This window comes from Microcebus murinus, unplaced genomic scaffold, assembly GCF_040939455.1.
Source record: "Microcebus murinus isolate Inina unplaced genomic scaffold, M.murinus_Inina_mat1.0 scaf001_hap2_Mmur4.0, whole genome shotgun sequence".
In the NCBI taxonomy this organism is placed as follows: Eukaryota; Metazoa; Chordata; class Mammalia; order Primates; family Cheirogaleidae; genus Microcebus; species Microcebus murinus.
The window spans coordinates 3,080,253-3,224,431 of record NW_027438947.1 but is presented as its reverse complement, the minus strand read 5'-3'; the positions used below and the strand labels follow the sequence as shown (position 1 = coordinate 3,224,431).

Here is a 144,179-nt window from a genome sequence, read left to right as displayed (position 1 = left end):
CAGCCTTTCCACAGGACCCACTGACTCAATATACAGGGAGTTGTCCAATTGCACCCACAGACACCACCTAACGCCTCAGAAACTAAACAAGGTGTGTAAATACCCAAACAATAACCTAAGGAAAGAAACAACAACTGATCGACATGGGAAGAAATCAGCAAAAGAACTCAGAAAATATGAAGAACCAAACGGAAAACACACCCCCAAAGAGGAGCACCAACCCCCTAGAAACGGACACCAACCAAAATCAGGCAACCAATATGACAGAAGAGCAATTTCGTATGTGGATCCTGAGAACACTCACCCAGCTGCCACAACAACTCAATGAGCAACACAAAGAAACCACAAAAAGCCTCCAGGATATGGGAAAAGAAATAGACACAATGAAGAAAAGTGTAACCGAACTCCTGGAAATGAAGAATCAATTCAAGGAGCTACAAAATACCGTGGAAAGTCTCAAGAACAGGGTAGATGAAACAGAAGAAAGAATCTCAGAGCTTGAAGATAACACCCTCCAATTAAACAAATCAGTCACAGAAATAGAGCAGAGAAACAAGAGAAAAGAGCAAAGCCTACAAGAGCTGTGGGATTATGTGAAGAAACCTAATGTGAGGGTCATAGGGTTACAAGAAGGGTAAGAAGACAACACTCAAGGGTTGGACAAGCTGTTTGAAGATATAATAGAGGAAAATTTCCCAGGCCTTGCTCAAAATCTTGACATACAAGTTCAAGAAGCTCAAAGGACCCCTGGGAGATTCAATGCAAACAGGAAGACGTCACGACATGCAGTCATCAGACTGACCAAAGTATCAACTAAAGAGGCCCTTCTAAGAGCTGTAACACAAAAGAAGCAAGTAACATACAAGGGAAAGCCAATTCAAATAACAGCAGACTTCTCTAATGAGACCTTACAAGTTAGGAGAGACTGGGGACCCATTCTCACTCTTTTGAAACAAAACAATGCCCAGCCTAGAATATTATTCCCTGCTAAACTAAGCTTCGTATATGAAGGAGAAATAAAAACATTCTCAGACAAGCAAAGGCTCAGAGAATTCACCAAGACAAGACCAGCCCTACAAGAAGTACTTAATACAGCGTTACGCACGGAACATCATAATAATAACCCACAAATACAAAAACAACCAAAACCCAAAGATATTAAAGGCCAGATATTACAATGGCTCAAGACACAACTCATAGCAACAACATCCAACCCAACAGAATGATCAGTAATCTACCTTACCTATCAGTTCTCTCAATAAATGTGAATGGCTTAAACTCTCCACTCAAGAGACATAGGCTGGCTGAATGGATAAGAAAATACAGGCCAAGTATATGCTGTCTTCAGGAAACACATCTAACCTGCAAGGATGCATATAGACTAAAAATAAAAGGGTGGAGATCAATATTCCAAGCAAATAGAAGCCAAAAGAAGGCTGGTGTGACAGTTCTAATTTCAGAAGATTTAGTTTGTAAACCAACAAAAGTAGTCAAAGACAAAGAGGGTCATTATATAATGGTGAAGTGCACAGTCCAATAAGAAGAGATAACAATTTTAAATATATATGCACCCAACTTAAGGGCACCCAGATTCATAAAGCAAACCTTACTGGAGCTAAGCAAATGTATTAATAGCAACTCCATAATCGCCGGAGATTTCAACACCCCACTGATGGCACGAGACAGATCCTCCAAACAGAAAATTAATAAAGAAATAATGGACTTCAACAAAACTCTAGAACAATTGGGTCTGACAGACATCTACAGAACATTCTACCCAAAATCCACTGAATATACGTTCTTCTCATCAGCTCACGGGACATTCTCTAAGATTGACCCTACCCTAGGACACAAAGAAAATCTCAAGAAAGTTAAAAAAATAGAAATCATACCATGTGCCTTCTCAGATCACAGTGGAATAAAAGTAGAAATCAACCCTAACAGAAACTCACATTTCTACACAAAAACGTGGAAATTAAACAACCTCCTACTAAATGATTACTTCGTAAATGAAGAAAACAAGACGGAAATAAAAAAGTTCTATGAAGAAAACGACAATGGAGAGACAAGTTATCAACTCCTCTGGGACACAGATAAAGGAGTTCTAAGAGGAAAGTTTCTCTCCATGAATGCCTATAACCAAAAGTCAAAAAGATCACAAATACAAACAATCTAATGAAACGACTCAAAGAGCTGGAAAAAGAAGAACAGACCAACCCCAAACCCAGCAGAAGAAGTGAAATCAACAAGATCAAATCAGAACTAAAAGAAATTGAAAACAAGGAAGCTATTCAGGCGATTAATAAAACAAAAAGTTGGTTCTTTGAAAAAATAAACAAAATTGACATGCCATTGGCTAAGCTAATGAAAAGCAGAAAAGAGAAATCTCTAATAAGCTCCATCAGGAACAAAAAAAGAGATATCACTACTGATCCCAAAGACATACAAGACATAATTTATGAATGCTACAAAAATTTTTATGCACACAAACTGGAAAATGTGGAGGAAATGGACATATTTCTAGAAACACACAGCCTCCCTAGGCTCAACCAGGAAGAAATAGATTCCCTGAACAGACAATTCTCAACATCTGAAATAGAAACAGCAATTAAAAATCACCCTAAAAAGAAAAGTCGCGGTCCAGATGGTTTCACACCACAATTTTACCACACCTACAAAGAAGAACTAATACCTATCTTGCAGAAACTATTCCACAATATCCAGAAGAATGGAAACCTCCCCGAAACCTTCTAAGAAGCAAATATACTCTAATACCAAAACCAGGAAAGGATGCAACAAAAAAAGAAAACTACAGACCAATATCCCTAATGAACATAGATGCAAAAATTTTCAACAAAATCTTAGCTAAACGAATCCAGACACTAATCAAAAAAATAATCCATCAAGACCAAGTGGGCTTCATACCAGGGAAGCAGGGATGCTTCAACATACGGAAACCTATAAATGCAATTCACCACATAAACAGAAGCAAAAACAAAGATCACATGATTCTCTCAATAGATGCAGAAAAGCTTTTGGCAAAATTCAACACCATTTCATGATACGAACACTTAATAAAATAGGCATAGAAGGGACATACCTAAGAATGATACAAGTCATATATGACAGACCCATAGCCAACATCATACTGAATGGGGAAAATTTGAAATCATTCCCACTTAGAACTGGAACCAGATAAGCCTGCCTATTATCTCGACTTATATTCAACATAGTGCTGGATGTCCTGGCTACAGCATTCAGACAGGAAAGTGGAATTAAAAGTATCCAAATAGGGGCAGAAGAGATCAAACTTTCACTGTTTGCTGATGATATGATATTATATCTAGAAAACCCCAAAGATTCAACCTAGAAACTCCTGGAACTTATAAATGAATTTAGTAAAGTCTCAGGGTACAAAATCAATACACAGAAATCAGAGGAATTCATATACACCAATAACAATCAAATTGAGAACCAAATCAAAGACTCAATTACCTTTACAATAGCAACAAAGTAATTAAAGTACCTAGCAATATACCTGACCAAGGAGCTAAACGATCTCTACAGGGACAACTATGAAACACTGAGGAAGGAAATAGCAGAGGAGGTAAACAGTTTGAAATCCATACCATGCTCGTGGATCGGCAGACTCAACATCATTAAAATGTCTATACTACCCAAACTGATGTACACATTCAATGCAATACCTATTAAAATCCCATCACCATTCTTCACAGATATATAAAAAGTAATTACGCTTTGTATAGAACGAAATAAGACCCCGAATATCAAAAGCAATCCTAGGCAACAAAAACAAAATTGGAGCTATTAATATACCAGATATCAAACTATACTACAAAGCTGTAGTAAATAAATCAATCTGGTATTGGCACAAAAATAGAAATATTGACCAGTGTAACAAATCTGAGAATCCTGATATAAAACCATCCTCATATAGCCATCTCATCTTTGACAAAGCAGACAAAAACATATGCTGTGAAAAAGAATCCCCTTTCAATAAATGGTGCTGAGAAAACTGGATAGTCACCTGTAGAAGGCTAAAGCAGGACCCACCCCTTTCACCTCTCACAAAAATCAACTCACGCTGGATAACAGACTTAAACCTAAGGTATGAAACTATTAAAATTCTAGAGGAAAATGTTGGAAACACTCTCCTAGACATCAGCTTATGCAAAGAGTTTATGAAGAAGTCCCCAAAGGCAATCACAGCAGCAACAAAAATAAATAAATGGGACATGATCAAACTAAAAAGCTTCTGCACAGCTAAAGGAATAGTCATGAAAGTAAACAGACAACCTACAGAATGGGAGAAAATTTTTGCATCCTACGCATCCGATAAGGGGCTGATAACTAGAATATACTTAAAACTCACGAAAATCAGCAAGAAAAAAATCAAATAACTCTATTAAAAAGTGGGCAAAGGACTTGAACAGAAACTTTTCTAAAGAAGACAGAAGAATGGCCAATAAATATATGAAAAAATGCTCAACATCTCTAATCATCAGGGAAATTCAAATCAAAATCACAATGAGATATCACTTAACTCCGGTGAGAATGGCCTTTATCAAAAAGTCTCCAAACGATAAATGCTGGCGTGGATGTGGAGAGAGAGGAACACTCCTACACTGCTGGTGGGACTGCAAACTAGTTCAACTTCTGTCCAAAGCAATATGGAGATACCTTAAAGCAATACAAGTGAATCTACCATTTGATCCAGCAATCCTATTGCTGGGCATCTACCCAAAGATCCGATGACACTCTACAAAAAAGACACCTGCACTCGAATGTTTATAGCAGCACAATTCATAATTGCAAGGCTGTGGAAACAGCCCAAGTGCCAATCAATCCAAGAATGGATTAATAAAATGTGGTATATGTATACTATGGAGTACTATTCAGCTCTAAGAAACAACGGTGATATAGCACATCTTATATTTTCCTGGTTAGAGCTGGAACCCATACTACTAAGTGAAGTTTCCCAAGAATGGAAAAACAAGCACCACATATACTCACCAGCAAACTGGCATTAACTGAGCAGCACCTAAGTGGACACATAGGTACTACAGTACTAGGGTATTGGGTTAGGTGGGAGGAGTAAGGGTGCGGGTATATACATACATAATGAGTGAGATGTGCACCATCTGGTGGATGGTCCTGCTGATGACTCATACTTGTGGGGGGAGGGGGGAAATGGGTATTTATTGAAACCTTAAAATGTGTACCCCCACAATATGCTGAAATAAAAAAAAAGTCCCAAAAGAATAAATTTAGGTGTAGATGCGGAAAGATAAGAAAATTCGTACACTAATTGTGGGACTGCAAACTAGGACAACCTGTGTTAAAAGTAATATGGAGTAACCTCAAAGAGATATAAGTAGGACTATCATTTTATCAAGCAATCCCATTACTAGACATCTACCCAAATGACCAAAACACATTCTATAAAAAAGACATCTGCACTCGGATATTTATAGCAGCACAATTCACAATTTCAAGGATGTGGAGGCAACCCAAGTGCCCATGAATACATGAGTGGATTAAACTCATATACACGTTGGCTTAGGAAAAGAATTTATGAAGACCCCAAAGGCAATCACAGCAACAACAAAAATAAATAAATTGGATGTGCTTAAATTAAAAAGCTACACAGCCAAAAAAAAAAAAAAAAACACTATCACGAGAGCAAACTCACAACCTTCAGAATGGAAGAAAATATTCGCATGCTACACATCAGATAAAGTTACAAAAACTAGAATCTATATAAAACTCAGGAAAATCAGCAAAAAAAATCAGGCAACCCCATTAAAAAGTAGGCAAAGTTCATGAACAGATATTCTTCAAAAGAGGGCAGACTAAAAGTCAACAGACATGAAAAAATGCTCAACATCTCTAATCATTAGGGGAATGCAAACTAAAATCACAAGGAGTTATCGCCTAACTCTGGACAAAATAGCCTTTATCAAAAAGTCCCCAAAACCTGCGCATTCTCTGTTGCAAGCAATATGGGGATATCTTAAAGAGATACAAGTAGATCTACCATTTCATCCATCAATCCCATTACTGGGGATCTACTCAAAAGAGCAAAAGACATTCTACCAAAAAAAAAAAAAATCTGCACTCGAATGCTTATAAAAGCACAATTGACAACTGCAAAGATATGGAAACAATCCAAGTGTCCATCAATTCATGAGTGGATTAATAAAATGTGCTATGTATACCATGGAGTTCTACTCAACCACAAAAAAACAATGGTGATCTAGCACATCTTGTATTTCCTAGTTAGAGCTTGAGAAAACTCTACTAAGAAAAGTATCACAAGAATGAAAAACAAGCACCATATATACTCACCATCAAATTGTTATTAATTAAGTTAAATGATGAATGCTTAAGAGCACCTATAGAAGTCACATTCACTGAATGCCGGGAATATGGAAGGGGAAGGATTGGATGAATATATTCACACCTAATGGGTCCAGTGTGCAGCATCTCAGAGATGGACACCACTGAAGCTCTGACTTGGGTGAGACAAAGGCAATATATGTCACCTCCACACTTTCCCCACTTCTATTCAACATGGTGCTGGAAGTCTTTGCTAGAGTAATTACACTACAGAGTGGAATTATGGACGTCCAAATGTGGGCAGAAGAGATCAAGCTCTCACTATTTGCTTATGATATGATATTATATCTAGAAAACCAAAAGAATTAAACTAAGAGACTCCTGGAATTGGTAAATTAATTCAGTAAAGTCTCCAGATACAAATTTAATGCACACAAATCAGTGTATTCTTATACACCAAAAACAGTCAAGCCAAAATTTAAACACAGTACCTTTTACAATAGCCTCAAAGAAAATCAAACATCTAGGTATATATTTAATGAAAGAGGTGAGAGACATATACAGGGAGAACTATGACAATATAAGAAAAGAAATTGTAGAATATGTAAACAGATGGAAAAATCTACCTTGCTCATGGATTGGAAGAATCAACATTGAACAGAAACTTTTCTAAAGAAGACAGAGGAATGGCCAACAAAGATATGAAAAATTGCTCAATATCTCTAATCATCAGGGAAATGCAAATAAAAACCACAATGAGATATCACTTAACTCCAGTGAGAATGGCCTTTATCAAAAAGTCTCCAAACAATAAATGCTGGCGTGGATGCGGAGAGATAGGAACACTCCTACGCTGCTGGTGGGACTGCAAACTAGTTCAACCTCTGTGGAAAGCAATATGGAGATACCTTAAAGCGATACAAGTGAATCTACCATTTGATTCAGCAATCCTATTGCTGGGCATCTACCCAAAAGATCCAATGACACTCTACAAAAAAGACACCTGCACTCGAATGTTTATAGCAGCACAATTCATAATTGCAAGGCTGTGGAAACAGCCCAAGTGCCCATCAATCAAAGAATGGATTAATAAAATGTGGCATATGTATACCATGGAGTACTATTCAGCTCTAAGAAACAACGGTGATATAGCACATCTTATATTTTCCTGGTTAGAGCTGGAACCCATACTACTAAGTGAAGTATCCCAAGAATGGAAAAACAAGCACCAAATATACTCACCAGCAAACTGGCATTAACTGAGTAGCACCTAAGTGAACACACTGGTACTACAGTAATAGGGTATTGGACAGGTGTGGGGGCGGGTATATACATACATAATGAGTGAAATGTGCACCATCTGGGGGATGGTCATGCTGGAAACTTAAACTTGTGGGCGGAGGGGGGAAAGGGGCATTTATTGAAACCTTAAAATCTGTACCCCCATAATATGCCGGAAAAAAAAATCCATACTACCTAAAGTGACCTACAGAATTAATGCAATCCCTAACAAAGTACCATCATCATTCTATACAGATCTAGAAAAAATAATTCTATGCTTTGTATGGAACCAGAGAAGACCTCGTATAGCCAAAGCATTCTGAAGCAAAAAGAACAAACTGGGAGGGGTCAGTCTATCAGACTTCAAGCCGTACTACAAGTCTATAGTAACTAAAACAGCATGTGACTAACACAAGAATAGAGACATAGATTTCTGGAACAGGACTGAGAATCCAGAGGGTGAAATCATCTGCATATTATCATCTAATCATTTACAAAGCAGAGAAAAATATACACTGCAAAAAAGAATCCCTTTCAATATGTGGTGCTAGAGAGGTGGGAAAAATGGCAGAGCAAAGGTTACCCCCCTCCCCGGAATCTGGCTACTGGAGAAAGAGACAGATCTTGGTCTCCTACATGCGAGTGGATCTCTCCCCCACAAGAACAGCATTGTGAATTGACAGAGGTTCAATGGGGCACTCTCAAAAATGGGAAAACATGGTGATCAGGAGATAATATTGCATTCTCTGGAGAGTGCAAAACAAAAAATGGGGCATACAGCGTGGGAGGGCAACAGCCTACCAGGCCAGGGGATGAAGTGGGATTAGACCCACAGGAGAACTTCTTGCTTCCCCATTGGCCTCCATACCCACCCAACCAGAGACCTGCCTGAAGTTGGTGGAAAATGACGGCAGGAGCAGTGGTGCTATAGAGTATGGTCATTTGTGGAAAGCACCGTGAACCCCCCAGAGCTTCATGCTAGGATGACACCAAGTGGGGAGGAAACCAGACTAAGCTGATAGGGGAGGCAGTTAGATATCTTGCCTCTGGTAACCAGCGGGGCTAGTCCTACAGAGCTGTTCACTAATTCAGGGACTCTAAGCTGGAACTGCCTCGGGTGAATAGGCCCACACAGGGTGGGTCAGTAAGAGTGAGAACTATGGCTGAACAGGTGTGAGTTAGTGGGAAGGTGGCATAGAAGAGGCAACGGGCTGTCCTGATGACCCAGTTCCCCAATCCAGCACCTACCACTTCTTAAACAGTCACCTTCAGTGCTGGTACCCTGCAAGTGGGCAATCAGTCACCATTGAGGGGGTTCAAGCTCAGCCGCCTTGGTGTAATACAGTGTGGCAGGGAGATCCCTTCTGTAGCCTAGAGACTCTCCTGACAAATTCTGCCCTTACACAATCTGCAATCAGCTGGCCAGGCCTGACTCAATCAACAAACTCTAAACTCTAGTACTTAGGAGGCTAACACCAAGCATAGTTACAGGCACTGGGGTGCCAGGGTGTAGGGCAAATTGGGGTGCTACCTCCTCCCTCTAGCCTGCATCTCTCATGCCAAAAGCTGTAGGCTCCACCTCTGGAGGAGGGGTGAGACAAGAAAAGCCACTCTCCACCTATTCTAGTGTGAATCTTCTGGGCCTATGCACAGATTGATATCTGGCAACCAAATGTCTTTGCTTTCCAGACCAGTTTAGGTCACCCAATTGACCAAAACACTGAGGCTGGATCTCCTCCTCCAGTCAGTGGCCAACAGTCAGGGCCGAGGTCAAAGAACAAATCCCTAGCAAGTGGCCACCAAGGGCTCCACAAGTAACCACTCCCATCAGGGGTAGCCTCCCAAGTGTGGTGGAAGAGCTCTTCCCAGTGGCAGATCAAGAAACCATAGAAGAGAGGATGCCCAGGTGGCCTCCTTCATATACCATCCACAAAAATAGTTTATACACAGAGTATGTTAAGAATCACATGAAAAAACATCGGCTGATCCAGATAGGGAGGGCTCAGTGAAAGAATTCTGAAACTATGAAGAATCAAACCAAAAACACTTCCCCAAAGAGATACACCAGCTCCCAAGAAATGGATACTAACCAAACCAAAACCACCAAAATGAGAGAAGAATTCCTAAATTGGATTGTGAGAAAGCTCAGTGATATGCAAGAAAAAAATGGATAACCAACAGAAAGAAACCAAAAGAAAATTCATGACTTGGAACAAAATTCACTAAGGAAATTGAGATCTTAAAAAAAAATTAATGTCCTGTAATGTCCTGGAATGTCCTGGAAATGAAGAATTTATTCAGGGAAATACAAAACACAGTGGAAAGCCTAAAAAATACGTGGACCAATCAGAAGAAAGAATGTCAGAGATTGAAGATAACACCTTGAAACCAAATAAGTTAATCATAGAGATAGAGCAGAAAAATAAGACACATAAGCAAAGCTTACAAGAACTATGGAATTATATGAAGAAATATAGCCTGCAGCACTTCTGGATTCTGGAAAAGGAGGAAGAAAAAACGCAAGGGTGGGATAAGCTATTTGAAGATATTTCAGGAAAATTTCCCAGGCCTCGCCAATAAGATAGATATACAAGTAGAAGAAGCACAAAGGACCTCTGGGAGATACAATGCAAACAGGAAAACACCACAACACATAGCCATTAGACTGACCAAAATATCAATGAAAGAGCCCCTCCTACAATCTGTAAGGTGGAAGAAGCAAGTTTCATAAAAAGCAAAACTGATTCGAATAATGCCAGACTTCTCAACTGAAATATTACAAGCAAGGAGAGACTGGGGCCTCATTATCACTCTTCTGAAACAGAATAATGTCCAGCCTAGAATCTTGTATCCTACAAAACTAAGCTTTATATATTAAGGAGAAATTAAGACATTATAAGATAAAGAAAGACTGAGGGAATTCACCAAGACAAGATCAGCCTGACAAGAAGTACTCAAAACAGTGTTACACACGGATCAGCATAATAAATACTCATGAACGTAAAAACGCCCGAAACCTAAAGATTAAAGGCCAGATATTACAATGGCTCAAGAGAGAAAAACAGCAACAAAGTTCAACGCAACAGAATGAACAGTAATCTGTCCAACCTATGACTTCTCCCAATAAAAGTGAACGGCTTAAACTCCCCAATCAAAAGACATAGGCTGGCTGAACGGATAAAAAAAATACAAGACAAGTATCTGCTGTCTTCAGGAAACACATCTAACCTGCAAGAATGCATATAGACTAAAAGTAAAGGGGTTGAGATCAGTATTTCAAGCAAACAGAAACCCAATGACCAGGCAATTCTGATTTCACATAATTTAGTTTTTAAACCAACAAATGTAGTGAAAGACAAAGAGGGTCATTATATAATGGCGAATGGGACAGTTCAACAACAAGATAGAGCAATTTTAAATATATATGCACCCAGCATCAGGGCAGCAGGATTCATAAAGCAAACCTTACTGGATCTAAGCAAGTTGATTAACAGCAACCACATAATAACTAGAGATTTAAACACCCCACTTACTGCACAGGACAGATCCTCCAAACGGAAAATTAATAACGAAATAATGGACTTAAAAAAAAAAACTCTAGAAAAATAGGGCCTGACTGATATTTCCAGGACATTCTACCCAAAATCCACTGAATATACATTCTTCTCATCAGCTCATGGGACATTCTGTAAGATTGACCATATCCTAGGACACAAAGCAAGTCTCAGTAACTTTTAAAAAATAGAAATCATACGATGTATCTTCTCAGATCACAGTGGAATAAAAGTATAAATCATTCCTAACAGAAACTCAAATTTCTACACAAAACTGTGGAAATTAAACAACATTCTGCTGAACGATTACTTCATACATGATGAAATCAAGATGGAAATCAAAAACTCCTTTGAACAAAATGACTATGGAGAGAAAAGTAATCATATCCTCTGGGACATAGCTAAAGCAGGAGTGAGAGGAAAGTTTATCTCCATAAAAGCCTATAACCAAAAGTCAAAAACATCACAAATAGAAAATCTAATGAATCAACTCAAAGAGCTGGAGAAACAAGAACAGGCCAACCCCAAACCCAGCAGAAGAAGTGAAATTAAGAAGATCAAATCAGAACTAAATGAAATTGACAACAAGGAAACTATACAAAAGAGTAATAAAACAAAAAGTCCGTTCCTCAAAAAAAAATATAAAAAATTGACATGCCTTTGGCTAGTCTAACAAAAAGTAGAAAAAAAGAAATCTCTAATTAGCTCCATCAGGAACAAAAAAGGAGATATCACAACCGATCCCAAGGAGATACAAGATATAATATATGAATACTACAGAAATCTTTATGCACAAAAACTGGAAAATTAGGAGGAAATGTACAAATTTTTAGAAACACACAGTCTCCCTAGGCTCAACCAGGAAGAAATAGAATTCCTGAACAGACCAATATCAAGAGTGGAAATAGAAATAACAATTAAAAATCTCCCTAAAAAGAAAAGTCTTTGGTCCAAGTGGTTTCACACCCTAATTTTATCACACTTACAAAAAGAACTAGTGCCTATCTTGCAGAAATTATTCCTCAACATTGAGAAGAATTGAATTCTCCCCAACACTTTTTATGAAGCAAACATGACCCTAATACCAAAACCAGGAAAGGATGAAACAAAAAAGGAAAAATGCTGACTAATATTACTTATGAATATAGATGCAAAAATTTTCAACAAAATCCTAGCTAACCGAATTCACATGCTTATAAAGAAAATAATCCCTCACGACCAAGTGGGCTTCATCCCAGGGATGCAGGGATAGTTTAACATACACAAATCAATAATTGTAGATTCACCACATAAACAGACAAAAACAAAGACCATATGATTCTTTCAATAGATGCAGGAAAAGCTTTTGACAAAATTCAACATCCTTTCATGATAAAAACACTTATAAAACAGGCATAGAAAGGACACACCTAAAAATAATACAAGCCATATATGATAGACCCATAGCCAACATCATACTGAATGGGGAAGATTTGAAAGCATTCCCACTTAGAACTAGAGCCAGGTAAGGTTGAACACTATCTCCACTTCTATTCAAGGTAGTGCTAGAAGTCCTGGCTATAGCAATCAGACAGGAAAGGAGAATTAAAGTTATCCAAATTGGGGCAGAAGAGATCAAACTTTCACTGTTTGCTAATGATATGATATTATATCTAGAAAATCCTAATGATTCAAGCAAGAAACTCCTGGAGTTGATAAATGAATTTAGTAAAGTCTCAGGATACAAAATCAATACACAAGAATCAGAGCCATTCACATATGCCAACAATAATCAAATTGAGAACCAAATCAAAGACTCAATACCCTTCACAATAGCAACAAAGAAAATAAAGTGCCTAGGAATATACTTAACTAAGGAGGTAAAAGACCTCTACAGGGAGAACTACGAAATGCTGAGGTAGGAAATAGCAGAGGATGTAAACAGATGGAAATCCATACGATGCTCATGGGATGATAGACTCAGCATCGTTAAAATGTCTCTACTACCCAAACTGATCTACAGATTCTATGCAATCCCTATTAAACTCCCAACATCATTCTTCACGAATATAGAAATAATAATTTTACGCTTTATTTGGAACCAGAGAAGACCCCATATATCAAAAGCAATTCTAGGCAATAAAAACAAAATTGGAGGTATTAATATGCCAGAATTCAAACTATACTACAAAGCTGTAGTAAATAAATCAATTTGATATTGGCACAAAAATAGGAATATTGACCAGTGGAACAGAACTGAGAACCCTGATGTAAAACCATCCTCATATAGCCATCTAATCTTTGACAAAGAAGACAAAAACATCCACTGGGGAAAAGAATCCCTATTGAATAAATGGTTCAGGGAAAACTGGATAGCCACTTGTAGAAGGCTAAAGCAGGATCCACACCTTTGATCTCTCACACAAATCAACTGACGCTCGGTAACAGACTTAAACCTAAGGTATAAAACTGTTAGATTCTAGAGAAAAATTTTGGAAACATTCTCCTAGATATTGGCCTAGGCAATGATTTTAAGAAGAAGACTCCAAAGGCAATCACAGCACCAAAAAAATAAATAAATAGGACCTGATCAAACTAAAAATCTTCTCAACAGCCAAGAAACAGTCATGAAAGCAAACAGACAATCTACAGAATTGGAGAAAATTGTCACATCCTACACATCTGATAAGGGTCTTATAACTAGAATCTACTTAGAACTCATGAAAATCAGCAAGAAAAAAATCAAACAACCCTATCAAAAAGTAGGCAAAATAAATGAACAGAAACTTTTCTAAAGAAGACAGAATAATGGCTAACAAACATACGAATAAATGCTCAACATCTCTAATATCAGGGAAATGCAAATCAAAACCACAATGAGATATCACTTATCTCCAGTAAGAATGGCCTTTATCAAAAAGTCTCAAAACGAGAGATGTTGGCATGGATGCGGAGAGATAGGAACACTCCTACACTGCTGGTGAGACTGAAAAACTAGTTCAACCTCTGAGGAAAGCAATATGGAGATACCTTAAAGTGATACAAGTAGATCTACCATTTTATTCAGCAATCCCATTACTGCGCATCTACCCAAAAGATCCAATGACACTCTACAAAAAAGACACCTGTACTCAAATGTTTATAGCAGCACAATTCACAATTGCAGAGATGTGGAAACAACCCTAGTGCCCACCAATACATGAGATTAATAAAATGTGGTGTGTGTATACCATGGAGTACTATTCAGATCTAAGAAACAATGGTGATATAGCACCTGTTGTATTTTACTGGATAGAGCTGGAACCATATAACTAAGTGAAGTATCCCAAGAATGGAAAAACAAACACCACATATACTCACCAGAAAATTGATATTAACTGATCAGCACCTAAGTGGACACATAAGAATTACATTTATTGGGTATTGGTCAGGTGAGTGGGTGGAGGATGGTGCGGGTGTATAATGAATGAGATGTGCACCCTCTAAGGATGGTCACATTTGAAGATCAGACTTGTCAGGGGAGGGAAGGCAAGGGCATATTTCAAAACCTTAAAATTTGTACCCCCATAATATGCTTAAATTTAAAAAAAGGAAGATGTATTGGAATATAAAATAAAGTAAGTTCTGTAATTATTCAGAGGAAAAAAATAATAAATGGTGCTGGAAAAAGTAGATAGCTGCATGCAGAGGATTGAAACTGGATCCCCACCTCTGACCTCTTACAAAAATCAATTCTAGATGGATAACCTACTTAAACCTACGGCATGAAACCTGAAGTATCCTAGAAGAAAATATAGGGAAGACTCTTTCAGACATTGCTCTAAGCAAAGAAGTTATGAAGAAGACCTGCAAAGCAATCCCAGCAGCTACAAAAATAAATAAATGGTATAAACATTTGACAATTCCCAATTGCAAAGCTGTGGAAACAACCCAAGTGACCACTAATTCATGAGTGGATTAATAAAATGTGGTATATGTGTATCATGAAGTACTATTCAGCTCTAAGAAACAATGGTGATATAGCAACTCTTATATTTTCCTTGATAGAGCTGGAACCCATACTACTAAGTGAAGTATCCCAAGAATGGAAAAACAAGCACCGCAAATACTCACCAGCAAATTGGTATTAACTGATCAGCACCTAAGTGGACACATAGGAATTACATTTATTGGGTATTGGGCAGGTGGGATGGGGGACGAGGAGATGGGTATATACATACATAGTGAGTGAGATGTGCACCGTCTGGGGGATGGTCACACTTGAAGCACAGACATGTGGGGGGAGGGAGAACAAGGGCATTATACAACACCTTAATATTTGTACCCCCATAATATGCTGAAATAAAATAAATAAATAAAAAAGTTAGTTAAGAAGTTTGTCAGATGTTTGTTTTTTTTTTTTAATTATTTTTTTTATTTTGGCATATTATGGGGCTACAGATTTTAAGGTTTCAATAAATGCCCGTTTCCCCCCCTCCCCCGAAAAGTCTGAGTCTCCATCATGACCATCCCCCAGATGGTGCACATCTCACTCACTATGTATGTATATACCCGCCCCCCTCCCCCCTCCCACCTGCCCAATACCCTATTACTGTAGCACCTATGTGTCCACTTAGGTGCTACTCAGTTAATACCAGTTTGCTGGAGAATATATCTGGTGCTTGTTTTTCCATTCTTGGGATACTTCACTTAGTAGTATGGGTTCCAGCTCTAACCAGGAAAATATAAGGTGTGCTATCTGACCATTGTTTCTTAGAGCTGAATAGTACTCCATGGTGTACATATACCACATTTTATTAATCCATTCTTTGATTGATGGGCACTTGGGCTGTTTCCACAGCCTTGCAATTATGTATTGTGCTGCTATAAACATTCGAGTGCAGGTGTCTTTTTTGTAGAGTGTCACTGGATCATTTGGGTAGATGCCCAGCAATGGGATTGCTGGATCAAATGGTAGATTCACTTGTATCGCTTTAAGGTATCTCCATATTGCTTTCCACAGAGGTTGAACTAGTTTGCAGTCCCACCAGCAGTGTAGGAGTGTTCCTCTCTCTCCGCAACCACGCCACCATTTTTTGTTTGGAGATTTTTTGATAAAGGCCATTCTCACTGGGGGTAAGTGATATCTTATTGTGGTTTTGATTTGCATTTCCCTGATGATTAGAGATGTTGAGCATTTCTTCATATGTTTGTTGGCCATTCTTCTGTCTTCTTTATAAAAATTTCTGTTCAAGTCCTTTGCCCACTTTTTAATGGGGTTATTTGATTTTTTCTTCCTAATTTTCGTGAGTTCTAAGTATATTCTAGTTATCAGTCCCTTATCGGATGCATAGGATGCAAAAATTTTCTCCCATTCTGTAGGTTGTCTGTTTATTTTCATGACTATTTCTTTGGCTGTGCAGAAGCTTTGTAGTTTGATCATGTCCCATTTATTTATTTTTGTTGCTGCTGTGATTGCCTTTGGGGACTTCTTCATAAACTCTTTGCCCAGGCCGATGTCTAGGAGAGTGTTTCCAACTTTTTCCTCTAGAGTTCTAATAGTTTCATATCTTAGGTTTAAGTCTGTTATCCAGCGTGAGTTGGTTTTTGTGAGAGGTGAAAGGTGTGGGTCATGTTTTAGCCTTCTACAGGTGGCTATCCAGTTTTCCCAGCACCATTTATTGAAGAGGGATTCTTTTCCCCAGCGTATGTTTTTGTCTGCTTTGTCAAAGATGAGATGGCTATATGAGGATGGTTTTATATCCGGATACTCACATATGTTCCACTGGTCAATATTCCTGTTTTTGTGCCAATACCATATTGTTTTAATTACTACAGCTTTGTAGTATAGTTTGATATCTGGCATATTAATGCCTCACATTTTGTTTTTGTTGCCTAGAATTGCTCTTGATATTCGGGGTCTTCTTTGGTTCCATACGAAGCGAAAAATTATTTTTCTATATCTGTGAAGAATGCTGATGGGATTTTAATAGGTATTGCATTGAATCTGTAGATCAGTTTGGGTAGTATAGACATTTTGATGATATTGAGTCTGCCGATCCACGAGCATGGTATGGATTTCCATCTGTTTACATCCTCTGCTATTTCCTTCCTCAGTGTTTCATAGTTCTCCCTGTAGAGTTATTTTACCTCTTTGGTTAAATATATTCCTAGGTACTTTAATTTATTTGTTGCTATTGTGAAGGGAATTGAGTCTTTGATTTGGTTCTCAATTAGATTGTTGTTGGCGTATATGAATGCCTCTGATTTCTGTGTATTAATTTTGCATCCTGAGACTTTACTAAATTCATTGATCAGTTCCAGGAGTTTCTTGGTTGAATCCTTGGGGTTTTCTAGATACAATATCATATCATCAGCAAACAGTGAAAGTTTGATCTCTTCTGCCCCTATTTGGATACCTTTGATTCCATTTTCCTGTCTGATTGCTGTAGCCAAGACTTCCAGCACTATGTTGAACAGAAGTGGAGATAGTGGGCAGCCTTGTCTGGTTCCAGTTCTAAGTGGGAATGATTTCAATCTTTCCCCATTCAGTATGATGTTGGCTATGGGTCTGTCATATATGGCTTGTATAATTTTTAGGTATGTCCCTTCTATGCCTATTTTCTTAAGTGTTCGTATCATGAAAGGGTGTTGAATTTTGTCAAAAGCTTTTTCTGCATCTATTGAAAGAATTAAGTGGTCTTTGTTTTTGCTTCTGTTTATGTGGTGAATTGCATTTATAGATTTACGTATGTTGAACCATCCCTGCATCCCTGGGATGAAGCCCACTTGGTCGTGGTGGATTATTTTTTTGATAAGTGTCTGGATTCGGTTAGCTAAGATTTTGTTGAAAATTTTTGCATCTATATTCATTAGGGATATTGGTCTGTAGTTTTCTTTTTTTGTTGCATCCTTTCCTGGTTTTGGTATCAGAGTAATATTCGCTTCATAAAAGGTGTCGGGGAGGTTTCCGTTCTTCTCGATGTTGTGGAATAGTTTCTGCAAGATAGGTACTAGTTCTTCTTTGTAAGTATGGTAAAATTCAGGTGTGAAGCCATCTGGACCGGGACTTTTCTTTTTAGGGAGATTTTTAATTGCAGTTTCTATTTCAGCTGTTGAGATTGGTCTGTTCAGGGAATCTATTTCTTCCTGGTTGAGCCTAGGGAGGCTGTGTGTTTCTAGAAATTTGTCCATTTCCTCCACATTTTCCAGTTTGTGTGCATAAAGATTTTTGTAGTATTCATAAATTGTATCTTGTATCTCTTTGGGATCAGTTGTGATATCTCCTTTTTTATTCCTGATGGAGCTTATTAGAGATTTCTCTTTTCTGCTTTTCGTTAGCTTAACCAATGGCGTGTCAATCTTGTTTATTTTTTCAAAGAACCAACTTTTTGTTTTATTAATCTCCTGAATAGCTTTCCTGTTGTCAATTTCTTTTAGTTCTGATTTGATCTTGTTGATTTCACTTCTTCTGCTGGGTTTGGGGTTGGTCTGTTCTTCTTTTTCCAGCTCTTTGAGTCGTTTCATTAGATTGTCTATTTGTGATCTTCTTGCCTTTTCGTTATAGGCATTCATGGAGATAAACTTTCCTCTCAGAACTCCTTTAGCTGTGTCCCAGAGGAGTTGATAACTTGTCTCTCCATTGTCGTTTTCTTCATAGAAGTTTTTTATTTCCGTCTTGATTTCTTCATTTACGAAGTAATCATTTAGTAGGAGGTTGTTTAATTTCCACGTTTTTGTGTAGAAATGTGAGTTTCTGTTAGGGTTGATTTCTAGTTTTATTCCAGTGTGATCTGAGAAGGTACATGGTATGATTTCTATTTTTTTAAATTTCTTGAGATTTTCTTTGTGTCCTAGGATATGGTCAATCTTAGAGAATGTCCCGTGAGCTGATGAGAAGAACGTATATTCAGTGGATTTTGGGTAGAATGTTCTGTAGATGTCTGTGAGACCCAATTGTTCTAGAGTTTTGTTGAAGTCCATTATTTCTTTATTAATTTTCTGTTTGGAGGATCTGTCTCGTGCCATCAGTGGGGTGTTGAAATCTCCGGCGATTATGGAGTTGCTATTAATCCATTTGCTTAGCTCCAGTAAGGTTTGCTTTATGAATCTGGGTGCACCTAAGTTGGGTGCATATATATTTAAAATTGTTATCTCTTCTTGTTGGACTGTGCCCTTCACCATTATATAATGACCCTCTTTGTCTTTTACTACTTTTGTTGGTTTAAAAACTAAATCGTCTGAAATTAGAACTGCCACACCAGCCTTCTTTTGGCTTCTATTTGCTTGGAATATTGATCTCCACCCTTTTATTTTTAGTCTATGTGCATCCTTGCATGTTAAATGTGTTTCCTGAAGACAGCATATACTTGGCCTGTATTTTCTTATCCATTCAGCCAGCCTATGTCTCTTGAGTGGATAGTTTAAGCCATTCACATTTATTGAGAGAACTCATAGGTAAGGTAGATTACTGATCATTCTGTTGGGTTGGATGTTGTTGCTATGATTTCTGTCTTGAGCCATTGTAATATCTGGCCTTTAATATCTTTGGGTTTTGGTTGTTTTTATATCCGTGGATTATTATTATGATGTTCCGTGCATAATGCTGTTTTAAGTACTTCTTGTAGGGCTGGTCTTGTCTTGGTGAATTCTCTGAGCCTTTGCTTGTCTGAGAATGTTTTTATTTCTCCTTCATATATGAAGCTTAGTTTTGCAGGGAATAATATTCTAGGCTGGGCATTGTTTTGTTTCAAAAGAGTGAGAATGGGGCCCCAGTCTCTCCTTGCTTGTAAAGTCTCATTAGAGAAGTCTGATGTTATTCGAATTGGCTTTCCCTTGTATGTCACTTGCTTCTTTTGTCTTACAGCTCTTAGAAGGGCCTCTTTAGTTGATACTTTGGTCAGTCTGATGACTGCATGTCGTGACGTCTTCCTGTTTGCATTGAATCTCCTAGGGGTCCTCTGGGCTTCTTGAACTTGTATATCAAGATTTTGAGCAAGGCCTGGGAAATTTTCCTCTATTATATCTTCAAAAAGATTGTCCAGCCCTTGAGTGTTGTCTTCCTCCCCTTCGGCTAAACCTATGACCCTCACGTTAGGTTTTTTCACATAATCCCACAGCTCTTGTAGGCTTTGGTCTTTTCTCTTGTTTCTCTGCTGTATTTCTGTGACTGATTTATTTAATTGGAAGGTGTTATCTTCAAGCTCTGAGATTCTTTCTTCTGCTTGATCTACCCTGTTCTTGAGACTTTCCACAGTATTTTGTAGTTCTCTGAGTTGATTCTTCATCTCCAGGACTTCGGTTAAACTTTTCTTCACTGTGTCAATCTCTTTGTTGAACCTTTGTTCCATTTCTTGGAGGTTTTTTGTGTTTTCTTGGTGTTGGTTATTGAGTTGTTGTTGCAGCTGGGTGAGTGTTCTTATGATCCACATACGAAATTCCTTTTCTGTCATATTGGTTGCCTGATTTTGGTCGGTGTCCGTTTCTAGGGGGCTGGTGCTCCTCCTTGGGGGTGTGTTTTCCGTTTGGTTCTTCATATTTCCTGAGTTCTTTCCTTGATTTCTTCCCATGTCGATCAGTTGTTGTTTCTTTCCTTAGGTTATTGTTTGGGTATTCACACACCTTGTTTAGTTTCTGAGGCGTTAGGTGGTGCCCTTGCCGCTGGTCTCCGGGCTGCTCCAGTGGTCTCAGCCTCCAGTTCTCCTCCGCAGCCTCCTCCCGTGGAGTCTCCCGGGGTCTCAGGTACCCCTCCTTCCGGCCCTTGTCCGCTGTATGGTCGTCTTCTTGCTTCTTTCCTCTAGCTTCTGCTAGAATCTCTCTTTTCTGCAGAGACCCTCTGTCTGGCGGTGTTATTCGTCCGCCATCTTGCTCCGCCCTGTGTCAGACGTTTTTATATAAAATACCAATAATAAAGATTGGTAAAATAAATAAAAATAAATAAATAAATGGAACCTGATCAAATTAAATATTTTGTACAGCCAAGGAAACTATCATTAGAGCTAACTATCATTAGAGCTAACAACCTACAGAATGGGAGAAAATATTTGCTCTCTACACATTCAATAAAGGGTTGATAACAAGAATGTATCTAGAACTCAAAAAAATCAACAAGAAAGAATCCAACAATCTCATCAAGTAATTGGCAAAGGACATGAACAGAAACTTTTCAAAAGAAGAGAGAATAATGGCCAGCAATCATGTAAAAAAGTGCTCAGCATCTCTAATCATCAGAGAAATGCAAATCAAAACCACAATGAGATATCACCTAACCCCAGTGAGATTGGCCTTTATCAAAAAATGTCAAAGCAACAAATGCTGTCAAGGATGTGGAGAGACAGGAACACTCTTACACTGCTGGTGGGACTGCAAATTAGCGCAAACTCTGTGGAAAAGAATTTGGAGATACCTCAAAGAGCTATAAGTAAAACTACCATTTGATCCAGCAATACCACTATTAGGCATCCACTCAAAGGAAGAAAAGTCATTCTATAATAAAGACATCTGCACTGGAATGTTCGTGGCAGCACAATTCACTATATGAAGGATGTAGATACAACCCAAGTGCCTGGCAATCCATGAGTGGATTAATAAAATATGGTATATGTATACAATGGAATACTATTCAATTATAAAAAAATGATGGTGATCTAGAACCTCTTATATTTTCCTGTATAGAGATTGAGCCAATCCTCCGAATTGAGGTATCACAAGAATGGAAGAATAGGCACCACATGTACTTGGCATCAAACTGACACTGTCTGATCAACACTGAGGTACTCACACAGTAGTAATATTCTTTGGGGGTAGGAGGATTGAGTGTGTGTAAACTCACAACTAATGGATGTGGCGAGCATTGTAGAGGGAGAAAGGGCACATCTCAATTCATAATTGGGATGTGGCAAAATCATAACATGTAACCACAATGTTTGTACCCCCATAATTTCCTGAAATAAAATAAATAAGAAATAAAAAATTAAAGAAAACAAAATTCAAGCAGATGAAAATGAAAAGCTCAACATTTTTAATCATCCGGGAAATGCAAATTGACACCACAATGAAATATTACTTACATACAGTGAGAATGGCTTTTATCACAAAGGCCCAAAACAACAGATGTTCTCATGGATATGGAGAGATAACAACATTTCATACACTGGTGGTGGGACTGCAAACTAGTACAACCTCTTTCGAAAGCAATATGGAGATACCTCAAAGAGATACAAGTAGAACTTATTTGATCCAGCAATCCCATTACTGAGCATCCCAAAGGAACAAATGACATTCTATAAAAAAGACATCTTCACTCGAATGCTTACTGTAGCACAATTCAGAATTGCAAATATGTGGAGACAACCCAAATGCCCATCAATACATGAGTGGATTCATAAAATATGGTATATGTATACCATGTTGTATACCATGTTCAGCCACAAAAAACATTGGTGATATAGCACCTTTTGTATCTGGATAGAGCTTGCGCCCATTCTACTAAGTGACATATTACAAGAAAGGAATAACAAGCACCACATGTATTCACCATCAAATTGATTTTAACTGATCAACACTTAAGTGCACATATAGTAATAATGTCCATCAGGTGTCAGGCAGATGGGAGGAGGGAGGAGGGGATGGGTATATACACATATAATGAGTGCTGTGAGTACCATCTGGAGGATGGATGGACACGCTTGAAGCTCTGACTCAGGTGGGGCTAGGCCAATATACATAACCTAAAGATTTTTACCCCATAGTATGCTGAAATAAAAAAGAGAAAAACAGAAACAAAAAACAGAGGTAGACCTACTTTTTGATCAGCAATTCCACTACTCGATATTTACTCTAAGGAGAAAAAAGACTTTTATAAAGAATAAAAAACGACACCTGCTCTCAAATGATTATAGCAGCACAATTCACAACTGCAAATATGTGGAAACAACCCAAGTGCCCATCAAAACATGAGTGGATTAATAAAATGTGGTATATGTGTACTATAGAGTACAACTCTGCCACAAAAAACAATGTTGCTATAGCACCTTTTGTATCTGGATAGAGCTGGAGCCCATTTTACTAAATGACGTATAAGAAGAATGGAATAACAAGCACGGCATGTACTCACCATCGAATTGGTATTAATCCATCAGCACTTACGTGCCTATACAGTAGTAACATTCATGGAGTGTGGGCAGGTGGAATGGGGGAGGAGAGGATGTGTATATTCATGCCTAATAGATGCAGTGCACAGCATTGGGAGATGGACATGCTTGATGCTCTGACTTGGGTGGGGCAAAGGCAATATATGTAACCTAAAGATTTGTACTCCTGTAATAAGCTGGAATAAAAAGGCACACACACACACACACACACACACACACACACACACACACACACACACAAACTTTGGTCACTGGTTTTTGTCCTTTATTGTTTCCTAATATAGACAAACATTTAGTGTTGTAAATTTCCCTCTAAATAGTGCTTTCACAGCTTCCCACTAATTTTGATATATCATGTTTTAGTTTTCATTCAATAGTTTTGAATTTCCCTTCTTATTTTTATTTTTCTTTTTTTATTAGGTCTTTTAAAAGCCTGTATTTATTGTCTATTTAGTCAAAGTAATTACAAAGATAAGAATTTCCTACAAAGATTTTCAAATAATCACAATTGAGCATAAAAATATCTCTTCAGTTTAGATGGCTGTATATTTAGTCTTATTTTCCTAAATTTAATAGAAAGAAGGGATCATTTCACTGTGTCAACAAGTTTTCCATTTGTAAATATTTTCTATTTTTTCATGAGTTCAATGTTTAATGATTTGACTTACCAAATAAATCAATATCTGGAGGATTTTGTAATAGACAATAACAAAAGAAATAACAAAATCTCAAATCAATGTTATATTAAAAACATTCCAGATTCATTTGAAAAATGACTTTATTACTTAAACTTGATCATGAAATCAGTCAATGTCTAAATAATAGAATCCCTCCAAAATATTTTATTTTGCTTGTTCATTTATTTAGTACTTTATTATCAATTAAGCTACTATATTCTATGCATCATAGGAGTAAGTGAAAATACTGAGTGAAGTTCTTTCTTGTTTTTTGATTTTTCCTTAACCCATTGGGTATTTAAAGTTATGTTATTCAGTTTCTAAATATTTCCAGATTTTCTCAGATATTCTCTCTGTTATTGATTTATAATTTAACTTTATTGTGGTCAGATAGCATAATATGATTTGAACTGCTTTAAATTTATTAAAACTTGATTTTGGGCTTAGGAAAAAAAGATTTGCTCTCAGTGGCATGCATCCCACAGGTTTAGAAAACTTTATAATGACATATATCCAACATTATAGTATCACACATAATAGTTATACTGCTCTAAATGTCAACTGTTATGCCTATTCATCTTTCTTCTCTGGCAACAATTAACTATTTACTATTGCCATATTTTTGCCTTTTCTAGGATGTCATAGAGTTGGAATCACACGATTTATAGCATTTTCAAATTCATTTATTTCACTTAGTAATATGTATGCAAACTTCCTTCTTTTTTAAAATCTTGACAGATCATTGTTTATTTTTCTCCAAAATATTAAGTGGGTACTACGGTTTTAGGTTACATGGATCACTTTTGTAATGCTTTACTCCCGGACGAAGGTATGCCCATCCAAAAATAGTGTTCATGGTACCCATTTGGTAGCTTTTTACCCCTTTTCTCTTCCCCCTACCCCTGATTATTGTCCACTGAGTTTTATTTCCCTCTGTGTCTATGTGTGCTCATCAGTTAATTCCAATTTAATAGTGAGTACACGTGGTGTATGTTTCCCATTCTTGAGATACTACACTTAGGCGAATGGTCTTCAGTTCCATCCAGATTGCTGTAAAAGGTATTAATTCAACTTTTTTTATGGATGAGTAGTATTCCATGGTATACATATACCACATTTTATTAATCTACTCATGAATTAATGGGCACTTGTGTTGATTCCACATCTTTGTAATTGTGAATTGTGCTGCAATACACGCTGCAATGCAAGTGTCTTTTTGATGAAAAATCTTTTTTTGCTTTGAGTAAATACCCAATAGTGGGATTGCTGAATCAAATGGTAGGTATATTTTTAGTTCTTTGAGGAATCTCCATACTGTTTTACATACAGGTTGTAGTAATTTGAAGTCACACAAAAAGTGTAAAAGTGTTCCCTTCACTCTGCATCCATGCTCATATCTATTTTTTTTTTTTTTGGAATTTTGATAAATGCCATTCTAACTTGGATAAAGTGATATCACATTGTGGTGTTCATTTGCATTTCCTTGATGATTTGTGAAGTTGAGCATTTTTTCATATTTTTTGGCCATTTTTATTGAGAAGAGAAACTTCTCTTCATGTCTTTTGCCCACTTTTTAATAGGGCTGTTTCATTTTTTTCTTGGTGATTCACTTGAGATTTTTGCAAATGCTGGTTATTATCCCTTATTCAGATCTGCAGTTTGTGAATATTTTCTCTCATTCTGTAGGTTGTCTATTTGCCCTCTTGATTGTTTCCTTAGCTATTCAGAAGCTTTTTAGTTTAATCCAATTCCATTTATTAATTTTTGTTGTGACTATGATTGTCATTTGGGCCTTTTTCATAAATTCTTTGCTTAGGCCAAGATAGAAGGATTTTACCTGCATTTTTCTCCAGAATTCTTATAGTTTTATTCCTTAGATTTAATCCTTTTATTCATCTTGAATTAGGTTTTGTAAATAGTGAGAGGTAGTCATCCTGTTTCATTCTTCTGCATGTGGCTATCCAATTTTTTCAGCAACATTTATTGAATAGAGCTTATTTTCCTGAGTATATATTGTACTCTGCTTAGTCAAAGATCAATTGATTATACATGGATGGTTTTATATATGGGTTCTCTGTTCTATTCCATTGGTCTATATCTCTAGTTTGTACCAATACCATGCTGTTTTGGTTACTGTATCCTTGTATAGTTTGAAGTCTGGTAACATGATGCCTCTAGTTTTATTGTTTTTGCTTAAGATTTTCTTGGCTACTCAGGCTCTTTTCTGGTTCCAAACGGTGTAAAATTATTTTTTCTAGATATGTGAAGTATGACTTTGGTAATTGGATAGGGATTGCATTGCATTTATAATTCACTTTGGGTAGTATGGATATTTTAACAATGTTTATTCTATATACTCATGAACATGTTACATTTTTTCCATATATTTATATCCTTTGTGAATACGTTTCTTCAGAGTTTCATAGATCTCCTTGTAGAGATCTTTCATCTTCTTGGTTAAGTATATCCCTAGGCGTTGAATTCTCTTTATAGCTAATGTGAATGGCATTGGGTCTTTTTGAGTCTCACCTTGACTGTCATTAGTACATAGAAATGCCACTGATTTATATACACTGATTTTGTATTCTGAGATTTACTGAATTTATTTATCAATTCCAGGAGACTCTATGTGGAATCTATAGGATTTTCTAGATACAAGATCATATTGTCAGCGAAGAGTGATAGTTTGATCTCTTGTTTTCCTGATTGGGATACAATTTAATATTATTTTCTTTTCTAATGGCTCTGGCTAGGACATCCAAAATGATGTTGAATAGTAGTGATGACAGTGGGCATCCTTCTCTTTTTCCAGTTCTTAGGGGGAATGCCTTGAACTTTTACCCATTCAATATGATATTAGCTGTAGGTTTGTCATATATGGCTTTTATTATTCTGAGATGTGTTCTTTCTATGCCTAGTTTGTTGTGGGTTTTTTGTTTGTTTCATGAAAGTGTGCTGGATTTTGTCAAATGCTTTTTCTGCATCTGTTGAGAGCATCACATTATCTTTGTTTTTCTTTTGTTTATGTGATGAATAGCATTTGTTGATTTACATATGTTGAATCATTCTTGCATCCCTGGGATAAAGCCTATTTGGTCCTGGTGGACTACTTTAGTGTAATGTTGAATTCAGTTTGCTAGTATTTCATTGAGGATTTTTACATCTGTATTCATAAGGGATATTGGTCTGTAGCTTGATGTTTTTGTTGTATCCTTTTTTGGGTTTTGATCCAGATAATACTGGCTTTGTAGAATGAGTTGGGGAAGATTTTCTCCTTCTTGATATTATTGAATAATTTTTGTATTATGGGTACCAGGTCTTCCTTGTAGATCTGATAGAATTCAGCTGTAAACTCATCTGATCCATGGCTTATTTTTTGGAGGGGGATGACTTTTATTACAGTTTCAATCTCACTGTTCATTTGTGGTCTGTTCAAGGGTTCTCTTTCTTCCTGGTTGAGTCTTGGGAGGTTGTGTGTTTCCATGAACTTCACCACTTCCTCTACATTCTCTAGTATGTGCACACAGAGATTTAGGTAGTATTTATGGATAAAGTTTTGTATTTATACAGTATGAGTTGTAAGGTTACCATTTTCACTTTTGATTGAGCACATTTATGTGCTTTGTCTTCTGTACTTGGCTATTGAAGCAAGAAGTGTGTCAATTTTGTTTATCTTTTCAAAGAACCAACTTTTAGTTTCATTAATCCTTTCTATTGTTTTGTTTTCCATTTCATTTACTTCTGCTCTGACCTTCATTATTTAATTTCTTCTGCTGGCTTTGGGTTTTATTTGTTCTTCATCTTCTATTTCCTTGAGGTGTGACAATACGTTGTTATTTTGTGAGCTTTGTGTCTTTTTTATGTAGGCATTTAAGGTTATACATGTTCCCTGAGGAGTGCTTTTGCTGTGTCCCCTTTGTTCAGTTCAAATAATTTTTGACTTCCATCTTACTATCATTCTTCAACCAGTAATTGTTCAGCAGCAGATTCTTTAATTTCCATGACTTTGTGTAGGTTTGAGTGTTTCTCTTGTAATTGAGTTCTAGCTTTATTCCATGATGATCTTAGAAGGTACATGCTATAATTTCAATTTTTTTAAATTTATTGAGACATGTTTTGTGTCCTTAGATATGATCAATCTTGGAGAATGTCCCATGTGTTGCTGAGAAGAATCTATATTCTGTAGTCTGGGGTAGAATGTTCTGTAAATGTCTGTCAGATCCATTTGATTTAGAGTTTGGTTTACATCAATTGTTTATTTAATTTTTGCTATGATGATTTATCCAGCTCTGATAGTGGGATGTTGAGCCCCTCAGTAATTATGATGGTGCTGTTTATTTCTTTGTTTAGTTCTAATAAGATTTGCTTTATGTATCTGGGAACTCATGTGTTTGGGGGCATATATATTTTGGATTGTTATATCTTCTTGTTGGATAGCTCTCTTTACCATTATATAGTGACCCTCTTTGTCTTTTTTATCTTTGTTGGCTTAAATCAATTTTATCTGATATGAGAATAGCTACTCCTACTCTCTTTTGATTTCCATTTATGTGGAATATTTTTTCCATCTTTCACATTTGAATCTGTGTGTATTATTGTGATTTAGGTATGTTTTCTGGAGACAACAGATAATTTGGTTGTGTTTTTCATCCATTCAGCTAGCCTATGTCTTTTGAGATGTGCATTCAGTCTGTTAACATCTATTGATGGCATTGATATATGGGATGTTGGTCTGTTCATTCTGTTGGGTGGTCCCTTATTGCTTTATTTTATCTCTTGCTCTATTTTTTGTAAGAGTTGTAAGTTTTGGGTCTTTTCTTAGGTGAACTTACACTGGTGGATATCTGTTGTGTTGATTTGTGAATAGTGTTGTTCTCAGTATTTTTTCAGGGCAGACCTGGTCATAGCCAATTTCCTCAGTGTTTGCTTCTCTGGAAATGACTTAATTTCTCCTTCAATTGTGAAATGCAGTCTTGTAGGATACAAAATTCTAGGGTGGAAGTTGTTCTGCTTAAGTTGATTGAAGATGGGGCCCCAATCCCTTCTAGCTTGTCAGGCTTCCACTGAAAATTATGTAGTTATTCTAATGGGCTTTGCTTTGTAGGTTATTTGATGCATGTCTTACTGCTTGCAGAATTTTCTCTTTCATTTTGACTTTGGCCAGGTTGATTACTATGTGCCTTGGAGATGATCTATTTGCTATGAATCTTCTCAGTGTTCAGTGTCCATCTTCTAACTATATGTGTGAATTTCTGGTGATACCAGGGAAAATATGTTTTCCATACTTTTAGCTCTTTCTTTATCTCCTTCATGGATACCTATAATTTGTATAATAGTTCACTTTACAGAGTCCCATATCTCTTTCAGTGATTGCTTGGACTTTTATATATTCTTCTCTGCCTCAATGAATGACTGTGTTATTTTGAACACTTTGTCTTCAAGCCCTGGGATTATTTCTTCCCCTTGGCTTAGGGGCTTGTTAAAGCTTTCTGCTGGGTTTTAAAATTCTCTAAATGACTCTTTGATTTCTTTAAGCTCCATTATATCCTTTCTTATGTTGTCTAGCTCACTAGTGACCTTTTCAATTTTGTCATTGATTTCCTGAATTTTTTTCACTTCTTTACATTCGTTTTCAACTTCCTCTTCAGTTCCATTCATCTTATTTACCATCCATATTTTCAATTCCATTTCCATTTCTGTCATTTTGGCAATTTCCTTCTGGGTGTAGTCCACTACTGTAGCTTTATTGTGTTCCCTTATGGGTGTCAAACTATTTTGTATTTTCATGCTGCCAGGGTTCGTTTTCTGATTTTTTTCTCATCGGCTCCTCTTCTCTCTGCTCTGGGTTAGTATCAGAGGACACCTGGTCTCCTTTTCATGGAACTCTCTTGAACCAAGTCCAGGTGTGATGGCTGCTCAGGTCTGGGGGGTCCGGAATAAAATTTTGAAACACAGGGAGGTTGTGCTGGTCCAGGGCTAGTGGTTTGGACTCAGTAGGGGTGTCTTTGGGTCCAGGCAAAATTCTGTAGTCTTGAAGGTGGAGTCACAGGCCCGGTCATGGCCCAGGAGCTATAGGTGCAGAGCCTAAGACTCAGGCACAGTGAGAGTTTCAGAGCTGGCTCAGGGGATGTCAGAAGCAGAGCCACCCTTATGGAAGTCTATTCCACCAGCACTGGGAATACTTACTGATACCCTTTTATGCAGTCTCAATGGTCTAGGATTCATATAAGTGGGCCAGCACTGCTGTTTGGCCTAGGTTTACACCAGACACCTAGAACCCACTGATGCAGTCACCCAAGACTTCCCAAGTGGTACCTGTGGAATCTGGATTTATGCTCTGTTTGGCTCCCACACCATGGATGAGATGAGCTTGGCTCCCAGTTACAGGGCACTATACTAGGGAACACCTGTTCCCTCATTGGCTCAGCAGAGGTGATGAAAAGGCTATTACTGGGAGGCTGGATCTCATGCAGATCTGGCTCCCATGTACTAGAATGATCCGGATGGTGTCAGTTACAGAAACAGGCTCTCTGCTGCACCTGCTCTCTGGTCAATATCTCTGAACAGACTCTGAACAGTACCCCAATCAGCCCAGAGGTCTACACTGAAGGAGCAAGACCCCTCACAGATCAGGCTGCCTGTAACTTTTGTTTTTCTCATAGAAAGCAGTGTCACCTTGGGTTGCTTCTATCCTGCTATCTTCCCTCTTCAATGCAATGTGAATTGTATTATGACCCCAAGTTTAATCTCCAAGATGGTGGGTGATGTCTGTAAGTAAGAATCAGCCATGCCCTGTTTGATTGGGTTGGTAGATACTATAATGAGCTATGGAGTTATTCTCCTTGTCAGTAGTTGATGCTTGCAACAGAGAGCCAATTGTGGAGATGTTATTTTGTGCCTGTAATAAGCTCTAGTCCCTCAGGTGGAGCACTTGAATGTCCCAGGCTTTGGGAGGGGTCTTGTAGCTCCTAGAGGGTTGCTTGATCTCCCCCATACCATAGGTGGCTGAAGGGGTGAAGCTGGATGCAGTTAAGTTGTATGAGTCTGGAGGGCTTTTCAAAGCCTCTGCAGTGCTCAAAAGTCATCTTCCTGGCCACTAGGGGTAGCCGCTGGGAAGAGTGCCAAGGCCCACTCTCCAAGCCTTATAGACTGCTTGTGATGGTGGGGCTGTGCTTCCCAGACTGGCTGTGGAGAATGAGCTCAACCACTCTGGCTTTTCCCATGCCCTCTGGCCCTGAACACAACCTTGCCTGGTTGCAAGCTGCACTTGGTTGCTATGGCACTGGCTAGGATACTCACAATTGGAGTTTGTGTTGCACTTAGTTGTTATGGTGCCACAGGCTGAGATCCCCCTTTCGCCCCCCGAACACCTGCCATAGACCAACAGTGTGGCTTTCCTGTGAGGGGAGATGGATGACTTGCCAGTTTGCCATGTCTCAGACCCCCACAGTTTTCTTCCATCAGTTCTGCCTATGTGGGCTCTCTAGCCTGCCAAGTCCATCTTCTAAACCTCTCCCATGTCCTCCAGCAACCCACTCGATTACTGGGGGCACAGGATCTTGTCTGTGTGCCTTGCCCACTGGCATGCATCTCCTCTGCCTGCCAAAGAAAGGCAGGCAGAAAGCTCCAAGATCAGGGGGCCCAGGTCCCCTGCAGGTCCCCAAGGGGAGAGGTATGGTCCTCAGTCTCTGTGGAAATCTCAGACTGTAGGATGTGCCAGCTGCAGGGAGGGGCCCACTCACCAAATTCTCTGCTCAAACTACAAGGAGGAGTGCCAAGAGTTAAGAGTCTGAATGGAAGAAAACCTGTTGTCTGGCCTAATGGATCACTCTACTTGGAGGGAACCCCTGCAGGGAGTGTCCAAGCTCTGGGATCATGCAAGTTCTTCCCTCAAATATACAGTTGCAGCAGCGCTTCAGCTTATTGAGTGGAAAAGCTTCCCAGTAACTTGGTAGCTGACTGATCACCAAAGGCTTGTGAGAGGGTGAAAGGGATCCCCCTTACCCCTTCACTAGGCTCTGAGCCTCCCTGTGTTTGATCCCCACCAATATCTTTTTTCCTTTATCTTCTTCCTTCTCTGCTTTACAATTTTTCTCCATGGGGCCCCTACTAGGCTCTGGCACTTCTTTCACTGAAATTCACCTGTGCTGTATCCTCTCTCTTCTCTCCCCTATTTAATACCCTTCCTTCTCTCCAGGACAGTCTAGCAAGTGATGGTCTCTAGTCAGTCATCTTGCCACATCTCCCCTAGTCATTGCTTTTTAAACACTGAATAATATTTTCTTGATGTGTTTATACATTCAACTACTGAAGGACATCTTGGCTGCTTCCAAGTTTTGGAAATTATGAATAAATTTTCTGTAAAAATCCATTTGCAGATTTTTGTGTGAACATAAGTTTTTGACTCCTTTGGATAAATATCAAAGAGCACAATTTCTAGATCCTGTGATAGAGTATATTAAGTTCTGTAAGAAGCTGGCAAACGGTCTTCCCTGTAGAGTTTGTGTAGCTCCACATTCTCACCAGCATGTGGTGTTGTCAGTTTTCTGAATTTGGCCATTCTAATATGTATTTAGTGGCATCTCATCATTGTTTTAATTGCATTTTCCTGGTGATATATGAGGCAGAATATTTATTCATATATTATTTGCCACCTGTATATATTCTTTGATGAGGCGTCTATTGATGTATTTTGCCTATTTTATAAAAATCACGTGATTATTTTTTATTATTGACTTTTTTTTTTTTTTTTTTTTTTTGAGACAGAGTTTCGCTTTGTTGCCTAGGCTAGAGTGAGTGCTGTGGCATCAGCCTAGCTCACAGCAACCTCAAACTCCTGGGCTCAAGCGATCCTTCTGTCTCAGCCTCCCAAGTAGCTGGGACTACAGGCATGCGCCACCATGCCTGGCTAATTTTTTCTATATATATTAGTTGGCCAATTAGTTTCTTTCTATTTATAGTAGAGACGGGGTCTCGCTCTTGCTCAGGCTGGTTTCGAACTCCCGACCTTGAGCAATCCACCCGCCTCGGCCTCCCAGAGAGCTAGGATTACAGGCGTGAGCCACCGCGCCCGGCCTGACTTTTTAATTGATACATAATATTTGTGCATATTTGTGAGGTACATGTAACATCTTGTTACATTATAGCAGGGGTCCTCAAACTTTTTAAACAGGGGGCCAGTTCACTGTCCCTCAGACCATTGGAGGGCTGGACTATAGTTTAAAAAAAGAAACTATGAACAAATTCCTATGCACACTGCACATATTTTATTTTGAAGTAAAAAACCAAAACGGGAACAAATACAATATTTAAAATGAAGAACAAGTAAAGTTAAATCAACAAACTTACCAGTATTTCAATGGGAACTATGGGCCTGCTTTTGGCTAATAAGATGCCCAAAGCAGGCCCATAGTTCCCATTGAAATACTGGTAAGTTTGTTGATTTAACTTTACTTATCCACTGTTCTTTGAATATCCAAATGCCCATTAATACATGAATGGATTAATAAAATGTGGTATATGTATACCATGGAATACTACTCAACTAAAAAAAATTGTGATCTAGCACCTCTTAAATTATCCTGGATAAAAATTAAGCCCATCCTTTGAAGTGAGGTAATGCACTGTATGGGGAAGGGAGATGCTTTTGTAGCCCTGGCTTCGGCGATGCGAATGCATTACATGTAACCAAAATGTTTATACCCGCATAATATCTTGAATAAATAACAACAATAATAATAATAAAAGTAGAGAGTGGAATGATGGTTACCAGAGGCTAGGCTGGGCAGAGGAAAGGAATGGGGAGTTGTTGATTATAGGGTACAAAGTTTCAGATACATAGGAGGAATACGTTTTTAGATCAATTGCACAGCAAGGTTATACAGTCAATAATAATATATATTTCAAAATAACTGAAAGAGTAAATTTGAAATGTCTCACCAAAAATGATAGGTAATCAAGTTGAGAGATGTGTTAATTAGCTTTATGTATTTCATATTGTATACATATATCAAACATCACGTTGTATCCCATAAATGTATACAAGTATTATCTGCAAATTAAAATTTACCTTTATTTGACAACACCTTGGTTGCATACTTTTCAATATTAGATAATCTGTTGTTTCTCCTTCTTCAAGGAATGTATATTTATATCTATGTAGGCAGTCTCTAAGATGGCCCTCAATAAGCTTCAGTTTCAGCTGTTTATGACCATATGTAATCTCTTCCCCTAGAGTGTAGGTTTGACCCAGTGGCTCACTTCTGATTAATAGAATATGGCAGAAGTGATGTGCTATCACTTCTGGAATTATGTTATAATAAGGCTGTGGCTTCAATCTTGAGTTCTCTCTTATTCTCTTTCTGATCACCCAGCCAGAGCTTCTAGCAACTTTGTAGAGAGGCCCATATGACAAGGAATCAAGGCTTGGAACAATCACATGCATGAGTTTGGAAGATGATCTGCCACCAATCAAGCCTTGAGATAAGATGGTAGCTGCAGCTGAAAGCTTGTCTGCTACCTCATGAGAAACCTGGAGACAAAGGCATCTAGCTGAACTGCACCTGGATTTGTAACCCATAGAAACTGTGGGATAATAAATCTTGGTAGTTTTAAATGCAAAACTCTGTTTGTCTTAGTTTCCTCTTATTTTTGACTGGTGACACCAGCCATTTATACCATTAACTAATTTCCTTGTTGTTATTCCATGCATAGCAATGTCCTTCTGATTACAATCAAAAGAATGCATCATCCAGAGATTGGAAGTCTGTTTGGCAGATATAGTTCTCAATGGAATCTTTAACTCCACATTCTTGTTTATAGGTAGCCCAGTTCCATGCGAGTTTGATTGGAGTGAGTCAGTCCTAGAATTCAATCAGGTGTCCTTGAAAAAAGGAGTTTTTGGATAGAGAAGGTGAGTACAAAATTCTGATCCATGACAGTATCACCAATGTCACCCTGTGAGATGCTCTTCAAATGGCCAGTCTGTAACATGCCTCTCCTTTGTCTTTTAATAGCTAATACATCTACATGTAGGAGATTATGGGCATGTAGAAATAACCAAGCAACATGCTCTCTGGACTAATAATGTGTAGTTTAGATTGTTTACTTTCTTTCAGGAAAATATTGTAGCTCTCTCAAATTATATTTACATATATAATTATAAAAAATATGGAAATTTGTAAAATATAGAAAATGATAAAGAAGAAAATAAAAACATCCATAGTGTATTACTAAGAGCTAACAACTGTTAACACTTTTTCATTTAAAAATCACAAGAATAGGCTGGGCAGGGTGGCTCATGCCTGTAGTCCTAGCACTCTGGGAAGCCAAGGCGGGAAGATTGCTTGAGGTCAGGAGTTTGAGACCAGCCTGAGCAAGAGAAAGACCCCATTTCTACTGAAAAAAGAAAGAAATTAGCTGGACAACTAAAAATATGTAGAAAAAATTAGCCAGGCATGGTGGTGCATGCCTGTAGTCCCAGCTACTGGGGTGGCTGAGGCAGAAGGATTGTTTAAGCTCAGCAATTTAAGGTTGCTGCGAGCTAGGCTGATGCCATGGCACTCTAGCCAGGGCAACAGAGTGAGATTTTGTCTCAAAAAAAAAAAAAAAAAAAGAAAGAAAGAAGAAAAAAAACCACAAGAATAAATAATCATACTTTTTTCTCAAAAAGACTAGAAGTTTATTCCTTAAGGATAAAACATTGCTGAGGATAAATTTCTTGATCACACACTGCACAATGAAAATTGCAGCAACATGTCAGGCTTCTTTGGGAATTCATTTTTTATTCACAAAATATCTCATTTTTTCAAAATCCAGATAAATATATGATTTTAAAAATAATATTGTGTCTCCTATCATTTCAAGGTATTTCTCCCAAGGCTACTTTGGGCAGCTCTCCTGTGTTAAGTCCAAGTGTTCATTATCAGTTTATTTTGAGTATTCTCAAGGAACTTTTCCTTGGAGAAATTGTCTTTCCTTTAAGATGACTATAAAATTTCCAAGGAAACTGGCAATGTGAAAACACGCCGAAAAGGGGGAGGAACATTTCAAAATATGGAGAAACTTGCACTGGGCCTGTGATTAGCAAATTGTGCTAATTACATGCTTGCTACATATTAAGAATTTCTGCTAGCTATAGTACTAATGAAAAAAGATTGAAGGAAATCAGTAAGTACCAATAGTCAACTGACCTTACTGACTAAAATGGACAGTGTTGCAAGATAAAAGTGAAGAAATTTCCCAGAGGAAACAAGAGTCTTTCCTAACTTTGAGGATGAAAAACTATTGGTGAGATGGGAACTCTGCCACTTGGAGACTTTTCACTGCTGCATTGTAATATCATTCAGAGATTGTGGCCTTGGAGTTGAAAGAGCAAACAAAGTGACATCACAAGCAAAAAGCCTGACTTGTTATTAGTAAAAAGCAACTAAAACTTGAAAACACGGCAAAGGGAAGATGGCTTGTCCTTTCAATGGAGCATTGTTAAACAGGTCCACCCAATAATTATTCAATTCTCTCAAAGAATGTACCTACTTTTGACTTCACTATTTGATGTTTATTAGAGCCCAGACTCTGTGAAGTTTCATGTTAATTTATAGATTTTTGTCTGATAGAAAAGATAACCCCAAAGAGTATGGGTTATTCCCCTGCAGGATATTTAACGGTGTTGTATTTAACCTAGCAGACTTATTTTACCATTCTTTTTTCAATGCCTAAAACTACCTAGTTCCCCAAATGCCCTTTGAAACAGCTTTATTATCATACTGTTTCCCTAATTAGTAACTTGAATGAATCTATGATCTATATTTATTATGTATTTGAAAGTCATGGTTTTTAACTTTTGAAAATTACATTTTGACTCATCTTCCCTCTTATATTCTGTTGGCTATTTAAGGGAAGTTCTGGGTCATTTAAATGAGATTAAGTGAGATTCTGGGGAAGAGTGAGATGTGTGTGATCAATCTCCTACTCTACATTGAAATTCCTGATAACTTTTTTTATTCAGGATATTATAGGGGTACAAACATTTAGGTTATATGTAATGCTGTTTGCCCCACCCAAGCCAGGGCTACAAGCGTGTCCCTTCCCTATACAGTGCATTCTGCTTCCATTAGTTGCCAATTTAACACTCCAACCCCACCCCTACTGGCACCCAGTGAGTGTTACTATCATGTGAACAACTTAGTGTTGGTCAGTTAGTACCAATTTGATGGCGAGTACATGTGGTGCATGTTTTTCCATCCTTGTGATACCTCACTTTGAAGGGTGGGCTCAATCTGTATCCAGGATAATGTAAGAGGTGCTAGATCACAATTGTTTTTTTTTTTTTAGTTGAGTAGTATTCCATGGTATACATATACCACATTTTATTAATCCGTTCATGTATTGATGGGCTCTTGAGTTGTTTCCACAACTTTGCAATTGTGAATTGTGCTGCTATAAACATTTAAGTGTAAATGTCTTTTTTTTTCCGGCATATTATGGGGGTACAAATTTTAAGGTTTCAAAAAATGCCCTTTGCCCCCCTCTTTATTATAGAATTTCTTTTTTTCCTTTGGATAAATGCCTAGTAGTGGGATTGTTGGATCAAATCGTATTTCTATTTGTATCTCTTTGAGGTATCTCCAAATTACTTACCACAGGGGTTGTACTAATTTGCAGTCCCACCAGGATTGTAAGAGTGTTCCAATCTCTCCACATCCATGCCAGCATTTCTTATTTGGGTACTTTTTGATAAGGCCATTCTCACTGGAGATAAGTGATATCTCATTGTTGCTTTGGTTTGTATTTCTCTAATGTCTAAAGATGTTGAGCACATTTTAGATGTTTGCTGGCCATTAGTCTGTCTTCTTTTGAAAAGTTTCTGTTCATGTCCTTTGCCCATTTATTGATGGGGTTGATTTTTTCTTGTTTCTTTTCTTAAGTTCTATATAGATTCTTGTTATCAGCCCTTTATTGGATGTTTAGAAAGTAAATATTCTCTCCCATTCTGTAGGTTGTCTATTTGCTCTAATGATAGTTTCCCCAGCTGTGCAGAAATTTTTTAATTTGATCAAGTCCCATTTGTTTATTTTTGTTGATGCTGTGATTGCTTTGCTCGGTTTCTGAAATTCTGTGATAATAAGGTATAGAATTGCAGAACCCAGACTCAGAGAAAAACAGAGCTATAAGAAGCTAACACAGTGAGGATTACACATTGAAATTAGGATTCACTCCTCATTCCAGTGCTCTTTGTTAGAGAGGCTGAGGTGTGGATAGAGACCATTTTATTCTCTTGATAGTTGGTACGGTAATTCTTTTGAGAGACATTTCTTTTTTGGGAAAATTCTCTCAGTGAGTTTAACATAGCAACTGGGGCTCCAGGACCATGGTGATAAGTATTAAGCAAAGTTTATGTAATTTACATAATAAAGGGAGGGGAAATTCTGAACTCTGTGCCAATAGTGGGAGGCAGGGAGGAATCTGAGAAGCAAAGAGAAAGGTGAATGCAACAAGGAAAGAAAGAAAGAAACTGGGAATGAACATAAAACTGTGACTTTCCCTGTGTTCTCTGAAAATTTCAGTAAAGTATACATGAATCAAGAAATTCTTAGTGAGTTTTGAATTTTTGTGGAAATTGGAAAAAAGGATTTGTACTGAGATTGACATGACCTGGGAGTAAAATAAGGACAACACATAAAAGGCAAGAAATAGGAGTTCTCCCCATTCCTAATAGCCAGTTATGACTATGAAGCAGTCGATGTCAAGGAAAAAAGAAACAAATTTCCTGGTGATCCTTAAGTTAAAACAGACAACTATAGTTAAATTACCATTGTAAAATAAAAGAATGCACCAAATGTTTGTTAAAAACATCAGGAAAGACTTTATTCAAGATCATTTGGGGGAAGAAACAGGGAAGAAAGAGAATGCATCATATTGTAGAGGAAGAAGTAAAAATATCTGTTTGCAGATGACGTGATCTTATGTGTAGAAAATCCTAAAGATTCCACCAAAACAAACCATGTTAGAACTAATAAAGACAATCAGCATAGCTGCAGGATACAAGATCAACACACAAAACTCAGTTGCATTTCTAAACACTAACTATGAGTAACCCCAAAAGAAAATTAAGAAAGAAGTCCATTTAAAATAGCATCAAAAAGAATAAAGTACTTAGGAATAAACTGAACCAAGGTGGCAAAAGACTTATATGCTGAAGACTACAAACGTTGCTGAAATTAAAGACACAAATAAATGGAAAGACATCCTATGTTCATGTCTTGAAAGACTTAATATTGTTAAGATGTCAATACAACCAAAAGTGATCTACAGATTCAATGCAATCCCTATCAAAAGCCCAGCAGTGATTTTTGAGAAACAGAAAAATCCATCCTAGAATTCATATGGAATCTCAAGGGAACTTGGATAACAGAAAGTATCTTGGAAAAGAAGAACAAAGTTAGAAGTCTCACACTTTCAGTTTTCAAAGCTTATTACAAACTTTGAATAATCAAAACAGTATGATACTTGCATAAAGGTAGATGATAGAATAGAGAGCCCAGAAATAAATCCTTGTCAATATAGTCAAATAATTTTGACTGTCAAGACCATTCCATGGGGAAAAGGACAGTCTTTTCAACAAATTTTGTTGGGAAAACTGGATATCCACAGGCCAAAACAATGAAGTTGAACCCTTAATTTGTACTGCATACAAAAATTAACTCATAGTGGATCAAAGACCTAAACATAAGAGTAAAAATTATAAAATTCTTAGAAGAAAATATAGAGACTGGGGGGGGGAGGAGGAAATTGGGGAGTGACTTTGTGGATATGACACCAAAATGACAAGTAATCTAAGTAAAAATAAATAGGACTGCATTAGAATCAAAAACTTCTTATCAAAGGACATGATTCTTTTAATTTTATTTTTTAGAGACAGGGTCTGACTCTTTCGCCCAGGCTAGAGTTCAGTGGTGTGATCATAGCTAACTATAACCTCAAACTCCTGAGTTCAAGGGATCCTCCTGCCTCAGCCTCCCATAAGGCTGGGATTACAGGTCTGAGCCACATACCTGGCCCAAAGGACATAATTAATAGAGCAAAATGGTAACTCATGGAATCAAAAAAAATAGGCAACTAGTATATCTGATAAGGGGGTAATATCTGGCATATTTAAAGAATTCCTAATACTCAACAAGAAAACAACCCAACTAAAAAATGGGCAAAAAACTTGAATAGACATTTGTCCAAGAATGATATATAAATGGCCAATAATCACATAAAAAGACACTCAATATCACTAATCATAAGGGAAATGCAAATCAAAACCACAATGAGATACCACCTCACACCCATTAGGATGGATACTATCAAAAAGAAAAAAGAAGCATTGGCTAGGATGTAGAAAAATTGTAACCCTTGTACACTTTGATGGTACGGTAAAATACTGTAGCCCCTATGAAAAACGGTATGGTAGTTCCTCAAAAAATTAAAAATATAATTACCATATGATCCAGCAATTCTACTTTGGGGTATATATCCAAAAGATTTGAAAGTAGGGTCTTGAAGAAATATTTATATACTCATGTTTACAGCAGTACTATTCACAATAGCCAAAAGGAGGAAGCAAGTGTTGTTTATCTGATGAATAAACAAAATGTGATATATGCATACATATATTTAGTTTTAAAAAGGAATGGAATTCTGACACATTCTATAATGGATAAATCTTGAGAATGTTATGTCAAGTGAAATAATCCAGTCATGGAAAGACAAATACAGTTATAATTCTACTTATATGAGATATCTACAGTAATCAAAGTTCACAAAGACAGAATGTAGAATGCTGGTTGTCAGGGTTTAGGGGGAAGGGAGAACGGGGAGTTATTGTTTAATGTCTATAGAGTTTCAGTTTTGCAAGATTAAGCGAGTCCTGGATATTAGTTGCACAAAAATATGGATGTACCTAACACTACTTGAACTGTACACTTAATGGTTAAGATGGTAAATTTATGATGTAATGTAAACTACAATTAAAATAAAAAGGTATTTAACACTGATTTACTTTAACCCATGAAGTAAAAATGAATTTCATAATGATGTACTTTTTACCAGAATTAAAATCAAATAAAATGAATGAAATACTGATACATGGTATAACATCATGAACCTTAAAAATATTATGCTTAGTGAAAGAAGCCAGACATGTATGACTATATATTGTATGATTCCATTTATATGAAATGTTGAGAATGGACAAAATCATAGACAGTATATTAGTGGTTTCCAGGGGGCTAGAGTGAGGGAGGTATCGTGAGTAGTTGCTTATGAGTACATGGTTTCTTTTTGAGGTGATAAAAATGTTCTGGAATTAGATAGTGGTGATGGTTGCAAAATTTGGTGAATATACTTTAAAATGCTGAATTATATACTACAAAAAGATACATGTTATGCTATATGAGTTAATTTTCAACAAAAAACTGAAACACAAATATCCATTCAGGGAGAATTAAATAAAAATTATGGTGAGTCCATAAAATGGGATCATATGCAGCCACTAAAAAGACATTAAAAAGTGAGGAGGCTATATCGTTAGGTTAAAACCAACAATAACTAAGTATAAAACTGATTATATGATCACCTTTGAGAGATAAAAACCAATACATATGCAGATAGAGGCATCTCACACAGTTATCTCTGTGTATCAAGTATGTTTGCACACTTGACCTTTCCCCCAAGTAATTATTTAAAAGTGATCATAATGGTCAACTTTGGAGATTTTTAGTTTTCATTTGGTATCTTTCTGAAGTATTTTTATAACATTATATTATTTATCTCTTTTATTTATGTATTCTTTTGAATGTTTATAGAGGTTATCCAGGCAGGCAGATATAGACCTTTTAGCTTTCTTCTTCATATTTCTTATTCTAAAAAATTCCCTGGTAAAATATCACATTAATAAAATAAAACAAAAAAAAATCATGTGCAGTCTCTCTCCAAATTATTCTTAGTTTTCATTTTATAAGAATGTTACAGGAACTCTACTTTCTAATATTTATTTTTATTATTATGAATACATAATAGTACATACTTATGAAGCACATGTGATATTTTGATACAAGTGTACAATATGTAATGATCAAATCAGGGTAATTGGGATATCTATCACCTGAAGTATTTATCATTTCTTTGTTTTAGGAACATTTCAATTCCAATCTTTTAATACAATAAATTATTTTTAACTATAGTTGCCCTATTATGCTACCGAACACTAGATCATATTCCTTCTATCTAACTATATTTTTTGTACCTGTTAATCATCCTATCTTTATTCTCCCTCCCCACTACCCTTTCCAGCCCTTTAAATTTGTACTTACAACAGTGAACAGAGAAGTCTTTTATATTTGCATATCTAAGAGAGAAATTCTTGGACTTAAGATGAAAAGCTAATTTCCAAAAGAAATCATAATGCATCAGCCAAGTTCTCAATTTAAAAAAAAAAATACTAAATGAAAACAGGTTACTATCACCCAGAGGTGGGTTTAGCTTTGTTCTCTGTTTTCCTTCTTTGAGCACTGTAAATTATGAAAGAACTTAGGATCTGTAGCACTTCTCAAAATCTGGCTCAACATTCTTTTAACCTAACAGTGCCTTCTTCTGGTTCCATGATTCACATTTAGCTGGTTCATTGATGTTGAAAAAAGCTTCACTTGACGATGATGGGAAAAGATCATTTTGAAACCTGGAAGGAAAAAAACTTTAGTTTTCCTTTCTATTATAACAAAACAAACAGAAATCCAGTTGCATGTATAATAGTGGTCGCCAAGGACTGGAAAGAGAGGAAAATTGGGGAGTTTTTTTCTTTTTTTTTCCATTTTTTTTTATTTTGGCATATTATGGGGGTACAGATTTTAAGGTTTCAATAAATGCCCTTCCCCTCCTCCCCCCACAAGTCTGAGTCTCCAGCATGACCATCCCTCAGATGGTGCGCATATCACTCGTTATGTATGTATTGGGGAGTTTAATGGATATGAAAAGTTCTGGAGATTGGTTGTACAAGAATGAGAATATACTTAACACTACTGAACTGTACATTTAAAAATGGTTAAGATGGTAAAGTTTATGTTATATATATTTTACCACAATTAAAAATAAATAAACAAATAAATATAGGTGTAATATGATCAATTTTGGTTGATGGCAGCAGCCCCAAGTTGGGACTGTTTTCACTTCAAATCAAATGTTTACCATATATCAAACCCACCTGTATTTGATATAATTTTTAACATTCCTGTCATTTTACTAAAATAGGCACATATTTCTCTTAATTTCCCTTAATTTACTAAAACTATAGCTACAGAACACCTGAATTTTCTGTCTTTATTAGCAGCATCTGCTACAAAACCACAGGATCAATTTATTTCCCCAACATTTACTGAGTACCTAATTTGTGTAAAGGGCTGTGCTGGGTGCTTGGAGGAAGGTAGTGATGATGGAGATGAGAGGTAGTTATAATTGTAAGTGTTTTAAATGTATTATCCCTGGTGATGACAACAGTTTTGCAAGGAAGAAATTATTATGCCCTGGAAACCAAAGTTCCAAGAATTTAATTAATTACTTAAAGATCACAGAGCTTATAAATAGCAGAGTTTATTAACAGCCAGTTCTATTTTGACATTAAATGTTGAAATTTCTTGAACTTTCTCCATTAAAAAACATTGAGGACAATGCTGGTAAAGTGTGGTCTAGTTTGTCTATAGCCAAAGGGAGATTAATCTGAAGGCTATTTGAATGATCAAAGTCTAAGAAGTTCCAGAAATCTTTTCTTTTAAGACACTTTGTAACGTCTAGTTATTTACCATATATCATAGAATATAACATACCAGCAATAGTAAGACAAGTCATTATTTTCCAAACCTGTAAAAAATTTTTTTAAAAAGTTGCTAATTAAAGTATGGTTTACTATAAATTGTCAGGTTTCAGAAATTTCCTGCATGTTGAAATATGGAAAAAAAATGTAGTAAGCCTTCAAAGACTTATTGCAAAGGCTTACAAACTTGTTAAATATGAAAAAAGTGATCTTATACTTTATGACGTGGTATTTATGTTCCACATTCACTTTTCATGGTCAGTGCTAGTGTATGCTATTCTATTCTTCACTCTAGTCACCTTACATGTTTGCATATTGCTTTTTAAATGGTCATAGCTAGTTGTATGGCTCTATGATGTGCATCTGCAACTGGACTGTAAAGCTCTTGAATAATTTCTTTGGTTACAGGACCCCTCCCCCTCATATATCCATAAGCCATACATAGTTTACTACTTAGAGGTAAACTTGAATTTTTTCTAATCTTAAAATTACATAGATTGTATAAAACTCTCCATAAATTTAGTTGCACTAGGCAGGGGGCGGGGTGCGATGGAAAAACACTATATATAATAAAGGCATCATTTTTCAAGACCCATCTTTGTAGAAACGTTAAAATGCGGTGAGGTAGGGAGGCGAGTGGAGGCGGAGAGGGGATATACGTCTCGGGATACAGGAAATACGGTAAGAGCGAACCGGGAAGAAGCCAGCTCTGTGCCTGGAGGGGACCCGCCGCCATCTCAGGTCTCTAGGCCTTGCCAGGGCCCACCGGAGAAAACTGACGCCCAGAATCTATAATCCTTATGGGGGACCAACCTTGTGCCTCCGGTAGATCCACGCTCCCACCTGGAAACACGCGGGAAGCCAAACCTCCAAAAAAGCGCTGCCTCCTTGCTCCGCGGTGGGATTATCCAGAAGGAACTCCCAACGGAGGTAGTACCACTCTCCCCTCCGCACCTCCTCCGGCTTCAGCCAGCCTGAAGTCGCACCCTGCTCCTCCTGAGAAGTAGTGAAATATATTTCACCCACCCCAAACCAGGTCAGGTTCTTTCTTTCTTACCTGGGACATCCAGGCTCTCTGAAACTTATTTATGCATTTGCCCAGATCTCCTTCCCCTTTTCCTTGTCTTCTTTCCACGATTTCAAAATAGCAGAAAGAACATGCAGGCATTAAACAGCTCTTTCACAAAATATGCTTGGATGAGTGATAGATGTTTAGTTATATTAAATAATTGTTTTAATATTTTAGATGTGATAATTGTGGTTATATCTTATAACAAATAGACTTGAATCTTTTGATGTGTTTGAAAGTAATCTAGTAAGGCCCAGGTAGGGGGAAATATAATCAAAGTGCTCATGAGTTGATAATTTAAACCTGGATAATGTATATGTGGGGATTTATTATACCATTCACTCTACTTTTGTGTATATTTGAAATTTTTCTATTTAAAACAATGCCTGGTTTAAGACCAATAACAATCATATATGGAAGGTCTAATGCCTATGCCCAGCACTGTACTAACAGAAGGGATTGTAAAGTAAGCCTTCAGAAGTGTATGTCTTTCTTTGTGTAAGGTGGGAGACTTTAATAAGTGAAAAAACAGCGCTACAATATGATGGTCAAATCCAAGTTCCATAATGTTTGCTTGTTCAAGGTATTCAGGAAGCATGGAGGATGGACCAAGTCTCTCTGCCTGGTAGTAATCATGAGCCATTTAGAGGAAGGGGGAAACTTTGGGTGGGCCTTAAAGGGTGAGTGATATCTGCCACGCAGAGGGGGAGGGAATGTTTCTCAGGCCTCAGGGTTCCAGATCAAAAGCCCCAAGGCCAGCTTGTTCTGGAAACAACTCCACCATAATAATTCTGAGTCTGTAAGAAAGACTTGGAGGTGAAGATAGAGTGCTTCAGGGACTTGAATGTTATGCTGAGTATGCTGTTTATTCCCCAAGCAGTGGCAACCATAGAAGACTTTCAAGCAAGTGATATTATTTGTATTTCAAGAGTCTAGTTCTTACTATTAGAGAAGCACTTTCTGGTAGTAATTTAGATGAGCTTTATAGAATGCAAAATATAAAACCAAATATGACCCAAGTCTCCTAGATCCTTGTAATCCAAAGGAGAGAGGCATCCTTTTTTCATACATACAATAAACCTTTATGGAGCTCTTACAATGGGGAGGAATTGTGCTGGAAGTTGTAGGGGATAGATAGCCAAGGCATAGTAGCTGGTACATATTAGAAGTGAAATAGCTATTTGAATAAATAAGTCAATGAATGATGGGATAACACTGGCCACCAAGGAGATTCTAGATAACAGGGTTTAGTGGTAGTACATTTAAAAAGCATCTCCTGTCATTCCACACAGCCTTATTTCTCTAATCTTTACCTCTATCCAAAGGGGTAGTGGGTTCAGGGTGTAAGCTGAGCAATGCTCAGATAGAAAACAAAAAAAAGTTATTTAGGACAAAAGTGTAAGAGCTACATAATTCCCGCACCCCCCCCCCCCCGTGATTCACATCATTGAAAATTGTAATAATACACAAAATTTATTGAAGAGTTTTTATGTACCAGACATTGTTCTAAGGGGCTTTGCATGTTTTAATTTATTTAATAACAACAACTCTAATAGGGAAATTTGTATGGGCCAAGGGAAGTTGTATAACTTGCCACAAGTTATATAGCACTAAGTGGCTGAGCTGGGCTTTGAACCCAGAAGTTTGATTCTAGAGTCTATACTCTAAACTGCTATATTATACACCCCTTCTAATAGTATGTACACAACTGTTTTATAGGAGTATAACATTGAAATGGGAGCAAGGTGGAGCATAAGGACTTGAGGAAACTTGGAGAAAAAGAGATGGACAGTAACATAACAAATTATGTCACTGTATTTTTACTATTTTTCAGTTTATGAGGGATTGCAGTATGAATCCATTTCATTGGTGCATTCATAAAATAGTTCACCCAGTGAAGACAACGAAGATTATTTACAATGCTATCCTGCTATTTCCGATGTCCTGCACCTGGAACTTGTAATTTTTAAGGTAATCTCTTTACCAAAAATTTATTAGAGGAAGAGGAGGAGCTGGTTTTGAGAAATTAAAAACAACTAGCCAAATAAAACCTAAAAATCTAGTACCAAATGATAAAATGGAAACCATTTTCTACATTATATGAAACTGTATGCACTAATAATAATAATATAATTTGCAAAATGTTTTTAGATTAATTTCTAATTATCATATCATTACTGTAAAATGTATCTTTTTTTTTTTTTTTTTGAGACAGAGTCTCACTTGAACCTCAAACTCCTGGGCTCAAGCGATCCTCCTGCCTCAGCCTCCCGAAGAGCTGGGACTACAGGCATGTGCCACCATGCCCGGCTAATTTTTTCTATATATATGTTAGTTGGCCAATTAATTTCTTTCTATTTATAGTAGAGACGAGGTCTCACTCTTGCTCAGGCTGGTTTCGAACTCCTGACCTTGAGCAATCCGCCCGTCTCGGCCTCCCAGAGAGCTAGGATTACAGGCGTGAGCCACCACGCCCGGCCTAAAATGTATCTTTTAAACTATATTTTCTAATTGTTTCTGGTAAATGGGAATATGGTGATATTTAATATATTGATTTTATATGCTGCAGCCTTTCTGAATTCTATTTGTCCTAATAATTTATAGATTTCCTTAGAGTATATGTTAATTAATTGTACTATAAATAATGGCAGTTTCTTCCTTTCCATTTTTTTTTTTTAGCTTCTCTTACTATGCTAGCTAGGATCTTCAGTACAAAGAGAAATAATAGCATTGGTAGAGGATTTCCTTATCTTGCTCCTGAATTCTACAAAAGTTTCAATTTTTTAGTGGATTTTCTTTCTCAGGTTAAGGATGTTCCTTTATACTCTTAATTTGCTGAGAGTTTTTATTATAAATGATTATGAAGTTTTTTAACCAATTGCTTTCTTCATTACCTACTGCCATGATCATATGCTTTTTTTCCTCTATTGCTATGACAGTGTAACCATGTGTTAAATTATAATAATCAATTTTCTAATGTATTGACTGCTTTGGGTTTCATTAAGCCCTACCATATAATAGTGTTTCCTATTTTAATAATTTTAGCTTTTATCTTTATATTTCACTTTCTTCTGCTTTCTTTTTATTTGGTATTTTTCTAATTTTATTGAGTTGGACCTTTAGCTTGTTAGTTTTCCATCTTTTTTAAAATAAGAATTTGGGGCTATAAAGGTTTCTCTAATGTATTTAGAACAATTTCATGGGTTTTTATATGTAGTATGTTTATTATCATTTAATATTTATTATTTTAAAATTTCTTCTATGATCAGCCATAAAAAAATGAGCTACTTGTTATATTATCCTCATCTAAGTGAAGTATCACAAGAATGAACAAATGCCACATGTATTCACCAATAAATTGATACTAATCGATCAACACTAAGGTGCACATATGGGAAGTAACATCCATAGGGTGTTAGGCAGGTAGGAGAGGGGAGGAGGGGATGGGTAAATTCACACCTAATGGATGCAGTGTTTTCTGTCTAGGGGATGGGTACACTTGTAGCTCTGACTTGGATGGTACAAAGCCAATTTATGTAACCCAAGCATTTGTACCCCCATAATACTCTGAAATTTAAAAAAATAATAATTAAAAAAAAACTCTATGATTTCTTCATTGACCCATGAATTTGATGTTTTAATTTCCAAACATATGGGCATCCTTTTAAAAAACTCATATGATGAAATCATTAGTACAGTTACAGGTAAACTTCATCTTTTTTTCAGTTTTAAAATTTTTTTAAATCATTCTTTTTGTGTGTTTGTAAATTTTTTATTTCAAAATATTATGGGTGTACAAATGTTTTTGGTTATATGGATCACTTTTGTTATGCTTGAGTCAGGGTTATAAGTGTGCCCATCACTGAGATAGTGTTCCTTATACTAGATTTTTGCCCATCCCCTCCTCCCCCCTCACCTTTTCTTGATTTCAACTGAGTTTTACTTGCCTCTGTGCACATTTGTGTTCATGGGTTTGTTCCAGTTTAATAGTGACTACATGTAAGTAGTTAATTTTCCATTCTTTAGATACTTCACTTAAGATAGTGGTCTCCAGTTCCATCCAAATTGGTGCAAAAGGCCTTAATTCATCCTTCTTCATGGGTGTGTAGTATTCTGTAGTATACACATACCACATTTGTTACTCCACTCCTGAATTGATGGACACTTGGGTTGATTCCACATCCTTGCAGTTGTGAATTGTGCTGCAGTAAATATTCAAGTGCAGATATCTTTTTTATAAAATGACTTATTTTCCTTTGAGTTTACCCAGTCGAGGGATTGCTGGATCAAATGGTAGATCTACTTTTAGTTCTTTGAGAAATCTCCATACTGTTTTCCATAGAAGTTACACTAATTTGCCGTCCAACAGTATATAAGCGTTTCTTTTCTCTCTGCATCCATGCCAGCATCTATTGTTTTTAAACTTTTTAATAAAAGCCATTCTAATTGGGGTAAGGTGATATCCCATTATGGTTTTAATTTGCATTTTCCTGGTGATTAGTGACGTTGAGCATTTTTGTAAATGTTTATTGGCTATTTGTCTATCTTTTGTTGAAAAGCTTCTGTTCATTCTTTTGCCTACTTTTTAACAGGCTAGTTGGTCTTTTTCCTGCTGATTTGCCTGACTTCTTTGTAGATTTTGCTTATTAGCCCTTTATTGGATATATAGCTTATAAATATTTTCTCACATTCTATAGGTTGACTATTTCCTCTTTTGATTATTTCCTTAGCTGTGCAGAAGCATTTTAGTTTAATCAAGTCCCATTGATTAATCTTTGTTGTTGTGATTGCCGTCAGGGTCTTATTCATAAATTCTTTGCCTAGGCTGATATCTATTAATAGAAGGGTTATTCCAACATTTTCTTCTAGCATTCATATGGTTTCATGCCTTACATTTAAGCCTTTTATCCATCTTGAATTAATTTTTGTGAGTGGTGAGAAATATGGCTCCTGTTTCATTCTTCAACATGTGGCTATCCAATTCTCTCAGCACCATTTATTAAATAGGGCTTCTTTTTCCCAGTGTGCGTGGTTCTCTGCTTTGTCAAAGAACAGTTGGCTGTAAGTAGATGGTTGAATATCTGACTTCTCTATTTTATTCCATTGGTCTATGTCTCTATTTTTGTGCCCATACTATGCTGTTTTGATTACCATAGCCTTGTAATATAGTTTGAAGTCTGATAATATGATGCCTTCAGATTTGTTCTTTTTGCTTAAGATTGCTTTGGCTATTCAGGCTCTTTTCTGGTTCCAATCAAAGCATAGATTCATTTTTTCTAGATCTGTGAAATATGACCTTGGTGTTTTGTTGGGGATTGCATTGAATCTTTTAATCACATTTGGGTAGTATGGATATTTTGACAATGTTGATTCTACCAAATCATGAGCATGATATGTTTTTCCATTTTTTTGTGTCATCTGTGATTCCTTTCCTCAGAGGTTCATACTTTCCCATGTAGAGATCTTTCACCTCCTTGGTTAACTATATTCCTAGGTGTTTTATTTTCTTTATACATATTGTGAATCTTATTGAGTATTTGATTTGACTCTCAGCCTTACTGTTATGAACATGTAGAAATACTACTGATGTATGTACATTGATTTTGAATCCTGAGACTTTGCTGAATTTATTTATCAATTCCAGGAGACTCTTGGTGGAATATATGGGGCTTTCTAGATACAAGATCATGTTATCAGTAAAGAACAATAGTTTGACCTCTTCTTTTCCAATGTGGATATCACTAATATTCTCTTGTCTAATGGCTCTGGCTAGAACTTCTAGCACTATATTGATTAGAAATGGTGACAGTGGGCATCCTTGTCTTGTTCCAGCTCTTAGGGGGAATGTTTTCAACATTTCCCCATTCAGTATGATATCGAGTGTGGGTTTGTCATATATGACTTTTATAATTCTGAGATATATTCCTTCTATACTTAGTTTGTTGAGGGGTTTTAACATGAAAGCATGCAGGATTTTGTCAAATGCTTTTTCTACACCTGTTGAGAGGATCATATGATCTCTGTTTTTGCTTTTGTTTATGTGGTAAATTGCATTTATTCATTTACATATGTTGAGTCATCCTTGCATACCTGTGATGAAGCACACTTGGTCCTGGGGATTATATTTTTAATGTGCTATTGAATTCAGTTTACTATTCTGTATTCTATATTTGCATCTCTATCCATAGGAGATATTGGTCTGTAGTTTTCTTTCTTTTTTTTTTTTTTTTTTTTTGAGACAGTCTCACTTTGTTGCCCCAGGCTAGAGTGAGTGCTGTGGTGTCAGCCTGGCTCACAGCAACCTCAATCTCCTGGGCTCAGCGATCCTACTGCCTCAGCCTCCCGAGTAGCTGGGACTACAGGCATGTGCCACCATGCCCGGCTAATTTTTTTTTTGTATATATATTTTTAGTTGGTCAATTAATTTCTTTCTATTTTTGGTAGAGACGGGGTCTCGCTCAGGCTGGTTTCGAACTCCTGACCTTGAGCAATCCGCCCGCCTGGGCCTCCCAAAGTGCTAGGATTACAGGCGTGAGCCACTGCGCCCGGCCTGTAGTTTTCTTTTTATGCTATGTGCTTTCCTAGGTTTGATGTCAAGGTGATACTGGCTTTATAAAATGAGTTGGGGAAGATTGCCTGCATCTCAATATTATCAAATAATTTTGGTGTTATGGGTAGTAGATGTTCTTTATAGGTCTGATAGAATTCAGCAGTGAATCCATCTGGTCCAGGGCATTTTTTACTGGGAGCTTTTTTATGACTATGTCAATCTCACTCTTTGTTACTGGTCTTTTCAGGAGTTTTCTTTGTTCCTGGTTAAGACTTAGGATGTTGTGTGTTTCCAGGAGCTTGTCAATTTCCTCTGTATTCTATAGTTTATGTGTGTAGAGACTTATATAGTATTCATGGGTGATCTTTTGTATTTCTGCAATATCAGTTGTAATGCCACCATTTTCCTTTCTTATTGAGCTTATTTGAGTAATTTCTCTTCTGCTCTTGGATAGTCTAGCAAGATGTCTGTTGCTTTTTTTTTTGGTTTTCAAGAAACTAACATTTAGTTTTGTTAATCCTTTCTATTGTTTTTTTGTTTCTTTGTTTCCCAATTCATTTAGTTCTGTTCTGGCCTTTGTTTTTTGTTTTATTCTGCTGGCTTTGGGTTTGGTTTGTTCTTCATTATCTAGTTCCTTGAGGTGTGACAATAGGTTGTTAATTTGTGATCTTTCTGTCTCTTCAATGTAGGAGATTAACGCTATGAATTTTCCACTGAGAAATGCTTTTGCTGTGTCCCAAGGATTTTGATAGTTTGTGTACTCTTTGTTGTTCAGTTCAAAAATTTTCTAATTACCATCTTAATATCATTTTTGAAACAGTAACCATTCAGCAGCAGATTATATAATTTCCATGACATTGTGTAAGTTTCTCTTTTAATTGTTTCTAGTTTTATTCCTCTGTGGTCTGAGAAGGTACATGGTATGATTTCTATTTTTTTGAATTTCTTGAGACCTGTTTTGTGTCCTAAGATATGATCAACCTTGTGGAATGCCTCATGTGCAGCTCTAGGCCCTCAGGTGGGGCAGTTCAATGCCCCACGCTTTCAGGTGCGCCTTGCAACTTCTAGGGGGTTGCTTGATTTCCCCCACAGCAGAGGTGGGTGGAGGGGCAAGGCTTTGTGCAGTTAGTTTGTCAGTCTGGAAGGCTTTGCCATGCCCTGGCAGGGCTCAGAGGTCATTTTCCTGGCCACCAGGGGGAGCTGCTGGAAGGAGGGTTGAGGCCCACTCTCCAAGCCAGGAAGGCTGCTTGTGAGGGAAAGGTCACACTTTCCAGGCTGGCTGTGGAGAGTGAGTTCCACCCCTTTTCTTTGCCTCTGCCCTTGAGTTCTGAAGGGCTGCACTAGGTTGCTATGGCACCATTGTCTGTGGTGCCATGCGCTGGGATCTTCACTCCTGATTGCAAGCTGCACTCAGTTGCTATGGTATTGGCTGGGATCATCCCCATCAGAGCTTGCTGTACTCTGTGGCTATGGCTCCATAGGCTGAGGTCTTCCCCACTGGAGGACCCGACCTAGCTGACAGCTTGGCTTTCCCATGGGAGGGTATGGGTGTTTCCCCAGTTGGCCAAGTCTTGGACCCCCACAGTTTTCTCCCATCAGTTCTGCCCACATGGACTCCCTCAGGTCCTAAGTCCAGCTACTAAACTCTACTCCTTCCCGTACCCCCACCCCGTGTCCCCCAGCTACTGCCTTGAGGCCTGGGGGCACCAGATCCCACTTGGGTGTCTGACCTGCTGGCATGCATCTCCAGGAAACACCAGCAAGCAGGGAGCACCCAGATAGCATGCCCCAGGTCCCCTGTGGGTTGCCAAGGAGAGAGGGGTAGGCCCCAGTCTCTGTGGAAACTTAAGATTGCAGGATGTACCAGCTAGGTGTAGGAGCCACTCACCAAATTCTCTATTCAAACTACTCTCCCAGTTGCAAGAAGTGGGGGAGGGGCGGGGAGAGATAAGAATCTGAATGGGAGAAAGCTTGAGCTCATCCTTCCTCTCTTGTCACTCTACTTGGAGTATGTTCAAGATCTGGGATCATGTAAGTTCTTACCACAATTCCATGGTTGCCACACTGCTTGGGTTCGTGGGGGTGGAAAAGCTTCCCAGTAACTTGGTAGCCCACTGATCACCAAAGGATGGAAGAGGGAGAAAGGGAACGCCCTTTACCCCTTCCTTCACTAGGCTCCTAGCTCCTTGGGTTTGGTCTTTGCCAGTATCTTTTGTTTGCTCTATCCTCTTCCTTCTCTGCTTCACAGTTTTCCTTTGTGAGGTCCCAAGCAGGTTCTGGCACTTCACTCATTGCAATTCAGCTGTGCTGGATCCCCTCTTCCACCTCCTCTATTCTAAGCCCTTCCTTCTCTACTGGATGGTTTGGCAATCAATATCTCTAGTCAGCCATCTTGCTCCATCCTCATTATTTATTTTAATGTTCAAATTATCTCAGATTTAGCCAATGGCTACCCACTCAAGTTGGCTTCTCTGTGCCTCTGACATGGCTCATCATTCTTTGACACATATTCTGACTTGCTTTAACATTTATTTCCTTACTTTCAGGCTCACTTTGTACTCCCTACCCTGTCGATTATTTCTTTGTGGAGCTCTGGTACCTTTAATGGGAGATGGTATTTAGGCATAGGTGTATGGCTCTTTTTTAGTTTAATATTTTGATATCATTTTTCACTTAGTTGCACTGAGCACAGACATTTTTTTATGTGATAATGCTTATTTAGTGTTTGTTGAAATATGCTTTATGTACTAAAGAAAATGATTAGTGTTCCGTGTGTGTGCCTGGAAAGATTATGTATATATTTTTTGTTGCATATAAGGTTCTGTTAATGTCCATTAAATTTGTTAATTGTATTATTTAAATCTTCTGTATCCCTACAAATTTTTTGTTTGCTAGATCTATCAATTACTGCGAGACGTAAGTTTAAAATCTCCCACTGCAATTGTGGATTTGTCAAATTTTTGTAGTTCTGTAAATTTTTGCATTGCATAGTTGAGGCTTTGTTATTATGTATATACAAAAATAGATCTTTTCTCATTTTTAGAGACACGTTTTATCTTTTTGTATTTAAAACCTATTTTGTTTATTATTATTATAGCTATACTAGCTTTCCTTCGTTTGGATGGTATTTCTTTTTCCATTCTATTACATATTCACTTCTTTCCTTTTTTTTGCTTTTCAGAAAATGTTCTGCCAAAAAAGTGAATGCATTGATTTGTTTCTGAATTTATCAGTAGAATTTATAATTAGCAACAAGGATAAGCAGTATATTAATCTATACAAACATTTTTTTTTCATTTTTATTTTATAAAATTTTACCTCTATAGAAAAGTCAAAAGATATCTTTTATGTACAGTAGTCCTCCCTTAATCGAGACTCTCAGTGGATCCCTAAAACCATGGATAATACTGAACCCTATATACACTATGGTTTTTTTCCTATACATGCATATTTGTGATACAGTTTAATTTATAAATTAGGCACAATAATAGATTAATAACAACAATAAAATAGAACAATTATAACAATATACTATTCACAGGATATTAAGATAGGATATTCTTTTTAGAGTAGGCCTTAGGAAATTCAACGTTCAATTTTTTTTCTTTCCTTATTTAGTTGAGAACTTTCACGTTTTCACTTAAAGGAAGTACTTTATGTCTTCTCTTTGGCATATCCAAATTGTCAGCATCACTATTCTTGCATTTTTGGTCTATTATTAAGTATTATAAGGATTTTTTGAACACAAGCACTGCAATACCACAATAGTCAATCAGATAACCAAGATGCTTAGCAAGTGACTAACAGGCCCGAAGCCTATATAGCGTGGATATGCTGGACCCTGAGTGAGATGGAGCAGGAGTGTGTGAGATTTCATCATGCTACTCAGAATGACATGAAATTGAAAATTATAAGTTAATTTATTTCTGAAATTTTCCATTTAATATTTTTGTACTGCAGTTTACTGCAGGCAACTGAAACTATGGATAAGTGGGGGACTACTTTAGATTAATCAGTTGTTTACATTTAGCTACATGTCTTTTATGTCTCTTTGTGTATATATGTATATATAACGAGAGAGAAAGAGCAAGAGAGAAATATTCTTTGCTGAATCATTTGGAAGTAGCTTGCAGATATCATGACACTTCAGTCCTAAACACTTTATCATGTATCTCTTAAGAACAATAGCATTGCTATTATTACACTTAGAGAAATTTAACATTGATGCAATACTGTTATGTAGTATGATATCCATATTAAATTTCATCAATTTTCCTAACAATATCCTTTATAGATTTTTATTTGTCTTGATCCAGGATCCCGCCAATGGTCATGCATTGTATTTAGTTGTCATACCACTGTGGTCTTTTTAAATCTAGAATAGCACTCTCCCATTTTTTCTTTTAATTTTTTGTGACATTGACATTTCCAATGAGTCCAGGCAGTTGTCCTGTATATGTTCCACAATATGAAACTTGTCTGATTATTCTCCTATGATTAAGCATTTTTAGTAAGAAGACCACATGATACTCTGTCCTTCCTAGGTACAAAATGCCAGTTTATCCCAAGGGCCTTGATGTCCATTGATAATTTTATAGATATCTAGGTGAGTACTTTTTAATTCCTTCGTAAGAAACGGTCACATTGTTTTGGACACAGGTGAAATTATAGTTTATAATTAGCTCCATAGTCCCTGTCTAGTTACCTGTTTGCAGAAGTGCTCAGCATTAGAAGGAGTTCATACATCTATTCTGCCATCATATTTGCCTGCCTCAGAGCACTTGCCTGGTCTGGCTGGCTTGCTATCTCTCTCTTTCTCTCTCATAGAGTGTTTTCAGCAGCTTCATGTGCAGAGTCTCCTTTAGTATGTTTTCTTAGGAGCTTAGCCACTTTCCAACCCCTCATTATACAAGGACCTTTTCATACTACCTCAGATTGATCATTTTTATAAGGCAAATATGATATGAGAAAGTTTCTTTTCTCTTAATCTTACTTCCTGACATGCTGTTATATCATATATGTCCTTTGTTTCTCTTGGGAAGTACACCACATTTCTCACATGGATTCTGTATTAGGGTTCTATTGCAACCATAACAAATTTGTCACACACTTAGGGGCTTAAAACAACACAATTATCATCTTAGTGTTTTGTAAGTCAGAAGTCTAGTATGAGTATCATTGGACTAAAATCAAGGTGTTGGCCATCTGCATTCCTTTCTAGGGGCCCTAAGGGAGGATCTGTGTCCTACTCATTTGGTTGTTGGTAGAATTCAGTTCCTTGCAACTGTAGGTCAGAGATCCCTGTTTTCTTGTTGTCTGTCAGCTGAGAGATTTTCCCAGCTTCTAGAGGCCACCTTCATTCCTTGGTTTGTGGTCCCTTTTCTCTATCTTCAAAGCCAATAATGGTAGGTTGAGTCCCTACCATACTTAGAATTTCTCCATTTTCATTTGTCATCACATCGTTCTCTGACTCAGCTGGGAAAAGGTCCTCTGCTTTTAAATACACATGCAATTAGAGTGCACCCACCCAAATAATACAGAATAATCTCCCCCATCTCAAGGTCCTTAATTTAATCACATCAGCAGCATTCATTTTGCCTTATAAAGTAACTTAGTAACAAGTCCTGGGAATTGTGCTGTGGACATCTTTAAGTGGGCATCATTGTGCGTACCACAGATTTTATTATAGCAGCCAGCCATAACCTGACACTCAGTGTATGATTCATCCATTATTTCATTCAACCAACAAAAATATTAGTCAGCATCTATTAAATTGAGCATCTATTAAATTCCAGTTATTGTTTTAGGGTTCCAAGGTTATAAAACTAAGAAATCTAACTCATTGAAGGAATTCATAAACTTATTTAGCAAGTTCTTTAGATAGAGATTGGCACAGAGTGCTATAAAAGAACACAGGAGGGCATATGATTTAAACTAGAAGAGCCAGGAATGGCCTTCTTCATGAATCAGTGTCTGATCTGAGTCTTAAAAAAGGAGTGAAATATTAAGTAAGGATGGGTGATGGTAGAGGGGCAAATAGAAGGAAGACTTCAAGAAGTGAGAAAAATATAACCAAAGATACAGAGCTCAAGATAACCTATTTGAGAGGATTGAGATGAATGACAGGTAGATCTACAAGCCATACAGTTTCCCTGGAGCAGAGAGATGAAAATAGATCAGCAAGTTGGAGCATAAACATGAAGAGATTGTGTACCATGGAAAGTCACTGAAGATTTTTAAGGAGAGTGCTATGCTCACATTTATATTTTATATAGATCATACTCACTAGTATGATCATACTCACATGTAAGATAGTGTAGAAGGAGATTAGGGTAAGAAGACTGTTTAAGCTGCTTATGTTAAAATCCTAACAAGAAGTAATGAAAGTCTGAATGAACTCAGCCATTGGTAGTTCGAATGGAATACAGAGGAATAAGATTTGAGAAAGGTTTATGAAGTATTATTGATTAGATGGTATATCAATCAGGGTTCAACCAGAGAAACAGAACGAGTAGAAGATATATATTAGGAAATGTATTGTGAGGAATTGGCTTGTGGGGGCTGATTATGCAGGTCTGAAATCCAGAGATCAGGCTCACAGGAAGGACAGGCTGGAACTCTTGATCATGAGCTAAAAGTGATGTTCACAGGTGGAATTTCTTCAGAGAAGTCTTAACTTTGTTCTTAAGGTCTACCAACTGATTGAATCAGGCCCACCCAGATTATCTGAAATAATCTCCTTTACTTAACCGATATAGACATTAATCACATCTGTAAAATAATTTCACAGTAACACCTAGATGAGTGTTTGATTAAATAACTGGGGACTCTAGCCTAGCCAAATGGACACCTGAAAAGACCATCACAGATGGGATGTCCAAGGAGGGCAGAATAATAGAGGATGATTCTCAATTTTCTGGTTTAAGAGTAGGGCACGGTGGCTCACACCTGTAATCCAAGGGCTTTGGGAGGCCAAGGGAGGAGGATGGCTTGAGGCTAGGAATTTCAGACCAGCCTGGGCAACAGCAAGACTATATCTCTACAAAAATTTTTGAATTAGTCAGGCATGGTGATGCACAACTGTAGTCCTAGCTCCTTGAGAGGATGAGGTGGGAGGATTTCTTGAGCCTAGGGGTTTGAGGCTACGGTGAGCTATGATCACACCACTGCAATCCAGGCTGGGTAACAAAGCAAGACCCTATGTCAGAAACAAACAAACAAATAAAATGTTTTTGCCTTGGGTGTTAAGTGAAATCACCAACTGGGTTATAGAATACAAGAGAAGGAGCAGGTTTTCAACATTTTGAGTAAGAGAGCTAGATGGAGATTCCTGGCAGGAAGGCAAAGGTTTGTGATTGCAAGAGATATTTTTACCAGATAAATAAAGAAACCATCAGCATAAAGGTGATAGTTGAAACTGAAGGAATAGATTAGGAATCCAGAAGAAGGTATTATAGAGAAAATTTATGGGTTGAGAAGGAAATTCTGGGGACCACCAACATTTTAAGGATTATCTAGGGAAAGATGAGCAGTTAAAGGAGAGACAGGATGAGGGGAAAAACCTAAAAGAGTTTGATGCCATGATTTTAAGAAAAATTTAGTGAGCAGCAGCATCATATGTAATAGAGGGTTCAATACTGAAAAATATCTATTAATTTGTAAATGAAATCCATTGGTGAATTTAGCATGAATGGTATCAGTGTTGTGAGAGCCAAAGCCAGTTTGAAATGGGTTAAAGAATTGCTAGGAGGTGCCAAATTGAGATTAACTGGTGTAGACCACTCATAGGAGATGAGAAGGAAGGATAAAAACTGAATGATATAAATAATTGGATGATATCTATAATAGGATTAAGAGGCAAGAGACTATTACAAAATAGTAGTAGAAACTTGCACAAGTCTATTGGCTGAAAGTAACAAGAAGAGAGGGAGAGACTGACGACATAGCAGAGAACAGAAATCATAATAACTGAGAAGAAGAAAATAGGCCTGGTTGTTAGAGGGGGATGTAGTGCCAAGAGAAAGACTTGTTTTCTTCTTTGGATGGGACTAGAGTAGTATAATTTCAAGAGAATGATTTGAAGGTGTGTGAAAAGTGTTTAAGATCATCATGATTTCTGACATATTGTGGACAGGGTCAGGGTTGCTAAGTGTCCTGCCATCTGTAAGACAGCCTGTGCAAATAATTATTTTTATACATTCCATACAAGTTTTGACTATTTCGTTGGATGTTCTTATGGTGAAAAGTATGTTTATATTAATCTAGGGCTGGAATTGAACTCCATTTTATATATTAATGCAAACAAGCAAGTTTTAATATACACTGACTTTTCCAGAAACATAACTACCATGTATACCAGAGTAAGATCTTACCTTGTTTTGTTCAGAGTCTTATCAAGAATGTTTATCATTTTAGAAAATCTTGTTACCTACAATAATGCTGCTTATAGATATTTGAGATACTGATAACAACACACCAGATCAGTCAGCATTTGTAGCTGCCACGTTTATAAGCATTTTCTGTATAACTTTTTGCATCCTTCATTGTCCTTTAGTGTAGTCATATCTCAGCATTTACATATTGAAATCTATTTTATTTCATTATAAGTTACTTTCTTTTTATTTCTTTCATATTACAGATATTTGTTTTTTAAAATTATTTGAGTTTTAGTATAGTAAGATAGGCATTAAAACATTTAAGAAAAGAGGCCAGATAAGACTGAAAACCACTGGCCTAGAAGAAAGAAGATATAGGGGAAAAATGATAAATTTTAAGTAGAAATGTAGAGATTTGTGAGAATGACTAATGCATTATACTTTGTGATAGAGATTACCATAGCTCTGATTTCTAAATCCAGTGAATAGATTTCAGTCTTTGTCTTGATCCTTTTGTAACATTTAAAATTCTCTCCTCTTTTCCTATGACATGCTTGTCTTCTAGTTCTCCTTTTACATATCCAGCCATTTTTTCTCATTATCTTTTTCCGAATATTCCTCCTCTGCCTGGATCCTTAAAGTTGGTGGTTCCTAAATCTCCCTGTTTCAATCCTCACTTCTGCTTGGCAGTCTCACCCAGTACCAGTTAAATTAAACATTTGCATGCAGATGACTTCCAAATCTGTATCTTCAGCACAAGTTTTTATGCCAGATTTCAAACTCATGTAGCCTACTGCATTCTAACTCTTTCTGTCTGGATGCTTTATCATCACCTCAACCTGAAAACTGAACTGAACTCTTCAGCCCACCAGCAGTACCACAAACCCTTCTTTATTCATTGTTGTTGGCACTAATACTCCAAAGACAAAAACTAGGGCATTGTGTCATGTTTCTATTCTCTCTCTCACTTCTACTGAGGCATCATAATAAGGTGTCACCAAGTCATAGTGATCATTTTTTAAAAATATCTGATGAATTTATCTTTTCTATTCTATTCTCCAAACTCTATTCCCATGCCCTGGTTTGAACTCTCAACTTTTCTCTCCTAAATGGCAGTAATAGTTTTTAAACTGATTTCCTGCCTCCACTACTGCCTATTGCAAGGGTCCTCAAACTTTTTAAACAGGGGGCCAGTTCACTGACCCTCAGACCATTGAAGGGCCAGACTATAGTTTAAAAAAAAACTATGAACAAATTCCTGTGCACACTGCACATATCTTATTTTGAAGTAAAAAAACAAACGGGCAAAAACAACTGCATTTGGCTGGTGGGCCGTAGTTAGAGGATGCCTGGCCTATTGTCTCTTGGCATAGCCTCTAGAATGACATCTCTAAAATAAATATCTAACCATATTGCTTCCCTACTTAAAATCCTTTAATGATTTCCTGCTTTCTATGATAAAGTCTAAAGTGTTAGCATGACATAAAAGATTCTCTGTGATACGTCTCTTACACAAGCCTTGTCTATTGCCACTAATCCATATACCCAATCCCAACCTTACACAACTCTTCTTGTACTTTATGCACTACTAGGGTTTTCTTGAAATACTGTTTTTCATGTCTGTTTCTTTGTATATTTGGTCCCTTTAACATCTTCACACACTTGTCTACCTCATGAACTTCATTCCTCAAATTCTTCTTCATTTGTTACAGCCTCAGGAAATTTTTTCCTTATTCCATGTCCTCCAGCTCTAGAAGTAATAGTTTCCTCTTTGCTATTTCTGTGGCTGGGATTTGTCTATTATTGCACATGTCAAATATCAACTTGGTAGATGCATGCATGCATTCTTAGTATGGCACCTTTTTATCTGGTTAATTGGGAATGTAAAAGAAAAGTACAGTGCACAACAGAAGTTCATTGGTCTGTGTTTTCATTTTTACTTTTTTATTGTGATATAACTCATGTTATATATATATATAAAGTACATATATCTTAAATATATAGCTCTATGAATTTGCACATATATGTATCTGTAACAAACACTTAATTTAAAATGTAGACCATTTCTAACACCCTAGAAGGTACATTTGTTTAATTTTCAAGTCAACATTCACAAAAGGTAACCACAATTCTAACTTCTATCACCATTGATTAGTTTTGCCTGTTCTTGAACTTTGTATAAATGAAATAACAGAATATGTACTCTTTTGTCAGACAGTTTTCATTTGAAGCCTTATAAATACCTTAGAACTCCTGTGTACCCTAATGTTACCTGTGAGGAAAGAGATATGGAAACAGATCATAAAAGGAAACTCTAGGAGGAAGGCAAGGCTTCAATAACTCTTTTTTTTTATTTTAGCGTATTATGGGGGTACAAGTGTTAAGGTTACGTATATTGCCCATGCCCTCCTCCCCCCTCGAGTCAGAGCCTCAAGCGTGACCATCCCCCAAACGTTGCACATCTCACTCATTGTGTTTGTATATACCCATCCCTTCCTCCCCCCTCCCACCTGCCTGACACCCGATAAATGTTATTCCTATATATCCACTGAGGTGTTGATCCGTTAATACCAATTTGCTGGTGAGTACATGTGGTGCTTGTTTTTCCATTCTTGAGATACTTCACTTAGTAGAATGGGTTCCAGCTGTATCCAGGAATATACAAGAGGTGCTATATCACCATTGTTTCTTAGAGCTGAATAGTACTCCATGGTATACATATGGCACATTTTATTAATCCATTCATGTGTTCATGGGCACTTGGGTTGTTTCCACAACTTTGTGATTGTGAATTGTGCTGCTGTAAACATTCGAATGCAGGTGTCTTTTTCATAAAGTGGCTTTGATCTTTTGGGTAGATGTCCAGTTGTGAAATTGCTGGATGAAATGGTAGATATACTTGTATCACTTTGAGGTATCTCTCTATTGCTTTCCCCAGAGGTTGAACTAGTTTGCAGCACCACCAGCAGTGTAGGAGTGTTCCTATCTCTCCGCATCCACGCCAACATTTATCGTTTGGGGACTTTTTGATAAAGGCAATTCTCACTGGAGTTAAGTGATATCTCATTGTGGTTTTTATTTGCATTTCCCTGATGATTAGAGATGTTGCACAGACAACCCACAGAATGGGAGAGAATTTTTGCAAGCTACACATCCGATAAAGGGCTGATAACTAGAATCTATTTAGAACTCAGGAAAATCAGCAAGAAAAAATCAAACAACCCTATCAAAAAATGGGCAAAGGACATGAACAGAAACTTCTCAAAATAACTCTTGAGTCACAAAAATTGGAAAGTGTGAACATTTGAATGGGTATCCTCACAATGAAATAAAATGTTGTAATGCATACATTATCTGCTACAAGGCAAAATGAAATATCCAGAATTTTGAAGAAACTGTAGAGGAAGAGATCTGTTTTAGTCTATTTGTTTTGTTATAAAGGAATACCTGAGACTAGGTAAATTATAAAGAAATATTTATGTGGCTCTTGGTTCTGCAGCCTATACAAGAAGCATGAAACCAGCATCTGCTTCTGGTGAGGGCCTCAGGAAGCTTCCACCCATGGCAAGGTGAAGGGGAGTAGGCATGGCAAGAGAAAGAAAGCAAGAGAGAAAGAGGGATAGAGGGACTGAGGGAAAGAGGGAGTGGGGGGGGGAGAGAGATAGAGAAGAGAAGAGAAGAGAAGAGAAGAGAAGAGAAGAGAAGAGAAGAGAAGAGAAGAGACGAGAAGAGAGAGAGGAAGGAGGGAGGGAGGGAGGGAGGAAGGAAGGAAGGAAGGAAGGAAGGAAGGAAGGAAGGAAGGAAGGAAGGAGGGAGGGAGGGAGGGAGGGAGGGAGGGAGGGAGGGAGGGAGGAAAGGAAGGAAGGAAGGAAGGAAGGAAGGAAGGAAGGAAGGAAGGAAGGAAGGAAGGAAGGAAGGAAGGAAGGAAGGAGTTCCAGGTTCTGTTCATTTTAAGTATCAATTCTTGCAGGAATTAATGGAGCAAGAACTCATTCATGACCATAAAAGGATGGCACCAAGCCATGCATGAGGAATGTTCTCTCATGATCCAAACACTTCCCATTAGGTCCCGCCTCCAACATTGGGGATCAAATGTGAATATGAGATTTGGAAGGGACAAATACTCAAACTGTATCAAGATCCTCAAAAGTTTCAAGAAAAGAAAAGATGTCGCTTTGAAATTAACTGATTTATATTCAATCAACACTTACTGAAAACTTCCTGGGTGTCAGGCACTATAGTAGACAGAGGGGGCACACAGATTACTAAATTATGCCCTTGTATTGAAGACCACGTGTTCTGGTGTTGAAGACAGAATCATCCTGTAAGGAAGAAGCTAGAGCTAGGAAGGGATAGAGATACCAGACAGAGAAGGCTTCTTGTAAGATAATATTTGAATTAAATCTACATTATAAGTGGGAGACACCCAGGTAAAGAAAGTTGACAAGATATTTAGTTTTTAGTCATGGTGAATTTGAGGTACTTGTGGAACATTCAAGTGGAGATGTCCACTAGAAAGTCAGAAATTTAGGCAAAGAATGCAGACTTGAATATTAACCAGCATATATATGGGAGTTGAAGCCATGGGAGAGTGTATATTGTGAGAAGAAAAAGTAACCAAGAATGAAATTCTTAGGAACATTGAGGTGACTGGCAGAGAAAGAGTATCCTGCAAAGGAAACTGAATAGCCAAAGAAGTAAGAAAGGAAAGCAGAAAAAGAGGTGTACTAGAATGTAAGGGAAGAGCATATTTTAAGAAAGGGGGTGGTCAACAGTGCCAAATATTTTTGTAAGAGAAGGATTTAAAAGTGTCCAATGGTGTTGGGGACAAAAGGGAGACAACCATTGAATCTATCAAAAGAAGTCCTTGATTAGTGACTGTAGTAAGAGCAAATTCATTGGTATGGAGGGACAGAAAAAAGATCGTAGCAGATTGAGGAGTACATAGGGGAATTTGAGTAAGTGGGCAAAGACAGGACTTTTAATAATTTCAGTTGTGATGAGTAAAGAGAAGGGAAGAGAGTTGTAACTGGAGGAAGACTTAAACTTGTTTAAATGTTGTGATGGGAATGATTAAATAGAGAGGAAGAGCTAAAGAGATAGGGGAAAGTGGGCATAATTAATAGTTTGAAGGAAGTGAGATCATACAGGATCCAGAGCAGAGCTAAAAAGTATTCCTTAGGAGAGGAGGAGAACTAAAGGGAGAAATAGACAATTCTATGTTAATAGTTGGATATTTGCATGCCTTACTTTCAATAATGGATAGCAAATTTAGACAGAAGGTCAATAAAGCAATAGTAGACTTCAACAAACTAGACTTAACAGACATAAATAGAACACTCCATCTGACAACAGCAATATATAATTCTTTTGAAGTACCATGGAAAATCTCTAGGATGAACCATGTGTTAGGCCATGAAACAAGCCTCAATAAATTTAGAATGATTAAAGTCATACGATCTATCTTCTCCAGCCACAATGAAATGAAACAAGAAATCAATAACAGAGGAAAACCGGAAAATTTGTAAATAATGAAGTTAACACGTTCTTAAGCAACAAATAGTTCAAAGAAGAAATCTCAAGGGGAAATTAGATAATATTGTGATAAATGAAATAATAAATGAATATTATGAATAATGATAAATGAATGAATAAGTGAAAATAAAAACATAATGTACCCAACTTATGGAATACATTAAAATCAGTGCTCAGAGGGAAATTTATAGCTGTAAATGTCAACATTAAAAAAGAAGAAATATCTTAAAACCTGACTTTACACCTTGAAAAACTGGAAAAAGAATAACAAACCAAGTCCAGAGTTAGAAGAAGGAAGGAAATAATAAAATATTAGAGTGGAAATAAACAAAATAGAGAATAGAAAAACAATAGAGAGAAAACATGAAACCAAAAGTTGATTGTTTGAAAATATAAACCAAATTGGTAAAACTTTAGCATATAACTAAATAAAAAATCAGAAATGAGAATGAGGACATTTCTACCTTACAAAAATTTTGAAAAGTATTGTAAGAGAATACTGTGAACAGTTGTATATGAACATGGTAAGATAACCTGGGTGAAATGGACATATTCATAGATGCACACAAATTACTAAAACTGACAAAAGAAGAAACAGAAAAACTGAACAGATTTATAAGTGAAGTGATTGACTCAGTAATCAAAAACCTCTCAAAAAAGAAAAACCTAGACAGCTTCACTGGTGAATTCTTTCAAACATTTAAAAAATTAACAGCAGTCCTTCACAAATTCTTCCAAAAAACAGAACAGGAGGAAACATATCAAAAGCCAGAGAACCACAAGAAAAGAAAAATGCAGACCATTATTCCTTTTTTTTTATTTCAGCATATTATGGGGGTACAAATTTTAAGGTTTCAAATAATGCTCTTGCCATCCCTCCCCCCACAAGTCTGAGCCTCAAGCATGACCATCCCCCAGACGGTGTACATCTCATTCATTATGTATGTATATACTCGCTCCCCTCCTCCCCCCTTCCACCTGCCCAATACCCAATAAATGTAATTCCTGTGTGTCCACTTAGGTTATGATCAGTAAATACCAATTTGCTGATGAGTACATGTGGTGCTTGTTTTTCCATTCTTGGGACACTTCACTTAGTAGTATGGGTTCAAGCTCTATCCAGGAAAATACAAGAGGTGCTAAAATTAGAGCTGAATAATGCTCCATGGTGTATACATATACCACATTTTATTAATCCACTCATGTATTGATGGGGTCTTGAGTTGTTTCCACAACTTTGCAATTGTGAATTGTGCTGCTATAAACATTCAAGTGCAGGTGTCTTTTTTGTAGAGTGTCATTTGATCTTTTGAGTAGATGCCCAGTAGTGGGATCAAATGGTAAATCTACTTGTATCATTTTAAGGAATTTCCATATTGCTTTCCATGGAGGTTGAACTAGTTTGCAGGCCCACCAACAGTGTAGGAGTGTTCCTATCTCTCCACATCCACACCAACATCTATTGTTTTGGGACATTTTGATAAAGGCCATTGTTACTGGAAATAAGTGATATCTCATTGCAGTTTTTATTTGCATTTCCCTGATGATTAGAGATGTTGAGCATTTTTTCATATGTTTGTTGGCCATTGTTCTGTCTTCTTTAGAAAAGTTTCTGTTCATGTACTTGGCCTACTTTTTGATAGGGTTGTTTGATTTTTTCTTGCTGATTTTCATGAGTTCTAAGTAGATTCTAGTTATCAGCCCCTTATCAGATGTATAGGATGCGAAAATTTTCTCCCATTCTGTAGGTTGTCTGTTTCTTTCATGACTCTTTCTTTGGCTGTGCAGAAGCTTTTTAGTTTGATCATGTCCCATTTATTTCTTTTTGTTGCTGCTGTGATTACCTTTGGAGTCTTCTTCATTAATTATTTGCCTAGGCCAATGACTAGAAGAGTGTTTCCAATATTTTCCTCTAGAATTCTAATAGTTTTATAACTAGGTTTAAGTCTGTTACTGAGCGTGAGTTGATTTTTGTGAGAGATGAAAGGAGTGGATCCTGCTTCAACCTTCTACAAGTGGCTATCCAGTTTTCCCAGCACCATTTATAGAAAAGGGATTCTTTTCCCCAGTAGATGTTTTTGTCTGATTTGTCTGATTCTTTTCCCCAGTAGATGGACATATGAGGATGGTTTTATATGAGGGTTATCAGTTCTGTTCCACAGGTCAATATTCCTATTTTTGTGCCAATACAAAATTGATTTAATTACTGCAGCTTTGTAGTATAGTTTAAAATCTGGCATATTGATACCTCCCATTTTGTTTTTATTGCTTAGAATTGTTTTTGATATACAAGGTCTTCTCTGGTTCCATACAAAGTGTAAAATTATTTTTTCTATATCTGTGAAGAATGATGTTGGAATTTTAATACGTATTGCATTGAATCTGTAGATCAGTTTGGGTAGTATAGACATTTTAACAATGTTGATTCTGCTGACCCATGAACATGGTATAGATTTCCATCTCTTTACATACTCTGTTATTTCCTTTCTCAGCATTTCATAGTTCTCCCTGTACAGGTCTTTTACCTACTTAGTTAAATATATTCCTAGGAACTTTATTTTCTTTGTTGCTATTGTAAAGGGTATTGAGTCTTTGATTTGGTTCTCAATTTGACTGTTCATGGTATATATGAATGCCTCTGATTTCTGTGTATTGATTTTGTATCCTGGGACTCTACTAAATTCATTTATCAATTTCAGGAGTCTCTTGGTTGAATTCTTGGGATTTTCTAAATATAATATCATATCATCAGCAAATAGTGAAAGTTTGATCTCTTCTGCCCCCATTTGGATACCTTTAATTCCACTTTCATGTCTGATTGCTATAGCCAGGACTTCCAGCACTGTGTTGAATAGAAGTGGAGATAGTGGGCAACCTTGCCTGGTTCCAGTTCTAAATGGGAATGCTTTCAATAATTCCCCATTCACTGTTATGTTGGCTGTGGGTTTGTCATGTATGGCTTGTATCATTTTTAGGTATGCCCCTTCTATGCCTCTTTTATTAAGTATTGTAATCATAAAAGGGTGTTGAATTTTGTCAAATGCTTTTTGTGCGTCTATTGAAAGGATCATATGATCTTTATTTTTGCTTCTGTTTATGTAGTGAATTACATTTATAGATTTCCATATATTGAACCATCCCTGCATCCCTGGGATGAAGCTAACTTGGTTGTGATGGATTAGTTTCTTGATAAGCATCTGGATTTGGTTAGCTAGGATTTTGTTGATAATTTTTGCATCTATATTCATAAGTGATATTGGTCTGTAGTTTTCTTTCTTTGTTGCATCCTTTCCTGGTTTGGGGATCAAGGTGATGTTGGCTTGGTAAAATGACTCTGGAAGAATCTCATCCTTCTTAATATTGAGGAATAATTTCTGCAAGATAGGCACCAGTTCTTCTTTGTAAGTGTAAAATTCGGGTGCGAAACTGTCTTGGCCTGGACTTTTCTTTTTAGGGAGATTTTAAATTGCTCTTTCTATTTCGGCTCTTGATATAGATCTGTTCAGGAATTCTATTTTTTGCTGGTTGAGCCTAGGGAGCCTAGGGAGGTGTGTTTCTAGAAATTTGTATATTTCCTGCTCATTTCCAGTTTGTGTGCATAAAGGTTTTTGTAGTATAGTCGATTTTATCTTGTATCTCCGTGGGATACAAGATACAATTTAATCTTGTGATATCTCCTTTTTTGTTCCTGATGGAACTTATTAGAGATTTCTCCTTTCTGCTTTTTGTTAGTCTAGCGAAAGGCATGTCAATTTTGTTTATTTTTTCGAAGAATCACCTTTTTGTTTTATTATCTATCTTCTGTATCTATCTTCTGTATAGGTTACCTGTTGTGAATTTTGTTTAGTGCTGATTTGATCTTGTTAATTTCACTTCTTATGCTGGGTTTCGGGTTGGTCTGTTTTTCTTTTTCCAGCTCTTTGAGTTCATTCATTAGATTGTCTATTTGTGATCTTTTGTTTTTTTTTTTTTTTTTTTTTTTTACCAGAAACGTCTGTTGTATATTTGTGATCTTTTGACTTTGGGATATAGGCATTTATAGAAATAAACTTTCCTCTCAGTACTGCTTTAGCTGTGTCCCAGAGGATTTGATATCTTGTCTCTTCATTGTCATTAAGTTCAAAGAATTTTTTGATTTCCATCCTGATTTCCTCATTAACGAATTAATCATTTAGCAAAAGGTTGTTTAATTTCCATATTTTTGTTTAGGAATCTGGGTTTCTATTAGGGTTGATTTCTACTTTTATTCCACAGTGATCTAAGAAGATACCTGGTATGATTTCTATTTTTTTAAATTTCTTGAGGCTTACTTTGTGTCCTAGGATATGGTCAGTCTTAGAGAATGTCCCTTAAGCTGATGAGAAGAATGCATAATCAGTGGATTTGGGGTAGAATGTCCTGTAAATGTCACTCAGGCCCAACTGTTCTAGTGTTTTGTTTAAGTCCATTATTTCTTTATTAATATTCTGTTTGGAGGACCTATCCTCTGCAGTCAGTGGGGTGTTCAAATCTCTGGTTATTATGGGTTTGCTGTTAATCAATTTGCTTAGATCCAGTAAGGTTTGCTTTATGAATCTGGATGCACCTAAGTTGTGTGCATATATATTTAAAATTGTTATATCTTATTGTTGAATTGTACCCTCACCATTATCACTACTTTTGTTGGTTTAAAAACTAAATTATCTGAAATCAGAACTGCCACGCCAACCTTCTTTTGGCTTCCGCTTGCTTGAAATACTGATCTCCACTCCTTTACTTTTAGTGTATATGCATCCTTGCAGGTTAGGTGTATTTGCTAAAGATAGGAGATACTTGGCTTGTATTTTGTTTTGTATATTTAGCAAGCCTATGTCTCTTGAGTGGGGAGTTTAAGCCATTCACATTTATTGAGAGAACTGATAGGTGGGGCAGATTTCTGTTCATTGTTTTTGGTTGGACATTGTTGCTTTGTTTTCTCTCTTGAGCCATTGTGATATCTGGCCTTTAATATTTAGGTTTTGGACGTTTTTATGTTCATGAGTATTTATTATGCTGATCCGTGCGTCACACTGTTTTGAATACTTCTTGTAGGGCTGGTCTCGTCTGGGTGAACTCCCTCAGTCTTTGCTTATCTGAGACTGTCTTAATTTCTCCTTCATATGTAATGCTTAGTTTTGCAGGGTACAAGATTCTAGGCTGGGTATTATTCTGTTTCAGAAGAGTGAGAATGGGGCCCCAGTCTCTCCTTGCTTGTAATGTTTCAGTTGAGAAGTCTGGCATTATTGGTGTAGGCTTTACTTTGTATCTAACTTGCTTCTTCCACCTTACAGCTTGTAGGAGGGTGTCTTTTGTTGATATTTTGGTCAGTCTAATGACTGTGTTGTGGTGTTTTCCTGCTTGCATTGTATCCCTCAGGGGTCCTGTGAGCTTCTTGGACTTGCATGTGTAGCTTATTGGTGAGACCTCGGAAATTTTCCTCAATTATATCTTCAAATAGCTTATCCAACTCTTGGGTTTTTTCTTCCTCCCCTTCTGGAATCCAGAAGAGCTTCAGGTTATATTTCTTCATATAATCCCATAATTCTTGTAAGCTTTGCTCATGTGTCTTATTTTTCTGCTCTATTTTTGTGATTAACTTATTGGATTTGAAGGTGTTGTCTTCAATGTCTGAGATTCTTTCTTCTGTTTGGTCCACCCTATTTTTGAGGCTTTCCACTGTGTTTTTATTTCCCTGAATAAATTCTTTATTTCCAGGAGATCAGATTGATTTTTCTTTAAGATCTCAATTTCTTTAGTGAATTTTTGTTTCACGTCCTGGATTTTTTTTTGTGGTTCCTTTGTGTTGGCTATCCATTTTTTCTTGCATATCACTGAGCTTTCTTACAATACAATTTTGGAATTCTTCTTCTGTCATTTTACTGTTTTGGGATTGGTTAATATCCATTACTTGAGAGCTGGTGTATCTCTTTGGTGGAGTGTTTTCGGTTTGATTCTCCACAGTTCCAGAATCTTTCGCTGAGCCCTCCCCATCTGGATCAGTTGTTTTTTTGTATGATACGTAACAAATTCTGTGTATGCACTATTTCTGTGGGTGGTATATGAAGGAGGCCACCTGGGCATCCTCTCTTCTATGGTTTCTTGGTCTACCACTCGTGGGAGCTCTTCCACCACACTGGGGAGGCTACCCTTGATGGGAGGGGTTACTTGTGGAGCCTATTGTGACCATTTGCTGGGGATTTTTTCCTTGACCTCAGCCCTGACTGTTGGCTGCTGAATGGGAGAGGAGATCCAGCCCCAGTGTTTTGATCAACTGGGTGATCTAAACCAGTCTGGATAGCAAAGTCATTTGCTTGTCAGCTACTGATCTGTGCACATGCCCAGTGGATTCACCCTGGATCAGGGGAGAGTGGCTTTTCTTGTCTCACTCTCCCTACAGGTGTGGAGCCTCCTGTTTTTGGTGTGAAAGATGCAGGCTAGGGGAGGAGGTGGCACTCCAGTCTGCCCTGTACCCAGGCACCCCAGTGGCTGTAACTCCCCTTGGGCTGTAACTCCCCTCCTCAGCACTAGAGTTCAGAGTTCGTTGATCTAGTCAGGCCTGACCAGCTGATCATAGATTGTATAAGGGTGGAATTTGTCAGGAGAGTCTCTACGCTGAGGGAGAGATCTTCCCGCCATACTGTATCACACCACGGAGGCTGGGCTGTGGACACCCTCAGTGGTGACCGCTTGCCCACTCACAGGGTACCGCACTAGGGGCAGCTGTTTAGGATGTGGCAGGCACTGGGTTGGGGATCTGGGTCATCAGAACCCCTGTTGCCTCCTCTATGCTGCCTTCCCACAGACTCACGCCTGTTCAGCCATAGCTCTCGCCCATACTGACCCGCCCTGGGCGGGCCTATTTGCCCGAAGCATTTCCAGCTTAGAGTCCCCAACTTAGTGAACAGCTCTGTAGGATTGGCCTCACTGGTTACCAGAGGTGAGATATCTAACTGCCTCCCCTATCAGCTCAGCCCGGTTTCCTCCCCCCTTGGTGCCATCCTAGCACAAAGCTCTGGGGAGTTCATGGTGCTTTCCACTAATCTGCACTCTACAGCACCCACTGCTCCCACTGTGATTTTGCATCAACTTCAGGCAGGTCCCTGGCTGGGTGGGTGTGGAGGTCAATGGGGAAACAAGAAGTTCTCCTGTGGGTCTGATCCCACTTCACCCCCTGGTCTGGCAGGCTGGCGCCCTCCAGCACTCTATGCCCTGTTTTTTGTTTTGTACTCTCCAAAGAACACAATCTTATATTTGAATAACCTTTTTTTTCCCCATTTTTGAGAGTTCCACACTGAACCTCTGCCGATTCCCAATGCTGTTCTTGTGGGGGAGAGATCTACTTGCATGTAAGAAACCAAGATCTATGTCTCTTTCTCTGGGAGCAGAAGTCCTGGTGATTACCTGTACTCCACCATTTTTCTCTCCAAGCTAGACCATTATTCCTTATGAAGATAAATGCAAAAAAAATTTGATAAAATACTAGCAAACTTAATTAAACAGCATATTGTACATGGATATGTATACATGGATTATATACTAACACCCAATGGGACTGATCTCAGGAACAAAAGAATAGCTTAACATAAGAAAATCAATCAATATAATGTGCCACATTAATAGAACAAAGACAAACACATAATCATCTCAGTTGATGCAAAGAAAATCAACACCATCTTGACAAAATTCAACACCATTTCATAGTTTTTAAAAAATCAGAAAACTAGGAATAGAGAACCTCCTCATCATATAATTAAGAGCATCTATGAATAGCAAACAACCAAATCATACTTAATGATGATTGAATGGGAGCATTCTTTCTAAGATCAGGAAAAAGATAAGAATGTCTGCTTTCACTACTGTCGTTCAATATTATATTGAAAATTCTAGACAGAACAATTATACAGAAAAAAGAAATAAAAGACATTCAAAATGGAAAAGAAGTAAAACTGTCTCTATTCACAGATCACATAATCTTATGCATAAGAAATTCCAAAGGATCCTCAAAACAAACAAAAAAAAACTAGAGCTAATAAAAGAATTCAGCAAAGTTGCAGCATACAAAATTAAAAGCCCCCAAATCGGTTACATTTCTGTGTACTACCACTGAACAATCAGAAAAGGAATTTAAGAAAACAATTCAATTTATAGTAGCATCAGAAAGAATAAAATACTTAAGAATTAATTTAACCAAAAACATGAAAGACTTGTACACTGAAAACTATAAAACAAGCTGAAGAAAAAATCAAAGAAGATACAAATAAATGGAAAAATATACTGTGTTCACAGATTGGATGAATTAATATTGTTAAGAAGTCCATGCTATCCAAAGCAATCTATGGGTCCAACATAATCTCTAGTAGAATCACAATGGCACATTTTTTTGCAGAAATAGAAAAATTAATGCTGAGATATATGTGTAATCTCAAAGGACTGCAAATAGCCAACACGATTTTGGAAAAGAACAAAGATAGAGGACTCACACTTTGTGATTTCAAAACACATTACAAAACTACAATAATCAGAAGAGTGTGGTACTGTCATAAATAAAGACAAATGGACCAATGAAATGGAATAGAGGGTCTAGAAATAAACTCTCACATATATAGTCCAATGATCTTTAACAAGGATACCACGACCACTCACTGGGGAAAGGACACTCTCTTCAACAAATGGTGTTGAGAAAATTGGATATCCACATGCAAATAAAGTTGGACCTCTACTTCACACTATTAAAAAATGAATTCAAAATTACTAACAACATGATTACAAGAGCTAGAACTGTAAAATTTAGTAGAAAACATAGTAGTAAATCTTACCAATACATGCTTGAATATGACATCAAAATGACAGGCAACAAAAGAAAAAATATATAAAGTGGACTTCATCAAAGTTAAAAACTTTTGGGTATCATAGGATATTATCAAGGAAGTGAAATTTTGGAGAATGGGAGAAAATATTTGCAAGTCATATATCTGATAAGGGTCTATATCCAGACTATATAAAGAACTCTTACAATTCAACAACAAAAAGATAACCCAGTTAAGGGTAGAGAACTTGAATGGACATTTCTCTAAAGAATACATAACAATGGCCAACAAGCAGTTGAAAACATGCTGAACATCATTAGTTATTAGGGAAATGCAATTTTAAGCCACATCACAAACCCACTAAGTATAAGTTTTTAACGATAGTAAAAAATAACAACAGATATGTGCTGATGATGATGTGGAGAGATTAGAATCTTGGTAAATGGTTGGTGGGAATGTAAAATGGTGCAAGTGCTGTGGAAGAGTTTAGTGGTTCCTCAGAGAGTTATTATAGAATTACCATGTGATCTAGCAATTTCACCCCTAGGTACATACTCCAAAGAATTGAAAACAGGGACTCAAAACAAGTACTTGGCAGAAAAACATTCATGACAGCACTCTTCACAATAGCCAAAAAGTTGAAACAACCTAAAGAAATGGATGCCTAAAGAAATGGATGAATGTATAAATTGTGGTGTGTGTACATAAAGTCAAGTATTCTAATATTAAGCCACTAAAAAATGAAGTACATGCTACTATGTATATGAACCTCAAAAACAACATCTTGTATGATTCCATTGTTATGAAATATCCAAAATAGATAAGTCCATAGAAACAGAAAGCATCTTAGTGGTTGCTAGGGAGGAGGGATAGTGCAGAAGTGGGAGAAACTGCTTAAAGGATACAAGGTTTTCCTAGGGGAATGATTAAAATGACATGGAACTACATAGAAGTGGTAGTTGTACAATATCATTGATGTCTCAAATACTACTGCAATGTTCACTTTAAATGTTTAATTTATTGATATATGAATTTCACAACTAAAACAATTGAAAGATTAATTTGGAAAAGGATATTGCTGTTTGGCCTGATAAGTGAGTCAAAAATCAAAAGAGAAAAAAAGTAAAACATTTGACAACCTAAATAAAGAAAATATTTAAAATGAAAGGAAGCATAAACAAAGACCAAGACTTATAATATATGTGAAAAATTATATTAATCAATGATAGAAATAAGTCATACATTAATGAAGTTCATGAAGGAAAATAGACTAGTAGATAAATAATACATGTAAGATTTAAATAATATAGAAAATCTAAAATGACCATGATACATATTAATCCTTGGTTGGTACAAATAATTTAATATGAAGATACTGATTGACACACATAAGATTGATTGCAAACATGAATCATGATAATAGTGATTTCTGGTAGATATATCTCTCAAATATGGGTAATATGAGAACATACTGGTTAAGAATTAATGGATGGTATGAATTACACATTTGAATTATGAAAATTGAGGGATGATTGGAGACACATTCCACTTTCGATCAGATTATTATTTCCTTCAGTTTTACATTTGTGGATATATGTGTGGGAGAAGTGCATTTGGGGACAGTGAAGTGGGATTGGAATGAGTAATAACTTAGTCTTCTTATGAATATTTTTAAACCATATGCTGATTAAATAAGAAGCATCAATTTCAAAGCATTTATTTATAGATATTCATTAAGGATTAATCAAAAATAGTTCTTCACTACAATTCCTGGTCATTCCCTCTCTTTGCCTGTGGACTAAAGGACTCAGGCCCATTGCAGTGTACTGATGACACATTGATGACAGGGGTTAGCCTCTCCTTTTGCCATTTGCAGGTCCTTAAGGCCTACCAGTGGATCAGATATGCTGATGCTAATCAAAAGAGATACTCTGAATAAGAGGCTACTTGGGGGTATGTCCTAGCACTGGAAACTGGCTTGTATATCCTTGTCAGGCCTTATGTAGGGTACTAACCACTGAACAGCCCTGGACTAGAAAATTCAAAACATTAGTGGAGAACGGATGGTCATGATTCTATTTTTCTTTCATTGTACTTGGTATTCAAGCAGGAAAAGTACTAGGGAGAGAACTCCTTCATTTTATCCTCTGCCATATATACATGCCCACAGACAAGGACAACATAGGCAGACACATAAAGAAACAAGAATTCACACCAACACACACATGAAGAAAATAGCCAATTATAGGAATCAATGTAAACATACATATATTCACACACACACATGAACTATTCCACTAAAAGACACACAAAGGCATGACTTTGCCCATAAAAGTGACATAAGGATGATGAGTAATGAAATAAAAACAATACTGACCTACAGGGCAGTGACAGCTATTTGGTCGTGCCCTTATTAGGAAGGATGCATCTTTGTGGGAACAGGCGGCCTCCAGGCAGGCTTCTCTCTTTAGCCCTTAATTGACGGGATATGAAGGTCATCTTTTGCGTCCCTCTCATTCACCCAAAGCCATCGGGGATCATTCTCTGACAAGAAACATGGTCAGGAGCCCACCGCTTGCAGAATACCTCCTGGCTTTCCATCCCTTCCAACTGTTCTTGTGGAGCCCCTGCATGTCCAAGTGTGAGCCAGTAGGGGCCTCTGCAAGTGGCACCCTGTCTCTGTGTCTTCCGGTCCAGTCACGGGAACACAGCAATGTGGATGTCAGTGCGTATGCGCCCGAGGTCTGTGCCCTTTGCACATGCCCGCCCCGCCTCACACAGGCAGACACCCTGGGAATCCTGTGGGCAGCTTCATACACGCACAGGCAGCGGCTCACACACACACACACACACACACACACACACACACACACACACACACGGGTAGGCACTGACACTGGCCACAGAGAGCGAGAGGGGGGAGAGCGAGAGAGAGAGACAGACAGAGACAGAGAGAGAGAAAAAGAGAGAAAGAGAGAGAGAGAAGAAAACCCCCCCCCCACACCAAGACACGTTGGCTCAAGCACACTGACAGGTGCGCGCGCACACAGGCACACACCCGCGGGCAAGAGACTGCCCGCAAACTCTCCCATCTGGCCTCTCAGTCCAGTGCGGGCAACCCTTCTGTGCTCCCAGGCTGGGTCCAGCTTGGCAATCGACTGGGCCACTCTGGCCTCCTCTGGAAAATGAAGGAAAGTGGTCTGGCGTCACATCGTCACATGGGCCCTGGAGGCGGGTGTGAAACCGCAGGGTCCTGGGTAAACCTGGGTAAATAGGGACACCACTGTGGAGTAGAGGCAGAGGGAGTCCCCTGTGGAGCCAGGGCCCTGTGTGGAGCCAGGGCACTCTGAGGTATTTGGTGGCCCTCCCCAGGCCCCCCTCTGAAGGCCATGCCAGCCTTGCCCAGACTCAGACTTGAGTTAGTTGCTTGGTGTCCCCTCTGAGGGAGACTCCTGCCTCCAGTCCGGTGGCCGCGGGGTGGGACCTTCAGGCCCTTCCTGACTGGGTCCAGGCTTCCTCCCATCAGGCCGAGGTGGTCACCTGTCCCCGAAGCTCCGGGTTTGGGGAGGAGGCCCAGCCTTGCACTGTAACATGACGCGCCGGACGGCACCCACCGTGACCGGCACGTAGCCGAGGGGGAGCGGGCCTAAGACGGGAGTCCTCCTGTGCGGTCACAGTGGCCTTGACTTCATGTCCTTTGCCTGTGAAGTCTTGAAAGAGTAGGAGCCCAGGGGTAATGGAGACGCCTGAAGGCCTGGGAAAGGCAGGCTGTGCTGAACGCTTGTCCTGCCGGTACTTCACCCTGCTACTAATGGTCCTGGGTCTCTTGGCCCTGTGAGTTTGATGGGCAGCCTGGGACACTTAGAGCCAGAGTTTCCTTTCCACTCCACATTTAGTCCTTCTCCTTGGTTTTCACTCTCTCTCTCTCTCTCTGTCTCTCTGCTTCTCTGTGTCTCTTTTTTCACTCTGCAAGGGGCGGAAGGACATATGCTGGGGCGCCTCAGGTTAGCGACATGGTTGTCATTTGTGGAGCCATACCGCCATCAAGTGGAAACCGTTTGTGGCAAGGGGGGGGCGGGGGGTAGGGACAGCTGGGCAGCAGTGCTGGGGAAAACCAAGGGGAGGGAAAGAAGAGATAGGGAGGCGGGGGTCCTGAAGGTGAAGCTGGAGAAGGAACTCCTGCCCGGCACTCCACCCGTGCCCCTTCTAAGATTGGCACCCTGGCTCCAGCCCTGGGGAAGGGTCTCTGAAACAGAGGGCAGGCAGGGGCACGCCGCCATGGGTTCCTCTGACAGGCTCCAGGGACTGCCAGGCAGAAATGGCCCCTCCCCCAGGACCGGGGCGGGGGTGGGGGGAGTGGGGGCTCCCAGTTCCCAGGGAAGAAAGGGGCCTGCCAGCCCGCAGTTGCCCCACACAGGGGCACCCCGTCCCCTCCACCAAGGAGACCGGAGTCAGTGGCCCGCAGTCTCTGCCTTCAGTGGCCAGCGGCTTCCCGTAGGCCCACCGCAAAATGGCTGACGGGGAAGCTCCGCCCCCCCCTTTCCCTGGGCTGCTTGGTCTGGGGGCTGCCTGGCGCCTGCTTTCTTCCAGGGCCCCTAGAGCGCCAGCTTCCTCAAGAGCTGCCGCTGGCAGGCACAGTTCCTTCTGGGCCTCTGACCCGGGGGGGGGCGGGGGGGGGCAGAATCCACTGAGCCCAGCACATCCTTGCTGATCCCCGGGCACGGCAGAAGAGGAGCTTGCGTCCCTTGCAGCCTGGGGTTTTCAGAAACAGTTTCCGCTGGATGGCACTGTGGCTCCAGAAATGGCACTCACCCTCTTCCCCGCTGCCCCAACCCCACCGCCATAGCCTTCCTCTCCCTCCTTTCCCTGCCAGAGAATCCACCAGGCCCAGGAGCACCCATCTCACCTTCCCTTAACTTGGTCACTTTGGGGCAGACTTGCCAGAGCAGCCAGCCTCTCTCTTTCCTCCCTCCCTCCCTCTGGCTTCTTCTCTGGGTAGGGGGTGCCAGGCAGCACAGAGCCCATCCTCAAGAAATCCCACCTGTGGGGGTGGGGAACGGTTGCAGATTCCTCTGTGCATCCGAACATGCCTCCTAAGCAAGAGCTTGGGCCTCTGGCTTGTGTGCCCTCCCCGTGCGCCTAAGCAGACAGCTCCCTTGTGGCCATGGCGCCAACCTTTGCATCAAAAGCGGCCAGGTCCAGCAGGGGCCCAGACGTCCTTGGCCCACCCTGCAGACCGGGCTCAGGTCGGGTGCCAGGAGGGGCGCCTCGGCCTCCGGCTACCTGCCTCCCTGGCCCCCAGGCCCTCCTCTCTGGCCAGGGGTGAGCTATTCCGGCTGGGATTCACAGGTGGCTCTCCCGGAGGGCCACGCGCCTTGCTCCCGGGAGCACAGCGTGCTCACTGGGATGCAGCGGCTCCTCCCTGTGCCTCGCTTCGGGGTCTCTCCAGCCACGGGCATGGGTGGCCAGGCTCGGGGGGGGCTTCGATTCGGCAGCGAGAGCATGGCTCCCTGTCCTGCCCAGCTTTTCTGGGCCGCCGCCGCCTTTTCGCCTTGGCGTGGGAGTGAAGGTTGAGGCTGGGGTGCCTGGGCGGGCGGGGGCAGGGGCTGGGTGGGATAGGATGCCTTGGTCTCATCCCTAGATCTCTCTGCTCCTCAAGCTGATCTCTGGTGCTTGCCAACTCTGCGGCCGGGGAAACACATGCCATGGCGGTGGACAAAGTATGCCCCCACTGTAGGTTGTCCGGGCAGACTCGCCAAAGCAGGGAGCCTGACTGACGGAGCAGGGCCTTTAGACAGAGAGCCCCGTGGGATGCAAAGCCGCGGTGGTCACGGTCACCTTGCTGTGAAGGTTTCCTACCCTCCCCCTGACCCTCAGAGCCTGGAGAGTACTGCTCTCCGGACACTCTGAATGTGGTCTTCCTGCCCTTGTCACGACAAGTCTACCCGGATGCGTGGGCCGCACTCTGGCAGATGGGTCCCTTCACCGGATAGGGGGTGGGGAGGGCAGCTTGCTGTCCCCCGGTCAGCCCTTGTGCATGTCACCACCCAGTGAGGCGCGCAGGAACTGGAGCCTTCCAAGTATGGGCGGTGGGTGGCCAGAGGGTGGCGGTTCATTCCTTTCCTTTCACTTTCTGCTCTTAGCAGGAAGAGCCTTCTGGTGGAGACAGCTCTGTCGTCCTCTTCTTCTTGGCCATGGGGGGTGCACCTTTGTGGCAGCAGGCGGCCTCGAGGCAGGCTCCACTCTTTTGCCCTTAATTGACGGGATATGAAGGTCATCTTTTGCGTCCCTCTCATTCACCCAAAGCCATCGGGGATCATTCTCTGACAGGAAACATGGTCAGGAGCCCACCGCTTGCAGAATACCTCCTGGCTTTCCATCCCTTCCAACTGTTCTTGTGGAGCCCCTGCATGTCCAAGTGTGAGCCAGTAGGGGCCTCTGCAAGTGGCACCCTGTCTCTGTGTCTTCCGGTCCAGTCACGGGAACACAGCAATGTGGATGTCAGTGCGTATGCGCCCGAGGTCTGTGCCCTTTGCACATGCCCGCCCCGCCTCACACAGGCAGACACCCTGGGAATCCTGTGGGCAGCTTCATACACGCACAGGCAGCGGCTCACACACACACACACACACACACACACACACACACACACACACACACGGGTAGGCACTGACACTGGCCACAGAGAGCGAGAGGGGGGAGAGCGAGAGAGAGAGACAGACAGAGACAGAGAGAGAGAAAAAGAGAGAAAGAGAGAGAGAGAAGAAACCCCCCCCCCCCCCACCAAGACACGTTGGCTCAAGCACACTGACAGGTGCGCGCGCACACAGGCACACACCCGCGGGCAAGAGACTGCCCGCAAACTCTCCCATCTGGCCTCTCAGTCCAGTGCGGGCAACCCTTCTGTGCTCCCAGGCTGGGTCCAGCTTGGCAATCGACTGGGCCACTCTGGCCTCCTCTGGAAAATGAAGGAAAGTGGTCTGGCGTCACATCGTCACATGGGCCCTGGAGGCGGGTGTGAAACCGCAGGGTCCTGGGTAAACCTGGGTAAATAGGGACACCACTGTGGAGTAGAGGCAGAGGGAGTCCCCTGTGGAGCCAGGGCCCTGTGTGGAGCCAGGGCACTCTGAGGTATTTGGTGGCCCTCCCCAGGCCCCCCTCTGAAGGCCATGCCAGCCTTGCCCAGACTCAGACTTGAGTTAGTTGCTTGGTGTCCCCTCTGAGGGAGACTCCTGCCTCCAGTCCGGTGGCCGCGGGGTGGGACCTTCAGGCCCTTCCTGACTGGGTCCAGGCTTCCTCCCATCAGGCCGAGGTGGTCACCTGTCCCCGAAGCTCCGGGTTTGGGGAGGAGGCCCAGCCTTGCACTGTAACATGACGCGCCGGACGGCACCCACCGTGACCGGCACGTAGCCGAGGGGGAGCGGGCCTAAGACGGGAGTCCTCCTGTGCGGTCACAGTGGCCTTGACTTCATGTCCTTTGCCTGTGAAGTCTTGAAAGAGTAGGAGCCCAGGGGTAATGGAGACGCCTGAAGGCCTGGTGAAGGCAGGCTGTGCTGAATGCTTGTCCTGCAGGTACTTCACCCTGCTACTAATGGTCCTGGGTCTCTTGGCCCTGTGAGTTTGATGGGCAGCCTGGGACACTTAGAGCCAGAGTTTCCTTTCCACTCCACATTTAGTCCTTCTCCTTGGTTTTCACTCTCTCTCTCTCTCTCTGTCTCTCTGCTTCTCTGTGTCTCTTTTTTCACTCTGCAAGGGGCGGAAGGACATATGCTGGGGCGCCTCAGGTTAGCGACATGGTTGTCATTTGTGGAGCCATACCGCCATCAAGTGGAAACCGTTTGTGGCAAGGGGGGGGGCGGGGGGTAGGGACAGCTGGGCAGCAGTGCTGGGGAAAACCAAGGGGAGGGAAAGAAGAGATAGGGAGGCGGGGGTCCTGAAGGTGAAGCTGGAGAAGGAACTCCTGCCCGGCACTCCACCCGTGCCCCTTCTAAGATTGGCACCCTGGCTCCAGCCCTGGGGAAGGGTCTCTGAAACAGAGGGCAGGCAGGGGCACGCCGCCATGGGTTCCTCTGACAGGCTCCAGGGACTGCCAGGCAGAAATGGCCCCTCCCCCAGGACCGGGGCGGGGGTAGGGGGGGTGGGGGCTCCCAGTTCCCAGGGAAGAAAGGGGCCTGCCAGCCCGCAGTTGCCCCACACAGGGGCACCCCGTCCCCTCCACCAAGGAGACCGGAGTCAGTGGCCCGCAGTCTCTGCCTTCAGTGGCCAGCGGCTTCCCGTAGGCCCACCGCAAAATGGCTGACGGGGAAGCTCCGCCCCCCCCTTTCCCTGGGCTGCTTGGTCTGGGGGCTGCCTGGCGCCTGCTTTCTTCCAGGGCCCCTAGAGCGCCAGCTTCCTCAAGAGCTGCCGCTGGCAGGCACAGTTCCTTCTGGGCCTCTGACCCGGGGGGGGGGGGGGGGGGGCAGAATCCACTGAGCCCAGCACATCCTTGCTGATCCCCGGGCACGGCAGAAGAGGAGCTTGCGTCCCTTGCAGCCTGGGGTTTTCAGAAACAGTTTCCGCTGGATGGCACTGTGGCTCCAGAAATGGCACTCACCCTCTTCCCCGCTGCCCCAACCCCACCGCCATAGCCTTCCTCTCCCTCCTTTCCCTGCCAGAGAATCCACCAGGCCCAGGAGCACCCATCTCACCTTCCCTTAACTTGGTCACTTTGGGGCAGACTTGCCAGAGCAGCCAGCCTCTCTCTTTCCTCCCTCCCTCCCTCTGGCTTCTTCTCTGGGTAGGGGGTGCCAGGCAGCACAGAGCCCATCCTCAAGAAATCCCACCTGTGGGGGTGGGGAACGGTTGCAGATTCCTCTGTGCATCCGAACATGCCTCCTAAGCAAGAGCTTGGGCCTCTGGCTTGTGTGCCCTCCCCGTGCGCCTAAGCAGACAGCTCCCTTGTGGCCATGGCGCCAACCTTTGCATCAAAAGCGGCCAGGTCCAGCAGGGGCCCAGACGTCCTTGGCCCACCCTGCAGACCGGGCTCAGGTCGGGTGCCAGGAGGGGCGCCTCGGCCTCCGGCTACCTGCCTCCCTGGCCCCCAGGCCCTCCTCTCTGGCCAGGGGTGAGCTATTCCGGCTGGGATTCACAGGTGGCTCTCCCGGAGGGCCACGCGCCTTGCTCCCGGGAGCACAGCGTGCTCACTGGGATGCAGCGGCTCCTCCCTGTGCCTCGCTTCGGGGTCTCTCCAGCCACGGGCATGGGTGGCCAGGCTCGGGGGGGGCTTCGATTCGGCAGCGAGAGCATGGCTCCCTGTCCTGCCCAGCTTTTCTGGGCCGCCGCCGCCTTTTCGCCTTGGCGTGGGAGTGAAGGTTGAGGCTGGGGTGCCTGGGCGGGCGGGGGCAGGGGCTGGGTGGGATAGGATGCCTTGGTCTCATCCCTAGATCTCTCTGCTCCTCAAGCTGATCTCTGGTGCTTGCCAACTCTGCGGCCGGGGAAACACATGCCATGGCGGTGGACAAAGTATGCCCCCACTGTAGGTTGTCCGGGCAGACTCGCCAAAGCAGGGAGCCTGACTGACGGAGCAGGGCCTTTAGACAGAGAGCCCCGTGGGATGCAAAGCCGCGGTGGTCACGGTCACCTTGCTGTGAAGGTTTCCTACCCTCCCCCTGACCCTCAGAGCCTGGAGAGTACTGCTCTCCGGACACTCTGAATGTGGTCTTCCTGCCCTTGTCACGACAAGTCTACCCGGATGCGTGGGCCGCACTCTGGCAGATGGGTCCCTTCACCGGATAGGGGGTGGGGAGGGCAGCTTGCTGTCCCCCGGTCAGCCCTTGTGCATGTCACCACCCAGTGAGGCGCGCAGGAACTGGAGCCTTCCAAGTATGGGCGGTGGGTGGCCAGAGGGTGGCGGTTCATTCCTTTCCTTTCACTTTCTGCTCTTAGCAGGAAGAGCCTTCTGGTGGAGACAGCTCTGTCGTCCTCTTCTTCTTGGCCATGGGGGGTGCACCTTTGTGGCAGCAGGCGGCCTCGAGGCAGGCTCCACTCTTTTGCCCTTAATTGACGGGATATGAAGGTCATCTTTTGCGTCCCTCTCATTCACCCAAAGCCATCGGGGATCATTCTCTGACAGGAAACATGGTCAGGAGCCCACCGCTTGCAGAATACCTCCTGGCTTTCCATCCCTTCCAACTGTTCTTGTGGAGCCCCTGCATGTCCAAGTGTGAGCCAGTAGGGGCCTCTGCAAGTGGCACCCTGTCTCTGTGTCTTCCGGTCCAGTCACGGGAACACAGCAATGTGGATGTCAGTGCGTATGCGCCCGAGGTCTGTGCCCTTTGCACATGCCCGCCCCGCCTCACACAGGCAGACACCCTGGGAATCCTGTGGGCAGCTTCATACACGCACAGGCAGCGGCTCACACACACACACACACACACACACACACACACACACGGGTAGGCACTGACACTGGCCACAGAGAGCGAGAGGGGGGAGAGCGAGAGAGAGAGACAGACAGAGACAGAGAGAGAGAAAAAGAGAGAAAGAGAGAGAGAGAAGAAAACCCCCCCCCCACACCAAGACACGTTGGCTCAAGCACACTGACAGGTGCGCGCACACAGGCACACACCCGCGGGCAAGAGACTGCCCGCAAACTCTCCCATCTGGCCTCTCAGTCCAGTGCGGGCAACCCTTCTGTGCTCCCAGGCTGGGTCCAGCTTGGCAATCGACTGGGCCACTCTGGCCTCCTCTGGAAAATGAAGGAAAGTGGTCTGGCGTCACATCGTCACATGGGCCCTGGAGGCGGGTGTGAAACCGCAGGGTCCTGGGTAAACCTGGGTAAATAGGGACACCACTGTGGAGTAGAGGCAGAGGGAGTCCCCTGTGGAGCCAGGGCCCTGTGTGGAGCCAGGGCACTCTGAGGTATTTGGTGGCCCTCCCCAGGCCCCCCTCTGAAGGCCATGCCAGCCTTGCCCAGACTCAGACTTGAGTTAGTTGCTTGGTGTCCCCTCTGAGGGAGACTCCTGCCTCCAGTCCGGTGGCCGCGGGGTGGGACCTTCAGGCCCTTCCTGACTGGGTCCAGGCTTCCTCCCATCAGGCCGAGGTGGTCACCTGTCCCCGAAGCTCCGGGTTTGGGGAGGAGGCCCAGCCTTGCACTGTAACATGACGCGCCGGACGGCACCCACCGTGACCGGCACGTAGCCGAGGGGGAGCGGGCCTAAGACGGGAGTCCTCCTGTGCGGTCACAGTGGCCTTGACTTCATGTCCTTTGCCTGTGAAGTCTTGAAAGAGTAGGAGCCCAGGGGTAATGGAGACGCCTGAAGGCCTGGGAAAGGCAGGCTGTGCTGAACGCTTGTCCTGCCGGTACTTCACCCTGCTACTAATGGTCCTGGGTCTCTTGGCCCTGTGAGTTTGATGGGCAGCCTGGGACACTTAGAGCCAGAGTTTCCTTTCCACTCCACATTTAGTCCTTCTCCTTGGTTTTCACTCTCTCTCTCTCTCTCTGTCTCTCTGCTTCTCTGTGTCTCTTTTTTCACTCTGCAAGGGGCGGAAGGACATATGCTGGAGGGCCTCAGGTTAGCGACATGGTTGTCATTTGTGGAGCCATACCGCCATCAAGTGGAAACCGTTTGTGGCAAGGGGGGGGGCGGGGGGTAGGGACAGCTGGGCAGCAGTGCTGGGGAAAACCAAGGGGAGGGAAAGAAGAGATAGGGAGGCGGGGGTCCTGAAGGTGAAGCTGGAGAAGGAACTCCTGCCCGGCACTCCACCCGTGCCCCTTCTAAGATTGGCACCCTGGCTCCAGCCCTGGGGAAGGGTCTCTGAAACAGAGGGCAGGCAGGGGCACGCCGCCATGGGTTCCTCTGACAGGCTCCAGGGACTGCCAGGCAGAAATGGCCCCTCCCCCAGGACCAGGGCAGGGGTGGGGGGGGTGGGGGCTCCCAGTTCCCAGGGAAGAAAGGGGCCTGCCAGCCCGCAGTTGCCCCACACAGGGGCACCCCGTCCCCTCCACCAAGGAGACCGGAGTCAGTGGCCCGCAGTCTCTGCCTTCAGTGGCCAGCGGCTTCCCGTAGGCCCACCGCAAAATGGCTGACGGGGAAGCTCCGCCCCCCCCTTTCCCTGGGCTGCTTGGTCTGGGGGCTGCCTGGCGCCTGCTTTCTTCCAGGGCCCCTAGAGCGCCAGCTTCCTCAAGAGCTGCCGCTGGCAGGCACAGTTCCTTCTGGGCCTCTGACCTGGGGGGGGGGGGGCAGAATCCACTGAGCCCAGCACATCCTTGCTGATCCCCGGGCACGGCAGAAGAGGAGCTTGCGTCCCTTGCAGCCTGGGGTTTTCAGAAACAGTTTCCGCTGGATGGCACTGTGGCTCCAGAAATGGCACTCACCCTCTTCCCCGCTGCCCCAACCCCACCGCCATAGCCTTCCTCTCCCTCCTTTCCCTGCCAGAGAATCCACCAGGCCCAGGAGCACCCATCTCACCTTCCCTTAACTTGGTCACTTTGGGGCAGACTTGCCAGAGCAGCCAGCCTCTCTCTTTCCTCCCTCCCTCCCTCTGGCTTCTTCTCTGGGTAGGGGGTGCCAGGCAGCACAGAGCCCATCCTCAAGAAATCCCACCTGTGGGGGTGGGGAACGGTTGCAGATTCCTCTGTGCATCCGAACATGCCTCCTAAGCAAGAGCTTGGGCCTCTGGCTTGTGTGCCCTCCCCGTGCGCCTAAGCAGACAGCTCCCTTGTGGCCATGGCGCCAACCTTTGCATCAAAAGCGGCCAGGTCCAGCAGGGGCCCAGACGTCCTTGGCCCACCCTGCAGACCGGGCTCAGGTCGGGTGCCAGGAGGGGCGCCTCGGCCTCCGGCTACCTGCCTCCCTGGCCCCCAGGCCCTCCTCTCTGGCCAGGGGTGAGCTATTCCGGCTGGGATTCACAGGTGGCTCTCCCGGAGGGCCACGCGCCTTGCTCCCGGGAGCACAGCGTGCTCACTGGGATGCAGCGGCTCCTCCCTGTGCCTCGCTTCGGGGTCTCTCCAGCCACGGGCATGGGTGGCCAGGCTCGGGGGGGGCTTCGATTCGGCAGCGAGAGCATGGCTCCCTGTCCTGCCCAGCTTTTCTGGGCCGCCGCCGCCTTTTCGCCTTGGCGTGGGAGTGAAGGTTGAGGCTGGGGTGCCTGGGCGGGCGGGGGCAGGGGCTGGGTGGGATAGGATGCCTTGGTCTCATCCCTAGATCTCTCTGCTCCTCAAGCTGATCTCTGGTGCTTGCCAACTCTGCGGCCGGGGAAACACATGCCATGGCGGTGGACAAAGTATGCCCCCACTGTAGGTTGTCCGGGCAGACTCGCCAAAGCAGGGAGCCTGACTGACGGAGCAGGGCCTTTAGACAGAGAGCCCCGTGGGATGCAAAGCCGCGGTGGTCACGGTCACCTTGCTGTGAAGGTTTCCTACCCTCCCCCTGACCCTCAGAGCCTGGAGAGTACTGCTCTCCGGACACTCTGAATGTGGTCTTCCTGCCCTTGTCACGACAAGTCTACCCGGATGCGTGGGCCGCACTCTGGCAGATGGGTCCCTTCACCGGATAGGGGGTGGGGAGGGCAGCTTGCTGTCCCCCGGTCAGCCCTTGTGCATGTCACCACCCAGTGAGGCGCGCAGGAACTGGAGCCTTCCAAGTATGGGCGGTGGGTGGCCAGAGGGTGGCGGTTCATTCCTTTCCTTTCACTTTCTGCTCTTAGCAGGAAGAGCCTTCTGGTGGAGACAGCTCTGTCGTCCTCTTCTTCTTGGCCATGGGGGGTGCACCTTTGTGGCAGCAGGCGGCCTCGAGGCAGGCTCCACTCTTTTGCCCTTAATTGACGGGATATGAAGGTCATCTTTTGCGTCCCTCTCATTCACCCAAAGCCATCGGGGATCATTCTCTGACAGGAAACATGGTCAGGAGCCCACCGCTTGCAGAATACCTCCTGGCTTTCCATCCCTTCCAACTGTTCTTGTGGAGCCCCTGCATGTCCAAGTGTGAGCCAGTAGGGGCCTCTGCAAGTGGCACCCTGTCTCTGTGTCTTCCGGTCCAGTCACGGGAACACAGCAATGTGGATGTCAGTGCGTATGCGCCCGAGGTCTGTGCCCTTTGCACATGCCCGCCCCGCCTCACACAGGCAGACACCCTGGGAATCCTGTGGGCAGCTTCATACACGCACAGGCAGCGGCACACACACACACACACACACACACACACACACACACACGGGTAGGCACTGACACTGGCCACAGAGAGCGAGAGGGGGGAGAGCGAGAGAGAGAGACAGACAGAGACAGAGAGAGAGAAAAAGAGAGAAAGAGAGAGAGAGAAGAAACCCCCCCCCCCACACCAAGACACGTTGGCTCAAGCACACTGACAGGTGCGCGCGCACACAGGCACACACCCGCGGGCAAGAGACTGCCCGCAAACTCTCCCATCTGGCCTCTCAGTCCAGTGCGGGCAACCCTTCTGTGCTCCCAGGCTGGGTCCAGCTTGGCAATCGACTGGGCCACTCTGGCCTCCTCTGGAAAATGAAGGAAAGTGGTCTGGCGTCACATCGTCACATGGGCCCTGGAGGCGGGTGTGAAACCGCAGGGTCCTGGGTAAACCTGGGTAAATAGGGACACCACTGTGGAGTAGAGGCAGAGGGAGTCCCCTGTGGAGCCAGGGCCCTGTGTGGAGCCAGGGCACTCTGAGGTATTTGGTGGCCCTCCCCAGGCCCCCCTCTGAAGGCCATGCCAGCCTTGCCCAGACTCAGACTTGAGTTAGTTGCTTGGTGTCCCCTCTGAGGGAGACTCCTGCCTCCAGTCCGGTGGCCGCGGGGTGGGACCTTCAGGCCCTTCCTGACTGGGTCCAGGCTTCCTCCCATCAGGCCGAGGTGGTCACCTGTCCCCGAAGCTCCGGGTTTGGGGAGGAGGCCCAGCCTTGCACTGTAACATGACGCGCCGGACGGCACCCACCGTGACCGGCACGTAGCCGAGGGGGAGCGGGCCTAAGACGGGAGTCCTCCTGTGCGGTCACAGTGGCCTTGACTTCATGTCCTTTGCCTGTGAAGTCTTGAAAGAGTAGGAGCCCAGGGGTAATGGAGACGCCTGAAGGCCTGGTGAAGGCAGGCTGTGCTGAATGCTTGTCCTGCCGGTACTTCACCCTGCTACTAATGGTCCTGGGTCTCTTGGCCCTGTGAGTTTGATGGGCAGCCTGGGACACTTAGAGCCAGAGTTTCCTTTCCACTCCACATTTAGTCCTTCTCCTTGGTTTTCACTCTCTCTCTCTCTCTCTGTCTCTCTGCTTCTCTGTGTCTCTTTTTTCACTCTGCAAGGGGCGGAAGGACATATGCTGGGGCGCCTCAGGTTAGCGACATGGTTGTCATTTGTGGAGCCATACCGCCATCAAGTGGAAACCGTTTGTGGCAAGGGGGGGGCGGGGGGTAGGGACAGCTGGGCAGCAGTGCTGGGGAAAACCAAGGGGAGGGAAAGAAGAGATAGGGAGGCGGGGGTCCTGAAGGTGAAGCTGGAGAAGGAACTCCTGCCCGGCACTCCACCCGTGCCCCTTCTAAGATTGGCACCCTGGCTCCAGCCCTGGGGAAGGGTCTCTGAAACAGAGGGCAGGCAGGGGCACGCCGCCATGGGTTCCTCTGACAGGCTCCAGGGACTGCCAGGCAGAAATGGCCCCTCCCCCAGGACCGGGGCGGGGGTAGGGGGGGTGGGGGCTCCCAGTTCCCAGGGAAGAAAGGGGCCTGCCAGCCCGCAGTTGCCCCACACAGGGGCACCCCGTCCCCTCCACCAAGGAGACCGGAGTCAGTGGCCCGCAGTCTCTGCCTTCAGTGGCCAGCGGCTTCCCGTAGGCCCACCGCAAAATGGCTGACGGGGAAGCTCCGCCCCCCCCTTTCCCTGGGCTGCTTGGTCTGGGGGCTGCCTGGCGCCTGCTTTCTTCCAGGGCCCCTAGAGCGCCAGCTTCCTCAAGAGCTGCCGCTGGCAGGCACAGTTCCTTCTGGGCCTCTGACCCGGGGGGGGGGGGGGGGGGGGGGGGGCAGAATCCACTGAGCCCAGCACATCCTTGCTGATCCCCGGGCACGGCAGAAGAGGAGCTTGCGTCCCTTGCAGCCTGGGGTTTTCAGAAACAGTTTCCGCTGGATGGCACTGTGGCTCCAGAAATGGCACTCACCCTCTTCCCCGCTGCCCCAACCCCACCGCCATAGCCTTCCTCTCCCTCCTTTCCCTGCCAGAGAATCCACCAGGCCCAGGAGCACCCATCTCACCTTCCCTTAACTTGGTCACTTTGGGGCAGACTTGCCAGAGCAGCCAGCCTCTCTCTTTCCTCCCTCCCTCCCTCTGGCTTCTTCTCTGGGTAGGGGGTGCCAGGCAGCACAGAGCCCATCCTCAAGAAATCCCACCTGTGGGGGTGGGGAACGGTTGCAGATTCCTCTGTGCATCAGAACATGCCTCCTAAGCAAGAGCTTGGGCCTCTGGCTTGTGTGCCCTCCCCGTGCGCCTAAGCAGACAGCTCCCTTGTGGCCATGGCGCCAACCTTTGCATCAAAAGCGGCCAGGTCCAGCAGGGGCCCAGACGTCCTTGGCCCACCCTGCAGACCGGGCTCAGGTCGGGTGCCAGGAGGGGCGCCTCGGCCTCCGGCTACCTGCCTCCCTGGCCCCCAGGCCCTCCTCTCTGGCCAGGGGTGAGCTATTCCGGCTGGGATTCACAGGTGGCTCTCCCGGAGGGCCACGCGCCTTGCTCCCGGGAGCACAGCGTGCTCACTGGGATGCAGCGGCTCCTCCCTGTGCCTCGCTTCGGGGTCTCTCCAGCCACGGGCATGGGTGGCCAGGCTCGGGGGGGGCTTCGATTCGGCAGCGAGAGCATGGCTCCCTGTCCTGCCCAGCTTTTCTGGGCCGCCGCCGCCTTTTCGCCTTGGCGTGGGAGTGAAGGTTGAGGCTGGGGTGCCTGGGCGGGCGGGGGCAGGGGCTGGGTGGGATAGGATGCCTTGGTCTCATCCCTAGATCTCTCTGCTCCTCAAGCTGATCTCTGGTGCTTGCCAACTCTGCGGCCGGGGAAACACATGCCATGGCGGTGGACAAAGTATGCCCCCACTGTAGGTTGTCCGGGCAGACTCGCCAAAGCAGGGAGCCTGACTGACGGAGCAGGGCCTTTAGACAGAGAGCCCCGTGGGATGCAAAGCCGCGGTGGTCACGGTCACCTTGCTGTGAAGGTTTCCTACCCTCCCCCTGACCCTCAGAGCCTGGAGAGTACTGCTCTCCGGACACTCTGAATGTGGTCTTCCTGCCCTTGTCACGACAAGTCTACCCGGATGCGTGGGCCGCACTCTGGCAGATGGGTCCCTTCACCGGATAGGGGGTGGGGAGGGCAGCTTGCTGTCCCCCGGTCAGCCCTTGTGCATGTCACCACCCAGTGAGGCGCGCAGGAACTGGAGCCTTCCAAGTATGGGCGGTGGGTGGCCAGAGGGTGGCGGTTCATTCCTTTCCTTTCACTTTCTGCTCTTAGCAGGAAGAGCCTTCTGGTGGAGACAGCTCTGTCGTCCTCTTCTTCTTGGCCATGGGGGGTGCACCTTTGTGGCAGCAGGCGGCCTCGAGGCAGGCTCCACTCTTTTGCCCTTAATTGACGGGATATGAAGGTCATCTTTTGCGTCCCTCTCATTCACCCAAAGCCATCGGGGATCATTCTCTGACAGGAAACATGGTCAGGAGCCCACCGCTTGCAGAATACCTCCTGGCTTTCCATCCCTTCCAACTGTTCTTGTGGAGCCCCTGCATGTCCAAGTGTGAGCCAGTAGGGGCCTCTGCAAGTGGCACCCTGTCTCTGTGTCTTCCGGTCCAGTCACGGGAACACAGCAATGTGGATGTCAGTGCGTATGCGCCCGAGGTCTGTGCCCTTTGCACATGCCCGCCCCGCCTCACACAGGCAGACACCCTGGGAATCCTGTGGGCAGCTTCATACACGCACAGGCAGCGGCTCACACACACACACACACACACACACACACACACACACACACACACACGGGTAGGCACTGACACTGGCCACAGAGAGCGAGAGGGGGGAGAGCGAGAGAGAGAGACAGACAGAGACAGAGAGAGAGAAAAAGAGAGAAAGAGAGAGAGAGAAGAAAACCCCCCCCCCACACCAAGACACGTTGGCTCAAGCACACTGACAGGTGCGCGCGCACACAGGCACACACCCGCGGGCAAGAGACTGCCCGCAAACTCTCCCATCTGGCCTCTCAGTCCAGTGCGGGCAACCCTTCTGTGCTCCCAGGCTGGGTCCAGCTTGGCAATCGACTGGGCCACTCTGGCCTCCTCTGGAAAATGAAGGAAAGTGGTCTGGCGTCACATCGTCACATGGGCCCTGGAGGCGGGTGTGAAACCGCAGGGTCCTGGGTAAACCTGGGTAAATAGGGACACCACTGTGGAGTAGAGGCAGAGGGAGTCCCCTGTGGAGCCAGGGCCCTGTGTGGAGCCAGGGCACTCTGAGGTATTTGGTGGCCCTCCCCAGGCCCCCCTCTGAAGGCCATGCCAGCCTTGCCCAGACTCAGACTTGAGTTAGTTGCTTGGTGTCCCCTCTGAGGGAGACTCCTGCCTCCAGTCCGGTGGCCGCGGGGTGGGACCTTCAGGCCCTTCCTGACTGGGTCCAGGCTTCCTCCCATCAGGCCGAGGTGGTCACCTGTCCCCGAAGCTCCGGGTTTGGGGAGGAGGCCCAGCCTTGCACTGTAACATGACGCGCCGGACGGCACCCACCGTGACCGGCACGTAGCCGAGGGGGAGCGGGCCTAAGACGGGAGTCCTCCTGTGCGGTCACAGTGGCCTTGACTTCATGTCCTTTGCCTGTGAAGTCTTGAAAGAGTAGGAGCCCAGGGGTAATGGAGACGCCTGAAGGCCTGGGAAAGGCAGGCTGTGCTGAACGCTTGTCCTGCCGGTACTTCACCCTGCTACTAATGGTCCTGGGTCTCTTGGCCCTGTGAGTTTGATGGGCAGCCTGGGACACTTAGAGCCAGAGTTTCCTTTCCACTCCACATTTAGTCCTTCTCCTTGGTTTTCACTCTCTCTCTCTCTCTCTGTCTCTCTGCTTCTCTGTGTCTCTTTTTTCACTCTGCAAGGGGCGGAAGGACATATGCTGGGGCGCCTCAGGTTAGCGACATGGTTGTCATTTGTGGAGCCATACCGCCATCAAGTGGAAACCGTTTGTGGCAAGGGGGGGGGGCGGGGGGTAGGGACAGCTGGGCAGCAGTGCTGGGGAAAACCAAGGGGAGGGAAAGAAGAGATAGGGAGGCTGGGGTCCTGAAGGTGAAGCTGGAGAAGGAACTCCTGCCCGGCACTCCACCCGTGCCCCTTCTAAGATTGGCACCCTGGCTCCAGCCCTGGGGAAGGGTCTCTGAAACAGAGGGCAGGCAGGGGCACGCCGCCATGGGTTCCTCTGACAGGCTCCAGGGACTGCCAGGCAGAAATGGCCCCTCCCCCAGGACCGGGGCGGGGGTAGGGGGGGTGGGGGCTCCCAGTTCCCAGGGAAGAAAGGGGCCTGCCAGCCCGCAGTTGCCCCACACAGGGGCACCCCGTCCCCTCCACCAAGGAGACCGGAGTCAGTGGCCCGCAGTCTCTGCCTTCAGTGGCCAGTGGCTTCCCGTAGGCCCACCGCAAAATGGCTGACGGGGAAGCTCCGCCCCCCCCTTTCCCTGGGCTGCTTGGTCTGGGGGCTGCCTGGCGCCTGCTTTCTTCCAGGGCCCCTAGAGCGCCAGCTTCCTCAAGAGCTGCCGCTGGCAGGCACAGTTCCTTCTGGGCCTCTGACCCGGGGGGGGGGGGGGGGGGGGGGGGGGGGGCAGAATCCACTGAGCCCAGCACATCCTTGCTGATCCCCGGGCACGGCAGAAGAGGAGCTTGCGTCCCTTGCAGCCTGGGGTTTTCAGAAACAGTTTCCGCTGGATGGCACTGTGGCTCCAGAAATGGCACTCACCCTCTTCCCTTGCTGCCCCAACCCCACCGCCATAGCCTTCCTCTCCCTCCTTTCCCTGCCAGAGAATCCACCAGGCCCAGGAGCACCCATCTCACCTTCCCTTAACTTGGTCACTTTGGGGCAGACTTGCCAGAGCAGCCAGCCTCTCTCTTTCCTCCCTCCCTCCCTCTGGCTTCTTCTCTGGGTAGGGGGTGCCAGGCAGCACAGAGCCCATCCTCAAGAAATCCCACCTGTGGGGGTGGGGAACGGTTGCAGATTCCTCTGTGCATCCGAACATGCCTCCTAAGCAAGAGCTTGGGCCTCTGGCTTGTGTGCCCTCCCCGTGCGCCTAAGCAGACAGCTCCCTTGTGGCCATGGCGCCAACCTTTGCATCAAAAGCGGCCAGGTCCAGCAGGGGCCCAGACGTCCTTGGCCCACCCTGCAGACCGGGCTCAGGTCGGGTGCCAGGAGGGGCGCCTCGGCCTCCGGCTACCTGCCTCCCTGGCCCCCAGGCCCTCCTCTCTGGCCAGGGGTGAGCTATTCCGGCTGGGATTCACAGGTGGCTCTCCCGGAGGGCCACGCGCCTTGCTCCCGGGAGCACAGCGTGCTCACTGGGATGCAGCGGCTCCTCCCTGTGCCTCGCTTCGGGGTCTCTCCAGCCACGGGCATGGGTGGCCAGGCTCGGGGGGGGCTTCGATTCGGCAGCGAGAGCATGGCTCCCTGTCCTGCCCAGCTTTTCTGGGCCGCCGCCGCCTTTTCGCCTTGGCGTGGGAGTGAAGGTTGAGGCTGGGGTGCCTGGGCGGGCGGGGGCAGGGGCTGGGTGGGATAGGATGCCTTGGTCTCATCCCTAGATCTCTCTGCTCCTCAAGCTGATCTCTGGTGCTTGCCAACTCTGCGGCCGGGGAAACACATGCCATGGCGGTGGACAAAGTATGCCCCCACTGTAGGTTGTCCGGGCAGACTCGCCAAAGCAGGGAGCCTGACTGACGGAGCAGGGCCTTTAGACAGAGAGCCCCGTGGGATGCAAAGCCGCGGTGGTCACGGTCACCTTGCTGTGAAGGTTTCCTACCCTCCCCCTGACCCTCAGAGCCTGGAGAGTACTGCTCTCCGGACACTCTGAATGTGGTCTTCCTGCCCTTGTCACGACAAGTCTACCCGGATGCGTGGGCCGCACTCTGGCAGATGGGTCCCTTCACCGGATAGGGGGTGGGGAGGGCAGCTTGCTGTCCCCCGGTCAGCCCTTGTGCATGTCACCACCCAGTGAGGCGCGCAGGAACTGGAGCCTTCCAAGTATGGGCGGTGGGTGGCCAGAGGGTGGCGGTTCATTCCTTTCCTTTCACTTTCTGCTCTTAGCAGGAAGAGCCTTCTGGTGGAGACAGCTCTGTCGTCCTCTTCTTCTTGGCCATGGGGGGTGCACCTTTGTGGCAGCAGGCGGCCTCGAGGCAGGCTCCACTCTTTTGCCCTTAATTGACGGGATATGAAGGTCATCTTTTGCGTCCCTCTCATTCACCCAAAGCCATCGGGGATCATTCTCTGACAGGAAACATGGTCAGGAGCCCACCGCTTGCAGAATACCTCCTGGCTTTCCATCCCTTCCAACTGTTCTTGTGGAGCCCCTGCATGTCCAAGTGTGAGCCAGTAGGGGCCTCTGCAAGTGGCACCCTGTCTCTGTGTCTTCCGGTCCAGTCACGGGAACACAGCAATGTGGATGTCAGTGCGTATGCGCCCGAGGTCTGTGCCCTTTGCACATGCCCGCCCCGCCTCACACAGGCAGACACCCTGGGAATCCTGTGGGCAGCTTCATACACGCACAGGCAGCGGCACACACACACACACACACACACACACACACACACACACGGGTAGGCACTGACACTGGCCACAGAGAGCGAGAGGGGGGAGAGCGAGAGAGAGAGACAGACAGAGACAGAGAGAGAGAAAAAGAGAGAAAGAGAGAGAGAGAAGAAACCCCCCCCCCCACACCAAGACACGTTGGCTCAAGCACACTGACAGGTGCGCGCGCACACAGGCACACACCCGCGGGCAAGAGACTGCCCGCAAACTCTCCCATCTGGCCTCTCAGTCCAGTGCGGGCAACCCTTCTGTGCTCCCAGGCTGGGTCCAGCTTGGCAATCGACTGGGCCACTCTGGCCTCCTCTGGAAAATGAAGGAAAGTGGTCTGGCGTCACATCGTCACATGGGCCCTGGAGGCGGGTGTGAAACCGCAGGGTCCTGGGTAAACCTGGGTAAATAGGGACACCACTGTGGAGTAGAGGCAGAGGGAGTCCCCTGTGGAGCCAGGGCCCTGTGTGGAGCCAGGGCACTCTGAGGTATTTGGTGGCCCTCCCCAGGCCCCCCTCTGAAGGCCATGCCAGCCTTGCCCAGACTCAGACTTGAGTTAGTTGCTTGGTGTCCCCTCTGAGGGAGACTCCTGCCTCCAGTCCGGTGGCCGCGGGGTGGGACCTTCAGGCCCTTCCTGACTGGGTCCAGGCTTCCTCCCATCAGGCCGAGGTGGTCACCTGTCCCCGAAGCTCCGGGTTTGGGGAGGAGGCCCAGCCTTGCACTGTAACATGACGCGCCGGACGGCACCCACCGTGACCGGCACGTAGCCGAGGGGGAGCGGGCCTAAGACGGGAGTCCTCCTGTGCGGTCACAGTGGCCTTGACTTCATGTCCTTTGCCTGTGAAGTCTTGAAAGAGTAGGAGCCCAGGGGTAATGGAGACGCCTGAAGGCCTGGTGAAGGCAGGCTGTGCTGAATGCTTGTCCTGCCGGTACTTCACCCTGCTACTAATGGTCCTGGGTCTCTTGGCCCTGTGAGTTTGATGGGCAGCCTGGGACACTTAGAGCCAGAGTTTCCTTTCCACTCCACATTTAGTCCTTCTCCTTGGTTTTCACTCTCTCTCTCTCTCTCTGTCTCTCTGCTTCTCTGTGTCTCTTTTTTCACTCTGCAAGGGGCGGAAGGACATATGCTGGGGCGCCTCAGGTTAGCGACATGGTTGTCATTTGTGGAGCCATACCGCCATCAAGTGGAAACCGTTTGTGGCAAGGGGGGGGGCGGGGGGTAGGGACAGCTGGGCAGCAGTGCTGGGGAAAACCAAGGGGAGGGAAAGAAGAGATAGGGAGGCGGGGGTCCTGAAGGTGAAGCTGGAGAAGGAACTCCTGCCCGGCACTCCACCCGTGCCCCTTCTAAGATTGGCACCCTGGCTCCAGCCCTGGGGAAGGGTCTCTGAAACAGAGGGCAGGCAGGGGCACGCCGCCATGGGTTCCTCTGACAGGCTCCAGGGACTGCCAGGCAGAAATGGCCCCTCCCCCAGGACCGGGGCGGGGGTAGGGGGGGTGGGGGCTCCCAGTTCCCAGGGAAGAAAGGGGCCTGCCAGCCCGCAGTTGCCCCACACAGGGGCACCCCGTCCCCTCCACCAAGGAGACCGGAGTCAGTGGCCCGCAGTCTCTGCCTTCAGTGGCCAGCGGCTTCCCGTAGGCCCACCGCAAAATGGCTGACGGGGAAGCTCCGCCCCCCCCTTTCCCTGGGCTGCTTGGTCTGGGGGCTGCCTGGCGCCTGCTTTCTTCCAGGGCCCCTAGAGCGCCAGCTTCCTCAAGAGCTGCCGCTGGCAGGCACAGTTCCTTCTGGGCCTCTGACCCGGGGGGGGGGGGGGGGGGGGGCAGAATCCACTGAGCCCAGCACATCCTTGCTGATCCCCGGGCACGGCAGAAGAGGAGCTTGCGTCCCTTGCAGCCTGGGGTTTTCAGAAACAGTTTCCGCTGGATGGCACTGTGGCTCCAGAAATGGCACTCACCCTCTTCCCCGCTGCCCCAACCCCACCGCCATAGCCTTCCTCTCCCTCCTTTCCCTGCCAGAGAATCCACCAGGCCCAGGAGCACCCATCTCACCTTCCCTTAACTTGGTCACTTTGGGGCAGACTTGCCAGAGCAGCCAGCCTCTCTCTTTCCTCCCTCCCTCCCTCTGGCTTCTTCTCTGGGTAGGGGGTGCCAGGCAGCACAGAGCCCATCCTCAAGAAATCCCACCTGTGGGGGTGGGGAACGGTTGCAGATTCCTCTGTGCATCAGAACATGCCTCCTAAGCAAGAGCTTGGGCCTCTGGCTTGTGTGCCCTCCCCGTGCGCCTAAGCAGACAGCTCCCTTGTGGCCATGGCGCCAACCTTTGCATCAAAAGCGGCCAGGTCCAGCAGGGGCCCAGACGTCCTTGGCCCACCCTGCAGACCGGGCTCAGGTCGGGTGCCAGGAGGGGCGCCTCGGCCTCCGGCTACCTGCCTCCCTGGCCCCCAGGCCCTCCTCTCTGGCCAGGGGTGAGCTATTCCGGCTGGGATTCACAGGTGGCTCTCCCGGAGGGCCACGCGCCTTGCTCCCGGGAGCACAGCGTGCTCACTGGGATGCAGCGGCTCCTCCCTGTGCCTCGCTTCGGGGTCTCTCCAGCCACGGGCATGGGTGGCCAGGCTCGGGGGGGGCTTCGATTCGGCAGCGAGAGCATGGCTCCCTGTCCTGCCCAGCTTTTCTGGGCCGCCGCCGCCTTTTCGCCTTGGCGTGGGAGTGAAGGTTGAGGCTGGGGTGCCTGGGCGGGCGGGGGCAGGGGCTGGGTGGGATAGGATGCCTTGGTCTCATCCCTAGATCTCTCTGCTCCTCAAGCTGATCTCTGGTGCTTGCCAACTCTGCGGCCGGGGAAACACATGCCATGGCGGTGGACAAAGTATGCCCCCACTGTAGGTTGTCCGGGCAGACTCGCCAAAGCAGGGAGCCTGACTGACGGAGCAGGGCCTTTAGACAGAGAGCCCCGTGGGATGCAAAGCCGCGGTGGTCACGGTCACCTTGCTGTGAAGGTTTCCTACCCTCCCCCTGACCCTCAGAGCCTGGAGAGTACTGCTCTCCGGACACTCTGAATGTGGTCTTCCTGCCCTTGTCACGACAAGTCTACCCGGATGCGTGGGCCGCACTCTGGCAGATGGGTCCCTTCACCGGATAGGGGGTGGGGAGGGCAGCTTGCTGTCCCCCGGTCAGCCCTTGTGCATGTCACCACCCAGTGAGGCGCGCAGGAACTGGAGCCTTCCAAGTATGGGCGGTGGGTGGCCAGAGGGTGGCGGTTCATTCCTTTCCTTTCACTTTCTGCTCTTAGCAGGAAGAGCCTTCTGGTGGAGACAGCTCTGTCGTCCTCTTCTTCTTGGCCATGGGGGGTGCACCTTTGTGGCAGCAGGCGGCCTCGAGGCAGGCTCCACTCTTTTGCCCTTAATTGACGGGATATGAAGGTCATCTTTTGCGTCCCTCTCATTCACCCAAAGCCATCGGGGATCATTCTCTGACAGGAAACATGGTCAGGAGCCCACCGCTTGCAGAATACCTCCTGGCTTTCCATCCCTTCCAACTGTTCTTGTGGAGCCCCTGCATGTCCAAGTGTGAGCCAGTAGGGGCCTCTGCAAGTGGCACCCTGTCTCTGTGTCTTCCGGTCCAGTCACGGGAACACAGCAATGTGGATGTCAGTGCGTATGCGCCCGAGGTCTGTGCCCTTTGCACATGCCCGCCCCGCCTCACACAGGCAGACACCCTGGGAATCCTGTGGGCAGCTTCATACACGCACAGGCAGCGGCTCACACACACACACACACACACACACACACACACACACACACACACACGGGTAGGCACTGACACTGGCCACAGAGAGCGAGAGGGGGGAGAGCGAGAGAGAGAGACAGACAGAGACAGAGAGAGAGAAAAAGAGAGAAAGAGAGAGAGAGAAGAAAACCCCCCCCCCACACCAAGACACGTTGGCTCAAGCACACTGACAGGTGCGCGCGCACACAGGCACACACCCGCGGGCAAGAGACTGCCCGCAAACTCTCCCATCTGGCCTCTCAGTCCAGTGCGGGCAACCCTTCTGTGCTCCCAGGCTGGGTCCAGCTTGGCAATCGACTGGGCCACTCTGGCCTCCTCTGGAAAATGAAGGAAAGTGGTCTGGCGTCACATCGTCACATGGGCCCTGGAGGCGGGTGTGAAACCGCAGGGTCCTGGGTAAACCTGGGTAAATAGGGACACCACTGTGGAGTAGAGGCAGAGGGAGTCCCCTGTGGAGCCAGGGCCCTGTGTGGAGCCAGGGCACTCTGAGGTATTTGGTGGCCCTCCCCAGGCCCCCCTCTGAAGGCCATGCCAGCCTTGCCCAGACTCAGACTTGAGTTAGTTGCTTGGTGTCCCCTCTGAGGGAGACTCCTGCCTCCAGTCCGGTGGCCGCGGGGTGGGACCTTCAGGCCCTTCCTGACTGGGTCCAGGCTTCCTCCCATCAGGCCGAGGTGGTCACCTGTCCCCGAAGCTCCGGGTTTGGGGAGGAGGCCCAGCCTTGCACTGTAACATGACGCGCCGGACGGCACCCACCGTGACCGGCACGTAGCCGAGGGGGAGCGGGCCTAAGACGGGAGTCCTCCTGTGCGGTCACAGTGGCCTTGACTTCATGTCCTTTGCCTGTGAAGTCTTGAAAGAGTAGGAGCCCAGGGGTAATGGAGACGCCTGAAGGCCTGGGAAAGGCAGGCTGTGCTGAACGCTTGTCCTGCCGGTACTTCACCCTGCTACTAATGGTCCTGGGTCTCTTGGCCCTGTGAGTTTGATGGGCAGCCTGGGACACTTAGAGCCAGAGTTTCCTTTCCACTCCACATTTAGTCCTTCTCCTTGGTTTTCACTCTCTCTCTCTCTCTCTGTCTCTCTGCTTCTCTGTGTCTCTTTTTTCACTCTGCAAGGGGCGGAAGGACATATGCTGGGGCGCCTCAGGTTAGCGACATGGTTGTCATTTGTGGAGCCATACCGCCATCAAGTGGAAACCGTTTGTGGCAAGGGGGGGGGCGGGGGGTAGGGACAGCTGGGCAGCAGTGCTGGGGAAAACCAAGGGGAGGGAAAGAAGAGATAGGGAGGCTGGGGTCCTGAAGGTGAAGCTGGAGAAGGAACTCCTGCCCGGCACTCCACCCGTGCCCCTTCTAAGATTGGCACCCTGGCTCCAGCCCTGGGGAAGGGTCTCTGAAACAGAGGGCAGGCAGGGGCACGCCGCCATGGGTTCCTCTGACAGGCTCCAGGGACTGCCAGGCAGAAATGGCCCCTCCCCCAGGACCGGGGCGGGGGTAGGGGGGGTGGGGGCTCCCAGTTCCCAGGGAAGAAAGGGGCCTGCCAGCCCGCAGTTGCCCCACACAGGGGCACCCCGTCCCCTCCACCAAGGAGACCGGAGTCAGTGGCCCGCAGTCTCTGCCTTCAGTGGCCAGTGGCTTCCCGTAGGCCCACCGCAAAATGGCTGACGGGGAAGCTCCGCCCCCCCCTTTCCCTGGGCTGCTTGGTCTGGGGGCTGCCTGGCGCCTGCTTTCTTCCAGGGCCCCTAGAGCGCCAGCTTCCTCAAGAGCTGCCGCTGGCAGGCACAGTTCCTTCTGGGCCTCTGACCCGGGGGGGGGGGGGGGGGGGGGGGGGGGGCAGAATCCACTGAGCCCAGCACATCCTTGCTGATCCCCGGGCACGGCAGAAGAGGAGCTTGCGTCCCTTGCAGCCTGGGGTTTTCAGAAACAGTTTCCGCTGGATGGCACTGTGGCTCCAGAAATGGCACTCACCCTCTTCCCTTGCTGCCCCAACCCCACCGCCATAGCCTTCCTCTCCCTCCTTTCCCTGCCAGAGAATCCACCAGGCCCAGGAGCACCCATCTCACCTTCCCTTAACTTGGTCACTTTGGGGCAGACTTGCCAGAGCAGCCAGCCTCTCTCTTTCCTCCCTCCCTCCCTCTGGCTTCTTCTCTGGGTAGGGGGTGCCAGGCAGCACAGAGCCCATCCTCAAGAAATCCCACCTGTGGGGGTGGGGAACGGTTGCAGATTCCTCTGTGCATCCGAACATGCCTCCTAAGCAAGAGCTTGGGCCTCTGGCTTGTGTGCCCTCCCCGTGCGCCTAAGCAGACAGCTCCCTTGTGGCCATGGCGCCAACCTTTGCATCAAAAGCGGCCAGGTCCAGCAGGGGCCCAGACGTCCTTGGCCCACCCTGCAGACCGGGCTCAGGTCGGGTGCCAGGAGGGGCGCCTCGGCCTCCGGCTACCTGCCTCCCTGGCCCCCAGGCCCTCCTCTCTGGCCAGGGGTGAGCTATTCCGGCTGGGATTCACAGGTGGCTCTCCCGGAGGGCCACGCGCCTTGCTCCCGGGAGCACAGCGTGCTCACTGGGATGCAGCGGCTCCTCCCTGTGCCTCGCTTCGGGGTCTCTCCAGCCACGGGCATGGGTGGCCAGGCTCGGGGGGGGCTTCGATTCGGCAGCGAGAGCATGGCTCCCTGTCCTGCCCAGCTTTTCTGGGCCGCCGCCGCCTTTTCGCCTTGGCGTGGGAGTGAAGGTTGAGGCTGGGGTGCCTGGGCGGGCGGGGGCAGGGGCTGGGTGGGATAGGATGCCTTGGTCTCATCCCTAGATCTCTCTGCTCCTCAAGCTGATCTCTGGTGCTTGCCAACTCTGCGGCCGGGGAAACACATGCCATGGCGGTGGACAAAGTATGCCCCCACTGTAGGTTGTCCGGGCAGACTCGCCAAAGCAGGGAGCCTGACTGACGGAGCAGGGCCTTTAGACAGAGAGCCCCGTGGGATGCAAAGCCGCGGTGGTCACGGTCACCTTGCTGTGAAGGTTTCCTACCCTCCCCCTGACCCTCAGAGCCTGGAGAGTACTGCTCTCCGGACACTCTGAATGTGGTCTTCCTGCCCTTGTCACGACAAGTCTACCCGGATGCGTGGGCCGCACTCTGGCAGATGGGTCCCTTCACCGGATAGGGGGTGGGGAGGGCAGCTTGCTGTCCCCCGGTCAGCCCTTGTGCATGTCACCACCCAGTGAGGCGCGCAGGAACTGGAGCCTTCCAAGTATGGGCGGTGGGTGGCCAGAGGGTGGCGGTTCATTCCTTTCCTTTCACTTTCTGCTCTTAGCAGGAAGAGCCTTCTGGTGGAGACAGCTCTGTCGTCCTCTTCTTCTTGGCCATGGGGGGTGCACCTTTGTGGCAGCAGGCGGCCTCGAGGCAGGCTCCACTCTTTTGCCCTTAATTGACGGGATATGAAGGTCATCTTTTGCGTCCCTCTCATTCACCCAAAGCCATCGGGGATCATTCTCTGACAGGAAACATGGTCAGGAGCCCACCGCTTGCAGAATACCTCCTGGCTTTCCATCCCTTCCAACTGTTCTTGTGGAGCCCCTGCATGTCCAAGTGTGAGCCAGTAGGGGCCTCTGCAAGTGGCACCCTGTCTCTGTGTCTTCCGGTCCAGTCACGGGAACACAGCAATGTGGATGTCAGTGCGTATGCGCCCGAGGTCTGTGCCCTTTGCACATGCCCGCCCCGCCTCACACAGGCAGACACCCTGGGAATCCTGTGGGCAGCTTCATACACGCACAGGCAGCGGCTCACACACACACACACACACACACACACACACACACACACGGGTAGGCACTGACACTGGCCACAGAGAGCGAGAGGGGGGAGAGCGAGAGAGAGAGACAGACAGAGACAGAGAGAGAGAAAAAGAGAGAAAGAGAGAGAGAGAAGAAAACCCCCCCCCCACACCAAGACACGTTGGCTCAAGCACACTGACAGGTGCGCGCGCACACAGGCACACACCCGCGGGCAAGAGACTGCCCGCAAACTCTCCCATCTGGCCTCTCAGTCCAGTGCGGGCAACCCTTCTGTGCTCCCAGGCTGGGTCCAGCTTGGCAATCGACTGGGCCACTCTGGCCTCCTCTGGAAAATGAAGGAAAGTGGTCTGGCGTCACATCGTCACATGGGCCCTGGAGGCGGGTGTGAAACCGCAGGGTCCTGGGTAAACCTGGGTAAATAGGGACACCACTGTGGAGTAGAGGCAGAGGGAGTCCCCTGTGGAGCCAGGGCCCTGTGTGGAGCCAGGGCACTCTGAGGTATTTGGTGGCCCTCCCCAGGCCCCCCTCTGAAGGCCATGCCAGCCTTGCCCAGACTCAGACTTGAGTTAGTTGCTTGGTGTCCCCTCTGAGGGAGACTCCTGCCTCCAGTCCGGTGGCCGCGGGGTGGGACCTTCAGGCCCTTCCTGACTGGGTCCAGGCTTCCTCCCATCAGGCCGAGGTGGTCACCTGTCCCCGAAGCTCCGGGTTTGGGGAGGAGGCCCAGCCTTGCACTGTAACATGACGCGCCGGACGGCACCCACCGTGACCGGCACGTAGCCGAGGGGGAGCGGGCCTAAGACGGGAGTCCTCCTGTGCGGTCACAGTGGCCTTGACTTCATGTCCTTTGCCTGTGAAGTCTTGAAAGAGTAGGAGCCCAGGGGTAATGGAGACGCCTGAAGGCCTGGGAAAGGCAGGCTGTGCTGAACGCTTGTCCTGCCGGTACTTCACCCTGCTACTAATGGTCCTGGGTCTCTTGGCCCTGTGAGTTTGATGGGCAGCCTGGGACACTTAGAGCCAGAGTTTCCTTTCCACTCCACATTTAGTCCTTCTCCTTGGTTTTCACTCTCTCTCTCTCTCTCTGTCTCTCTGCTTCTCTGTGTCTCTTTTTTCACTCTGCAAGGGGCGGAAGGACATATGCTGGAGGGCCTCAGGTTAGCGACATGGTTGTCATTTGTGGAGCCATACCGCCATCAAGTGGAAACCGTTTGTGGCAAGGGGGGGGGCGGGGGGTAGGGACAGCTGGGCAGCAGTGCTGGGGAAAACCAAGGGGAGGGAAAGAAGAGATAGGGAGGCGGGGGTCCTGAAGGTGAAGCTGGAGAAGGAACTCCTGCCCGGCACTCCACCCGTGCCCCTTCTAAGATTGGCACCCTGGCTCCAGCCCTGGGGAAGGGTCTCTGAAACAGAGGGCAGGCAGGGGCACGCCGCCATGGGTTCCTCTGACAGGCTCCAGGGACTGCCAGGCAGAAATGGCCCCTCCCCCAGGACCGGGGCGGGGGTGGGGGGGGTGGGGGCTCCCAGTTCCCAGGGAAGAAAGGGGCCTGCCAGCCCGCAGTTGCCCCACACAGGGGCACCCCGTCCCCTCCACCAAGGAGACCGGAGTCAGTGGCCCGCAGTCTCTGCCTTCAGTGGCCAGCGGCTTCCCGTAGGCCCACCGCAAAATGGCTGACGGGGAAGCTCCGCCCCCCCCTTTCCCTGGGCTGCTTGGTCTGGGGGCTGCCTGGCGCCTGCTTTCTTCCAGGGCCCCTAGAGCGCCAGCTTCCTCAAGAGCTGCCGCTGGCAGGCACAGTTCCTTCTGGGCCTCTGACCCGGGGGGGGGGGGGGGGGGGGGGGGGGGCAGAATCCACTGAGCCCAGCACATCCTTGCTGATCCCCGGGCACGGCAGAAGAGGAGCTTGCGTCCCTTGCAGCCTGGGGTTTTCAGAAACAGTTTCCGCTGGATGGCACTGTGGCTCCAGAAATGGCACTCACCCTCTTCCCCGCTGCCCCAACCCCACCGCCATAGCCTTCCTCTCCCTCCTTTCCCTGCCAGAGAATCCACCAGGCCCAGGAGCACCCATCTCACCTTCCCTTAACTTGGTCACTTTGGGGCAGACTTGCCAGAGCAGCCAGCCTCTCTCTTTCCTCCCTCCCTCCCTCTGGCTTCTTCTCTGGGTAGGGGGTGCCAGGCAGCACAGAGCCCATCCTCAAGAAATCCCACCTGTGGGGGTGGGGAACGGTTGCAGATTCCTCTGTGCATCCGAACATGCCTCCTAAGCAAGAGCTTGGGCCTCTGGCTTGTGTGCCCTCCCCGTGCGCCTAAGCAGACAGCTCCCTTGTGGCCATGGCGCCAACCTTTGCATCAAAAGCGGCCAGGTCCAGCAGGGGCCCAGACGTCCTTGGCCCACCCTGCAGACCGGGCTCAGGTCGGGTGCCAGGAGGGGCGCCTCGGCCTCCGGCTACCTGCCTCCCTGGCCCCCAGGCCCTCCTCTCTGGCCAGGGGTGAGCTATTCCGGCTGGGATTCACAGGTGGCTCTCCCGGAGGGCCACGCGCCTTGCTCCCGGGAGCACAGCGTGCTCACTGGGATGCAGCGGCTCCTCCCTGTGCCTCGCTTCGGGGTCTCTCCAGCCACGGGCATGGGTGGCCAGGCTCGGGGGGGGCTTCGATTCGGCAGCGAGAGCATGGCTCCCTGTCCTGCCCAGCTTTTCTGGGCCGCCGCCGCCTTTTCGCCTTGGCGTGGGAGTGAAGGTTGAGGCTGGGGTGCCTGGGCGGGCGGGGGCAGGGGCTGGGTGGGATAGGATGCCTTGGTCTCATCCCTAGATCTCTCTGCTCCTCAAGCTGATCTCTGGTGCTTGCCAACTCTGCGGCCGGGGAAACACATGCCATGGCGGTGGACAAAGTATGCCCCCACTGTAGGTTGTCCGGGCAGACTCGCCAAAGCAGGGAGCCTGACTGACGGAGCAGGGCCTTTAGACAGAGAGCCCCGTGGGATGCAAAGCCGCGGTGGTCACGGTCACCTTGCTGTGAAGGTTTCCTACCCTCCCCCTGACCCTCAGAGCCTGGAGAGTACTGCTCTCCGGACACTCTGAATGTGGTCTTCCTGCCCTTGTCACGACAAGTCTACCCGGATGCGTGGGCCGCACTCTGGCAGATGGGTCCCTTCACCGGATAGGGGGTGGGGAGGGCAGCTTGCTGTCCCCCGGTCAGCCCTTGTGCATGTCACCACCCAGTGAGGCGCGCAGGAACTGGAGCCTTCCAAGTATGGGCGGTGGGTGGCCAGAGGGTGGCGGTTCATTCCTTTCCTTTCACTTTCTGCTCTTAGCAGGAAGAGCCTTCTGGTGGAGACAGCTCTGTCGTCCTCTTCTTCTTGGCCATGGGGGGTGCACCTTTGTGGCAGCAGGCGGCCTCGAGGCAGGCTCCACTCTTTTGCCCTTAATTGACGGGATATGAAGGTCATCTTTTGCGTCCCTCTCATTCACCCAAAGCCATCGGGGATCATTCTCTGACAGGAAACATGGTCAGGAGCCCACCGCTTGCAGAATACCTCCTGGCTTTCCATCCCTTCCAACTGTTCTTGTGGAGCCCCTGCATGTCCAAGTGTGAGCCAGTAGGGGCCTCTGCAAGTGGCACCCTGTCTCTGTGTCTTCCGGTCCAGTCACGGGAACACAGCAATGTGGATGTCAGTGCGTATGCGCCCGAGGTCTGTGCCCTTTGCACATGCCCGCCCCGCCTCACACAGGCAGACACCCTGGGAATCCTGTGGGCAGCTTCATACACGCACAGGCAGCGGCTCACACACAGGCACACACATGCACTTATAGGGACTGGCATGTAGTGACTTTTCCGGCGGTTGTCACTTCCAGAATCACAATCACAAAGGGGCACACACACTTTTGTACACGCACAGATATGCGAAAACCCACACCTCCTCAGACATATGGATTTCCCACACTCTCCAGCTACTCAGAAAGGCACACACCTTTTGTCCAATGACTAATAAATGTTAGGAACATACATTTGTAGTGTTGCGTAAGAGCTATATTTCGCATTTCTTCTGGTATAATGTCTTGAAGTGGGAAGTGTTTGTCACAATGAGAGTAGCTGGGCAGCAGTTGTTTAGAAAGTATTTCATGTTTTAAAGAGATAGCTTCCTTAGTCGTCCTTGCGTAAAGCTGGAGAAGGAACTCCTGCCTCAGCTTCACATTTTTTCCTTTTCATATTGACAGCCTGTCATCACATCTCTGACACTATCTGTGAAAATAAGGGCAGAAAATGTGACCAAAATGCAGTTCTCTGTGTACCACTTAGTTCTCGACGTGTAGTCATATTATGTATTCATCCTGTGCAATCATATTGGCCATTATTTTTGTCCTTTTTTAATTTTTATTCATTTTTATATTATTTTTTTATTTTGGCATGTTATGGGGGTACAAATTTTAAGGTTTCAGAAAATGCCCTTTCCCCCTCCCCCTATAATTCTGAGTTTCCAGCGTGACCATCCCCCAGGTGGTGCACATCTCATTCATTATGTATGTATACACCCTCCCCCCTCACCGGATGGTGCACATCTCATTCATTATGTATGTATACACCCACTCACTCTATTATTGTAATACTTATGTGTCCACTTAGGTGCTGCTCAGTTAATACCAGTTTGCTGTGAGTATATGTGGTGCTTGTTTTTCCATTCTTGGGATACTTCACTTAGTAGTATGGGTTCTAGCTCTAACCAGGAAAATATAAGATGTGCTATATCACTGTTGTTTCTTAGAGCTGACTAGTACTCCATGGTATACATATACCACATTTTCTTAATCCATTCTTGGATTGATGGACACTTGGGTTGTTTCCACAGCTTTGCAATTGGTAATTGTGCTGCTATAAACATTCGAGTGCAGGTGTCATTTTTGTAGAGTGTCATTGAATCTTTTGGGTAGATGCCGGATCAAATGGTAGATCCACTTGTATCGCTTTAAGGTATCTCCATACTGCTTTCCATAGAAGTTGAACTAGTTTGCAGTCCCACCAGCAGTGTAGGAGTGTTCTTCTCTCTCCGCATCCACGCCAGCATTTATTGTTTGGGGACTTTTTGATAAAGGCCATTCTCACTGGTGTTAAGTGATATCTCATTGTTGTTTTGATTTGCATTTCTCTGATGATTGGAGATGTTGAACATTTTTTCATATGTTTGTTGGCCATTCATCTGTCCTCTTTTGCATCCTATGCATCTGATAAGGGGCTAAGAACTAGAATATACTTAGAACTCACGAAAATCAGCATGAAAAAATCAAATAACCCTATTAAAAAGTGGGCAAAGGACTTGAACAGATACTTTATGTCCTTTCTGTGAGTTGTTTCTTAATGTTCTTCATTGAGAAACATACATATAATTCACCCCCCATCTTCTTCCAACACTGAAGAATTGTTATGGTTTTTTATTTGTTGTGTTGTAATGTTGTGCACATTCTTCCACAGTATGATATTGCAAGAAGTTTGTAAACTTTCAAATGAGAGAATAATCAGCACTGTTTGTCACTTGTTCAACTAATATGTATCTTTTCTTGATATATTACCACAATGGCCCATCCTGCACTTGCATACTGACATTGCTGAGAAAATTCATATAGGGATCCTGACAAACTTTGTTTCCTTCCAAGTCTGAGTGGTAGATATCATTATGTTTCACATAAAATTTTGGTTTCTTATCTTCATAATTATTATTTTTCCTTCTTCTGTTTGTTCTTCTACTTCCTTATAGTGTAGTATGAAATACATCATCATTTGTTTTGAAAATTTTGATTTTTTAAACATTATTTAATGTTTTTTCTACGTATCCAAGTATTCATTTTTTCTGATGGATCCAGGCTGAGTTTTTATGTTTTCATTCATTGAGTAGAAGTGATACTGTTTAAGTTGTATTTTTGTCCTAAAATACATTACTGGTCACATCATTTTTTTGTTATTTATTTTTTCAATTATGTTATTTTTTCTTGTTTCTGTGCAGGAGTAGAGGTTTGCATTTATTATAGCTTCTCAGGTTATGTAAGAGTCTTAGTCTCTGCGTTAAATTTTAATATTATAAGTGGATAATGTTCTACTAACCTCTTTGGTGGTTCATTTTTTGTTATTATATTATATATTATCAGCCTTTTCTTGTTTACTGTTTAATTCATTGAAATCACTTACGATATCTTTTTTTATGCTGATCACCTTAGAGCAAAGATAATATTGTTGTGTATCTCTTGCCTTTAGTTAATCAAATCAGACAGTTATATATATATATAATATCGATTTTAGTGTAATCAAATCTAGCAGGTAAGAATAATTTATTGTTCATTACATTTTAAAATATTTATTTTACAAGTTACACTTTTAAAGTATGTTTTTTATATCTAAAATATAATTGTAGCCACATTGAGGAATGTATTCTGAAAATAGTGATTAAATTAACATGCCAACATAAAATTAAAATTTTATAATGTATATGATTTGATTTAGCACATTGTCCTCAGCCATCATGAATATATGATAGCCATCAATGAAATCTTGACTCTTTTAGAGAAATAGATATAATTAAATTAGAAGAAAGAAAGCACTGCATTTTAACTCAAAAGAGAATATCTGGAAATAAATTTCAAACATATTTAGCAAAGGTTAATTTCACTGGTATACAATGACTTCCTACAGAGATTACTTTAAAGAACAATTTATTTTTCCACATGGAAGTATGAAAATATTATCACATGAAAGGGAATATGGATGACTGAATTCTTACAAAATCGTATCCCTGCTTTTTAAATTATGTTGATACATAATTAATCAGACATATATCTTGTTTAATTCATCATTCTCAGAAATTTAAAGTGTAATAGCAGGTTGTTCTCTTTGAGGTGCTTAATCTGCCTTATATATTGATAATAGGAGAATGGTTCACTGTAACTTTTAAGAGAATATTCTGAAAATTGTTTTACCCTCTTGTTCAGCAGACTGAGAATATATTTAAATATTTGTGAAAACATTTGGTAACAAGCTCAATTCTCTTCATTTGGAGAATTACTGACTAAATTGTGGTGTAATTTTGTACCGATATTTTCTAAAGCATTTAAATCTATATGATTACTATGAGATATTATTGAATAAAATCATGTCAAATAATATGTATAATGTGAACATATTTTTTTTGAGACAGAGTCTTACTCTGTTGCCTGGGCTAGAGTGCCATGGTGTCATCATAGCTCACAGCAACTTCCAACTCCTGGGCTCAAGCAATCCTACTGCCTCAGCTTCCCAAGTACCTGGGACTACAGGCATGCGCCACTATGCCCGGCTAATTTTTTCTATATATTTTTAGTTGTCCAGCTAATTTCTTTCTATTTTTAGTAGGGCTGGGGTCTTGCTCTTGCTTAGGCTGCTCTCAAACTCCTGAGCTCAAACGATTCGCCCGCCTTGGCCTCCCAGAGTGCTAGAATTAAAGGCATGAGCCACCGCACCTGGCCTGAACATATTCTTATAACAAGAAACAGGAAGCCTTGCATATTTGTAAGTATATATCTGTTTATGATTCTGTGGTTATGGAAAAAATTGTGAATCATACACACCACACTTTTAATATCTATTAACTTCCACAGATTGGGAATATTTTTGTTAGAGGAGATTATTAATCTTATCTTTATACATTTTACATTGTTTCCTTGTTTCAATGCCTATGTATTCCTTTTCCAAATAGATTGTTTTTAAAATAAACATTCAGACTTCATTGTGAAGAATGACAGGAGAATTTTGGAGATATCTCAAAGAGCTAAAAATAGATACCATTTGATCCAGCAATCCCACTACTAGGCATTTACCCAAAGGAAAAAAAGACATTTGATAATAAAGACATCTGTACTCGAATGTTTATGGCAGGACAATTCACAATTTCAAAGATGTGGAAACAACCCAAATGCCCATAACTACATGAGTGGATTAATAAAATATTGGTAACAAGCTCAATTCTCTTCATTTGGAGAATTACTGACTAAATTGTGGTGCAATTTTGTACCGATATTTTCTAAAGCATTTAAATCTATATGGTTACTATGAGATATTATTGAATAAAATCATGTCAAATAATATGTATAATATGAACATATTTTTTTTTTGAGACAGAGTCTCACTCTGTTGCCTGGGCTAGAGTGCCGTGGTGTCATCATAGCTCACAGCAACTTCCAACTCCTGGGCTCAAGCAATCCTATTGCCTCCACCTCCCGAGTAGCTGGGACTACAGGCATGCGCCACCATGCCCGGTACATTATATATCATGGAATACTACTCAACTACGAAAAACAATGGTGAACTAGCACCTCTTATATTATCCTGGATAGAGCTGGAGCCCATCCTTCAAAGTAAAGTATCACAAGAATGGAAAAACATGCACCACATGTACTCACCATCAGATTGATACTAACTGATCAACACTAAGATGCTCACATGGAAGAAATATTCATTGCGTGGCAGTCAGGTGGTGGTGGTGGTGGTGGTGGTGGTGTGTAATCTCACAACTAATAGATGCATTGTGCACTCTATGGGAGAAGGGCAAGCTTGTAGCTCTGGCTTGGGAGAGGCCAAGACATTATATGTAACCAAAATGTTTGTAATCCCATAGTATTCTGAAATGAAAAACATAAATAAAAATAAAACTTCATTGAAAATATTTTAAAATTTAAAGTTTTCAAAAAATTTCTTTGGAAATTATTTCATTAATTGCTTTGAAACAAATTAATCTCTGAAACTTAGGAAAAATATTTGTTTTAGAAATCTAACATGAGCACAATATATTCCAGCAAAATATATCACAAATTAATGCCTTATGAATTTCAAAATGCTTCTCAGAAATAAAACATTGTACAATTCTAGGAAGTATATAAAATATAGCTAAATCTTGATACATTTCACAATATGAAGCTGAAACATCATAACTGTCTTTTCCTTACATCTTTTGTTCAAGTCAAAGTCTATTAAATTTTTCAGTTGTCCTGACTTTTGTGAAAATGGTTATGGCAATACTTTCTTAACTTAATTTTGTTAGATTGTGTTTGTTCTTGGGAGTACTCACAAGCAGAATCTAAAAGGCAGATTTTTGTTAACTCTTTATAAATGGTTGGAAAAGACCATTACATTCAACCAAAAACTGAATTGGGATCTGGCTACAGAAATTACTTTGCTATGCTTTGAAACCCAGTTCCCAGACATCCTTGAGAATTTTTAAAAATTATAAATTTGTCACCTATAGGTCAGTGATTAATATAATGTTTTGTATTTGGAATTTAACTTTAATTAACTTAATCACTTTAGAGTGCATTTTTAAAAACCACAAATGAGACTTGGATGTTTTGGCTCCATGGCCAAAACTTATGGCCATAAATGAATTTTTTTATAGTTTGTGTCCTTTTAATAAACACACTTGCATAGTTATAGTACAATTTTGTAAAAATTAAAACAGATTATCTCATGCCAAGCGTGCCCAGCATTTGCACAATCTCAAAATCTTTAATACTATAGTTTTCAAGACACACAAAATAAAATTTTAAGGCAAAAACATCACTTTGCAACAATTTAATAATTTATTACATTACAGTAGCATCACAGCAGCATCCAATAATGCCACTTTAGACAAAGGTCTCTTAGTATTTCCATTATATATTCTATTTACAAGAATTCATAACTTGATAAAATTCATTCTAAGAAACTTGGCAAATAAAGCTTTGGACTGGAATTGGCATTTCTTTCTCGACTTTTCCTTCCCTGAGTTTCTTTCTTTTAAACTACAGTATTCATATTTTATAATGTTTTAAACCACTTTAAAACAATAAAATAGCAGTTACACTTTTTAATAGTTGTATTATTTTAAGACGACTCTTTAAGATAAAGTTTTAGAGAAACTATATAATGGATAGGGTTGATTTAAATTTTCAAATTTTCTGAAGATCAGCTTTGGTTTTAGAACTGATTTTCTTCATTGCTGGAAAACCCATCAGGTTTAATTAACTTTAAAAATGATTATCACATATTGTAATCTTTAAATAAACAGGTATTTTGATTCTTCACTTCCTACAGGAATTCAAATTTATTCCATTGTAGTCTCATTTTACAATTCCGTGTTTCTGATAAACTCTTTCCTTCTAATGTTGCCTTCTAAGCAAATTGAAAGCGGCCTTATAGTGAATGAGGAAGAAAATAAATATGTGGCTGAATGAGGTATTGCAAAGAATTGCATGCACTTTTAAGAAAGACTTATTATTATATGTCATATAATTTTGTTTCTTTTTTTAGCTTATATATGACAAAATACCTATACAAAGAGTGGTATTTCAGTTGATACAGTAAATTTATTTTCCAGACTGAAATTCAGCTTAAATATGCTAATATGTGACTTAATCCATAAGTGCCTGATGAACACATTATTTTCAGATTGATTATAGATGCTAAGCTCTATCTGAATGTCATTCCTAAAAATTTATATTTATCAGTGAAAAAGTGAAGCAATTTGAGCTATAAAAATACTTTTGGGCACCCGGGTCCTGGACGGAAGATGAAATGGGGGGAGCAGCGTGGAGGCAGGGCCAAAGGCGAGTGTCCATGAGCAGAAATGGTTTCTTTGCATGCCCGGGGTTCCGATCCCCAAAAGACAACCGCCGTTGCGGAGGAATTGCTAATCATTATTGTGCTGAATGGGACTGTGTAACCACAAATGACGGGGAGTGGAAATGGCAGGTGGAACCTCGCCTTGTTGAAATGTCCTATGTCCAACCTTGTACCAGAGACAGGTATGCTGAGGACTGTAACCTAATAAGGGTAAAATTTACAGAGGAAGGAAAGAGAGATAAGCGGTGGATAACAGGACTCTCGTGGGGGATATGCCTCTACCGTAGACCATACCTTTGCTCACTGATGTATATCAAACTTAAGGTTACCCTGCTCCCAGTAGCAGTAGGACCCAACCAGGTACTACATCCACGGCCAGTCACTGTCTGGCCCGGACCTGTGGCACCCCGTACCCCCTCCAACACAGGGATTCCCCAAACACAACCGACTGGCACAGGCAGTCCCCGAGGCTCATTGTCCAATGAGGAGCCTACAGATCCCCTATGGAAAATGCTGACAGCAGCATACGAGACACTAAACCGTACAAATCCCAATGCCACAAAGGCCTGTTGGTTGTGCTATGATGTAAGGCCCCCCTTTTATGAGGCGGTGGGGTTGGCCACTTATTTTAACCTCTCTTCAGAAGACTCCCCTAAAACGTGTCAATGGGACCGTAGGGGCCCTGGACTCACCCTCCAGTCGGTTCTTGGCAAAGGTACCTGTCTAGGAACGGTGCCTCCCAGCCATGCACAACTCTGTGCCGAGGGTAACAGGACAGTAGATCGATCTGAAGGGACAAAGTGGGTCATTCCTGGGCCAAGTGGATGGTGGATTTGCTCCCAAACCGGTCTGACCCCTTGCCTTAGTCTATCCATTTTCAATGGGTCTAAAGATTACTGTATAATGGTGTTAGTGTTCCCAAAAATAATATACCACACTGAAGAGACAATGTATGAGGGCATAGTAGGGCGAAGAGTCACTAACCTAATATTTGAAAGAAAAAGAGAGCCCATCACAGCCATAACCCTGGCTACTCTTTTTGGCTTAGGAGCGATAGGAGCAGGAACTGGTATCTCTTCTCTAGCAATGCAGCAAAGAGGGTTTCATAGCCTGAGGGCAGCTGTTGATGAAGATATAGCAAGAATAGAAGAGTCGATCTCGCACCTAGAGAAGTCACTAACCTCCCTATCCGAGGTAGTGCTCCAGAACCGGAGGGGGTTAGATCTAGTGTTCCTCCAGCAAGGAGGACTGTGTGCTGCCCTCAGAGAAGAATGTTGTTTCTATGCAGACCATACGGGAGTTGTTAGAGAATCTATGGCTAGGGTCAGAGAAGGACTCGCCCGCTGCAAACGAGAACACGAACAGCAAGCAGGCTGGTTTGAGTCCTGGTTTAATAGTTCCCCTTGGTTAACTACGTTGATATCTACCCTACTAGACCCACTCATTATATTACTCTTAGTCCTCACGTTTGGGCCTTGTCTAGTTAATAGACTGGCGACATTTGTAAAAGAACGGATAAACACTGTCCAACTACTAGTATTGCAACAACAATATCAGCAGCTACAGTCAAGGGATATAGAACTAGAGCACCTAAGAGACCTTGAGGATGAGCAGGAGTGCTCGTCTGCTACCTAGAGAAAGGGGGGAATGTAGGGCGGAGGAATTTGTAGGACAGAGGAAGGGCAGAGGAGTTTTTCCAATTGTCGGGAATTTACTTGGGTGGGGCAATGAGCTAACCGCAAACCTTTGCTTCTGGTCATTGCTTGCTTGCTCCACCGCTGTAAGGGGAATTATGGGATGAGGTCATTGAAGCACGGGCGACTGGCCCATAAGGCAATAGAGGGCAACCAACCCGCCAATTATTTCAAAAGGCAATAGTGGGCAACCAATCACTTTAAAGGTCAACGCATGATCCGTGAGTAGTCGGCATGTGCGCGGCTTGTGCACCATGGGGATAAAAGGCATGTCGTTGTTACGGTCGGGGTCCTTGCCTGCGAGAGTGGCCACTGCGTTGGTTCTCTGGGGCTTGGACCCTGGCTAGCCAGAAAATAAACCTCCTCTTGTGTGATTGCAAAAAAAAAAATTTTTTTTGAATAATTTATCAGTATATTAGGTAAGTCCAAATCCAATCTCTTTAGATCTCTTTAGATTTGGCTCGTTGCCTGATCATACAAAATTTCACTATTTTCCAAGGAAATATATAGGAAGTAATTATGGAACTGAAACTAGTTTTATATAAAATTGTTTATTTACTGTTAATGTATTAACCTTTTACTGAAATGCAATGGAATATGTGCCAAAACATATGAAAACCTTATGTAAAAAAAGGCGTCAATTGTCATTTGGGGAAAGGTACACATTTTTTGATGATCCTAGGTAATAGGTATCACTACTAGAGCCACACACTTCTTCAACCAACTTCTTTTGGTATATTCAACTACAAATTTCTAAGTATGAGACTACTTTCATGTCTAGTTATACACCATAGCCCAGTTAATTGTCCCCTAAGTCAGGTTGTAGAATTTGCAAGAAACCAGGTACAGTAACTTTTGTGGTTAGCTTTATAAATTTAGGGTGCTTATAAAAAAAACTATATAAATAACCTATAGGAATAATCATCTGAATTCCTAAAGGTAGAGAATAAAAAAAACTAAATGTTTTTCTTTAATCTGTTGTTTATTAAGCAATAAACTGAAAGAACTTTATTTCCATAAAAGGTTTTGTTTTCTGTTTTATCTGCTTTAGAAATCATAGATACAAAAGGGTCCAGGAGCCTTGGATATAAAGAATGTCCATGGTTTATAAATATTACTTTAATTGAAGTAATCACATCAATTAATGGAGAAATCAAAATATACCCTTTTCTCTAGATTAACAAGACACTTCTAAGTATGAAAACTAAACTAAAACGCTCATCGGTGAGGTAATATTCAGTCTGGGTTGTGAGTAACTTGGGTAATGTCTTCTAATGATTTTTATAAAAGCATATTTCTTTATTCATTGATATTTCTTTATTCAATCTATCCCATACTAATGTGCCACATTTTATAAATGTAATGCCTTTGCTCAACTATATTATATACTCAAATGTAATCTAAATTTAAACTGATTCTTTAAGAAAAAATAAGTATTCTATAATATTGTGAACTGTTTAGCTTTATTGAAATATTTAAGAGAAAGTGCCTCACTGCTAAAGTGCATTTCTGTTTTAGATTTTCTGCATAAAGTTTATCTGTACCTGTCAAAAAAATAAAATAAAATAAACTTAGAAGACAATTGATATACAGTATTATAACATTTAAAATATATTCATAAATCATTAGTACTCATAATATGTAAAACACTCTTGTACATTAATACAAAACACAAACAATCTGACAGAAAAAATAGTCACAGAACTGGTGGTTCATAGAAAAAAATATATAAATAGCCAATAATGATTACAAATTTAGTTGACTTTACTATTAACCCTTTATATTTGCCAGAATGAAAAGTTTCCATAATTCTCAGTCTCAGTTTTAGGAAGAATGTGGTGAAATATATACTTTCTATGAAATTGTAAATTTTAAAAGTATTTTAGCAGTGTCAACATTTTAATGTTTGTGTACTTTGACTTCTCCATTTGTGGAATGGATGGAAAAATCCTATATATGAACAAATCAACTTCATTGTTTATAATAAAGAGAATTTGCAAACATACTAAATACTTTGCAGCAGAAAGGATTTGATAAATTCTGCTATAATAAAATGTAATATTGTGAGATATTAGAAATATTGGGGTAGATCTATTTTGGTATAGAAAATCATCAAGACATTTTTAATGCTTAAAAACAAATTTCAGAAGAGCATGTATGGATGATCTAATTTATATTAAAAACTCCCAATCTAAAACACTATATTACTATAAGTATTATGTATGTGTATATTTAAATACCTAGACAGAATTGATACCTATGTTTTCTTCTGGAAATAGGACTGAGGAATAGTAAAATTTGGTGGCAAGAAGACTTTTGTCTATGATTTTTGAATTATATACAGTTTGATTATATTCATGTAATACTAGTTTCATAAATAAATATACATTTTCTAAATAATATAAGTGTGTGCCCAAGGACAATGTGGTAATAATGGGCTTGGTTGATCAATTATGGAAGCCTAGTAAAACAAGAGTCACAGAGGTAGACTTGCCAGCACTTTTCTGGGGGAAATATGCCTGGGGTGATTAAAGAAATATCTGTTCAACCTGATAGATAAAGGATGCAGTCAAATCTATTAAGTACCAAGCAAGATGCAGATTATCAGCATCCTATGACCTTGATTTAATGTTTATCAAAGCCTCTTCTAAAAATGTTTCTTCCCCAGTATCCTGATTCAAAGGGAAAGGAGTATGCAGTATGTTACCTGCTCAATAGATATATCTTACCTGTATAATAACTGCATTTCCCATTATAAATTAATAAATTGTACTTCTCTTTCTGTATCTTTCAGTCAACTTATGATGTAATCAGAGGGATTTCACTTCCTGAATTTGGATGAATTCTAGGACATGCACAAGATCATTTTGTAAACCTCTAAGATTGTAGATCCATGGCCTGGATCATGGTGAACTCATCAAAGCAAATAATGCCTGTAAGATCGTCCTGCAGCAGCCAATCAATGTTCTCTTTTGGTGACACCTAGTCCTTGATGTATAACTGTAAATTCCTATAAATTTATTAAGGTCCCAATAAATTTTGTCTCTAACTGATGTGTTACATCTATATGACTACTAGCTAGTAAATTGTGAATTTTAAATAAATATTTTCTAAGAACTCCAAATATAAAATATTATTAAAATTGGTGTCAAAATATGACCTTTTTTGTACAAATGGTCATCCATTCATTGTAGTGTGAAAGGGGAGGAAGGGTAAAATCAGAAAAAGAATTAATTTCTCAGTATATTTTCTGCACTTTACTCTCAGCTTTTCTATGATATCTATATCCTGTCATACTAATCCTCATCACATAATCTTCTACATCTTAACAATTTTCCTGGTAAAGATGTTTAGTGTGCTTATTTTTTATATTTTTTCCACTTTTATTCCAAAATTTCCAGTATCAAATAAATAGGATATCCTATTTTAAAATATTTATTAAAATTATGGTGAAAAATATAAGGACAATGGGAAAACTTCAGTCAGCAACTTTCAATATTTCATGTAGTTCTTTAATTGTTCAAAAATTGGAAATTTATAGAAAAGTTGCATATAGAACATAAAAATTGTCTGCCAGGGAGGCATAAAGCAGAACTATTATCTTCTAAATTCCAATTAAAGATAAATATATTTTTCAAAGAATATACAATATCTGAAAATGTCAGATAAACATGGCACATATATTAAAATGTGAAATAATCAAATAATTTGTTCAATTAAATAATTGAAGCTGAAATTATAAAATAAATATTTAGAGAGATTTTGAAATCTGACTATTTGACTTAGTCCCTTGAAATTAGCCATTGGCCTCAGAATCAAAGAATCTGAAAAATCACAAATGGAAGTATACTACATGTATACTTTAGAATTAGGCACCCAGCATATTCTAGATAATTATTTTAAAGATAGTAGGATAGCAATAATTGCACTTTAGAGTTTTAAAATTTTTGAGTGTCTTTCATTACTTCTGTTGATTGAAGACTAAGTTTTATGAAATCAGAACTACCACGTCAGCTTTCTTTGGGCTTTCATTTGCTTGAAATATAGTTTTATATCCCTTCACCTTGAGTCTGAATGCTTCTTGTGCGTTAGATGTATTTCCTGAAGACAGCAGATACTTGCCTTGTGTCAATTTATTCATTGGTCCAGCCTATATCTCTTTAGTGGGCACTTAAAGCCATTCATATTTATTGAAAGAATTGATAAGTGGGGCAGATTTCTGTTCATCCTGTTAAGTTGAACTTGGTTGCTTTGATTTCTCTCTTGAGCCATTGTGGTATCTGGACTTTGACCTTTAGCTTTTCTTTTCCTTCCTTTTATTTAATCATATTACGGGAGTACAAATATGGTTAGGGTTACAAATATAGTCCCTGCTCCCCTCCCTCCCCCCCCCATGTGCCAGAGATTCAAGCGTGTCCAATCCCCCGGTGGTGCACACCGCACACATTATGTAAGTACACACCCTTCTCCTCCTCCACCCTCCCGCCTGCCCACCACCTGATGAAAAGTTTTTTTTTTTTCTTTTTTGTTGGTTTTTGACATTTTGGTTACATTGTATGTCTATGCCTCTCCCTAAGAACGGTTAGGGTTATGCCCTTCCCCTCCAAAATGCTCGCCACATCCATAAGATTGAGTCCCCCCCACAGAATCCCTGGTGAACATTAACACCATTTGAGAACCATAGTTTTAATCAGTCAGTACCAATTTGATGGCGAGTAGATGTGGGGCCCATTTTCCATGTCTTGTGTCGCCTCACTTTGGATAACGGGTTTAAGCTTAATCCAGCATAGCATAAATGGTGCTAGCTCACTGTAATTTCGTAGAATTGAGTAATATTCCATTGTGAGCATATACCACATTTTATTTATCCACTCATGAATTGATGGGCACTTGGGTTGTTTCCATGACCGTGCAATAGTGAATTGTGCTGCCATAAACATTCAGATGCAGATGTCTTTATAATAGAATGTCTTATGCTCTTTTGGGTAGATGCCCAAACAATGCTGGGTTGAATGGTATATATATATTTTTTTCATATTATGGGGGTACAAATATTGTTAGGGTTACATATATTGCACCTGCCATTCCTCCCCACACCCAAACCCCTCCCCCCGCCTTACCAAAACATCAAGCATGTCCTACTCTCAGGTGATGCTCATCGCCCTATTTTGTAAGTGTAAATTCTTCCCTTCCTTCCCCTATTTCTAGCTGTTTGAGGTATCTCCAAATTGTTTTGCACAAAGGTTGCACTAATTTGCAGTCAAACCAGCAGTGTAAGAGTGTTCCTGTCTCTCTGCATCCTCGCCAGCATTTGTTGTTTTGGGATTTCTTGATATAGGCCATTCATACTGGGGGTAGGTGGAATCTCATTGTGGTTTTGATTTGCATTTCTCTGATGATCAGAGATGCTGAGCATTTTTTATATGTTTGAAGGCCATTATTCTGTCTTCTTTGGAGAATTTTCTGTTCATTTCCGTCGCCCATTTCTTGATGGGATTGATTTTTTCTTGTTAATTCTTTTGAGTTCTAGATATATTCTTGTTATTAGACCATTATCAGAGATGTAGAGAGCAAATATTTTTTCCCACTCTGTGGGTTGTCTATTTGCTCTACTGATGGTTTCCTTGGCTGTTCAGAAACTTTTTTATTTGATCAGATCCCATTTGTTTATTTTTGATGCTGCAGTGATTGCCTTGGGGATCTTCCTCAAAAATTCTTTGCCTAGACCAATGTATGATAAGGTTTTCCCAACATCTTCTTATAGGATTCTTAAGGTTTCATGCCTTAAGTTTAAGTGTGTTATCCATCTTGAGTGAATTTTTGTGAGAGGTGAGAAGTAGGGATCCTGATTCACTCTTTTGCATGTAGCTAAATGGTTTTCCCAGAACAATTTATTGAAGAGAGATTCTTTTCCCCATTGTATATTTTTGTCAGCTTCATTAAAGATTAGATTACCATATACTGATGGTTTCATCTCTGGTATCTCAGATCTATTCCAGATATCCATGCTTCTGTTCTTGTGTCAGTCCTAGGCTGATTTAACTATTATTGCTTTATAGTACAGCTTGAAGTCAGGAAGACTGATTCCTCCCAGTTTGTTCTTTTTATTTAAAATTGCTTTGGCTATATGAGGTTTTTTCTGGTTCCATACGAAGTGAAGAATTATTTTTTCTAGATCTGTAAAGAATGCTGATGGTATTTTCATGGGGATTGCATTGATTCTGGAGATCACTTTAGGTAATATTGACATTTTAACTATATTGATTCTACCAATCCATGAACAAGGTAGAATTTTCCATCTGTTTAAATTTTCTGCAATTTCTTGTTTTAGTGTTTCATAGTTCTCCTTGTATAAATCTTTTGTATCCTTCGTTAAGTATACTCCTAGATATTTAATTTTCTTTGGGGCTATAGTGAAAGGTATTGCATTTTTGATTTGAGTTTCTGCTTGATGACTCTTGGCATATTGATTTTATAACTTGAAACTTTATCAAATTCAGTTATCAAATCTAGGAGTCTCTTGGAAGAGTCCATGGGGTTTTCTATGTATAATATCATATCAGTGGTGAAGAGCCAGAGTTTGTTTCATTTGCCCCCACTTGAATGCCTTTAATGCCTCTCTCCTGCCAGATTGCTATTGATAGGACTTCAAGCACTATGTTGAATAGGAGAGGAGATAGTTGGCATCCTTGTCTAGTTCCGGATCAAAGGGGGAAAGATTTTTATTTTTCCCCATTTAGAATGATGTTAGCAGTGGATTTGTCATAGATGGATTTGATAAATTTAAGGTATGAGCCGTCTATGCCTGTTTTGTTAAGAGGTTTTATCATAAAGGTGTGTTGGACTTTGTCAAATGCTTTTTCTGCATCTATTGATAGAATCATATAGTCTTTGTTCTTGATTTTATTTATGAAGTGAATTGCATTTATAGACTTGCATATGTTGAACCATCCTTGCATCTCTGGAATAAAGCCCACCTGGTCATGGTGAATTATTTTTTTGATGTGCTGCTGAATTCTATTCGCTAAAATTTTATTTAGGATTTTTGCATCTGTATTCATGAGGGATATTGGTCTGTAATTTTCTTTTTTTGTTGTGTCCTTTCCTGGCTTTGGTATCAAGGTGATATTGGCTTCATAGAATGAGTTAGGAAGGATACCATCCTTCTCAATAGTGTGGAATAGTTTCTGTAGTATAGATATGAGTTCATCTTTGTATGTTTGGTAGAACTCTGAAGTGTAGCCATCTTGCCCGGGACTTTTCCGTTTGGGGAGATTTTTAAATACTGCTTCAATTTCTGAGCTTGAGATTGGTCTGTTCAGGAATTCTGTTGCCTCCTGGATGAACTCTTGGAGGCTGTATGAATCCAAGAATTTGTCCATTTTGTCTTCGTTCTGTAGTTTTGGGGCATATAGTTTTTTTATAATAGTCAAATATAATGTTTTGTATTTCTGTGGTATCTGTTATGATCTACCCTTTTCCATTTCTTATTGAGTTTATTAGAGTCCTTTCCCTTAGGGTCCTTGTCAATCTAGCAAGAGGGCCATCAATTTTGTTTATTTTTTCAAAAAACCAGCTTCTGGTTTTGTTGATCTTTAGTATAGTTCTTTTGTTCTACATTTCATTCAGTTCTGCTCTGATCTTTGTTATTTCTTTTCTTCTATTAGGATTGGAAATTGTTTGCTCTTCTTTTTCCAATTCCTTACACTAATTCATTAGGTTGTCGGTATCTAAGCTTTCTGTTTTATGAATTTGAATGTTAAGTGCTATTAGTTTTCCTCTCAGGTAAGCTTCTGCTGTATCCCACAGGTTTTGGTAAGAAGTATCACCATTATCATTTTGTTTGAAGAAATTCTTGATTTCCCTCTGAATTTGTTCCTTTACCCAGTAAATTTTCAATAATAGATTGCATAGTTTCCATGATTTTGTGAGGGGGTGAGTGTTTCAATGGGAATTGAACTTTAATTTTATACCATTATGACCAGAAAAGATACAAGGTATAATTTGTATTTTCTTGAATTTTTTCATATCTGATTTGCGGCTTAGGATGTGATCAATTTTGGAGTAGGATCATGGGCTGCTGAGAAGTATGTAAATTCACGTTTATTTGGAAGAAATACTCTATAAAGATCTGTCAGACCTTTTTGATCAAGGGCTTTGTTCAGGTCCATTATTTCTTTGCTTATTTTCTGTTTGGAGGATCTATCCAGATAATTCAATGGAGTGTTGAAGTCCCCTGCTACTATGGCAGTGTTGTGTAACCAAGTGTTTAGAGTAGACAAGGTTTGCTTTAAGTAATTGGGTGCTCCTGTATTACGTACGTAGATATTAAGAATTGTTAAATCTTCTTGTTGGATCTTCCCTTTCACCATTATATAATGGCCATCTTTATCCTTTTTTACTTTTGCTATATTAAAGCTTATATTATCTGCAAATAGTATAGCTACTCAAGCTTTCTTTGACTCTCATTTGACTGGATGATAGTTTTCCATCCCTTGACTTTCAGCCGGGAGGCATTTTTGTGGGTTAGATGTGTTTCCTGTATACAGTAGATGCTAAGCTTGTGAATTTCTATCCACTCTGCCAGTCTATGTCTCTTCAGAGGACAGTTTAAACCATTTACATTTATTGAAAGGATTGAAATTGGAGGAAGAATACCCTTCATATTGTTGGGTGGACACTTGTTGCTTTGTTTTACTCTTTGAGCCATCATTTAATTAGAGATCTAAACTTTAATTCTTTGATGATTTCACTTTGAGGAGTGTCTACTGCCCTGTTCGGTTAGAAATGCGGGTCTGCGAACTTCCTGTAGGGATGGTCTGGTCTTTGCAAATTCCTTCAGTGATTATTTTTCTGAGAAGGACTTCATTTCTCCTTCATATATGAAACTTAATTTTGCTGGATAAAGAATTCTAGGTTGAACTTTGTTCTGTTTTAAAAGATTAAGGATAGGCACCCAATCCCTTCTGGGTTGTAAGGTTTCAGATGAGAAGTCCGCTGTTAGTTGATAGGCTTAGCTTTATAGGTCATTTCCTGCTTCCATCTCGCTGCACAGAGAATTGTTTCTTTCACGTTTACTTTGGTCAGCCTCAAAACCACGTGGAGAGGTGATTGCCTTTTCACATTGAGTCTCCCAGGTGTTCTGTGTGCTTCTTGTATTTGGATATCAAGATTTCTGTCCAGGCCTGGCATATTTTCCTCCAGTATTCCGTGAAATGTTTTCCAGCCCTTGTGAATGTTCCTCTACCCATTCTCGAATCCCAATCAAGCCGATATTCGAGTTTTTAACATAATCCCACACTTCCTGTAAATTTTGATCTTGTATCTTGTTTCTGTGTTCCCTTTCTTCCTCCTATTTGTTTAGAGCATAGGCATAATCTTCAAGTTCTTAGATTCTTTCCTCTGCATGGTCCATCCTGTTCTTTAGGCTTTCCACTGAATTATGGAGATCCTTGATTGTTTCCTTCATTACCAGAATTTCTGTTTAGTTTTTCTTGATTGTCTCAATTTCTTTGGAGAATCTTTTATTCATTTTCTATATTGTTCTTGTGGTTTCTCTATGTTGTGATTCTATTTTCTCTACAATTCCATTTAGTTTTGTAGCAATCCATATTCAGAAATCTTCCTCTGTCAGTTTACTAATATCATGGAATTTGGTGTCAGATGATGGAGAATGAGTATTTTGCTTTGGAGGTGATTTTTCTCTCTCCTCCTTCATGTTTTCTGTAAACTTTTGCTGGTTCTGTCTCATCTGGCTGCTGTATTGAGGATTGGAGGTGCAGAGATAGGATTATCAGCTAAAATCAGGAATTCTGGTGGGATGATCCTTGGTAGATCTGGGGAAATGTGCTGTGGACCTGGATTGTGTTAGAGGAGTCTGTGCCTGTTGGGTTATCTTTGACCTGTTGTCTTCACCCACTTTTACTAGAGATTAGTGAGATTGGAAACCTTGCTTAGACTCCCTGAAATTAAATCCCTCTTGTGAGCATGATTCCCGTATCAACTACTCGTATGAAGAGAGAGGCACTCTGATGAGCTATGAGGTTACTGTCTCTTTTTGTTGCTTGTGGTTTGTGAGGGGAGGTTCATTATCAAGCTTTTCCAATACCTTGTAATGAGCTCTAAACCTTTAAATGTGGTAAACAGGACTCTCAGCCTTTGGTGAATGCTGTGCCTCTCCCAGGGGATCCTTGGGCCCTGTTACATATTTAGTTGGGGTATAAGCAATAGGCATCGGCAAACTTAAGAGATTATACTTCAGAGGTTGCTTGATCTGTGCCTAGAGGGGGGTTGCTAAAAAGTTATTCAGAGATCATTCGCTGCATATGTGTGGCAGTTCCTGGTGGAAAGTGTCTTTTGGTGCAACTGTTAGGGATTCTCACTGAGATACTCCTTCTCAGAACACAAGTCTATAATTTGGCAATTACCTGGATACAAGAATAAGCCCTTGTATTCTGCTTTTAACAGATAATCCAGACCAACTCGGCATCAACTCTTTTTACCGCACCCCTCCAGGGATGGAGTTTTTCTGGATGGTGTGAAGTAAAAAACTCAGGGTTGTTGAAGTGGTCTTGCCCAGGGGTGTTGATGGACACAGAACAGAGAGCGACCTTCCTGGCAACTCTGCTCCTGCATATGAGTGGTCAGGCCCTACCCTATGGAATACCAGTGGCCTAGTCACAGACAAGGACCTTCTGCAACCCAGGCGGGCCTTAGCACTAAAAACGGACTCCCTCACTACTGCATTTTTCCAGGGCTTGGGGCTGATCCTTTGGCTGAGGACCCTGCCTTCCAGGTTGCCTCTAGGATATGGGTTCGTGTCTCAGCTTGGATATCAGTCTAGAGAGGCTCTTACTAAACCCTTTCAGGGGAGGAGTCTGGGCCTTTGGTGAAAAACAGGCCAGCAATTGATACTAAGCAATAGGAGATAGAAGTCCAGCCTCTGGATTCCTCTTGAATAATGGTTTGTTTCACTACTCTCCCCAGAGCTGGAGTCTGTAGTTTTGGAGAGAAGAACCTATCTCGAAACTCCAGAACATGCTGGGGGTATAGTTATCCCACCTGAGTGTTGGAAGATCTCTCTCTTTCCTATTTCCACCCTGTTAGGGTAGGTTCTATTCATGAGGAGCAAAGCAGAAGCAGTTGGGTGGGATGGGGAGGTGCCTGACGGGGGACAACACCTGGGGAGCAATCTCTCTACTTCTTCCCTCCTCTCCCTGGTGGGACTTGAGACACTGGGATCTGCCAGGAGGCTTAACCAAAAAGCGAGCTCCTTCCCTCTTCTGCTCCCTCACCAGCTGTGCTTGAGTTGCCAGGGACCACTGAGAAGCTATGCTGAGGGGTGAAAATTATCCCTTTTCTGTGAGTCACCAGCGGAGCTTGGGCCACTGGAGAACCCTGAGGTGGGTCCATGGAGGATGGCTTTTGACCCCCTTCTGCCCCTTCACTGGTAGAGCTCAAGCAGCTGGGGTCTGCAGACAAGTTCCTCTGAGGGGTGAAAACTATCCATACAACCCCTGTTCTGCCCCTTCACCGGCAGAGCTCAAATGGCTGGGGTCCGCAGAAAAGTTCCCTCGAGGGGTGAAAACTTTCCACGCGACCCCGGTGGTGGGGCTTGGGCCGCTGGATACACCTGGGGAGGGTCCACAGAGGATGGCTCTCAACCTCCCTTTTGCCCCTTCACTGGCAGAGCTCAAGGGACAGGGGTCCACAGACAAGTTCTGCTGAGGGGTGAAAATTTTCTGCAACCCTGGCAGTGGGGCTTGGGCCACGGAGACCACTGGGAAGGGTCCACAGAGGATGGCTCTCACCCCCCCTTCTGCCACTTCACTGGCAGAGCTCAAGAGGCTGGGGTCCGCAGACAAGTTCCGCTGAGGGGTGAAAACTTTCCGCGTGGGGTGAACACTTTCTGCGCATCCCCAGTGTTGGGGCTTGGGCCACTGGAGACGCCTGGGGAGGGTCCGCGGAGGATGGTGCTCACCCCCTCTTCTGCTCCCTCCCTCACAGCGCTTGGGTTGCCCGAGACCACCGGACAACTCAGTCAAATGAGCAATCTGTCTCACTTTTCTGTCCCTTTAAAAGTGAGGCATAAGCCACTGGCGTTTATAGATCTCCCAGCAAAGGCGACCTTGCACCATGCCCTGGAGATTTCAAATTACTTTGTGCTCCTGCCTCCTCTCCAACCTGCCTGCCTGTCCATGTTACCTCTTCACGCTGTCTTCAGGCACTTCCCTGCTTGCATGGGCAAGGAGAAGTCGTCCCCCTGTGGGATGGATCACACAGCCATTTGGCTGGCTACTGAGCATGGCCAGCTTGCAATCCAGTCCCTCCTGTACTACTCGGATTCTCGGAATTCACAGCAAATCCACTGAGTCACTTTCCTCCTTTTTCCGGCACTGCTACCGCTCAAAGGGTCCCTGCAGTTCCGTGAAGCTGATCCTGTGGGAGAACTACACACTTGAGTAATTCAGGCCGCCTTCTTCACCTCCCACTCCAAGAGCATAGAGCCAGGAGGTCATCCCTAATCCCCCATTTTTGACAATTGACCTTTAGCTTTTGGGTGGTTTTACATTGACCAATGTAAATGAGTGTTTATTGTGCTTATCATGTGTAACACTGTTTGGAGTACTTCATGGAGGGCAGGTCTTGTCTTAATAATTTCCCTCAGACTTTGCTTGTCTGAGAAGGTCTTTATTTCTCCTTCATATAACAAACTTGTTTTGCAGGGTTTAAGATTCTAGGCTCAGAATGATTCTGTTTTAGAAGAGTGAGGATGGGGTATCAGTCTCTTCTTGATTGTAAGTTATCAGTTGAGAAGTCTGCCATTATTCTTATGGGTTTTCTATTGAAGGTTACCTCCTTCTGTTACCTTACAGCTCATAGGAGGACCTCTTTTGTGGTTATTTTGCCAGTCTGATGACTATCTGTCATAGTGTCTTCCTATTTTCAATGAATCTCCCAGGAGTTCTTTTAACTTCTTGTACCTGAATATCTAGACTTTTAGTAAGGCCTGGGAAATTTTCCTCCATTATATTCTCAAATATCTCATCCAACCCTTGGGTATTTTCTTCTTCACCCTTAGCAATGCCTATAACTCTAATGTTAGGCCTCTTGACGTAATCCCACATTTCTTATAGGCTTTGCTCTTTTCTTTTATTCTTCATCTCTGTCTTTGCAACTGACTTATTAAATTGAAAGGTGTTATCTTCTGTCTTTGAGATTCTTTCTCCTTTTTGATCTACCCTATTCTTGAGGCTTTCCACTGTGTTTTGTAATTCCTTGATTAAATTATTCATTTCCAGAAGTTCCATTTCATTTTTCTTTAACATTTCAATTTCTTTCATGAATTTTTCTTCCAAGTCCTGATTTTTTTTCATAGTTTCTTTGTGTTGGGTATCCATTTTCTCTGTCATAGCATTGAGTTTTCTTACAATCCATGTTTGAAATGTTCTTCCATCATTTTAGAGTTCTGAATTTGGCTGATATGCATTGCTAGAGAGCTGGTGTTCCCCTTTGATGGTGTGCTTTCCATTTGATTCTTCATACTTTCAGAGTTCTTTCACTGATTCTTTCCCATCTGGATCAGCTGTTGCTTCTTACCTTTAGATTTTTCTTTAGATAATTTCTCACCCAGCTTACTCTCTGAGCCAGTAGTTCGTGTTTGTGGCTAATATTTGTCTGAACCCTGTATTATGTCTCAGTAGATACAAATCAACACAACAATGAGATATCACTTAACTCCAGTGAGAATGGCATTTATCAAAAAGTCTCAAAACAATAAATATTGGTTTGGTTGTAGAGAGATAGGAACTCATACACTGCTGGAGGTACTGCAAACTAGTACAACCTCTGTGGAAAGTAATATGGAGATATCTAAAAGAGCTACAACTAGAACTACCATTTGATCGAGCAATCCCATTACTGGGCATCTATCCAAAGGAACAAAATACATTCTATAAAAAAGACATCTGCATCTTCTACAATTTCTTTTTATAGGGTTTTGTAGTTCTCCTTGTATAAGTCTTTCATATTTTTCATTAAATATATTCCTAAATATGTAATTTTCTTTGGGGCTACAGCAAAATATATTCTGTTTTTGATTTGAGTTTTGGCTTGACTGTTATTGGTGTATATGAAAGCCTCTGATTTGTTTATATTGATTTTGTAACCTGAGACTTTACCAAAGTCATTTATCAAATCTAGGAGTCGCTTGGACAAATCCATGGGTTTTTCTAGATATAATATCATATTATCCACGAAGAGCGAGAGTATGATCTCATCTGCCCCCACTTGGATTCCCTTAATACCCGTCTCTTGCCTGATTGCTATAGCTAGATCTTCCAGCACTATGTTGAATAGAAGAGGAGATAGTGTGCATTCTTGTCTAGTTCTGGCTTGAAGTTAGAATGGTTTCAATTTTTCCCCATTCAGTTTGCTATTGGACATGGGTTTCTCATAAATGGACTTGATAATTTTAAGGTATGAGCCACCTATACCTATTTTGTTAAGAGTTTTTATCATAAAGGTGTGTTTGTAGAAGATGTAAACAAAGGGAAAACTCTACCTTGTTGAGGGATTGGTAGAATCAATATCATTAAAATGTCAATATTACCTAAAGTGATCTACAGAATAAATGCAATCCCCATCAAAGTACCACTTTACAGATCTAGAAAAAATAATCTTCACTTTGTATGAAACCAGAAAAAAACTTCATATAGCCAAAGGAATCTAAAGTAAAAAGAACAAACTTGGAGGCGTCAGTCTACCTGACTTCAAGCTGTACTATAAAGCAATAATAATTAAATTAGCCTGACACTGGTACAAGAACAGAGGCATTGATCTTTGGAACAGGACTGAGATTACAGAGTTGAAACCATCTGCATATAGTAACCTAATTTTTGATAAAGCAGATAAAAATATACATTGTGGAAAAGAATCTCTTTTTCATAAATGGTGCTTGGAAAACTGGAAAACTACATGCACAAGAATGAATCTGGATCCCTATCTCTCACCTCTCACAAAAATCCACTCAAGATGGATAACAGGCCGGGTGCAGTGGCTCACGCCTGTAATCCTAGCACTCTGGGTGGCTGAGGCGGGCGGATTGCTCAAGGTCCAGAATTTGAAACCAGCCTGAGCAAGAGCGAGACCCCATCTCTACTATAAATAGAAAGAAATTAATTGGCCAACTAATATATATAGAAAAATCTTAGCCGGGCATGGTAGTGCATGCTTTTAGTCCCAGCTACTTGAGAGGCTGAGGCAGGAGGATCGCTTGAGCCCAGGAGTTTGAGCCTGCTGTGAGCTAGGCTGACACCATGGCACTCACTCTAGCCTGGGCAACAAAGCAAGACTCTGTCTCAAAAAATAAATAAATAAATAAAAAAAGATGGATAACAGACTTAAACCTAGGGCATCAAACCTTAAGGATCCTAGAAGAAGATATTGAGAAGACCATTTCAGACATTTGCCTAGGCAAAGTATTCTTGAAGAAGACCCCCAAAGCAATCACTAAGCAACAAAAATAAACAAATGGGATCTGATCAACTTAAAAAGATTTTTCACTGCCAAGGAGACTATCATTAGAGCAAATGGACACCCCACAGAATGGGAGAAAATATTTGCTCTCTCCACTCTGATAAAGGTCTGATAACAAGAATCTATAACTCAAAAGAATTAACAAGAAAAAAAATAAAAAAAACCCATCAAGAAATTTGCAACTGAAATGAAGAGAAACTTTTCTAAAGAAGACAGAATAATGTCCAGCAAACATATCAAAAATGCTCAACATCTCTAATCATTAGAGAAATGCAAATCAAAACCACAATGAGATACCACCTAACCCCAGTGAAACTGGCCTCTATCAAAAAATCCCAAAAGAACAAATGCTGGCGTGGAGGCAGAGAGACAGGAATACTCTTACACTGCTGGTGGGACTGCAAATTAGTGTAACCTTTGTGGAAAATAATTTTGAGATACTTCAATGAGCTAAAAATAGAAATACCATTCAATCCAGCAATAGCATTATTAGGCATCTACCCAAAGGAGCATAAGACATTCTATTACAAAGACATCTGCACCCATATGTTTATGGTAGGACAATTCACTATTGCAAGGACGTGGAAACAACCCAAGTGTCCATCAAGTCATGAGTGGATTATTAATATTTGGCATATGTTTACAATGGAATATTACTCAATTCTAAGAAACTACAGTGAGCTAGCACCACTTATATTATCCTGGATTGAGCTTAAGCCCATTATCCAAAGTGAAGTGACACAAGATCAGAATAATGGCCTCCACATATACTTGCCATCAAATTGGTACTGACTGATTAACACTATGGTGCTCAAATTGTGGTGTTGTTCACCAACGATTCGGAGGTTTGGGGGTAGACCCACATCTGAGGGATGTGGTGAACATTGTGGAGGGGAAGAGCATACCTCTAACCCTAGCTAGGGAGAGGCAAAGATATAAAATGCAACCAAAATGTTTGTACTCTCATATTTTCTTGAATAAAAAGGACATCTGCACTCTAATGTTTATATCAGCACAATTCACAATTGCAAAGATGTCGAAACAACCCAATTGACCATCAGTTCATAAGTGGATCAATAAAATGTGGTATATCTATGCCATGGAGTTCTACTCAGCCACAAAAAAAAGCCATGGTGATATAGCACCTCTTGTATTATCCCGGAGAGAGCTTGGACCCATTCTATTATGTAAAGTATCACAAGAATGGAAAAACAAGTACCACATGTACTCACCATCAAATTAGTTTTAACTGATTGACACTGAAGTGCACATATAATAATAACATTATTTGGGTGTTGGGCAGATGGCGGGAGGAGAAGGGGCTGCGTACATACACACCTAATGTGTTTGGTGCACATTGTTTGGGGGATGGATATGCTTGAAGCTCTGACTCTGGTGGGGCAATTGTACTATGTGTAACCTAAACACATTTGTACACTCATAATATGCTGAAATAAGAAAAAATTAAAGAAGGAAAGTTTATTTGGAACAATAATAACAGAAATCTTTACACATCTAGAAAAAGATATAAGCACCCAGGTACAAGAAGGTTAAACATCTCCAATCAGAGTCGATCTAAAGAAGACTACAATAAGCTGTACTATATGAAACTGTTAAAATTTATGAATAAAGAGAGGGTCCTGAGGAAAAAAAGGAAATAACATATAAGGTAGTAAATTTCTAAAGAAAGCCCTTACAGGTAAGGAGAGAGTGGGATGATATATTCTAAGAGCTGGGGGAAAAATCACCCTGCCAACCGAGAATATTGTACCCAGCAAATCTGTCTTTCAGAAAAGCAGAAGAGATAAAGACTTTCCCAGACAGGAAGCCTAGATTTCCAACTTTAGACAAAGCTTGTCAGACTGTCTTGGTAGAAGAGTTGAGGATTGGACTGAGGAGAGTGGACAGTGCTTACTGCTTAGATGTATACCACAGGGACAGACACTAGTTGTGTCTGACAACAGCACCAGGAGGAACTGAAATGTTGAGAGAGGAGGATACAAGGGAGAAATTTACATGAACTAACTCCAGGGAGTTCTGGAGCTCAAGGAAAGCATAAGGGAATTTTCATCTACCCCTCAACTAGGTGTCTCAGACCAGCAATGAGACACAAAGCGATATCCCACATGGGAGTGCCACTAGTGACCACGGAGTCAGCATCCCTACATCTGAACACCCCCTCCTCTGCACTTCCTCCTTCCTGGAATCTCAGGAATTCATTTTGGTTCAAGCAGCTCATAGCCACGTGGCTGCACTCACCTGAGAACAACCACCATGGCACCTTGTACTGAGTGACTTGGCTCTCCACAAAGAGAGTGCACTCCAAGCCAAGCCAGCCTTGGGCAATGGGAGAACACTCCTGAAGTGCATTCCTAGCTCAGCATTCCTTAGCATAGTCAGTGGCATGTAGAGGAGGGTGGTCACACTGCCATGACTGGGGTTTGGAAAGTGGAGAGGAGGGTGGATGAGTGCCCCGCCCCCCAGAATTCAAGAGAGTGCATGAAGTCTGCAGCCCAAACCATAGCAGCCAGTAGTATTCTCTGTGCTGAGTGACCTGCTTTCAGCACGTGGGATGTATATTCACCCCCAGCCAGCAGGGTAACCTCAGTCTGTGATCCTTCTGCCCACAGATATTTGGCACATTCACTTACAGATGGCACAGATGGTGGGGTGGGGCAGTGTGAGGGAGCGATCCGAGTTACAGGGTTGGGTGGCAAGTGACAGCCTTCGCCCATTGGGAGGGTGTGTAGGAGCATGAGGGAGCAGGGTTGTGTGGGTGAGACTCATGTACCCATACCTGGGAGAAGCATCCCCATGGTGGGGACTTCTGGAAATAGAGAAGCCCACCTGCTTTACCTTTGTGTCTAGTGGCAGAAAAGGAGTGCACAATTAGAGATCCCCTATCTACCAGACAGGAGGAGACACACACCAGAAGGCCAGATACACATACTGTGTTGAAGCTCAAGAGCCGCTGTTGGATGGACAGGAAGCACAAATGGACTGATTGGAGGGAAAAGTGTCTGGGTTTATGGACAGGAAAGGACAAACCTGGCTAGAGATCTCAGCAACTGCACTAGTTGGTCCCCTCCATCAAGAGCAGCTATCCAAGCTTGGAGAAGTAACCCTGAACTCCTTATCAGTGCCTCCTCCCATAGCCAGATAAGCAACCATAGAAGCTTACACAGCCAGGCTTTCAAATTCCAACTGTGATATATCTTGCTCCTCCACCCACCTCAGGGAGGAGCAGGGTTCAAGCAACCCTGGGAGCTACAAAGACCCTCTAAAGCTTGGGACATTCATATAACCTATGTGGGGAAAGAGAGCCTACCATAGGGGCAACACATTACCTCAGTAACTGGCTCCTCCACACAAACTGATAAACAACAGCAAGAACAATGCCATAGCTAAACATACTACTTTCCATCTCAAGCTATTAGGGAGCAGTGGATTCATACCCACAAGTACAATCCGCCACCTTGGAGCTGAAGCTGGGGGAAGAAACTAACTATACTCCATTTGGAGGAGGTGAAGACAACAGGTCAGAGGTAGCCCAATAGGTCCATTAAACTTGATAAAACACTCTAGGGCAATACAGAACCAATGCTTCTAACCCCAGAACTGTCAGGGAATGACCATCAGGGAAATGGAGACAGGGCCATAAACCAGCCCTAGCAACCCCAGCTATAGACAAATAGGCCAGATGAGAAATAATGAGTGAAAGAACTCAGGAAATATGAAAAAAAAGTGAAAAGTCACCACCAAAAGAAATTATTAGCTCCTCGGCAAGATGTCAAGTTAAACAAACAAAATGGGTAAAATGACAGATAAAGAATGTTGAATATGGATTGTAAGAAAGCTCAATGAAATTCAAGAGAAAATAGAAACCCAACACAAGCCACAGGAAAAATATAGGAAATGAATGAAAAATTCTCTAAACAAATTGAAGTATTGTGAAAGAAACAAACAGAAATACTGGAAATGAAAGAGGCATCTAAGGAACAACAAAACACACTGGAAAGTCTTAAGAATAGGCTGGATCTGCTGGGCATCTACCCAAAAGATCCAATGACACTCTACAAAAAAGACACCTGCACTCGAATGTTTATAGCAGCACAATTCATAATTGCAAGGCTGTGGAAACAGCCCAAGTGCCCATCAATCCAAGAATGGATTAATAAATTGTGGTATATGTATACCATGGAGTACTATTCAGCTCTAAGAAACAACGGTGATATAGCACATCTTATATTTTCCTGGTTAGAGTTGGAACCCATACTACTAAGTGAAGTATCCCAAGAATGGAAAAACAAGCACCACATATACTCACAGCAAACTGGTATTAACTGAGTAGCACCTAAGAGGACACATAGGTACTACAGTAATAGGGTATTGGGGAGGGGGGAGGGGAGAGAGAGGCGGGTATATACATAATGAGTGACATGTCCACCATCTGAGGGACGGTCATGCTGGAAAATCAGACTTGTGGGGGGAGGGGGGAAAGGGCATTTATTGAAACCTTAAAATCTGTACCCCCATAATATGCTGAAATAAAAATAAATAAATAAATAAATAAATAAATAAATAAAAAAGAAAAAAAGAAAAAAGAATAGGCTGGATCATGCAGAGGAAAGAAATTCAGAGCTAGAAGATAACACCTATGTGCTAAACAAATTACATGAAGAGAAAGAACACCGAAGCAAGAGAGATGAGTTAAACACACAAGAAATGTGAGTTTATGTAAAGGAGCCAAACATAAGAATCATAGGCATACCTGAGCATGAAGAAGAAAACACAGACAAGGGCTGTAAAATCTATTTCTAGGAATAATAGAGGAAAATTTCCCTGTCCTAGCCAGAAATCTAGTTAAACAGGTACAGGAAGCACCCAGGACTCCTGTGAGCCTTAATGTGAAAAGGCAATCAGCACATCACATACTTATTAGACTGGCCAAAGTAAACACAAAAGAGGCACTCCTTCAGGCAATAAGGCAAAAACAGCAGGTAACCTACAAAGCAAAACCTATCAGACTAACTGTAGATTTCTCAAATGAAATCTTATAAGCCAGAAGGGATTTGTAGACACATCCTAAGTCTTCTAAAACAAAAATAATGGTGAACCTAGAATTCTTTATCCTATAAACTAAGCGTCTTACATGAGGGAGAAATATGGACTTTCTCAGACAATCAGTCACTGATGGAATTTGTGAAGACCAGACATGCACTGGAGAAAATACTCAGAACTACATTATACACTGATCAGTGCAATAGACACCCACCAGTGTATAATCACCCAAAAGTTAAAGTTCAGAACCCTGATATCACAAAAGCTTCAGAGGTAAAAATAAAACAGTAAGAGTCTACTCAACAGGATGAACAGAAATCCACACAAAATATCAATTGTCTCAGTAAATATCAATGGCTTGAATTTCCAACTGAAGAGACATAGGCTGATTGAATGTATAAACAAATATAAGCCATGTATCTTCTGTTTCCAGGAAACACATCTTACCCACAAGGATTCACTGAGACTCATGGTGAAGGGATGGAAAAAAGTTTCCAGGCAAATAGAAACCAAAAGAAAACTTGGATAGACATTCTTATATCAAATAACATAAACTTTAAAGCAACAAAAGTAAAGGAAAAGAAAGTCAGTCACAATATACAGGAGTATGAAAAAAATCAAGCAAGAAGATTTAAGAATCCTACATATTTATGCACCCAACCCAGGAGCAGCCAAATACATAAAACAAATCCTGCTTAATCTAAACAACATAATAAACAGCAATGCCATAATAGATGGGGATATCAACACCACACTGATAGCACTGGACCGATCTTCCAAGCAGAAAACCAGCATTAAAATAACAAACATAAACAGAACACAAGAACAAATGTGCCTAACAGACATCTACAGAACATTCCAACCAAACAACAGTGAATATATATTCTTCTCATCAGTTTATGGAACTTTCTCTAAAAATTGATCATATCCTAGGACACAAAACAGATCTCAACAAATTTAAGGAAATAGAAATTATGCCATGTACCTTCTCAGAGCACAGTGACATAATATTAGAGATCAATTCCAACAGAAACACTCATCTATATACAAAGAAATGAAATTTTTATTTTTGAATTTGAGAATATTATGGGAGTACAAACATTTTGGTTACATATATTGCCTTTACACCACAACCTAAGCCAAAGCTAAAAGAGTGTCGACCCTCCAGAGAGCAAGCTCTGCACTCATTAATTGTGAACTTACCTATCCCCCTCCGACCTGCCTAGGCCCCTATGAAAATTACTTACATGTGCACAACTAAGTGATGATCAGTTAGTAACAATTTGATGGTGAGTACAAGTGGTGCTTGTTTTATTCATGCTTCTGATACTTCACTTAGAAGAATGGGCTTTAGCTCCATCCTGGATAATACAAGAGTTGCTAGTTCACCCTCTTTGTTTATGATTGAGTAGTATTCCATGACATACATATACCACAATTTCTTAATCCACTCACGGATTGATGGGCACTTGGGTAGTTTCCACATCTTTGCAATTGTGAGTTGTGCTGATATAAACATTTTAGTGCAGGTGTATCTATTATAAAATGACTTTTTTCCCCTTTGGGTATGTGCCCAGCAGTGGAATTGTTGATCAAACGGCAGGTCTATTTTTACTTCTTTGAGGTATCTCCATATTAATTTCCATAGATATTGTACTAGTTTGCATCTCACCAGCAGTGTAAGAGTGTTCCTGTCTCTCATTTTTTGTTTTGGGACTATTTTTGTGTATGTGTGCCCTTTTTTTTTATTTCAGCATATTATAGGGGTACAAATGTTAAGGTTACGTATATTGCCCATGCCTCCCCTAGAGTCAGAGCTTGAAGCATAACCATCCCCCAAACGTTGCAAATCTCACTCATTGTGTTTGTATATACCCATCCCCTCCTCCCCCCTCCCACCCACCTGACACCTGATACATGTTATTTCTATATGTCCACTAGGATGTTGATCCATTAATACTAATTTGCTGGTGAGTACATGTGATGCTAGTTTTTCCATTCTTGAGATACTTCACTTAGTAGAATGGGATCCAGCTCTATGCAGGAAAATATAAGAGGTGCTATATCACCATTGTTTCTTAAAGCTGAATAGTACTCCATGGTATACATATACCACATTTTATTAATCCATTCATGTATTGGTGGGCACCTGGGTTGTTTCCACACCTTTGCGATTCTGAATTGTGCTACTATAAACATTTGAGTGCAGGTGTCCCATTCGTAGAATGTCATTTGATCTGTGGGTAGATGCCCAGTAGTGGAATTGTTGGATCAAATAATAGATCTACTTGTATTGCTTTAAGGTATTTCCATATTGCTTTCCACAGAGGTAGAACCAGTCTGCAGTCCCACCAGCAGTGTAGGAGTGTTCCTATCTCTCCACATCCACACCAAAATTTATTGTTTGGGGACTTTTTGATAAAGGCCATTCTTACTGGAGATAAGTGATATCTCATTGCAGTTTTTATTTGTATTTCCCTGATAATTAGAGTGGTTGAGCATTTTTTCATATGTTTGTTAGCCATTATTCTGTCTTCTTTTGAAAATCTTCTGTTCATGTTCTTTGCCCACTTTTTGATACGGTTGTTTGATTTTTCCTTGCTGATTTTCCTGAATTCTAAATAAATTGTAGTTATCAGCCCTTTATTGGATGTGTAGCTTGCAAAAATTTTCTCCCATTCTGTGGGTTGTCTGTTTGCTCTCTTGATATTTTCTTTGGCTGTTTAAGAGGCATCCCCTTGTGATTTTGATTCACATTTCCCTGATTATTAGAGACATTGAGCAATTTATTATGTTGCTGGCCCTTATTCTCTCCTCCTTTGAAAAGTTTCTCTTCATGTCCTTTGTCCACTTTTTAATGTGCTTTTTAAAATTCCTTTCTTGTTGATTTTTCTAAGTTGCATATAGATTCTAGTTATCAGTCCTTCATTGGGTATGTAGCATGCAAATATTTTCTCACATTCTATAGGTTGTCTATTCACTCTAATGATAGTTTTCTTGCCTTTGGAGAAGCTTTTTAATTATATCAGGTCACATATATTTATTTTTCTTTCTTCTGTGATTGCTTTCAGGGTCTTTATCAATTCTTTTCCTAGGCTGATGTCTGTAAGAATTTTCCCAACATTTACTTCTAGAATTATTATAGTTTCACGCCTTAGGTTTAAGTTTGTTATCCATTGTGAGCTGATTTTTGTGATAAGTATGAAGTGTGGATCCTGTTTCAGTCTTCTACATGTGGCTATCCAATTTTCCCAGCTCCACTTACTGAATAGGGACTCATTTCCCAGTATATGTTCTTGTCTGCTTTGTCAAAAATCTGATGGCTACATGAGAATGACTCTATGTCTGGATTCTCACTTTTGTTCCATTGCTCTACCTCTAATCTTGTGCCAGGACCCTGGCCCACAGTTAATTTGATTCTCGCCTTTCCACTGAATTTCCTCTGTACCAATGTAGAGTCTTCCAAATATCCATCAAAATTTCATAAAACGTATGGTGCCCAATTTATATATACTGTCCACAAATATGTTTTCTCCCCTAAAATAGCATCATATTCTTGAACCAAGCCCTTAAAGACTTAATCTGTGACACAGTTTTGATTCTATGAGTATCATAGATATCTGTGTAATTATTCTCACCTTCCATTTACTTTCCCTAAGCAGGAATCCATGTGATCATAAACCAGTCCCTTTCCCCTCCCCTCATCTCTTTCACACACATACATACACACACACACACACACACACACACACACACACACACACACATCTGCGCACCTGCACTGAATAACAGTTAAAACCATGAAATGCAAAGAGAGAACACACAATAACCCAGCTTTTCCAACCCTTCAGTGCCCATCACGAGGGGAAATATTGCCAAAGGAGATGGCTCAGGCAGAGCCATCCCAAACCTAGTGACTGGCTGTGCAGGAGCTGGCCCATCCCTACTGGCCGGTGGACACACCCACAGCTTTCATTCCTGAGGCCACCTTTGGCCATAACAGACTAGATTACCCCGCCCCCCTCCTCTTGGGGCCTCTTGCCTCTTGCCTCCACTCATCGCACCCCCGCCTTACTCTCTATCCCCAACCATGCCAGCCACATCTCATACCACCCCACCACCATTCCCCCATCTTTCAAACTCAAGAACGGACCCATATGCCCCCACACCCGCTGCGGCTCGGCCAATCAGACTGTGTCTCTCTGAGGGTGTGAGTTTGCCCTTTTCCCTTACCTGCAGGATTTAGGACCCAATACAGCCCCCCAAGTGCACTGGTTGAAAGTCGATTGATTTCCGGTGGGCCAGCGCTCAACCAGAAAGTGGAGAGGAGCGGGTCTGAGGGCCCTGTCTGCTGCAAGGAGGTCCCAGTGATCCCCAGTTGGGAGAAAAAGCCAGGAGAGACTGGAACCCAAACTAGTTTATTAGTCCTCATCCCTCTGCCCCCATTCTGACCTCTGCCTTATTGGTTCTAGAGCAAGTTGTTTTTATTTTTGTTTTTCTTTTAAGTGGGGATACAGGCTCCTTTTAAATATCCAGGGAAAGCCCGGACCTTGTCCCTTGGAAAATTCGCATTCACTGGCACACACCATTCGACTTCCTGTTTGGCTAGGTCTTTTAGTGATCCCGGAGGCTCAAGTGTTCACCCAAGTTCAGATTCCCTAGTGATGTGGCGCAGGCGGCCACCATCCAACCACCCCTTTATTCTCAGACTTACCACCTACGCCCAGCAGAGTGAAGAGCCCATCAGACTCCTGGCTTCTGTTAATGTTACAGCAAGTGTTACAGCGGATGGTCGGGAGGGCAAACCGAGTAGCACAGGGAGAGACAGAGAATCAAAGTTTATTCGCAGCAGGCTCAGAGGGGCCTCTCCACAATATTCTTAGCCCCGTCTACCCAATTTTTACAACTTTTATTAAGTTAGGGTGGTCCAAGGAGTGGGATGTCAGGTGACAAATGCCCACCAGGTAATAGGTTAGTTGATGTGTCATGTAATAGGTTAGTATTATGTTGATGCACCAGGTTATAGGGTAGCTGATGCACCAGGTAATAGGTTTAGTGTTATGCTGATGCACCAGGTAATAGATTAGTTACTGGTCCAGGTAATAGGTTAATATTATACTGATGCGTGTCTTCCGTGAGGAGTGGGGGTCTCAGGTGCCAGATGCACCAAGTAATAGAGGGGGTTTTTACTTATCATTAACAGTCTTTGCAGAGGAAAGACACACTTAAGAGGCCAGCGGGTCAGGATACCTGATTTGCTGATCCAGAAAATGCCTTGGGGCCGGGTGCGGTGGCTCACACCTGTAATCCTAGCACTCTGGGAGGCAGAGGTCAGTGGATCACTCGAGGGCAGGAGTTCGAAATCAGCCTGAGCAAGAGCAAGACCCATCTGTACTAAAAATAGAAAGAAATTAATTGACCAGCGAAAAATATATATACAAAAAAATATAGTCGGGCGTGGTGGCACATGCCTGTAGTCCCAGCTACTTGGGAGGCTGAGGCAGTAGGATTGCTGGAGCCCAGGAAATTGAGGTTGCTGTGAGCTAGGACGCCATGGCACTCACTCTAGCCTGGGCAACAAAGTGAGACACTGTCTAAAAAAAAAGAAAGAAAAAAAGAAAGAAAGAAAGGAAGGAAGGAAGGAAGGAAGGAAGGAAGGAAGGAAGGAAGGAAGGAAGGAAGGATGAAAGAAAGAAAGAAAGAAAGAAAGAAAGAAAGAAAGAAAGAAAGAAAGAAAGAAAGAAAGAAAGAAAGAAAAGAAAAGGCCTTCGGCTCCTCCTTTTCCACAATTTACAGTTGGCTTTCCTCTCAAGGTGGATGACATTTACCATGTCCACGTGCTGTACCATCACATGGACAGATCTTGGTTTACCTAGGGACTTCTTTCTTGCTGAGCTATTCCAAGGTGATACTATTCCAAATAACTGTGCCAAATATCTTTGGGCACAAACCTATTGTGTGTGTTTCATTTCAGATTGTTTTTGTTACATTGGTTCCAGGTGGGAACTCCAAAAGTATTTATGTATGGGATGGAATGCAGTTAATAGAAAACTGAGGTTTGTGAAACAATACCCGCAGAAGTCTAGAGAGTCCCCGGGGACTGCAAAGTCTAACAGACAGCTGCATATTCCTACCGCCCCCCCCTCATAAGGACAGAACTACCCCACTCCCTTATGATTGTTTTTTAAAAAATTATTACAGCAGCTGTTCTGGCCCAGATACTCACTTCCCCCTAAGAAACTCTCTATAAAACCCAAGTTTTCCCCCTCCCTCAGTCTGGATACTCTTTGGTCTCCACCCATCTGCACCCAGATGCCCAAAATAAACATTATGCTACACATGAGGCTTTTTCTCTCTCTCTCTCTCTCCCTCCCTCCTTGGGTACCTAACAAATCTTTACATACAACTTTTTTCTTGGTATACTCTGAGCATTCAAACTATAGAAATTTCTGCCTTATCTCACCTAAAATTGTCGGTATGTCTATATGTTTGTATGACCATGTATATGTAATGTTTCCCTACTAAAATATGTAAAATAACTCTAATAAATTGATTTAAAGAAAAGCAATTGGCTCACATCAAATACTTCATTAACAAAAATAGAAAGTAACTGTGAGTAACAGAAAGAGATGTAATATATTTTTGGTAAGAAAGGATCTTGTATGTAATTTCTTTTGTCCTAAATGACTGGTTATTTAGGAAATGGGAAAATTAGGACAAAACAGAAAGTTTTTGGTATGTTTGGTAGACGGTCTGTGCAGGTTGGAATAAAGTTCATAAAGGGAATTTAAGAAGCAATTTAGTATGTAATAAAAGTTTTCTTAAAATATTAATTTGCTTTTATAAATATTTGCCCCAAGGCTGTGTTAAATTCCTAAAGTTCTAGTAAGCCTTGATACATATTATCTATAATAATTACATATACTAAATTATGTAAGAAAAATAACCAAATCTTCTTTACATGTGTAACTATGATTATTGTGGAATCTTTACCATCCACACATAGCTCTTATTTTGCTCCAATTCTTCTTAAACGACAGTTTATAATCAACTGCTGTCCAAGACTTCCTTCTTTAAAAAATGTCATGGAGATGTGGAGAGACAGGAGCATTCTTACACTGCTGGTGGGACTGAAAATTAGTGCAACCTTTGTGGAAAAGAATTTGGAGATACACGAAAATTAGGAAGAAAAAATCAAATAACCCCATTAAAAAGTGGGCAAAGGACTTGAACAGAAATTTTTCTAAAGAAGACAGAAGAATGGCCAACAAACATATGAAGAAATGCTCAACATCTCTAATCATCAGGGAAATGCAAATCAAAACCACAATGAGATATCACTTAACCCCAGTGAGAATGGCCTTTATCAAAAAATCTCCAAACAATAAATGCTGGCGTGGTTGCGGAGAGAGAGGAACACTCCTACACTGCTGGTGGGACTGCAAACTAGTTCAACCTCTGTGGAAAGCAATATGGAGATACCTTAAAGCGATACAACTGAATCTACCATTTGATCCAGCAATCCCATTGCTGGGCATCTACCCAAATGATCCAGTGACACTCTACAAAAAAGACACCTGCACTCGAATGTTTATAGCAGCACAATTCATAATTGCAAGGCTGTGGAAACAGCCCAAGTGCCCATCAATCAAAGAATGGATTAATAAAATGTGGTATATGTACACCATGGAGTACTATTCAGCTCTAAGAAACAATGGTGATATAGCACACCTTATATTTTCCTGGTTAGAGCTGGAACCCATACTACTAAGTGAAGTATCCCAAGAATGGAAAAACAAGCACCAG

General features: G+C 42.8%; 1 protein-coding gene across 4 annotated transcripts; it reads left to right on the top strand.

Annotated features, from left to right (window-relative positions):
• The first annotated feature begins 44,521 nt into the window (after positions 1 to 44,521).
• NBDY (negative regulator of P-body association) lies at positions 44,522 to 118,824 on the top strand. 4 transcript variants are annotated; one of them, XM_075999698.1, is made up of 4 exons: positions 44,628 to 44,761; positions 46,735 to 46,871; positions 110,842 to 110,997; positions 111,607 to 118,563. In XM_075999698.1, exon 4 carries the CDS (start codon positions 114,034 to 114,036, stop codon positions 115,714 to 115,716), a length of 1,683 nt encoding a protein of 560 aa, XP_075855813.1. In that variant the 5' UTR covers positions 44,628 to 44,761; positions 46,735 to 46,871; positions 110,842 to 110,997; positions 111,607 to 114,033; the 3' UTR covers positions 115,717 to 118,563. The 4 variants fall into 4 exon arrangements, with proteins under 4 accessions (XP_075855815.1, XP_075855813.1, XP_075855812.1 ...); XM_075999697.1 differs by having other exon boundaries at positions 110,839 to 110,997; XM_075999700.1 differs by lacking the exons at positions 110,842 to 110,997; positions 111,607 to 118,563 and adding an exon at positions 118,570 to 118,824 and having other exon boundaries at positions 44,522 to 44,867.
• The last annotated feature ends 25,355 nt before the right edge of the window (positions 118,825 to 144,179 follow it).

Coding starts and splice junctions, on each gene's coding strand:
- NBDY (XM_075999699.1), top strand. CDS start 114,034: ATGGGGGGAGCAGCGTGGAGGCAGGGCCAAAGGCGAGTGTCCATGAGC.